This window comes from Canis lupus, chromosome 10 (assembly GCF_011100685.1).
Source record: "Canis lupus familiaris isolate Mischka breed German Shepherd chromosome 10, alternate assembly UU_Cfam_GSD_1.0, whole genome shotgun sequence".
Classification (NCBI taxonomy): domain Eukaryota; kingdom Metazoa; phylum Chordata; class Mammalia; order Carnivora; family Canidae; genus Canis; species Canis lupus.
The window spans coordinates 26,525,650-26,665,591 of NC_049231.1; the positions used below are offsets into that span (position 1 = coordinate 26,525,650).

The 139,942-nt window shown below is 54.0% G+C and overlaps 3 protein-coding genes, 2 long non-coding RNA genes and 2 pseudogenes across 23 annotated transcripts in view; 3 read left to right on the forward strand and 4 right to left on the reverse strand.

The window, feature by feature from the left end:
• Positions 1-722: 722 nt before the first annotated feature.
• On the reverse strand, positions 723-47,956 carry MGAT3 (beta-1,4-mannosyl-glycoprotein 4-beta-N-acetylglucosaminyltransferase). Of its 11 annotated transcripts, none has more exons than XM_038550511.1 (4): positions 47,670-47,956; positions 39,991-41,166; positions 33,670-33,849; positions 723-5,553 (listed from the first exon to the last, which is right to left on the reverse strand). In XM_038550511.1, exons 3-4 carry the CDS (start codon positions 33,744-33,746, stop codon positions 3,951-3,953), a joined length of 1,680 nt encoding a protein of 559 aa, XP_038406439.1. In that variant the 5' UTR covers positions 33,747-33,849; positions 39,991-41,166; positions 47,670-47,956; the 3' UTR covers positions 723-3,950. The 11 variants fall into 11 exon arrangements, with proteins under 11 accessions (XP_038406439.1, XP_038406437.1, XP_038406438.1 ...); XM_038550509.1 differs by lacking the exon at positions 47,670-47,956 and adding an exon at positions 41,489-41,626; XM_038550510.1 differs by lacking the exon at positions 47,670-47,956 and adding an exon at positions 41,526-41,608.
• LOC119873629 lies at positions 13,758-27,106 on the forward strand. Its single transcript, XR_005365574.1, has 3 exons — positions 13,758-13,886; positions 13,990-14,170; positions 26,609-27,106. It is a non-coding gene; the product is annotated as an uncharacterized LOC119873629 (long non-coding RNA).
• Positions 40,452-43,309, forward strand: LOC111097647. 3 transcript variants are annotated; one of them, XR_005365571.1, is made up of 4 exons: positions 40,452-41,754; positions 42,121-42,290; positions 42,372-42,644; positions 43,251-43,309. It is a non-coding gene; the product is annotated as an uncharacterized LOC111097647 (long non-coding RNA). The 3 variants fall into 3 exon arrangements; XR_005365572.1 differs by having other exon boundaries at positions 40,622-41,754; positions 42,121-42,197; XR_005365573.1 differs by lacking the exon at positions 42,121-42,290 and having other exon boundaries at positions 40,635-41,754.
• Positions 47,957-59,101: 11,145 nt separating the features above from the next.
• Positions 59,102-93,081, reverse strand: TAB1 (TGF-beta activated kinase 1 (MAP3K7) binding protein 1). Of its 3 annotated transcripts, XM_038550519.1 has the most exons (13): positions 92,962-93,035; positions 91,514-91,579; positions 79,561-79,729; positions 77,309-77,445; positions 76,835-76,988; positions 70,561-70,647; positions 70,036-70,174; positions 69,004-69,117; positions 68,321-68,432; positions 66,002-66,146; positions 64,013-64,235; positions 62,666-62,822; positions 59,102-60,868 (listed from the first exon to the last, which is right to left on the reverse strand). In XM_038550519.1, exons 3-13 carry the CDS (start codon positions 79,591-79,593, stop codon positions 60,661-60,663), a joined length of 1,509 nt encoding a protein of 502 aa, XP_038406447.1. In that variant the 5' UTR covers positions 79,594-79,729; positions 91,514-91,579; positions 92,962-93,035; the 3' UTR covers positions 59,102-60,660. The 3 variants fall into 3 exon arrangements, with proteins under 3 accessions (XP_038406447.1, XP_038406448.1, XP_038406446.1); XM_038550520.1 differs by lacking the exon at positions 91,514-91,579 and having other exon boundaries at positions 92,962-93,043; XM_038550518.1 differs by lacking the exons at positions 79,561-79,729; positions 91,514-91,579 and having other exon boundaries at positions 92,962-93,081.
• Positions 86,492-87,489, forward strand: LOC100684822 (annotated as a pseudogene).
• A 23,528-nt stretch (positions 93,082-116,609) lies between the features above and the next one.
• On the reverse strand, positions 116,610-116,781 carry LOC119873795 (annotated as a pseudogene).
• Positions 116,782-120,606: 3,825 nt separating this feature from the next.
• SYNGR1 (synaptogyrin 1) overlaps positions 120,607-139,942 on the reverse strand; it is a 27,659-nt gene continuing 8,323 nt past the window's right edge. For 2 of the 5 annotated variants that reach the window (XM_038550523.1, XM_038550521.1), the window contains exons 2-4: positions 130,117-130,354; positions 128,666-128,811; positions 120,607-124,374 (exon numbers count right to left, since the gene is read on the reverse strand). In XM_038550523.1, the coding sequence (XP_038406451.1) occupies positions 124,153-124,374; positions 128,666-128,811; positions 130,117-130,354 (606 nt within the window). In that variant the 3' untranslated portion in view covers positions 120,607-124,152. Of the gene's footprint in view, positions 124,375-126,656; positions 126,960-128,665; positions 128,812-130,116; positions 130,355-132,492; positions 132,676-139,942 lie in introns of those variants that run through there. The other 3 variants (XM_038550525.1, XM_038550524.1, XM_038550522.1) reach the window with 2 other exon arrangements.

Consider the following 139,942-nt stretch of genomic DNA (forward strand, 5'->3'; position numbering starts at 1 on the left):
CTCACCTTCCACAGCCCCAGGCACCATCAGAGCACAAGTCCACAGGAGAGACACTGCCATCCTCACCTGCCCCAAAGGGCTGGTGACAGAACCAGTGCTAGAGTTCCAGGTGTGGTCCCTCTTCTGCCAGCAAGTGGCTGTGTGACCTTAGGACCTGAATTGGGGGAACCTGGCTGGCTCAGGAGCGAGAGTGTGTGACTCCTGATCTTGGAGTTGTGTAAGTTCAAGCCCTGTGTTGGGTGTAGGGATTAATTAAAAAAATAAAATCTTAAAAAAAAAAAAAAAAAGGAACCTGTGACAGGCATAGAGGGGAAGAGCACTGGGGCAGGAATGTTTGTCTGCTTGCCCCAAGAGCAGGACAGGGAGTACAGGGTGTCCCTGCTCTGGGCAGACACCAGGGCCTTCACCTGCGGCTCCAAAGGGACACCAGCTGCCTGGGAGGGTGGGTGTCGCCAGTCCCAGGCCACTTCTTCTTTCTGCAGCCCTCCTTCCAGCACTTTCCGTTGTCTGGCATTTCTAGGTGTGGGTGGCGTGAGGGAGGATGCTCCCCTGGCCGTGTGTGTGAGAGACTGCACCCCTCAGTGAAGGGGCTCCGCATGTGTCCCCCCTTCCCCCAAGCAGCCATCCTGTCCAGGGGGAGGAGGTCTTTAGGAAGACCAGAGCCACCCCCTGGCACCCCACCCCGACCCAGAGCAACCCCAAACTGGCCCCACACATGCACCTTTCAGACTTTGTAGCTGTTTTTATTATTAATATTATCTTTTCCTTTAAGCATCCCTTTAAGGGTGAAATGAAATCCAACCATTTACAGAGAAAATGATTTCAGAATGTACATATTGATTTTCCCTTACAAAAAAAATAATACTATTATCATTGGCGTCCTTAAATTATACATTTCCCGGGGCCCTGCCTTCTGCTTGGGGAAGTCCCGTCTCCCCTCCCCGACTGTCACCTATGCCCTCAAAGCTCCCCCATGCCTGCTCCTGCGAACCAACACGACCCGTGGGTGGGCTGAGCCTCCTGAGTCTAGAGGTCATAGGGCCAGTGGTTCCCAGGGAAAGACACCTGGTGATGGTGACAGGGCCGGCAGTGTGCCGACACTCCCATTCACAGTTTGATTTCTTTTCATACTGGGGGAGTGGCTCCGGGCTCCCCTGCCCCCCCAAATTCCCAGTGTATGATGTAAGTATAAGTGAAACTCATCAACCCCACGCCGTGGCCCGCCACCCCTCTGATGACCGTCCTCTGCACCCAATGGCGCGGTCTCCCCTTGGCAGTGACCGTGAACAGTGTTCTGAGTCTGAGAGGGAAGGTGGGGCCTGGCAGGTCTGAGTTCCCCGCTTTTCCTTCCCCTGCCCTGGAGCTGGTAAACTGGAGGCCAGCCTGGGGAGGGGGCATCCCCACAGCAGCTGAGGGTGCCAGGGGCATGGGATGAGGAAGCCTGCCAGGAGGGAGGCCCTGGGCTGGGGCTCAGGTATGATTCAGGAGCCCCCAGAGATTGCCTGTCCAGGAGATGAGTGGAGATGGCTGGGAAGGCAGGCCCTGGCCTGGGTTGGGCTAGAGCCCCAGGGACATTCTGACCTCTTTTGCCAATTCTCAGCTTCAAGGCGGACTAGGAAGGGGGGTTGCTATAACTCCAAGGGAGGGGTTCCCTGGGGGCACGTCACAGACTCCCTTGGGGAGGGCGAGTGGAGGCCAGAGAGCCTCCTCCGCCTGCTTCATGCCTGCCCACGAGAGGCTGCTCTGCGGCCGGCTCCCCAGACCACGCCCACACCAGACATCTCCCTGGACAGAGGTGTGGCAAAGGAGATGCCCTTCTCTCCCCGCTCATCAGAAACCCCAATAAGACACCCAGAGAAAGTCCTGGCTGGAGGCTGGGTGGGACGGGGTGGAAGGATATGGTTGGGACCAAGACGGGCTGGGGAGGTAGTGAGCTCTCAGCTGTTCAGCCCTCAGGTCAGGAGGATTCTCATTCCTTGGACTGAAAGACAGACAGACAGACAGACCCCGCACTCCCTTTAGCCTTGCTTCCTAGGCTCCCCAAGGGCTTTCTGCCTCAGTCACGTTAGGGGAGCCGCAAGGAGGTGTGGCCACAGGCTCCAGGTCCTGGGGAAGGGGAGGCCTGGGCCCTGCCCCCGCATCCATACAGAAGCATATATTTACAGGGACACCCCAATACAGACACGTACAAGTACACACCAAGCATGCACACATGCCCATAAATACACACACACACGCACAAACATGTACCGTTCCACAGGCAGGCTCTGCATCCTGGCATCACTGGGTGAACATCTACGGGGGCCTCGGTTGGGGTGTCTCACCCCTCCTACAACTACAGGCTCTCACTGCCCCCCAGCCCTGGGCTGGCGGTGAGTGGGGGCAGGAGCAGGTGCTTCTAGGAACTCTGAACGGAAGAGCAGGATCCTAGGACTGCCTTAGCCACTCCTATGCCCTCTCCCCATCCCCCTCCCTCTGTGCCAAAGACGTTCCTTGTCTCCTGTCTCCCCTCTCTCCTCCTTCCTTTACTAACAGGACTCTCGGGCTGAGGCTGGGCATGTGGCCGAAGACTACCTGTCTCAGCTTCCCTTGCAGCTACCTGTGGCCATATGACTAAGGCTCGGCCAGTAAGATGGAATCAGAAGTGACCATGCCATTTCCAGCTCATGCCCTTGACAGGAAAGGGCATGTGCTTCTCCTGCCATTCTCTGCTCTTCCCGGGCTGGGATGCACATGTGATGGTGGGAGCTAAAGCAACCACTCTATCCAGAATTGGAAGGTGCACATGAAGGAGAGCACAGCTGCCTGACTGTATCTGGACCATCTCCCTCTAGACGGTTAAGCTAGAAACAAGCTTGTCTTGCTTAAAACCACTATATTTCAGGGTGTCTTAATTAGAGCAGCTGAGAATCTAACCAATACATCCCCTGCCCTCATGAGGCAAAGAGGAATGAGATGACACACGGCTGGCCTTAAAGTCCCTCCTGGGCCCAGGGCAGCCCCATGGGCCGTTCCTGGTTCTAGCCAGACCCAAGGAGGGGTGCAAGGGTGACTCTAGCAGAGACGGTGCGGAGCTGGGGCTGTGGGTTCCAGTAGGAAGGGGTGATGGGGAACCTCCTCCCCCCCACGCCCCCTCCCAGGCCCCACCTACTAGGCTGCCTGATGGTCCGGTCTCTGGCTCCCATCCCACCCTGAGAACTAGACTCTTGGCCTTGCAGGGACTGACTGGGTAGCCCGTAAGACAGAAATATAAAAAGAAAGAAGGACTGTCGAGGCCAGGTTTGGAACCAAAAGGAAGACTCCGCAGGCTTCCGCAGACCCCCTGCCTACCCCCCAGGTGCTATCTGGCGGCGCAGGGGTGGCCCATGGGGCAGAGTTCTCAGCTCCCTGCGGCTCAGCTCTTGAGGACATTGGGCTTCCTCCCAGCCTGCCACTGTTTCTCATCCCCTCCCACCTCGGTGTCCCCTCTCCCTCCTGGACCCAAATGTGTCTATTTACAGAGCCTCAGGACCTCCCGGCACGCCCACTTTTCCGCTGCAGGTCCAAAGCCCCAGGAGGTCACATGGTAGGTTTCTCCCTGGCAGGGGCTGCAGCTCGGGCTTGGCTGCCCTGGGGAGTTCCTGCAGGTTCCCTTCCCCACCCTGCCCGCCCTCCCTTGCCACCCGGTAGGTAACCATCATGCACTCTCCGCTGGCGCCTCCCAGCCACAGCACTCCTGGTGGACGGAGGGGCCCGACTCCCCTCTCCCGATGAGGAAGGAAGGATGTTTTGTGAGCTCACAGGCCTGACCCTTGCTTGATTCCCAAGGGCCTGAGCAGGGAAGACTCCTCCGCCCATCCACTCCCGGTCCTCTGAAGAACCAGCCAGACAGCAGAGGGAGGCAGGGAAGCATCAGGGGGGGCCGCCGCCACTCCCCCCACCTGCCACCGGCCCTCTAAGATCATGCAGCCTTAGCCTTCGACCACATCCAATTTGCCCCTGGCGGGTGGCCTTCCCTCGGGACCCCTGTTCCGCCGCCCACCTTCCGCGGTGCTCTTGGGCTCCTGGTAGGGGTTGTCCAGCAGGTAGCGGAACTGGGCGTAGTTGTTGAGCAGGTACTTCGGGGCGTACATGTGTTCGCTGGGGTCGGCCGGCGGGTACTCCTGCTGCGTGCCGTCGAACCAGCCCCCGGTGCGGATCAGGCTGCGGATGTAGTTGAGGTCCCGCTTGTCCTCGTAGTCGCCCCAGCGGGGGAAGTCGCCGTTCTGGGCGGACACGAGCTTGAAGTAGATGCCCTCGGGCGTGAAGCACCAGGAGCAGTGCCAGCCGGCGAAGTGCAGGGGGCTGCCGAGCGACCACTGCACCAGGATGTGGCCCGTGCGGTTCTCGTACTGCCGGAAGTTGGGCATGGTGTAGTACTGGCGGCGGCGCAGGCGGATGCCGTCCAGCCCGTACACCGTCTGCAGCATGTCCACCGTGCAGCCCGACACCACCTCCAGGGTGCCCGGCTGCTTCCAGAAGAAGCCGTACAGCGACTTGCGCATGTGGAAGGCGAAGGGCTCGGTCCAGCCGTCGTACAGCTTGAGGAAGAGCACGCCGTCGCGGGCCGGGATCTCGTCGGCGTCGTCGATGATGAAGACGTCGTCGGGCCGCAGGTTGCGCAGCCGCGACACGCCGTCCTGGGTCAGGAAGGTGCGCAGGTAGTCGTCGGCGATCCAGCCGTCCTGCCGCCCGCCCAGCGGGAAGTGGTCCAGGAAGACGTAGAGCACCTTGTGCCGGATGTACTCGAAGGTGCCGTTGGTCAGCATCTCGCGGAACTTGAGCGGCCGCGGCTCCCCGTAGGCCGTGAAGTTGGACTCGCACACCACGAAGGCGTCCACCACGTCGCCCAGCTCGTGGAAGCGCACGTCCAGCAGGTCGAACTCGTGGTTGATGTTGATGGCGTTGATGACGCGCCGCGGCACCTCGCGGGGCACCAGGCGCTCCTTGGTGGGCAGGTTGGAGTACTGCACCACGGTGGGCACGCCGCAGCTCGGCCCGTGCCAGCCCGGCAGGCACACGCACTCCACCCACTTGCGCCGCGCGCCTCGGGCCCCCGGGCGCTCGCGGGTGCTCAGCAGGTGCCGGGCCGGGCCGCGGGCCGGGGAGCCGTCGGCGCCCTCGGCCTTCTCCTCGGGCCGCCCCGAGAGGGGCCTCTCCAGCATCTTGGTGCCCGGTTTGAAGCAGACGCCCCCCGCCTTGGTGCGCACGAAGTACTCGGTGGTGTCCTCGGGCAGCACGAAGTCCACCCGGTGGAGCTCCTCGGTGGCCTTGCTCGGAGACAGCGGCTGCAGCAGGGGCGAGTGCGAATAGAGCGGCGTTCGCAGCAGGTCAGGGCTGCCCGGCTCCGGGCTGGCCTGGGGCGTGACGGGGGCATTGTTCCAGAAGAAGCTGGACACGAGGTTCGGGCTCAGGGAGGCCAGTTCCCGGGGGAAAGTGACATAGGACAGGGTCTTAAAGAAGTGCAGGAAGGAGATGAGGCACAGGCCGGCCATACAGAACATGAGAAAGAGCTTGTAGCGTCTCATCTTCATCCTGCAGTAAGGGGGGAGAGAGCAGACGGGTCAGGGGGCTGCAGACCTGGGTGAGGAGAGCCTGAGGCCTCTCTCCTAAGGAAGGGAACCCGAGGAGGCCTTTGCTGCCACCCAGTCTGTGCACCTCCCGGCCGGTGCCTGGCGCCCCTGCAGGAAGTCACCTCCTGTCTCCACCCCGTCCCCCCAGAGTTCAGCCTGAGAGTCCAACTCACTGTACCAAGTACCCCGGGAAGGCAAGGCATCGACAAAATTGCCTTCCTGGTCAGGACCTCCTCCCCGTTGCCACAGCCCTCCTTCCCCAGAGACTACCAGGTCATCACACTCACCCCCTCTGCAGCCTGATCCTCCACCTGGCCTGCCCACTCTGACCAGACCAGCTGCATCGCTAGACTTTGCTCCAGGAACAGTGCAGCCTGGGAAAAGCTCAGCTCTGCAGTGCAGAACCTGCCCCAAGGGAGGGGGAGAGTGGGCTGCAGGCTGCCAACATGGGTCCCCTCCCTGACCTGCCCACGGAGCTTTTCTTTTTTTTCTTCTTCTTCTTTTTTTTTTTTTTTTTTTTTGTGTGTGTGTGTGTGTCAGTATGTTGACAAATCTTTCTAATTCCTTTTCACTGAAAGAATTCACAGGTTTCAAGGAAACACATCTAATTCTAACACTTAAAAGAATAAGTAAAAGTTCCCCTCCGTTACCGATCTCCAGGCACAAGGTGTGTTGCTGGTTTGATATGCGAGATTTCTGTCCTCGATTTCCTATTTTTCATAAATATTACCTAATGGACACAAACTACAATCAAGTTGTTTTCCACAATCAATGATGAGAGATTTTCGTATCAGTAGTAATAGATCTACCATTTCGTTTTAAATCCCACACAATATTCCATGGTTGTTTTGAATGAATCACTCTCTATTCATGAGTGACTCATGAGTATAACCATTCTCTCTATTCACTTAAGCAGTTCGATTTATCAATTAGTTTGTGGCTGTGGAATGGAGAGCCTTGTATATTGCTTTTTACAATTGAAGTGAACTTTCTATTATAGAATATTCGTAGCATATCAGAAAAGTTGCAAAGAGAGTACAGAGGGTTCCTTACACTCCTCGCTCGGTCTCCCCCCAGAGCTAGTGTCTTACATCACCATGGTACGCTTGTCATACCTTGAAAATTGAAATGGCCACATTATGATTAACTAAAGTCTATACTTTATTCAGGTGTGCTACTTATTTCACAAATGAACCTGTGGAGCAAGAGAGAACTTCTGACTATAATCCTCCAGCTTGTTTTGTCTTAGAGCCCAGTGAGGTGGGCATGCAGGCTGGGAGGCTACCCCCATTGGGCCAAGTAGGACCTGGATGACCTACTGAGTTTCGGGAAGGGCTAGGATAGAAACTGGCCTTTGGCCGCTGGTGTATAATCATTTCCCCTTCCGTGGATCCCCCATGAGTAAGCACTGTCCTTCCATGTAGAACATTCTTTCCTTTCAGATGTTCCTTTCTTTGGCTTCTCCTTACTTCTCTGGGTCATTTGGGCGCCTTGCTGCCATACCCTCCCCTCCACTTCCTAACTCTGCATACAGCAGGGGAGAGTGGAAGGATGCACACCTGGCCTCAAACTTCTGTGACCTTAAAGAACAAAACAAAACAAAACAAAAAACTTCTGTGACCTTAAGCAAGGCTCCTTGCCATTCTAGACCTCAGTTTCTACACCTGTGAAATGGGTACAGCATTCCTGATGGGCAGCAGGTGCTTAATAAACTTCGGTCATTTCAAGGCTGGAAGATTCCAATGTAATTTTCTCTAAGCTATGTGGTTACAAGGCACAGATTCATGAAATGTTTGATCGAGAACAAATTTTAAGAGCCACCTCCTCTAATCTTTTAATTTTATAGAGGAGGAAACCAGGACCTAGAGGACTTCAGGGACCTGCTTGATGTTACAAAGCTGGGGCAGGAACCTGGGTGGCTTGACTCCTGGGCTACACCCTGTTCCCAGCCTCACCTTGGTGGGGAGTCCTGAGCCATGGAGTCGCCACCAATGGCGACTGGCCAGGGTACTTGGTGCTGTCATGTCCATCCAGTTTGAATACCTGGCTCTCCTGGAGTCTGCCCCAGGGCTGGCACAGCTGACTGGAGGCAGTCTGGCAGGACAATCGGGGGTGGGGACCTCTGCTAAATGTCAGCTGTCCCAGGGCAGGGGGTGGGGGACTGGTCTCCACTGGCTTTTGAGAAGGCGGGAGGGAGGGGCTACTCCTTGGCAACATTTTAAAGTAGGTCTTCTGGGCTCCTCTCTCTGTAATGGATTCCAGCCCTACCCTGGCCAAGTGAGACCAGGTAGAGGCCAGCAGGGTGAGTGGAGGGGCCAAGGGGTGAGGCCCAATAAAGGAGGGTCGAGGCATTCTTGCTGTGGCCGAGACCAGGCATAAGGCAAACCTGCAGACTGAGCTGGGCACAGCAGAAGCGTCCAGCATGACCCACCAGGGGCTCTGAGGACCCGGTAAGGCAGTCCTGATCCTTCTGGTTATTTTTTCCCACTTGGAACCTACCTCTGTGGAACACACACCGACCCTGGCCCTTGTCAGACTGGCCCATGAGCTGTGGAGGGCAGGGCCAGGCTGCCACTCAGATGAACTCCCCTGGCAGCAGTGGCCCTGCAGAGTGCCAAGGGCCGCCATGGCCCCACCTAGGTCACACTGACCCAGCTGCTCCTTGGCTCCCTGGGCAGGCTGGCTTTCAGGATCTGGTTACACCTGGCCAGATGTGCCCTTCGGAGGACAGACCCACCGGTACCTGGGATCTCCCTTTCACTGGAGCTTTCGGACTGAGGCCATGTAATAAGGCCCCAGCCTGGCCTGCTGCTGAGAATCAAGGAACTGTGTGTGGCTCCCTCATTGCTCGGGCTGCTTAGGAGACAGAAGCACCTGGTAGTCGGCCTGGAGCAAGCTAGGGCCTCACAGACCATATTTTCTGGGACACTTTCACTTTCAGCTTCACTCTTACTTTTCTGGGCCTGACCCTTTTTTAATCTTATCTTCATGTATTTTGATAAGTACTTGAAATACTCTTTTTTTTTTTTTTTTTTTACACTGTGTGGCATATAAATAGGAAACGGAATAAATAAAGCATTGACTCCTGAGGTCTCATGCAAGTCTCATCCACTTTGGAAGATTACTGTAACCACCCATTTTACAGATAGGGAAACTTTTCCCAAAGGCCATTAGGAAGGTGGCTGAGTCAGGACCTGGCACCCCTCCCTCCCTCCCTTCCTCCTTACAGCTGAGATGGATCCCTCCAGGCAGCCCAGCTGTGGGCTAAATCCACAGAACCTAATTAGGCCCCAGCTGGCAGCCTTTCTCCCTCCACTATAAAGCTTTGTTGAGGGCAGCCCGGGTGGCTCAGCGGTTTAGCACTGCCTTCAGCTTAGGGTGCAATCCTGGAGACTGGGGATCAAGTCCCATGTCAGGCTCCCTGCATGGAGCTTGCTTCTCCCTCTGCCCCTCTCTGTCTCTCATGAATAAATAAATTAAATCTTAAAAAAAAAAAAAGCTTTGTTGAGAATCCATCAGGTGCAACAACAAAGCTGATGGTCACTGATGCTTATAAGCCAGTGAATGGCCCGAGCACATTCTACGCTAGACATCATTGGATCCTCTCAGTGTGAAGCAGGTACCTTTATCATTCCCATTTTACAGGTGAGAACACTGGGGCCAGAAAGATGATATAACTTGCCCAGTGTCATACAATTAGTAAGGGGTAGACAGTGGGCTTTCACCCACTGGTAAACCTGTCCTGAGCCCCTTCCATCTGCCATGTGCAACCCAAGTAGAGTGACACCAAGAATCTACTGGTGACCAGTGAAAACAACCCAGTAGATGGAACAGCCACTACTACCTTTGACCCACACAACACCCCCACAGGGTGCTCACCTGATCCATATCATCCACTCACACACTAACTACTTATCAAGAGCCCACTGTGTGCCAGGCACTGTACTAAGCCCTGGGAGCCTGGGAGACGAGGCAGACGAGGACCCCCACCTCCGTGCAGTGTACACAGGGGTAAGCAGGGCAAGGAAATGCAATAAACTAGAAATAAATGAGTCAGGTAATACTGCACATTAGAAAGAGTTGTGCTGGGCAGCCCAGGTGGCTCAGTGGTTTAGCGCCTGGCTTTGGCCCAGGGGTGATCCTAGAGACCCAGGATTGAGTCCCACATCAGGCTCCCTGCATGGAGCCTGCTTCTCCCTCTGCCTGTGTCTCTGCCTTGCTCTCTCTCTGTCTCTCAGGAATAAATAAAATCTAAAAAAAAAAAAAAAAAAAAGAATTGTGCTCCAGAGAAAAATCTGGGTAAAGGATAGGAGGTGGAGTGGGTTCAGTGACAAGCAGGTGCTCAGTGCAAACCTCTCTGAGAAGAGGGAGACTTGAAGACGACAAGGGGGCAGGAGAAGAAGATTCTGGACAGAAGGAACAGCCAGTGCTCAGAAGGGAGATGCATGGGATGGGTCCAGATCACGCAGAGCCTGAAGCCTCAGCAGGAAATGTGGCTTTCACGGGAGGATTCTAGGCAGAGGAGGAACATGACCCGACCCTGGTCTGAACAGACTCACTCGAGCTGCTCTGTTGAGAGTACACTGTTGCTGCAGCGAGCGCGGCAAGGACACCCCGGCATAGTCCAGGTGTGACAGGGGGCGGCTTGAACCACAGTTGGGGGTGGGGTGCAGAAAGCGCTCAGATTCCGCTGGATTTGCTGAAGACTTGGATGTGAACTGTGAGCAAGGAGTCAGGACCTAGAAGGATGGAGTCTTTGACTGGGGTGGGGGATGCCCCTCAGCTGCAGAGCTGGCTTTGAGTCAGGCTGTCTCTGCAGGTCCTCACCCTCACCTGGCCTCCCCCCTAGCAGATGCCAACACAGAAGCTGATAAGGGGCGGGGCCAGCCACCTTGAGGGCTAATGGCAGAGCCTAGCTGTTGACCTTGGTCTCTGGATCCAAATCTCACATCCTTCCAGAAGTATGCTTGGTCTAGAAACCTCACAGGATGGAGGGGTGTGGTGAACAATGCTTTGGATCTGAGGACCCCTTGTGGGCTCTGGGAGGAGGAATTGGTTTGGGGGACATTGTTCAGTTCACCATTCTCCACCCCCTCCTCCTGCTTCCTGACATGCATTAGCTTGAGCCCCTCCAGGAACTCAGGACCCCAGGAGGGGTGAGGTGGTCAGGACCTGCCTGGAGAAGCAATTTTAGCTGAGGGGGGACTTGGGTCTCTAATGGGCTGGCCCATTGCCCTCCAAGGCCGACACAGGCAGCTTCCTGAGGGCAAAATCCCTGTCCAGTCATTCCTATTGCTGAGGATGATCTTAGGCTGCTCAGAGGCCATACCTATGCCCTTACTCATTTCAGTAAAATTCACCAAATATTTCTTCGGTGTTTGCTTTGTGTCAGGGCCAGCATCTCCTGAAACCAAGTGTCTTCTGCCCAGGTTAGAACTTGGAAGAACCATACTGAGCTCTCCCAACCCTCTTCCTGACAACCTGCATCAGTCTCTGGATTTATGTAGCCACTGTGAATCTGAGTCTCAAGATTGCTTGGCCTCTCTGAGCTTCAACTCCCCCATCTATAAAACGGATATAATCATTCCTGTCCTGCCCACTTCAAATGAGACACCAAATCAGGGAGATCAATCCACAGTCCTCTCCTGTTCCCAACACTCACCATGCTGAGCTCACCTTCCCTGACATCTGTCTCCTCAGCTGGACTACCAGCTCCCTGGGGCAGGGAGCTGTACACAGCAGGTGCTCAACAAAAGCACCCTGCATTGTCCTGGGCCTCCTCAATGTGCTCACCATCACTTCCATGCACACAGACTCTGGAACAAGACTCCAAATTCTGGCTCTGCCATCTTCTATCTGTGTAGGCTTGGGCAACTTCACAACTTTCATTTTTTTTCCATCTATGAAATGAGAGTTCAATAATCCATGCAAAGTGCCTGGCGCATAATGAGTATGAAATAAACCTTAAGTCTTCTTACTCCTATTGCTATATCCCAGCCTGGCAGAGAGAACTTTTGGGTGGGGATGTGGCACGAGCTCAAAGGCTTGGAGGTGAGCCCCTGGCAAAGCCTGGGCCCTGGTGGGCACTGTCCTATCTCAGAGGAGCAAGAGGCAGGGCAGGGGCTCAGCAACTGAAGCCTAGGAAGAACCTGGGCCTGATGGTGGAGGGGCTGAGAAACAGCACCCTGCTTCCTGGGGCACCGGGGAAATGAGGGAAGAAATTTCAGGCCCTCTAGGAGCCTCCCCGAGTTCCCCCCAACCCTCAACACACATATCACTCTGTGAGTGGTACCCAGCCCCAGGGGCCTATGTTTCCTGCATGAAAGTGGTGGGGTGGGCTGGGTGCTTCCTGGTAGCCAGATAATCAGGGACGGGGGAGACTAAGGCTGATCCTGACCCAGGATAGTGGCAGGATCAGCCCACTCCGGGCCTCCTCTTCTTGTGCTGACTTAGGTCTGTGGCCATGCCCCAGAAGGTGCCCCTGGGCAAGTTTTCTTCCTTCTCTCCCTGCTCCTACCTCTTCCTTCTCCTCCTTGTGCCTTTTCTTTGGGCTCTGCTTGGAAGGTTGATTGGGTAAGGCAGGGAAGCAGATGAGCCCAAACCCCACAATCCAGTCATGATCTCGGGGTCAGGGCTCAGGCTCAGTCCAGGGGGGCTCCTGGTCAGAGAGGACAGGTGTTCCCTGGAGACCACAGGCTAGGAGTGTGGGCCTGGCTGGGCTGGCAGTAGATGCAGACACACCCTGACAGCTGTCATCAGAGTGACGGGAAGCTCCCGTGGCGCTCTCCATGGTCCTGAGCTCGCCTGCGCTGACCAGGGTCCTAGCTCAGCCCTGGGAATGCCCTCCACCAGCCTCTCACCGGCCCCTGCCAACCTCCTCTGTGGTTCAGTGGCTCATGTCCTAATGGCCACTCCCCCTGCCCACCATCCTCTGGCCCCCTTCCCTGCCTGCCTCATGACACCTGATCCCTGGTGTCCTCAGTTCTGGAACAGCCACAGGGCCCTCAACTCCTACAACTGGGAAAAGGGACCAGTTGTGGTCTGCATCCAGCAGCAAAAGGGTCCGACACCTACTAGGTGCTCAGGACGCCCTGGAAATGTCTATGGGGGAATTCCTGGAGGTCGCACAGTCCACCTCGTCTCCACTCTTGGGCAGGAAATGGCCCCTCTACAACCCCAGCCTGGGAGCACCTTTGAATGCACCCTCACTTCTCCATCAATTAGTTCATCTGCTTGAAAGGACATCTTGATTTTGAGCTGAAGTGCCTGCCTCCATCCCATATGACCCCAAGGCTCTGCCCATCTCCATGAGGAAGCAGGAGATGTATCTTTGCAGCAAACTCTGCCTAAGACACAAGGTGGGCACAGTGGTTGCAATGTCAGATCTGAACATTGCCTCTGACCTACCTCTCATTATCCTACCTCTGCTGGCCTCAGTTTCCCTTCTCTATAAAATAGACATATAACAAATGAGTCAATCCATGCAAAAGAAGAGCAACTGTGCCTAAGCATACGGTGGGTGCTCAGTGAGCATCGGCTTTCATTGTTACTGGAAATCAGGAAGATCTGGTTTAAGCCCCCAGCGCTGTAATTTTACTGTGTGCCCTCGGGCAAGTTACTTAGCTTCTCTGGACCTCAGTCTCAGATAGAGAAGGAAGATATCCCCTCCCTTGCAGTCCTGTGGGAGATCTGGATGAGCCGTGGTGTCAAAACATCCTGCATGGAGCCCAGCACTTAGCAGATGCTCTAAAAATACCTGCTTCTTTCCTTCCATTTGGCTTTCCTGCCAGACAACCAAATGCAGATGACATGACTGAACATGCCAGGCCTTGCTCCTAGCCAACTTTGTTAAAGGACTGAGCCAATTGGAAGGCTGCTTACTACTGACTGGCACCCATCATCCTCCTGGGCATTCTCAGTGACTCATCTGGCTTTCAGAGCCCAGGGAATCTGGAGCCCCACAGAGGGTCCAGACTCCTCTCCCAGGGTCTCAAGGGCCCTGGAGTAAGAATATTGTCCAAACTCTCACCCCAGGCCAGCGCCCCCGCCAAGTAACCATCTGGTCTCTGCTGGTCCAATTCTTAGCACCACCCATTCCAAGCACGTCAGACTGGTAGAAATGCTTTCTGTTGACCTAAATCAGCCTCCTTGGAGCTTCCGCTACTGCTTCCGGGTCCTCCCTTGGGGGTTAAGCAGAGCAAGTCAGCACCTCAGGAATCAGAAGACTCTGTGGCCAAATAAAGGTCCTTCCAATGTGAGGTTCCACGATCCCCCATGGAGAGACAGGCAGAGGAGGTAGCTACAGAGTCTGACAAATTCCAGAGCTCTGGCAAGATGCAAGAAACAACTGACGCTGTGTTTATTTCTTCATCTCTCATCATTTTATTCATCCCTTTAGCTCCTGTCTATCAGACAGCGCTCCATGAGGGTCAAGCCTATACACAGGGATGTCACCCCACAGCCGACGCATCATCCAGGCTACTGGTGGACATTTACCAAGAACCTGCAGTGTGCCAGGTACTGCCCCTGCAACGGCTGGAGAAATTAGGGGCTCATTCCTGGGCCCCCCCTGGAGGAAGGTATGTTGAGTCTCCATTTTGTAAATGAGGAGATAGATTCCTCATAGCTTTGAGGTTAAGCTACTCGCTCAGCCACACAGTGCTTGTGGGAATGAAACAGATGAGATTCCCCAAGCATCCTGCACCTGCCAACAGGTGGGCCTGGGACACAGTGGGGCTGCAGATTTGGGGGTTCTACCCCAGGCGAAGCATGAGTGGCCTGGGTGAGGGAGGGTCTGGTGTACCCTAACCCCCCAGTCCCCAGGACTTCTACTCCCCAGCACTCCTCAGAGAGAAGTCGGCTTAAAGGGCCAGCCCTGGTCAAGGGCCCCAGCGGCCCAGTCACTGAAAAGTCCTGGCGGACTCTGTTCACCATGGTGCAGGTGGGGGAGCTGCTGCTGCTCCCATCCACAGATCAGGAAACCAAGGCACAAAGTGAGGCACAGCTACACTGGGAGCCAGTTCTTGGACCAGCCAGATGGGGCACCCCAGCCACCCCCTGGGCACAGGGATCTGGGGCCTCTACTCTTTCTGCTGGCTTAGCTCCGAAGCAGGAGCCTGGCTGAAGCCTCAGCCCAATGCCCATGCCTGGGAGCCCTTTCTGTGGTGAACCCTACCACTACCCCTGCTCCACAATCAGCCTATGTGCCCTGGCCCTCTCGCCTTCCTCCAAAGCCCTCCCCACTCAGCCTGCTCCCAGTCCCCTGCCAGCTGCCTAAGAACTTTCCCACAGAGTGGTAGCAGGTGCCTGAGAAAGTTGGTTCCCAAGGCTAGGACCTGCCCTCATCTCCTTGGAGCCTCCTTCTCTTTCCCCACTGGTCACTGGGCCACCGAGGACATCAGCGTTTGGTCCCCAGAGGCCCATGGGTAGTGAAGATATAGAGCACTTCCACCTGCCCAGAATGTTCTACTGGACAGCGCTGGAGGCTAAAGAGATTAGTCATCCTTAGACATCAGCCAATGGGGTGGCTGTGCTCAGAAGCCTGCTGTGGCTCCCACTGTCCAGCACTGAGGCTCATGGCTGCTGTGACTCCTGACCTTTTTTTTTTTTTTAAGATTTTATTTATTTATTCATGAGAGACACAGGGAGAGAGAGAGACAGAGACACAGGCAGAGGGAGAAGCAGGCTCCCAGCAGGGAGCCCAATGTGGGACTCTATCCCAGGTCTCCAGGATCACACCCTGGGCTGCAGGCGGCGCTAAACTGCTGAGCCACCCCCACCCGGGCTGCCCTGACTCCTGCCTCTTAAGATCCGCCCCTACCTTGCCTTATTCACGTTAACATGATGGTCACCACTTATCACACGCTGAGGTATCACCAGCTGTCGGCATAGGTTTTACATACACTGGCCCCTCCCGGCCGTCCTTAGAGGTAGGACTTATCATCCCCACTTTACAGGAGGAAATTGAGGAAATTGAAGCTCAGAGGGCAAAGCAACTTGCAGAGCATTCCTCTGCTCACCTGTGCACACCCACTGCTCTGCAGGGCCTGAGACCCACACGGCTGGCGGGGAGGGGAACGTGCCATTGGCCTGAGCCCCAGACACTGAAGGCTCTGAGTGATGGCCAGTATCAGCTTCCAGAGCTATCCAACAGCACGCTCTGTGATGGTGCAAACAGCTAGGCTGCGCTATCCTACACACCAGCCGCTAGCCCCGCATGGCTACTGAGCACTTGAAATTGACTGGGAGACTGAGGAACTAATTTATAATTTCACTTAATTTGAATTTTAGTTTAATAGCCACATGTGCTAGCAGCTACTGAATTGGAGCAGGCAGGTTCAGACAGGACTGGGGAGAATGGGGCAGGGGAAGGGGCAGGGGCAGGGAGCAGGGCTGATTGCACCAGCTCTGCAGGGATGGTGGGGCTGGAGGGGAGGATGCACATGGGAAGATGCTGTGTGGAGGTGAGGTGAGGCAGCCTGAGGTATCCAGCCTGGGACCCAGGGTAAGGGCGGGGAGTGGTGGTGAGCTGCTGTGGGGACACTCCTTAAACACTGGGTGACAGAGGGAGGGAGTGGGTCACAGCGTCAGGGGCAAGAGGTGGGCTGGGGGTGGGACCTGGGGAAAGTCTGTGGAGGACGGAGGAGGACGAAGGCAAGGAGCTGAGCCCAAGCCCTGGGGAGGGCACCTCTGGGTGGAGGATTGGGCCTCATTGTGCAGAGGCAGCTGGAGGCAGTAAGGTGGAGCTATGGTGTACAAGTCACAGGGCTGCCCTGAGGATTTCGTGTATGTAAAGTGTCTGGAACACTGCCTGGCTGAGCGACCACCAGGTGGGTAAGAAACAGCATCTGGTGAGGGGCAGGTGATGAGTGTTTGTCACAGGAGAGACTGAGGCATCTGAGGATGAAGCAAGGACTCCTGGTGGGTGGCTTTGGGGAGGGGAAGAGGGGGCTAGATGCAGACACAGACATCCCACGGAAAGGGTTCTGTGGGCACTGAGAACATGTGTCCCCAAACCAGGTTCTATGGAACCCCCAGGGCACTCCCGGGACCAGATGACAGAGAGAGATGGGGAGAGACAACAAAGCCTGGGACAACCCCTCCGCCCCCCTAAACACACACACATAATCAAAAAGATGCTCACTCAGCTTTTCAATTTCATACATTGTAGTTTCTCCTAGGATTTTGTTTGCAGAAAGTCTTCTACACTAAAAAGAGGTCTAAAAACCCCAGTGGGGCAGAGGCAGATGCGCATTTCAGAAGGGCCCCAGGAGCTCTGCTGGTCTCACACACACAGCTTGGAAAGCAGAGGCATAGACTGGGCCTGGGGGGCGGGGGGGTAACAGCCCTGCAGGGGGGCAGGGGGGCTCTTGCCTGAGTCCCCTTAGTGAGCAGGGAGGGAGTGTGGATGCATCCCAGCAGGGGTGCAGGGGCTGCTGGGGCAGAGGTGGGAGGAGCAGGGTGATGGCGTGACCGGCACAGCCACAGAGCTGGAGATCATGTCTCCTCCGGCCCGTTTCTGCCCGGTCACAGTAAACTCAGCAGTGATTGGCCTTGTCCCCTGCCCTGTTCATTCCATTCCCACACTGTGACTTCTCCAAGTCAGGCTGACCCTGTGTTCCCGGCGCCCAGCATGGGGCCCCGCCCAGACATTCAGCGAGTGTCTGGGGCAAGCCAAAGGGATGAGCACAAAGGTGGAACTGCAGGCACAGGGATCTGGCTGTGTCCCTGTCAACAGGGCCACATAGTCATGGACTTGCTGGGATGAAGAATCAAGAGGCTCAGCTGCCCCGCTGGGGGCTGGGGCCGGGCCCGGGTGGAGGGACGGCGCCCAGGGGTGGGGGTGGGATGTGAGGATGGCAGGTCTCTGGTGCTTCTGCCCTGCCTGAGGTGGGTCGAGAGAGCAGAGCAGTCCTGGTTTGGAGCTGGGGGTGCAGCCAGGAACAAGATGCACAGATGAGGTTCTCCCGGGTGGAGGGAAAGAGGACAGATGAGAAAACCAACAGAGGATGCCAGGTGTCAGCACAGGCCTCCCGGAGAGAGGACGTTTCAGCTGCGACCCGAGAAGGAGTCACCCCACAGAGTAGGAAACCCCCAGTGCGGTGACAGCAAAGTGGGAGGGTGTCAGGGGGGTGTCTGAGTCTGTGGTGGGCACATGGGGCCTAGTGGGGCTGGCGAGGACACCCCACACTCTGGGGGCTGTGTGGACAGAAGCCTAGGCAGCCCGTCTCAGTTGCTGCCTCTTGAGTCAATAATCCAGATGCAGCTAAACCCTCTACCTGGGCAGGGCTGGGCCAGTCTGCAGAGCAGCGGATCTGGAATATTCCTCCCAGAAGATGCCTCCTCCATCGTCGCCACCTTTGTGGTGGCTGGCACTTACTGAACGGCCCAGCTGCCAGACGCCGTGTGCTTTACTCCATTTATCCTCACAGCCACTGCATGGGGAGGACATGGGGGCCGGGGACTGAGGGACCTGCCTGAGACTCAGCAGGCGGTGGCAGGACACACCCACGCTCACCACCTCTAGGGGCCCTCATTCAGGCGGCAGGGCCTAGGCTGCCGCCTTCAGCCTCGTCCAGGGCAAGGGCCCTCCCACCTCCACCCTGGCCCCCAGCAGGAGCCCAAGGGCTTGCCACTTGTGGGTCACATGCACCTGCCTTGTTCCAGCAGGTGACTGGACCAGTCACGATAGCCCTGTGTCCACCTGCACAGCCCAAACCCCCTCTCGGAGGCTCCCTTCCACCTGTGATGGGGTGAGCCCCCTAGGGCAGCGCTCTGTGAGGCCAGCCTACAGCGAGGTAATACCACGTTTCACAAAGCCCAGAGTTTCCGGACAGGCCGCAGGAGCCCCAGAGTCCCTTCCCACCTGATGCCAGCAGGGACAGATCGCCCTGGACGGGGTCTGGTGTTGGGATCTCTGGTCCCCCGAAGAGGGCCTGGGGCTCTAAGAAGTCAGGGAACCTCCCTGGTGAGGCCCAGACTTCAGGAGGCTCCAGAGGGCCTGTAGTCTGTGGGGGGGCCTGGCTCAAGCCTGTACTGCACACCCCCGCCCTCCGCCGGCCCGATCTCTTCCCCAGCCCCGCGGGCCCAGAACTCCGAGATGGGCAAGGCAGGGTCCCACACCAACCGCGCTCACCGCCCTGAGGGGTTCTGTTTACTTGCTGTTACCCTGACCTGGCCTCCGGCCAGGGCCAGTCGGGCCCAGCTGTGTGGCCTGGGGACGCCCAATGCCCCCGCCTACTGCTGCCCTTCCTTGGCTTGTCACCAAATGGGGGAAAGAGGAGGGCGTGCCTGAGGCCTATCCCCCAGCTGCCCTCTGGCAGGGTGTGAACTGCCTCAGGTTCCTTCTACCTCCATCCCTTACAGATAAGGGAAGAGGTTCAAGGGGTCCAAGGGACCAGCCTGGCTCACCCTGAAAGTGACCCAGCCCTAGGGCCTCCTGCTCCCTACCAGTCCACTCTGCCTCAGTCTCCCCTTGACTCTCCATGCCTGGATCCCCGCAGGCCCACCTTCCCCTCACCTGACACAGTACCTGCCTCGGGTCCCTACGGTGGCACACCACAGGTGATGCAATATCCCGTCCCAGGTGCTGCAACCCTGTGTCCGGCCTTTATGGCTTGATGGCAATGGCTTCCTCCCCAGAGGCGGTCTCCTACCCCCCACTCCTGGGGCCAAGCACAGGTGGCAGTTAGGTGGCTACATGGACAGCCACCCTCAGCCTGGCGCCATCTCTGGCCTTTACCTTGGCACGTTTCCTGGCCCCACCTCTTCCTAGCCGGGTCACCTCACTTCCTGGGACTGCAACCTCCTCGTCTGCCCCAGGTAGAGACAGGTAGCCTAGTGGCAGTGAGGGCAGGTGCTGGGGACGCGGGCACAAGCGCACTTTCCAGGTGAGGGGCCTGTCAGTGCCTGGCACTTTGTAAACCACGTGCCCATCTCCTCTTGGAACCTCGCCTCCCCCCACCTCACTGGGTGGAAGGTCACCCTGAGCTGCTCCCAGACTCCCAAGGGACCGTGGGGCATTGTCAGAGGGTCACAGACGAGAAATGGAGAAGCGTGGTACGGGGGGGAAAAGCTCGGAAGTAGTCTCTCCTGGTGGGACCCTGGGTCTCCAAGAAAGCGGGGTGTTGGGGGGCTCCGCAAGAACAGCCTGAATCCTGACGGTCCCTCAGAGACCCCGCACTGTTCACCTGCAAGTGGGCTCAGTACTCAACAGCCCTGGTCCGCGGTGGGGACAGCTGGGGGCGCAGGGTTCTCTGGGAGTGGGAGCAGAGGCTGGACTCTGTGTGGCTGGCCACGGATGAGAAACTGGGGGCCCAGAGGAGACCCCCCAAACAGCTATTGTACTGCCTGGCTGCATGCCCAAGTCCACCATGAGCAAGCCATTCATCCCTTGTGGTGGGAATGACCCTCTCGGGCTCCTTCCTAAGAGGGTGAAGACATAAATCAGCCCCGGGCAGAGAAGAGCCGAGGGCAGACGGCAGAGCTTCCAGTGGGGGGGGTGCGTGTGGGGTCTCTGGGAGGCTCCTCCTCCCTCACACCCAGCTTAGCCCGTGCCTCCCCTGGGGCACTGCCCTCGACCCCTATCAGCCTGCAGAGAAAGCCCGTGGGCTGTGAGCGCCGAAGCCCTGCTCCTGGGGCTGCACAGGGACCATCAGTGCGGTGGCGGGGCAAACGGGGTGTCCTCTGTGCCCCCGTGCTGCACCTGTTGTCGGGGACACCCCACCCAGGAGGGTCGCTGAGGGCCTGGGTGAGCAGAGCTGAGGGGACTTCCCCGGGACACGGGGGCCCTGCCATTTCCGCAGAAGGAAGGAGGAGGAGGAGGGCAGGGTGCAGCCGGGGTGGCCCAAGGAAGCAGGCGGAGAGCGAGACGTGGGTGCCCACGAGCCGGGGCAGGATGCGGCTCTGCCTCAGGGGTCACATCCGTGGACTGGAGATCACCTTGAGACAAGAGAGGCCGGTGAGGCTGGGCTGAGCGCTCTCTGCCTGCTCTGGAGTTGGAGAAAGCCAACTCCCTTGTGAGCCAGGGAGGAGGGTGCTGTGCAATCAGCCCCCCCGGCCCCCCGCATGGGACACGGCGAGACGGCCAGGGGGCCGTGACAGGGGCAACTCCCTGGAATCTGGACTCAAAGAAAGCCAGATTCGAAGCCTGCCCCTGCCCTCTCCGCCCCCCGTGTGACCCTGGGCAGGCCTCTGAATACCCCTGGGCTGCAGAGTCATCGCACTGTGGGATCACTCCAGCCCTCAGCCCATGACGACTGAACACGGTCACATCCAAAAAGTCCCAACATAGACCAGTCCCTCTGAGCTCCTGACCAAGTCCAGCCCCTGGTGCTCCCCCAGGGCCTCACGGGTGTGCCCGGCGGCGGCACTGCAGGACCTGTGGGCACCTCCTTCCGAGATGCTCCCAGGCCCCAGCCCCACTCCTCCTCCTCCTCCACCTTCTCCTCACTGGCCTCTCTCCTTTTTTTTTTCTCCTTCCTGTCTTGAAACTCTTAATTTTTTGAACAAGAGGCGCTACATTCTCATCTGGCACCAGGCCCCGCAAATTCCGTCACTGCAAAGTCCCCATCAGGCCATGTGCGCCCCCCCCCCAGCTCAACCCCCTCCCAAGACCCCACGCCACCCAGTTGCCCCCCACAGTCTGGCTCAGAATGAAACCCAAACTCCTCTGGGCCCACAGGCCCTGCCAGTCTGGTCCCTGATACTCTGCTGTCCCCGCCTCCACGGGGCTCCTCTGGGCTGCAGTCCCCACCTTTCATCCTCAGGGTCCTCCCCCCGCTGTTCCTCCGTCTGGAATGTGGCTGCTGCTCAGAGGGGCCCTCCTACCCGGCCAGCTCCAGTCTGTCCGCTCCCCAGGTCATCGGCTCCCCCACAACCGCTGCGGAAGCTAGCTGTCTCCTTGTTTACGAGTTAGTGGTCTGTCTCCCCCACCCACACCCTGGGGCTCAGAATGTCAACAGCAGGAGAGCAGGGTCATCCTGAGTCTCGGTCACTGGTCACCGCTGCTCCCCACCCCCAGGACAAAGCCTGGCCCAGAGCAGGCACTCCAGAAACAGCTGTTGCGTGACCACCCAACTCTCAAGAGAAGTGATAGCAGAGTCTGAGTGACAAGTATCAGCTAGTTTGGTGGGCCTGGGGCGGCAGGCCTGGCCCGTGCAATCCATGCCTATCCGTGCCCTGCTCCCAGACCCAGAGAAAACACACCGCCCCCCGGCCCCACCTCGCTCCTCAGCCCTGCTGACATCAGCCCAGGGTGTCCAGCGGTGCCAGCCCCTCCCACCAGGCTCCCCCATCCTCCAGGGGGACAATGTACAAAGGGCCACTTCAGTGCAGAGCTTCAGCTCCATCTCCAGCCCGGAGGCCTGAGGGTGGGGGAAGGGAAGGGAGGAGACGGCCTACCTCTCATCCATCTTCATGGGGCATTCATGAACCTTCCCTAGCACAGGGCCAGGAGGACCATAGATTCAAGCCATGGCCTGGGGAGGCTTTGAGCTGCACTCTGGGAGGTGGGGGGGCAGGGGAATGCCCTTGCTGGGGAGGGGGGATATCTGTGCAGAGGTCAGTCCTGTGTACCTAGGCAGGAGGGCAGGAGTGGGGGGGGTGCTCCCATGGGCACCTCCCCGAGTGTACAGGGCCCAGGTGCGGGGTGCAACTAACCACTCAAGAGTGCTCCCTTATAAGGGAGAGAGAAGAGCACACAAGGGGCAGGGGATATGGATTTGGGCCCAGCAGAGGGGTTAGAGTCAGCTCCCATCCTGCCTGAGACTCCGCTGCAAAACCAGGCACAAAGAGCTCACACAGCTGTCCCAACAACCTGATAACCTGTGACCTGAGCCTGGCACCCAGGGATGCTCTGATGTCGGGCTTTCCCCATGTTCCTCCTCCTGGGCCTTGATGTCATGTGACCATCCCCCCCCCAGCTGCCCAGGCCAGGAGCCCAGGAGGCATCCTAAATCCTCCCTCCTGCTGACCTCACATGTCTATCACCAACCGCGTCCATTCCATACCCCGGTACTTATCCCGCTGGTACCTCTGCGCCACTGTCCCATGCCAGCTGCACCACCAACGCTCACCTGGACAAGAGCAGCGGCCTTGCCAGGGGGCTCCCACCCTGGTCACGATGAGCCAAGCCAAAGCCAGCCACATCCACAGCCTCCCAGCTTGGAACTCCTGTCCTCAGGATAAAGTCCAGATCCTGTAGAAGGCCCCAAGTTCCTGTATAATCTTTCACTCGGTGTCCCCAGGTAGGCTCAGCTGAACTGTCCTTCCCCCAGGGCTCCTCACTCCACACTGGGCTGGTGCTGCCCGACTGCCCTGGGACCCCAGCACCCCATCTGATACAAAGGAGGGGTTGACCTTGGCTTGTTTAATGAATAAATGACCCTCCCCCCCCCCCAAATCCATACCACCTGCACCTGCAATCAGTGCTGCTGGGCTCTGAGGCCTGAGCTGGAGCTTGGAAAAGTCTAGATCTGCCTGGGCAGAGCATACTTCAATGAAGTGGCTTATCTACACGAACTCTATCATAATGGGAGGGCAGTGGGGGTGAGGGGAGACAGGGGAAGGACTCTGGGCTTTAGAGCACCCTGAGCAACATAATGGCTGATGGTAGGGAGGAAGTGTAGAAAGGAAGGTAAAGAACCCCGGGGTGCTCGGTGCCCGGCCCCATGCCCGGCATGCAGGAGGTGCTCGGCGAGCTGCTGCTGAGTCAAAGAATGGGCTGGAACCCTGGCTGTGCCACCCACAGCTCTAGGCCCCTACTTTCTCAGAGGCATAAAAAAAGGGGAGGCTGGTAACACCCACCTGAAGGGGCCTCACAGGGATCTGGGGAGCTGCTGAGGCTGCTCCTGGCCCAGCGCCTGCAGCTCCAGAGCTCTGGGAACCTGAGCCAGCACAAGGTACCTCCTGCAGGAGTGGTCGGGAGTGGTGGTGCCCCAGCAGGTGCACAGCTGGTTGGCCCTGCCGCTCTGGGCACCTGGTGAGCCTCTGTGAAGCTGGAACAATGAGCCTTTTCTCTTTTTCCTCCCCAATTAATCTTGGCCCACCCCTGCCTGCGAGCAGCGACAGCCCCCGTGGGTCAGGCCCTGACCATCTCCACTGGGGACACTCAAGAAGCCCCCGTCAAATGGCAGGGGACACCACACAGGACTGCAGGCACTGGGCCCCTGCTCCTTAATACAGAGCCACCCATCTGTTCTTGCTCCTTTAATTACTCAGTCCTTCCCACTCGCTAGATCCAGAGAGCGTTCCAGAAAAGGCCCGCAAGTGCCCAGACGTCCCACTGAGTGTGGGGAAGAAGAGACAGCAGTGAGCAGACCGCCACCATAGGGTGACAGGGTCATTCCAGGAGTCAGGTAGCCGGGGTCCAGGCCTCAGCAATGCCACGAACCGCCCACCAAGGGCAGCGCCCCTTCCCGAGTGAAGCGCTGCATCTCATCTCACCACCACACAGCCATCTCACGAAACTGAGCTTTGGGGGGCCAGTCCTGTCTGAGGTCAGGCAGCAGCAAGCTGTGGGGAGGGCCCGGCTCAGCACAGACCACAAGCACGCCTACCAAGGCTCACCAATGCTCAAGACCTCCCCCACCCCGAAGCACCTCAGTTTCCCCACTGACCACGGGAGACCTGATTCTCCTGCTTCCTGCTCCATCTTCCTCCCATAAGTCCCGTGACTCGGCTTCTCTGGTCTGAATCGATGCTGTGTTCTGGTGTCTGGGTCCCCAGGTTCCCTTTCAGAAAGTTCTGCGGCCCAGGTCCTCCTGCCTGCCAGGGGGCTTCATATTGTGAGCTCCAGCCAACCCGCTTCCTTTTCAGCACCCTGTATTCCCTTCCAGCCCCCTAGCAGTAGGGCCCACAGCCCAAGAGCCCGTTCCAGCTCCATCGGCATCTGCTTGAGAGCCGCAGAACCAGCAAGGAGGGCCAGCACGAGGTTCCCAGGGCCGCAGGGGATGGGCGAGCACACCCACAGCTGGGCAGGAACGCCCTGGCCCAGGGCCCCCCCGACTCTCCAGGGCGATGCTTCTGACCGCCGTGGCCCTGCTGGCCTCTGCCCTCACCAGTCTGCACTGCGACAGCCCCCAGGACGGCACTTCCCGCGGTCAGAGACCTTGTATCATGTCTCTTTGGGGTCAGGGCCTGGTACCTCCTCGGTGGGTGTTTGCTGAATGAATTAGCCGGTGTGCTGGAGGTATGGGCAAGATTACATGCTGGCGCAGCGTGAAGGAAGGACAAGAGTCCACTTACGATGGAGCTGCTCATGCTGTGTGCAGGGGGAGGGGATGTGCACAACGACGCAGACATGAGCACACCCTGGAGTCGGCAGATCTGTGGCCCTGGCACCTGAGCTAGGATCAGGGCTCAGCTGGATTACAAATACCGTTTCCCTGACCGCATGGCAGGAGGACGCAGGAAAGGCGCTCCGGGCAGGAGTCAGTAAGGCAAGGAGCCAACAGTGATGCGTACCCACCGGGCACGGGGATGGAGGTGAAGCCCGCAGCTAACGGGGGTGGGAGGGGGCTTTCCAGGCGGAGGTGGAATGGCAAGGGTCCTGAGGCCTAACGGTGCCACAGGAAGGCGGGCAGAGGTTCGAATGGAATTCTCGGGGTGCCACATCCCCCAGCAGCCGCATGCTGGGACGCTCACTGACCCACTTTGCCAGGATGAGAGAAACACAAGCTGTCTGCCACCGGCGCACCTGTCCTGGCAGATGTGCCTGGGGCCAGGCAGCTCCCCTGGTCCCTCTGGAAGCCACCCGCAAGTGGTGACCCCAGAACCAAGCAAATGGGGGCGCCGCCTGTTCCCAGTGCGCCTTTTCTTAGACCTCTCTCCTTCCGATTACGAACTGCATTTTTCTGATCACAAAGGTTTCACATACATCCCAGAAAACTGGAAAATCACAGCAAAAGAAACAGGACAGCATCACCCACCATCCCCTGAGCTAACCTTTTAGTCAAAGTTCTTAGACTTCTTCCCCCCCGTGTACCTTTTTGCTGGAATAAACTCTCCACATGGATTTCCTGCCAGCTTTTGGACAGCAAGCGTTTTCTCTAAGGAGCTTGGTCTTCCACGCGCATGAGGACAAAGTGCTGACCTGAGCCCTGGGGACTTTGCTCCTGGGCTTCTTCCCATCCCCCACCCCTGGATCCTATGGAGACGCTCCAGCTTGGGGGACGGGTCAGCCCCAGAGGGCCTATCAGCCGCTCTCTGTCTAGGTCAACCCCAAGCACCTGGGGCCTCCAGCGTTCCCTCTGTGAAATGGGTGTGTGTGGCCGGCTACAAGGTCCCCTGTGTGAGCTGAGGTGACAGTCACCTGCCCCTTACAGTTGCTTCCCCTGTCCCCTCCACTGGCATCTCGAGGCCCCTCGGCAGACCTGCCCTGCCCTCAAGGTTCTCAGCATCCTGTAGAGCAGACAAATGGAAATTCTGGCAGAGAGGATCAGCCCAGCCGTTGGGGTGGGGATCAGGGCTTCCCGGGACAGGGAGGGGGTCTTAAAGGATGAGCAAGCACCTGCCAGGAGACAAGGGGAAGGCCATTCCAGACAGGGGGACAGCATCTGCAAAGGCCAGGAAAGCTGGCACCTGGGCTTCCAGTCTAGGTGGGGGTACCGGGCCTGGAGGCAGGGACCACGGAGCCCGTTACATCCCCCCACTGCCTGTACCCAGATGAGGCCTCAAACATCTCTGACAGCAGTGACATGCCAAGCCCCAGTGGCAGCCCTGGACACCCGAGAGGGGGTCTGCCTGGGGGCCCCACTCCCCAGACCTCCTCCCAGCCATGGTGGAACCTCAACATCCTTTGCTCTTTACCTTGGGGATGGCAGGGGTGACCTGGAACCAGTCACTCATCCTCTGTGGGCCTCGACCCAGAGCCTGTCCCAGAAGCCTGTCCTGGGTTGTTCCAAGGACCAGATGGGACCAAAGGCCTGGCTCTGCCTCCACTGACCAAAGGGGCTCCCAAACACCTACTGTGTGCCGGAGCCCCCAACACACGCCTCTTTGTTTCTCTCTCCCGCCAGCCTGGAGAGAGGCCTCTCTCCCCACCACTACCCTGGACAGATGCAGAAGACCCCTTGGGGGCAGGCTTTCTGACTCCAGGATATGGGCATCGCTGCAAACGTAGAGTCAATCCTCCCAGCCACTGCTAGAACCAAGTGAGATGATGAGATAATCAGTGCTTTGCACACTATGCAGGGCTGCACAGAATCCTTGGTTCTCTGGCCCAACGGGCAGGACTCTGGCCCGGAAATTGCACTCCTGGCTGTGGGCCTAGCAAGTCGTCTGCCGTCTAGGACTCAGTTTCCATAGATTGCATGAGGATTACTTAAGCACACTGCTCAGGGCTCCCGTGATACTGAAATGAAGTCATGCAAGAAAGCACCAGCATCTCAGGACACCTGCGTGGCTCAGCGGTTGAGCATCTGCCTTTGGCTCAGATCGTGATCCCGGGATCCTGGGATCGAGTCCCACGTCAGGCTCCCAGCACGGAGCCAGCTTCTCCCTCTGCCTGTGTCTCTGCCTTTCTCTGTGTCTCTCATGAATGAATAAAATCTTTAAAAAAGAAAGAACCAGCATCTCGCTCTCATTCGAGCCATCAACGAGTTCCAAGCATTAATCATCACAGTCCTAGGAGATGGTGAAGAAGGCGCCCCTTCAATCCTTCTCCTAAACCCGCCACTCTGCTCAGCTTCCAGAAGCGGCCTGCCACGCTCACGACCATTCAACAAATATTTAAGAAATATTTACCAAATGCCTTTTCCATGTCAGGCAAGGTGCCAGCCCCCAGAGAGTGCCTGTGTGCCCAGCCTGGAAGGCCAGCTCCTCCCCTGCCGTCACCAGGCCTCCCTGCTCCCCCTTCCTGGCCACCATCACTCATATGGGGTCCATGGCCAACTGGGACCTGTTTCCAGAAGGAAAGGGCAGAGCAGGTGTCTGGATAAAAGGGTGTGGGTGTCACTATGGTGTGTGCAGAGCTAGGTTAGGGTAGTAGGGAGCAGAGGCTGGGAACACAGGTGGGGATCTGGGTTGAGGGCAGGGCGTCTCTCATGGCAGCTTGGACTCCACGGGGCTGGGCAGTGCTTCTCGGAGTCCAAAGGCCTCTGTAGCTCCAGGTCAGCATTTTAAAAACTGGGTTTCCAACCCTCAGAATCCCATGGTGGGATTCTGACTCAGCAGGGTGGGGTGGGGCCTGGGAAATATGTATTTTTCCCAAGTGGCCCAGGTGAGGCTGATCAGGGTTTCCAGATAAAGAGCCCCGGGTCTCTGGGAAAGAAGGGAGTGGCTCCAGGGCTACAAGGAGGGTTTGGAGGCCAGGACACCAGTGAAGTGGCCATCTTGGGTGTCCAAGCTTCAGGGACCATTGTCCTCTGAGTGACAGAGGGGCCCAGACTAGGAGCTTCATCAGATTCTGGGGTCTCCAGGCTGGATGCCATCCCTGCCCCTTTCTGGCCCTGAGCCCCGGGCCCCAGGCACCCTCAAACTGCCAAATAGGAATAATAATAGCACCTACTTCGAGGGAAGTTAGGAGGCATCGCTGGGATAATGCAGACAAAGTGCTTGGCCCAGCGCCCAGCACATAGTAAGTGCTCGATAAATAGCAGCAAATGATTATGACTCAGAGGTCAAGGTGGGGTAGAAGAGTCTGGGAAGTCATCCATCACGGGCCTCTGTCAACCAGAATCCCGGAGACTGCCTCTGGCCGCCCTCCCCTGCTCAGACCCCCATGTGGGCTGCTCCTTCTGGGAAGTTCCCAGCCTGCCTGGAGAGGGCAGCTGGAGGCCAGAGCCGGGAGGAGGCCCCAGTGTGTCAGCAGGGCTCCGGCCTCCTATTCTGGCTCTCACCCTGCCCCTCCCAGGGGATTCCTACTTCAGTGGGAACCAAAGTCTTGAGCCAAATAGGCTCTAAATTCAGAAAACAACGGAGTAATTAGGTATGTGAATGTTTCCTATTGTTCCAATTTTATTCACATAGAAAAGATGAAACTAAGTGAACCCACAGGGGACTTTCTACTTGAGGCTGGTGCAAGAAAAAGTATTCTGGGACCCTCTTCACTTCCTGGATTCCCCACAGGAGCCTGGGCCCATGTGGCCTCATATTAGACCACAGGAGGGTGGTCCATCCCTTCCACTGTGCCTGGTTCCGCCTCACCCGAAGCCTCACTTCCCCTTCCAGGGGGTGAGGAGAAGCAGGGTCTCAGTGACCATCCCTCTGTGGTCCAGGGCCACCCTCCCGAGGGTTAGCCTCCGCCCATAGGGATAAAGAAGGGAGAAGAATGGGGAGAAGGACAGGGCCACTCCCTGGGGCTGATAATCACTCATTTATTCTTCCATTCATTCATTTGAGCTCCTATGGGACGGGGAACTCGCAGCCAAGCAGAACACGCGACAGCAAACATGTTCCAGAAACCCGTGTGGTCCTCCGCCGGCCCACAGCAAGGAGCTTCCCTGCACAACTGCTGCTCAGCCCAGATGGAAAGGATGGGTCACCAGTAACAAGACACTGTGCCTCAATTTCCCCATCTGCAAAGGGGATATCATGGTACCTCCGTTGTGGGTAGCTGTAGGGATACAATAAATGTTGGCTATTCATATTCTAATGGGCGGGCAGTGTGCAAGGGGGGTGGGGGGGCTGAAAGGCTAGGGGTGACAGAAGGGGAGATTTGGGGTGGAGGGCTGGCACCATGGAGGAGGCTTTGGGAAGGTGACAGGGTTTTAGGGACACAGGAAGAGGTGGGTGGAACATTTGGGGAGGGAACAGCATAAGCAAGGGAACAGAATTTGATGTCTGAGGCTGATCAGGACCCGATCTCAGAGCTCTGTGAGCCAGAAGCTTGGGCTCCAGCTGGGTCATTCTGTGTAGGCAGCCCAAACCAGGCCAAGGTCAAGGGGAGCTAGAGCAGGAGTGAGGCAGGGTCAGGGGTGTGGAGGTTCCCAGGAAGGCAGGACACCGCCCTCCTTCCCCCCTGCCCTGCATCTCACTGTGTGTACGTATTTGGAGTGATCGCTGGCCCTGCCCTCAACCTGTCCAACGCCCCCCCCCCCGCCCCCCGCCACTCGGCTACAGTATGGCCCCACAGCTCCCCAGGTCTACCCAACCAACAGTCTCTGGAGCCTTCTCTCCTTTTTCAACTGCCATTTATGATGCACCTACTGAATGCCTGGGGGCTGAAGTTGGCATGCGCCAGCTCCCGCTGTGAGATGGATAAGCTGTTGGTAGCGTGAAAGGGGCCTTGCTGGGAGGTTTACACCATAGAAGCCTTCTGACTGTTCATCAGGGACCTTTTTGCTCCCAGAGAGCCTACTGCCAGCATGCCCTTGCCCCATGCCCAAGCAATGGACACAGAAGTCAGGCCCCTGCCTACAGAGGCTCACAGAGAAGATGACGGCAGCAATGTAGACACCTCATGTGCTGGAGCAGGCTGTCTTCAGGGAGGCAGGGGTGAACCGGGAGACTCATCTGAAATGCCCACCAGAAACCACACCAAGCTGCCCCAATAGCCATAGTGCGCATCATTCCCACTTCAGAGGCAAGAAAACTGAGGCAGAGAGAGGAGAGTCAGTTGTCCACAGTCGCACAGCAAAAATGGACAGTCAAGATTCAAACCCGGGCCACTGGATCCGGAATCCTTGCTTTTAACTTCTGCACGTGACTGCCCCAATGTGCAATTATTGTCACTCCCCCCCTGCCCCTAAGCAGCCAGCACAGGGCTAGGCCAGACCATGGATGCCCAGTGGTATTTGCTGCCCAACTAGATTCTAGATTCCGTTCTCCTGGGGGTAAGGTCTGTGTCCTCTCCACCTGGCTGCTCACGACAGTGCCCCTCACAGGAGGATGTTGTGTTTGTTGGTCTCAATGTCTGAAGAACCTTCTGGAAGGGAGCCCTGGTCCCCATGATCAGGGCTAGAGCTAGCTAGCAGGAGGGGGTGCAGCGTGGAGAATAAAGGGGCTTCAGGGAACACAGCAGGGTCACTGATTGGTGTAGCTAAGGTGCCCGTGGGGGCAAGAATGCGCTGTGTGCAGACCACCCCCACCTCAGCCACTGGCCACTGCTTCTCTCTTCTCCCAGAATAACGTGAGGATGTGCACGCGCAATTCCCCCAACCCTTGGCTTCCCCCAGTTGGGTCCAGCCCTCACGTGATCCTCATCACCCCCCGGAGGGTGAGCCTGGCCCACCAGCTGAAATCAATGTCCTCATTTTCCAGGTCATCATACTGACGCAGCAGACAGGGATTTCCCGAGTCCTTCTCAGGTGCTGGGTGGGTACCCTAAACTCATCATCTCCCTCAGACCTCTCTACAACCCTGTGGGGGAGTCTCCCCATTAGACAGGCGTGGAAACTGAGCCTTCAGGAAGCTGACTTGCCTGCGGCGGTCCAGCCACCACAGGAAGAGGGATCCCAGATGTGGGTCAAGCAGCCCTGACCACAACAGGGGCACTGGGCAGACAAGGAGGGGGTGCCGAGCCAGATGGCAGCACTCCCAGCCCCATCAGCACCTCACTGTCCTCAGGAGCTGCTAGTGCCAGCTCCCTGGTAGGGCCTGTCACCTCACCTCCACCTGCCCGTCCTTCCTCAGCTCTGGCACTCGTGTCTTCCCCTCACTGTGCTTGACCAGCACCCCCTCCAGCTCTCCGCACACACCAGGCACCCCACACCCCCTGGGCCGGGAGCCTCTGGGCGTGCCATTCCCTCCACCTAGAGTGCCCTTCCTTCCTCTCCCCAGCGAGCCAACTCTTCCAGCAAGTTCTCTCTCCTCCTTGGGCTAGCAGCACCTCTTTCAAACTTTCAGAGGACCCTGGGCCCATCTCCTCAGCCCTTGGAGGCCCCCTGCCTGGATCTTTAGTAACTGCCCCAGGAGGTGACGCCCCAGTGCCCACAACTCCCCGTCGGCCAGATCTGGACTGCTGTCCCAGGAGCGGAAAGGGGAAAGGAGCGCCGTCGGGATGGGGCCAGTGCCGGTTCCGGGGGGCCACGGAGGGGTGTCTCTGGGGTAGGATTCCTGCGCGCAGCCCTTCTAGGGGGTCTTCCAGAGCTGGGAGAGTCACCTGACCTCAGGCCGCCAGGGCTGGCTGAGACCCCTCCTGCTGCTCGCGGCACCCCAGCTCAGGCACCACCGTTCCCACTTACACCCCAGCGCGCTCCCCTCCCCACCCCCGGTTCCAGAACTCACTATTTGCGGATATTTATAGCGCCCTCCCCCAGCCAGGTTCCCTCCCCCGCCCTGGGCAGTGCAGTGAAAAGAGCGGGAGCCCCCCCCCAAGAACTGGGGGTGCTCTCCCCACTTCCCTCTGCCTGGTCGCCGCGAGCAGCCACGGTCCCAGCCCCCGCACCCGCCCTGCTCCGGGACCGCGCCTGGGCCTCCGCCGCCGCAGCCCGGGGTCGGGGGGTGGGGAAGGCGGGCGCCGAGGCCTCCCGCCCCCAGCCCCGCGCCGCGCCGGAGGTTGGGGGGGTGGGGGGGGGGCGGCCCAGCGCACAAAGCGCCGCTCGAGCCCCGCGCTTCGGGGACGCCCCCCGCCCAGGCCGGGGGAGGGGAGCGGAGGGATGAGGCTTTGCCCTCCGGGGCCGGGAAAGCTCCGCGGAGCAGCCGGGTTGGGGGAGGGGGCGCCGGAGCCGAGGAGCCTCCCCGGCATCCCGCCCCCCCGCCGCGGCCCCGGCCCTCGGCCCTCGGCCCCGCGCGGCCGCCCCCGCCCCCGCCCCCGCCCCAGGGTCACGTTCGGGAGGGGGCCGTGGGAGCCGTGACGGGGGCGCCGCGAGCGCGGAGGCGGCGGCGCGGAGATGGAGGCGGCGGGCCGGGGTGCGGGGACGGCGGGGCTGCGGCGCGGGCCCCCGGGACGCCGGGGTCAACTCACCCATCGCCCGCTGGGTCTCAGCGGCGGCGGCAGCAGCGGCGGCGGCGGCTCCGCGGCCCCCGGGGCCCCCGGCGGGGAGATGCTGGCGTCCGCCGCAGCCTCTCGCCCCATCCCGGGCTCCGGCGGCGGCTGCGGCGGGCGCCCGGCATCGCGGGCGGCGCGGCCCCGGCCCGGCCCCGATCCCCGCCCCCCGCCCCCACCTCCACCCCGTCCCGCGGGCCCGGCGCGGCCGCCTGGCTGCACCCCGGGGCCGCGGCTGGGGGCCGGCGAGCGGACGGGCGCGGGGGAGGGCCCCCTGGAGGCGCGCGGCGGCGGGGGGTGCGGAGGCGAGGCCCCGGCGCGGCGCGCAGAGGTGCCGGCTCCCGCCCGACTCGCCGCTCCGGCCCCCGCCCCGCCCCCACCCCCGCCCCCGCCCCCACCGGAGCCCCCTCCCCTCCGCCGCCCGCCGCCCGCCGCGCTCCGCTCGCCGCGCGGGGCCGGGGGCGCCTCGGGCCGCAGTCTCGGGCCGCCGCCGCTCCGCGCCTCCCGCGTGTGCGATCAAATGTGTGTGTGTGCGCGCCCCTGCCTGTGACCGTGCGTGCGCCGGCCCACGGCCCGGTGCGTCCTGGGCGGTTGTGTGTGCGAGGGGAGGCGGGGCGGGTCAGAGAGTGTGTGTCTGTCTGGCGTGTGCACGGTCTGCGCGTCCGCTTCTGTACGTGCGTGGATGTGTGCGTCTGGGTTGTGCAGTGTGCACGGGACTGTGTGACCTCCAGTCCCGGGGAGTGCATGGGCGTGCACAGCTGCGCTATGGTGTGTGCGTGGAGCCGGCGGCTGTGCCTGCGTGTGCCTGGACCGTGCCAGTGTGCACAAATCTGTGACCGTGTGGAGGGACCTCTAGGGCTCGTGTGCGTGCGTGGCTCGCGCGGCTGTGCTTCTGTGTACACCCATCCAGGAGCGCGTGCAGAGGCCTGGTCTTCTATTGTGGCGCGTGCGGAGCGCTAGGCCTGGACGGAGTCTACGCAGCTGTGCGCGTGTGTGTGGGTGGCCAGTGTAGCCAGTGTATACCGGCCGGGGTCCACGGGCCTCCGCCTGCCTGCACCCTCCGGCGCCCTCCTGCCTGCGTCCGCATAGGCACGTGCCCGAGCCGCTGCGCCCCTCTTCCCAGCCGGGCCCAGTGACTCCTGGCTCCGCGTACACCTCCCCTCCTCGCGCCCGCAGCGGGCACCCAAGGCCCCGGGTCCGCGCCCCGCCTACCTCTTGAGCCTCCTCTCCTGCCATCCGGCCACGGGTGGTTCTCCAGGCACCCACCACTTCAGACCACGGCTCTTCATGACGTCGCTCGGGGCTTCGAGGCGGCCTCCGCGCTTCTGGCACCTTCTTCCGCTCAGGGATTCCCTGGAGAAGCGGCCACTTCTGCCCCGTGTGCCGGGCACCCTGGGTGTACAGGGAGCACGTCTCTGAGCGGAGGCCGGGGTGTGTGCGGGGGCAGGGAGACGCCCCCGGGCGCGCGAGGTGCCCCTGCCCTTGCTAGGCCCTTGCAGCAGCCTCTGCCTGGGCTTCCCGGTCCACGTGCCCCTGCCCACCCTCATCTACTTTTGCCAAGCAGTCGTGACCCTTCAACGTTCGTCTGAGCCGGTCGCTCTCCCCTGTGACTCCTCAGTGGCTCCCACTTGCCCTCAGCTTGAGCTGAGCGCCTGGGCAGGGCAGGAGGCCCTGATGACCTGGCTCCATCTCTTCTCTGGCCACACCCCCACCCCTCCTCTCCCTGGAGACTCCCTCTAAGCCAAGAGTAGGCAAACTATTTTGCGTAAGGGCCAGCTAGGCGATATTTTAGGCTTTGCTGCCCGTAGAGTTTCTGTCTCAACTACTCAGCTCCGCCACCGTAGTATAAAATCAACCTTAGACAATATGGGAAGGAATGAGCATGGCTGTGTTCCAATAAAACTTTATTTATGGACACTAAAGTGTGAATTTCATGTAATTTTCCTGTGTGTGAAACCTTATTCTTCTTTCTTTTTTTTTTTCCCTAATCATTTGAAAATGTAAAAGTCATTCCCAGTTCACACCACTCTGAGCACATCCCTGCACCTTCGTGTCATCCTTATGACTCACTTGCTTCAGGTATTCTGTTCCGTCACTCCCTGCAAATCCCATCTATTCTAACCCCAACATCCTCTTGCCCCCCCTGCTCCTCCAGCCGACTGTCTGCCCTTCTCTTTCCATCCCCAATGGAAGCCTCACTGCTGCTCACTCAGGCGTGCCTCTCCCTGTGCCTCTGCCTGGGGACTCTCAGAAACAGAGACTCTTTGCTTGCCCCTGACTTCCCCAGGAGAATCTGCTCTTCCTCCCCTGGTCTCCCACAGCCACTTGGGAGACCCATGAGAGAAGTACGGTTTCAGGTCTGGCTTGCTCTGGGCATCCAGGAAAGCTCACAGCTGGCCCATTAGCACCAGGCTGGGAACAAAATAGCGTATCCTTCACTTTTCACAGCTCCCATCGAGGGGTGCCTAAGGTAACAAGACCGGGAGGCCCTGGAGCCTGGACTCAAAACCAGATTTGTGGGACTCTCATTCATTCTCCCTGCCGTGGGCGGAGTGCTCGTAGTGAGCAACCAGTAGCATTCATCTCTCCTCTAGTGTGTACTCTTTCTCCCTGGGACAAGCTCTGGCTCCCAAGGCTATGAGCCAAGAAGGTCCGGATCAAGGCCTGAGCCACAAATATGTCTTCTTGTCCCTTGAAATTTTTTAATTGATTTGGGTGAGCAGATAATAGCTACACACAGCACAAATTTGAAAATTATTGAAAGATGTCCAGTGGAAAGTAAGCTTCCAGCCCCAGCCCCGGCCACCCGTTTTCCCTCATGATTTTTTTTTTTTTTTTTTTTTGGATGTGGTTCATTTGATGTGAAGCCATTTTGTTGTGACCTAAAAACCAATCCATTACATTTATAGCTTGTCTCCCTTTTGGTTTTTTAATATGAGGTGTGAAACAGATGTTTTCTCCTGTTCCTTGAGCCTCCAGGCTGAGCGGTAAGGATCTGCGGGGAGGGTCCCACTGTTCGGGGGTAACTGGATTCAGAAACCAGAGAGATCTGGCTTGGGTCTAGGTACTTGGGTCTTCATGTACGTGGCTTACCTCTGTTTCCTCATCTGTGAAATGGGGATAAGGAAGCCTCCCTCCTCAAGCTCCTCAGAGAGGGAAATGGGGCCCTGTGCATTAGGTAACCCCCTTAGGGCCTGCCAGCCAGGCTGTCTTAGCTGGTGCGGTGACTGCAGGGCCACTGTTTCCACAGCACCCTTAGCTGGGTCCATGGGAGACACTCAACAAATATTTGCCAGGAAAAGAAAATGATTAATACCACTGTGTACATACTACCCGTCATTTAAAAAAAACAAAAAACAAAAAAAAGTGGTTGCTCATTTTGACCTGTCTGAAAATGGCCACTTGAGGAAAGCCGTGCTCCCAAGGCCCTGCTTCAGTGGGCTATACCCTGAACCCCTCATGAGAGCACCCCCACCCCCACATGGGTGCTCTTAAGTCCGTGCAGGGGTAAGGCACCCTGCCAGGGCAGCTGTGTAGAGGAACAAGTGTGGGATTGCCCTGCCCGGAGCCGGCTTGGGTCAGGCTATGGGGTCTGCTCGCTGTGCTCCATCCTCCCCCCAACACTCGGGTCTTCGTTCTCCTGACCTTTCTAGATTCCAAGCTTCTCGTGAGGCCACAGGGAGTCAGCCTTGGTGGGGCCAGACTGAAGCCAGCCTCCGTCTGCCCGGTGCGCTCTGGCAGTCTCGGCGAGCGTTGGGGGCTGTGCATGGCCAACCTGCCCTCCCAGCCCGACAGACATGACTAGTGACCTGCTTGGTCACATACCACTGGCCGCAGGCAGAGCCAGCACCCCAGGCCCCACCTCCCTACCCTCCGAACACTGGGAGCCCACTTCTGAGACAGCTGGCCGGGAGGGGAGACAACCCTGTTTCTTTTCCAGCATTGAGAGAGGTCTGGCACACAGCAGGTGCTCAGCAGGCGGAGGGGCTGAGCACTGGCGGGATTAATCCAGCCCCGCTTTGTGTCCCAGTCATTTCAAGGTCCAAAGCCTCAGTTTCCTCTTCTGTAAAATGGGACTAATCACAGCCCAACATCACACTGATGTCACTGGAACCTGGATCTCTCCAACCTCTCCATCCTCACTCACTTCTTGTCCTATCTCTAAGCCACTATAGGGGATGTGCGGGAGGCGGGAGGGGCTGGGGAGGCTTGGTAGGTGGCCCTGCTTCACCACCCCCTCCTCCAGGGCCTGACAAGGAAGCTGTGGGAGCCTGGAGCTGAAAGAAGCCCAGATACAAGATTAGCCAGCCCAGGGGGTGTCACCTTACAGCTCTGCAGCCCTCTTTCACCTGGGGCTGATTTGGCTCTGTGAACAATCGCAGGGTCTGTTAGCCCTTCCTGCAGCTGCTGCCTGGCCCATGGGAGCCACATTCCTCCCTCCCCGGGGTCATCTCACTCTTGGCCCCGGTCCCCGAGGTGAGGGGTCCCTGACCCCTGCTGAGGGCCAAGCACCGGCCTTGCCAAGGCTCCTGGCACGCAGGGAGCGTGAGCTGGCTCCAAGCCTTTGGCGTCTTCATCTGCAGAATGGGCTCGAGCAGGGCTGCTTGACCCCTCACAGGCGCCAGCAGGGCTGTTCAATAATCGCTCGGTTCCCCTCCTTCTCTGTCACCTGCCGGCTGAAGTCGCTGGACCCCGCAGCCTGTCCTGCCCTCCCTCTGCTCATTGATAAATGAGCCCTTCCCAGAAGCACACCGCAGGCAGCCCTCTGAAATGCTTGCCGCTTCTCCAAACTTTCTCAGCCCTGCATTCGGCCCATCTCAGTCTTTCTGCCCAGAAAGCCTTTCTGGCAAATCTTCTACTCACCCTTCAAGACCCAACCCAGGTGTGCTCTCCCCCCAGAGCCGCACACCCTGTTTGGAGAGTTCTCACATCACCTCTGCTGCTCCTGGACTCTGCCTGCAGTGCCCTCCCCAGCCCATCAGCCCATCTCTAAGTACTCATTGCACCCATCCCAGCCTCTATGGCAAACCTCATCTCATCCGGTGCCAAAATGTTTCCAGAAAGGCCCTGCAGGGAGGCCAGGATACCAGACAGGAAGCGCTCGGGATCCCAGCCTCCAGCCCGGCCTCTCTGGCACAAGGATGAGATGGGGTTTGCCCTGGCGCCTGGCTCAGTGTGGAAGACGGAGGGCTTGGAGACTGGGGTCCCTGATGCTCCCGGTCCATGTGGGCCAGGTCCTGCAGGTCATCCTGCCTGGGTGACCTTGGACAAGGCTTCTCTTGTTCAAGCCTCAGTTTCCACACGTGTTAAGCAGAGGGGATGGACTCAATGGGAGGCCAGGACTCTCCTAAAATTCTCTGCAGCGTGGCATGTATGTGTGTGTGTGTGTGTGTGTGTGTGAGCATGTGGAATGTGCATGCGCATGCATAAACATGGGTGTTCATGTATGTTTGCGAGGATGCAATCATGTACTTGCTTGTGTGAACCTGTGTGTGCACATCACGCACATGCATGTTTTTCTGGGAGAAGGTCTATGGTTGTTACTGGATTCCCAAAGGGTTCAGGACCCAGGTGAGGAACTGCCGGGCTCTCCCCCACCATTCCTTGGGGTCCCTCCCACTGTGGGGACTCCTGTCACTCTTCCAAGGCTCCCACCTGTGTCCTTGCTGTACCTTCCCCACGCCTGTTCCTGCTTCTGCTCCCTTCCCACGGAGCAGTCAGTGTGGCTCTGGATGGCACAGGTCAGATCACCTCCCTCCTCTGCTCAAATCGTGCTGTGGCTCCCATCTCACCCAAAGTGAAGTCAGAGTGTGGGTGGGGGGGTTCACAAGTCCCTGCCTGGTCAAGACTGGTGCCTCCCTGGCCCCTCCCTCCAGTCTGTCCCCGTGCCCATCAACCTACTGTGTGCTGGCTGTTTCCTCCATCCAGACCTCTCTTCCCCCTCCAACCCAGGTACCCATGGGGTGCCCTCTTTTCTCCGGTCTCAGTGCAATGTGGGGCTACCTCAAATGGCCCTTAGGGTGCAGCTCCCTGACCCCTTTGTCTGCTCTCCTTTCTCCACAGCACTTTTGGCCATCTAACATACAAGGCAACTTCCTACGCCTCTTGTTCTTTTGCTTGTCTCACCTCCCAGAACATAATCCCTACTAGGGCTGCTGTCACCCCAGCACCGGGCACAGCCCAGCACATAGTAGGTGCTCAACAAATCCTGTCACATAAGCCTCAGACCACCTCCTTCCCTGGCCCTCATATGTAGTGTCCATTGTTGGGGGGGGGTGCGTGAGGGATGGTGGGAACCCAGACAGAGAAGCATCCACCTTCCAGGGGCTTCCAGTCCCCCTGTTAGGGCCAGGGCTGCTGCGTGATTGCACATGGACATAACCGAGGATTCCAGTGGCCGCTGGTACGAGGAGCTGCACACTTAGCTGAGTCCTGGCGACCACTCCTAGAAACGCCAAGCCCTCCTCCCTCCCCGGGAAGCCCCCTTAAGCCTCATGCTGCTGGATCTGCACGTGAGGAAACGGACAGAGCCTATTCGATGGCTGAGAGGCAGAGCCAGGACCTGGACCCCAGAGCCAGTGCTCCGGCCATCAGGCGCCAGATCCCCTCCTGGGCTTCTCCCTCGTGACAGCCAACCCCACAGAGAGAGAGGAAGATGAGCACATGGTGGGGCGGGGTTCTAGCCACTCATTGATTGAGAGCCTACGGTGTGCTAGGCTCTGGGTGCCAGGCTCTAGGCTCCAGGCTGCAGTGGAGGCAGAGAGAAACCAGACTCTCCTCTGTCCCAGGAGAACCCAGGCCAGCAGATGAGACAGAAAGACAGCAGGGAGGTGGCCAGACGGTCCACCTGGGTTGGGAGGGTGGAGGCGATGTCGGCTGGGCCTCAAAGGTTGGGGCAGATTTAGAAACACAGCAAAAAAGGGGAAAGGGTGTCCAGGCTGAGGATGGATGGGGAAGGGCCTAGTCATAGCTAAGAAGTGAGGGTGTGTGTGTGTGTGTGTGTGTGTGTGTGTAGGGAGCCTAACGACCCCCCACAAGCTCCAAGGACAGTGCAGGTGCTGAGGGAGGGATGGGGTCAGCAGGTGTCCCCCACTGCAGCCCCTGGCCAGCGCAGGAGGGTGGCCTGCTGGAGTGAGGCCTGGGGGCTGGATCTCCAAGGTGAACGGGCTGAGTCGCACCAGTGGTCACACCAGGGCAGAGATGCAGACACACCCACACCCAAATGTGTGTGCGCACACCCAGCACATGCACAGAGCAGGCCCCCATCTGCTGGCGGGAGCACTCCCTGGGAGACTCCCTGCCCTAGTGTCACACTCATACACATGCACACGGAGCCTTGTGTGCACAGACCCACAGACACACTCCAGGTGCATACACACAGAGAACACCCCCCTACGCCCACAAGCCCTGTCGGGCATTCCCCACAAACCCACAGGAAAGTCCCACAGGGCCACCGCGGGAGGGCAGGGCAGCGCACAGCCCACCCAGAGCCACCCTCCCGCCTCCCGGGCCCCCGCTTCACACAATCAGCACCTGCTTTGGCAAAGGGGCCTTGAAACGCCATAAGCAGACGTGAGACACGAGCGTGGCAGTGCTGAGTCACGGCCTGTCCGTCGCACGGCTCCTGGGCTCTGGGGCCCTCCAGTGAGGTGCCCTCCACACAGATGCCGAGCCAGCCCTTGGCCGCACCCGGGGTCTTGGAGGCGCCTTGGGTCGGCAGGTTCTCTTGTCCTTCTGGCCGCCAGAAATCTGAAGAACAGGGTGCTGCTGGAGTCCTGGCGGGGTCCGGGCTGCGCAGCTGGAGCCGAGGGGACCCGTGGAGCTGGAAGGACAGTGAAGCTCCCCGCCGGGGACACGGAGGTACTGTCGAGCCCGAGGCCGTCGCAACTGCCCAGATGTGGCCACTGAGCCTCACGCCCGACACCTGGCCAGGGTCTCCTCCGGCGCCCTCACGCCTCCTGCTGAGCGGGACTCACTCGACTCTGGCCCCAGGGCAGCTTTGGCTGGGGGAGATCCGGGGTCCCACCGCCCGGAACTGCTCAGCACCCGCCAGGTTCTTCATGGGCGTCGTGGGCCTTCAGAAATTTGGCAAGAGTTGCTCCACCACTTCTCCTCTCAGGTTCTTTAGAGACTCCTCCTGTGACAGATTCCAGATCCTTCTATGCCAGCTGCGCTCCCTTTGCCCCCACCGTCTGCCTCCAGACATGGCCTGAGTAGCACCGACACACAGAGGGCCTCTTGCGTCCCCTAACAGCCCGTCCCCCAGTTTACCCAACCGGCTCTTGTGGCGGGGTTTCTGGTCACTGTTGCATGCTTCCTGCGAGCTGCTACACTTGGTGCTTGGAAAGGCTCCAGCGCTCAAAAAACTCTGGTTTAAAGAAAGCTCAGCCACATTATGGTATAAGACTGTGGATTAGAACATGGGTGGAGAAGGCAGGGCTTGAGTTCCACTATCGTTGCAGCCATTTCAATCTCTCCATGCCTCAGTTTCTCCTTTTGTACCCTGGCAATGAGAACTGTATCTACTGCTTAGGATCATTGTCAGGAATGAGTAAGTTTAGACTGTTCAGCGCTTAGGACATAGTGAGTGCCATGACGACTCATGTGTGGTCAGTGCTCAGGAAATGACTGCTCAGAGTCCCCCCTCAGTGACTTCCTTCTGGAATCTTCCAGTTGGAAGGGGTCTTTGAAGGCCATGTAGTTCCAGTCCTAGGCCAAATGCACCAGTGAGAAAACAGGGATTAGAAAGAGGCTGGATCCTGCCCAGGGCCATAAGAATCTAGCTGCTAGCACCGCATCCCATGACCATGGCCTTCAACCCATGGCAGTGCACATGGCCCAAGACCCTGGGCCCAGACCATGTGCCTAGGCTCACACTGCCACTCTTCAGGATGTTTGATCCCTGCCTCCAGCCAGGACCAGGGCTGCAGAGGTTGGGGCCCTATGACCTGAAGAGGCCCTGCCTGGGCCAGGGCTTATGCAGAAGAGATACCCTGCTTCTGGTACCTTCTTGGGAGGCCAGAGCACCCACCCTCAGCTTAGGACCAGGATCTTCAACAAGTCCAGACCTTCTGAGGGGATGTCAGTGGCATGGGCAGGCTGTAGAGAAAGCTGGGGTGGGAGTCAGCAGCCAGGGTTCTAGAACAGTCCACACCCCTTGACTCACTAAGAGTCACTTGTACAATGAGGGGCTTGGCCTTGGGAATTCCTCAAAGGAGATTAGTACCTCTCCCAGGTCACAAAGCCAATTCTCAGGACTTGTCCCCACAAGGCATGCCACTCCTGGCAGGGGAGGAGGTAACCCAGGCCAGGGAAGAGGGATACTCAGGTGGAAGATGGATGTCAGGGTGGGGCCCAGCTGAGCAGGGAGCCTCCAGCCCAAGGGTCTGACTGTCCTGTGGCCTTAAGCCTGCTAGTGTAGACATGTGCCCCACACTGGCCCCTTTCAACCCTCCTGCCCCAGGATGGCCTGTCCCGGCAGAGTGGGGGTGGGGAAGGCCAGAGCCCGGGGCTCAGTGTCCATGGGAGGGGATGCCTTGGACCAGGCTGCCTCCCTCGGTGCCCACCAGGATTCCCAGCACCCCTGTCCCGCCTGCACGCCCCTAGGGAGCTGCTGGACCACCTCCACCAGCTCTTTACTGGGCCCTGCCTGGCACCCACCAGGGCTGCCAGCGTTTCCTGGGGCTTGGAGTTACACTGCAGTACAAGACGGAATCAGGATCCCCGTGCAGCAGAGGACGGTGAGACGGGACAGCTGCTGTGCAAAACAGCGTGGCAGGTCCTCAAACAATAAGATACAGAGTTATCGTGTGACTCAGCAATTCCACTTCTGGGTACATACACCCCAAAATTGAAAGCAGCGTCTTGAACAAATATCTATGCGCCCCTGTTCATAGCATCTTTATTCACAACAGCCAGATGGTGGAAGCGACCCAGGGTCCGCGGATGGACGAGTGGTCTGTACGTGCATCGGGATATTATTCAGCCTTCACGAGAAAGGAAATGCTGACGCGTGCTCTACCATTCGGGCAAACGTCGAAGACATCATACAAAGTGAAATAAGCCCGTCACAGAAGAACACAGGGGACAAGTTCTGACTCCACTCACACGAGGCACCTGGAGAAGTCAAGTTCATAGAGACGGGAAGAGCGGTGATCGCTGGGAAATGAGGAATTATTGTTTAAAGGGTATGGTTTCAGGGGCACCTGGGTGGCTCAGTCAGTTGAGTGTCTGACTCTTGATCTTGGCTCAGGCCAAGATCTTGGGGTCATGGGATGGAGCCCTTCGGGGAGTCGGCTTGTCTCTCCTTCTCCCTCTGCCCTCCCCCCTCGTGCTCCTCTCTCTTCTTTTCTCTCTCTCTAAAATGCATAAATAAAATCTTAAATAAAATAAAGGGTATAATTGCAGTTGGGGAAGAATTGCTTTGGAGAGGGGTGGTGGCAAAGGCCCAGAATGCCACAGCCCTGCACACGGTCAAGTTTATGTGATGTGGATTTTGCCATAGTGATTGACAAAAGGAATTAGGAGGTGGGGAGCCCACTGGGGATGGGTAGAGCATGGGCTCCGGACTGGTGACTAACTCTGCGACCCCAGGCAAGTCCCTGGGCCTCTCTATGTGCATTCATCTCCTTTGCTATAAAATGAAATAGGAGAAGCGTGCTCACCCTGGCCCCCGGGGTTGTCAGGAGGGTCGTAGGAGCTGCTGGACTTCAAGTGTGCAGAGCAGGGCCCAAGCAGAGTGGTCAGGCCTGCCTTTCTCTTTTCCCATTTCTTCTTTTTTTCTTTTTTTAAAGATTTTATTTTATTTATTCATGAGAGACACAGAGTGAAAGAGAGGCAGAGACACAGGCAGAGGGAGAATCAGGCTCCATGCAGGGAGCCCGACGTGGGACTCGATTCCGGGTCTCCAGGATCACACCCTGGGCTGAAGGCGGCACCAAACCAGTGGGCCACCCGGGCTGCCCTCTTTTCCCATTTCTCAGATGAGCAAACCGAGGTCCAGAGAGGTAAGAAGCTTTCCCAAGATCACACAGCCAATGACTGGCCAGGCAAGACTGGACCCCAGAGCCTGGGGCGGCCACTCTGCCGTTCCTGAGGACTTTAGGGGGTGGAGGTGTCAGGAGGATTTGCATGGCCTCCTCCCCACCAACCGATGAACATCTCTATCTGGAGCCAACATATTTTCAGAATGTGGGACATGGGGGGTGGGGCTAGGGTGGAGCTGCTGGGAGGAAGTTTCTTGCCATCAGGGAGGTCCCGGGGCAGGGCAGGGCAGGTGGAGGGCCCGGGCATCGCTCCCTGCCAGCGCGGCTCCTCAGCAAAGCCCAGGCAGGGCCTGTAGAGTGTTGTCACCAACAGGATGAGCAGGCCCGGCCTCATTCCCCGCTGGAGCTCAGCCATCTTACCCTCGGGGCTGGGGAGCAGGGCAGCTGGGGCCAGGGAGGGAAAGACCCAGAGGCCTGAAGAGAGAGGGCTCTGAGGCCTGCGGACCCCTGGGCCTGGCCAGGGCCAGCCTAGTCTTCTCGTCCCCCTGCAGCCAGGCCCTGGAGCTCCCTGGGCCCTCCCTCCCCTGCCCCGCCATGGGTCATCATCAGCTCTCCCACGCCTGCCGCACAGGAGTCTGACAGGAGGCAAGAACCCACTAAGGGCAGGATCCTTGCTGGAAGAACAGCTGCCAAAGTGGTTGCCGACAGTCGCTCCCGTCCCTGTAACTCTGCCACGCGGTCACGGTCTGCCTCCCCTGGGGTCTGGGCAGCCTGGGTGTGTGATGTGCTTTGACCAAAAGGATGACTTGGAAGCAACTGAGAGATTTCAGGCCTAGGCCTTAAAAGACTTTACAGCATCTGTTTCTTCCAGCTTCGAAGCCAGAGCCACATAAGGAAATAGGATGACCCCACTAGAGAGACGCCACATGGAAGGGCCCCTAGAAAGCAGGAAGACAGGAGAAAGGCCCAGCCTGCCCCTGGCTGCTGGGCCACTCCTGCTGCAGCCCCAGGCATGTGAGGGAGGCTGGTCAGGTGCCCCATAAGACAATGCACGCAGCAGAGAAGAGGGGGCCCTGCCCAGCTCTGCCCAAACTGCAGAATCGGGAGCAAATCCAGGCTGGTGGTTGCTGTGAGGCACTATGGTTGGGGGTTGTTTGTTACCCAGCAATAGTTAACTGATACACTTCACGTCAGGAGACCTTGCTTCCGAAATCTTTGAATCACGCAACATGAGCGTCATCATCTCATGGCAGACCAGGGTCAAGTCTGGCTTCCACTGGTGGTCTGGGCAAGTAACATCACCTCTCTGGGACTTGGTCTACCCCCACAGACAGGATACCGTTGTGCATGGAATGGGGTGAGGATGCAGAGGGCGTGAGTATGGCAAGCGGATCCTGGGCTGGTCCAGAGGTCATGCCTGAGGAACGTGAGCAAGGAATGGAGGCCAGGCCTCTCCGGCTCCTCGGAGGGCCCCTGGGCCAGCAGCCCTGTCCCGCAGAATGATGGCCTCTTCCTGACTGTACTATGGCCGGTCCTACTGCTTTCCAACCCCCTGCGGAGGTGGAGGGAGTGCAGCAGGCAAAGAGAGTCATTCTTCTCCCTCAGCTCAGGAAAGTCATCAGGCTCCTGGAGTTTGAGTCCGTTGAGTTGAAGAGTGCGGCTCCAGGGCTGAGTCAAGCTGACCCCTCCCCAGCTGGCCCAAAGTCTCCAGGGACTTGGAGACACCAGCGCGCTATCGGGGGCTATTGCTGCACCACGTCTACACATGACCGATATCATTTCTGAACCTCCAGCCATCCAGTGAGGCAGATGATGTAGCCACAAGTGACAGAAGAAAAGGTCAGGGCCAAGGGACAAAGCGACTTACCCCACAATCAGAGTTTGTGACTCATCTTGGACCTGGTGGCTTCATACCTGTCCTCCTTCCACCCCACTTTGGTCCCTTCCTGCTCTGGGACAGATGCAGACGAGTTGGTGGTGGCCACCAGCCAAGGCTAAGAGGCTCATTGGAGGGTAGCAGAAGCTCACCGGCTACCATACCTCTGCCAGTGCCACCAGACCCCTGCTGCCACCTGTCCCCCACTGGGGTCACCTTTGTGGGGCAAGGTGTGGACGGGCTCAGCAAGTCTGCAGAACCGAGGGTAGTGGGAGCCTACCAGCCCAGAGCAGAGTGCCACCCAACCCACAGCTCTCCGCCTCTCACTGGGATCCTCCTCCTCCTCCTCCCACCTTCTCCCACCAGCCTATTTCTAGATCTCCTGTTGGAGAAATTGCCAGAAAGTGGGGAATGCAGTCCACACCCAAGGGACTATGGGACTTACACAGGAATGGCTTGTGCAGGGTGGGGTATCTTAAGGATGGGATATGCACATATCGTTTAGTAAGATCTGTGCGCAACTCAGGACCCTGAGATCAAGAGTCCCATGCTCTACTGACCAAGCCGGCCAGGCGCCGCCAGGAAGGGATGTATCTTAAACGGCCCTCGATAGTGAGCAGGCCCACTTGGGGCTGAGGAGCCGGGGGGGTTGCCAAGTCTCCCCGAAGGCCACCCTGGAGCCGCCATGACCTGCCGTCACAGATGGTCTGTCCCCAGGGGGGGATCCTTATCAACATGCGTGCCCAGCTTTGCCCTCCCCTCCTCCCCCTCCTTCCTGTTGGCCTGGACACATGCACTGCTCGCTGCCTGCCTCTCCTGGGAGCCTCCTCCCTGCATAATGGCCCCAGTTTATCTCGTTGGTCATCTCTGCACAGGAAGGAGCCTGGACGGGTGCCAGGGCTGCCTGAGCAGATTATATCATTCACCCCAGGGTGGGTGGGTGGTTCAAAGCAACTGGGTCCTGGGGCTAGCCCCTAGAGGGCCCAGTTCCTGAGCTATCTTCGCAGCCAGACCCCAAAGAGGAAGCAGAGGCCCAGAGATGGGGAGTGACCTGCCCACGCCACACAGCAGGGAAGACATGGAGCGGAGCCTAGAATCCCATCCAGCTACTCCCCGCCCCAGAGCTGCTTCCTGATTGCATCTCAGCAGCTCACAGGAAACGGCTTCTCTGGAGCTTGAGGAGGACGTGACACGGCCCTGACTACCCACACCCATCCCCGGTGGCCCCTGCTCCTCTGCCACCAACATTATCACCAACTTAAAGAACACTCACGCCCAGTAGAGGACAGATTCCCCGCCACGATCTGCTCCTCCTGCCACCTTGGGAGGGACCATCTCTCCTCTTCCAGGGGTGTGGAAACTGAGGCATGGAGAGGTTTGGAAGACCTGGCACGTGGAGCCAGCCCTGACCTTCAGATCTCCTGCTTCCCTGCCCCATTTCCTGCAGCGTCCAGCTCTGAGCAGGGAGTTTCTGGGAGCCATGAAGCCAGGTTTGTCTGTCCCCTCCATCCCCTGTCCTACAGGCTCTCAGCCTCCAGGGCAGGAGGAGGCACAGATGGGCTCGTGGCAGATGCTGAGGCCGCGCAGGGGCACATGTTACCTGGACTCCTGGCCCACAGTGGGGTGCTCTGGGAGGTGCTCTGGGAGGCGGGCGCAGGCCAGGCCTCCTACCTTTTGTTTGCCAGCACCTGTGAGGTTTGGGTCTCCAGCCCTGGAGCTGGGATAAGAGCTGTTTCTTTCTTTCTTTTTTTTTTTTTTTTAAAGATTTTATTTATTTATTCATGAGAGACAGAGAGAGAAGAGAGAGAGAGAGAGAGAGGCAGAGACACAGGCAGAGGGAGAAGCAGGCTCCATGCAGGGAGCCCGACGGGAGACTCAATCCCGTGTCTCCAGGATCACACCCTGGGCCGACGGCAGACGCTGAACCGCTGAGCCACCCAGGGATCCCCATAAGAGCTGCTTCTATACTGGGCCAGGGCACCTGGGTGGCTCCGCGGTTGAATGTCTGCCTTTGGTTCAGGTTGTGATCCCAGGGTCCTGGGATCAAGTTCCACATTGGGCTCCCCGAAGGGAGCCTGCTTCTCACCCGGCTTGTGTCTCTGCCTCTCTCTGTGTCTCTCCTGAATAAATAAATAAAATCTTTTTTTAAAATTAAAAAAAAATAATAAACTGGGCTAGGGTGACAGTCACTCCTTCCTCCCCCCGTGGCCTGTTCCAGCCTCCCCAGGGGTGAATCTGGCCCCCCCGCTGATCCTTGCAGCATTCTCACCCACAACTTTGAGCCCATCCTGCAGGGGGAGAAGCCAAGGCTCAGAAGCCAGGCCACATGGGGACAGGGACCTGGAGCGCACCTCCAAGCCCGCAGCCTTGGGCCTGTTGCCTTCTCCGAGGCTCCTTCTCCCTCTGGTCTCTCGGAGCACAGCTTTCTTCTCACTGGAGCCTCCAGGTTGGGGGGCGAGGTGCGCAGCTCACAGCAGGCCTGACCAGGTCCCATGAAGCCGGGCCCCCAGGCCGCCAGCCCAGGGGTGGGGGGGCCTGGATCGTGGATTTATCCCAGAGAAGGTCGCATGAGGACCCTAGGTTTCTTTTTCATTCCTCCCTGCACTTGCTGCTGCTTGCTGTCATCCGATACCCTCACTATTTCCTTGTTGGCGCTCTGTCTCCCTGGGCAGGGCCATAGCTGTCCCTCACCTGTGCAGTCCTAATCAGGCCCCTGGTGCCTATTTTCTGAGTGAATGAGCAGTCGTGGCCCTGGGCCGCCGGAGGCCAGTCAGAGAGGTGCTGGTGGTAGCTGGGTCAGGTGTGGTGGGGCTGAAGGAGGAAGGGATCCCGTCCAGGTGGGGTGTTGGATGGGGAAGACAGGCCCCAGGCCCACCGCCCCTGACTGTTGGGCTCCGGCTGGGTCCTTGGTGGACACTGCTGCTGGGCGGGGCCGGGACCATGTCTCATCGCCCTCCACATCCGCTGGGCGAGGGCTGGAGCTTAGCCCTAGGGTCCGCTGCCCACCGCATCTTCCACTCCTCAAACTCTACCCCCCCGGCCAAGCCTCCCTTCATCATCCTGCTCCCCGCATCCTCCCTGCCCGCAGGTTCCTCCTTCCCCTATGCTTGCACACACTCATGGCTCCCTCACTCAGGAAACCCTTCTGAGACTGGCCCTGGTGCTGGCCCCATGGGGATGCAGAGATGACTGTGCCTCAGGGGACACAGAAGCCAGATCACAGCATTGCGTAAGACAGGGCAACGCATGACTGCTCTTTTAAAGAAAGTATTTCTCGTGGATCCTGGGGTTGTCTTCAATCACTTTTATTATAGTGTTTCTTCATTATGCACAGACACAGAGCCAGGTGTAAACCTCTCATGCTCATGTTTGCCTCCGACAATAAAACCAAAGGGAAGTTACAGAAACAAATATAAAGAACACAGTGGCAGAGGCAATACAAATTCAAATTGACAACAGGAAAGGGCCCTGCTGGCTCTGAGCACCAGTGGGGCTGGTTCCCAAGGCGGTGGGGGCCCTCACTCCTCCCCCAGCCTCCTGTGGTCACCTCCTGTCCACAACCCTACAGGGCCCTGGCTGGGGGCTGGGTCAGTGCCTGCGCAGCTCCTGCCCTGTCCCCTCCGTCCCCTCCGTCCCCTCCGCCGGGCATCGTCTCCCCCCTGCTCTCCCCCAGTGACTATAGTCTCAACCACCCTGGTCAACATGAACCCAAATACATCGGGCGCGTGGCAGGATGTATTTGTCTTGATTGTGGTAAAGTGGGCCTCCTGGGTGGCTCAATCGGTTAAGGATTTGCCTCTGACTCAGGTCATGACCCCGGGATCCTGGGTTCAAGGCCCACGTTGGCCTCCCTGCTCAACGGGGAGCCTGCTTCTCCCTCTCCCTCTACCTCCCTCTGGCTCGTGCCTTATCTCTCTTTCCTTCAATAGATAAATAAGATCTTTAAAAAAAAATAATTGTGGTGAAGTATACACAAGATAAAATTTGCCATTTAAAAAAAATTTTTACCATTTTAACCATTTCTGGAGCTAAATGTATACAGTCCAGTGGCATCAAGTACATTCACGTTGCTGTGCGCCCGGCACCACCACCACCGTCCCCAGGGGCCACTCCCACGCTCCTCCCCCATCCCGGGCAACCACCCTTCTACTTTCTGACTCTGTGAACTTGCCTCCTCCGGGTTCTACATATGAGTCAACCAGACAGCATTTATCCTTCCGTGGCAGGCTTATTTCGCTTACTGTAATATTCTCAAGCTTCACATGTTGTAGCAAGTGTCAGAGTTTCCTGGGTTTTGTTTTGTTTTGTTCTTAAGTAAACTCTACCCCTAATGTGGGGTTCCAATCCACACCTCCGAGAGCAAGACTTGCACGCTCCACCAACTGAACCAGCCAGGTGCCCCTGAATTTCCTTCTTTTTTAATGCTGAATAATATCTTAGGGGAGGAATACGCCACACTCTGCTTTTCCATTCATTCATTCCTCCATGGGCGTCAGCGAGTGGTTGCTTCCACTTTTTCTCAATTGTGAATACGGCTGCTGTGAACTTCAGCGTATGATTATCTGTTTCACTTCCTGTTCCCATTTCTTTTGGGTGGACACCCAGATAGGCAATCGCTGGGTCACACTATAATTGCATGTTTGATTTAGAGCTTCTTTCTTTTATTTTTTTAAAGACTTTATTTATGTATTTGACAGAAAGGGAGAGCGAGTGCAAGCAGGGGGAACAGTAGAAAGAGAGGGAGAAGTAGGCTAGCGGCTGAGCAGGGAGCCCAGGACCCCGGGATCATGACCTGAGCCAAAGGCCACCCAGGTGCCCCAATTTAGGACTAATTTCTAATGTGATGTTCAGATGACCCTATAGAAGATTGTAGCCAATTTATTTTTAATTCACAGTTCAACACCCACGAAATCTTAAACCCTCAACTCTGCAGCTTCTGTCCCAAGACTCCAGTGTGAGCCACCAGAACGGCACCAGGCAGTGGGTGCCTTGAACCTTGAGCGGCTATGGGGCTCCGGCCCCGGGCTGTCTGCATTCCCACGTCCTGGGGTGGGAATACACCTGTATTCTGAAGACCTAATACAAAAGAAACATCTAGTTAGCAGTATTTATGATGATTACATGTTGAAAGGATAACGTTTGGGCTACACCAGGCTCAAGACGCTATAGCATTAACATTAATTTCACCTGTTCCTTTTTCCTTTTTAAAATGTGACTGCAGGAGCATCTAACCTGGCATTCCTCGCTCCATCGTCCTTGCGCTGGATGCTTGACCCAGCATGTTAGTCCAGGTGCTTTCCAGCCTCAGGGAGCTGCCTAGAGCTCAGAAGACGGTTCTGGTTCTCTTATTTATTTATTTATTTATTTATTTATTTATTTATTTATTTATTTATTTATTTATTTATCTATCTATCTATTTATTTATTTATTTAAAAGATTTTACTTATTTATTCATAAGAGATACAGAGAGAGAGAGAAAAGCACAGACACAGGCAGAGGGAGAAGCAGGCTCCATGCAGGGAGCCCCACCTGGGAGTCCATCCCGGGTCTCCAGGATCATGGCCTGGGCTGCAGGCAGCCCTAAACCGCTGAGCCACCCAGGCTGCCCATCTTATTTATTTATTTATTTATTTTAATTTTTATTTTATTTTATTTTTTTCATCTTATTTATTTTTAATTCAGGTGAAGTTCACATAACATACAATCAACCATTTCCAAGGGTGCAGGCCCACCGTGAGCGCCCTCACGGGGCTGTGCGACCACCACCTCCGTCTAGATTCAGAGCCTCTCATCCCAGAGAAAATGCACCCATTAAGGAATCACTCCTCACCCCCGTCCCCGCCCCTGGCAACCACTAATCTGCTTCCCGTCTCTATGGATTTGCCTATTCCAGACGTTTCATTTAAAAGGAATAATACAATATGTGACTGTGACCTTTATGCCTGCCTTCTCTCACTGAGCACAACGTCCTCGAGGCTCATAGTGTAGCAGGTGCCAGCGCCTCCTCCTCTGTATGGCTGGAGACACCCGCCCTGGCTGACCCCCTCACCCACTGGTGGACGGCTGGGCTGTCCCCACCTTGGCTACCTGAGTGAGGTCACCACCATTTGTGTGTACTTTCTGTGTGGTTGCGTGTTTTCATTGAAATTGCTGAGTCACATGGCAATGGCTGGGTCTTTTTGTCTTTTTGATACTCTCCTTACTTATGTCTCTGAGTTCTGGACGCACCTTGTTAACTGAGTCACCTGCTTCCTCAGGGTGTGTTAGGGTAGACACCTGAGGGCCACTGAAGGTTGCTCGGGGGTGGGGGGCACTGTTGGGGAACTCTCCCGTGCCAGTACTTTTTAAAAGATGTTATTCATTTATTTATTTGGGGGGGACCAGGAGGAGCAGAGGGAGAGGCACAAGCAGGCTCCCCGCTGAGCGCAGAACCTGACGTGGGGCTTGATCCCAGGACTCTGAGCCGAAATCAAGAGCCTGATGCTCAATCCACTGAGCCACCTAGGTGCCCCAGCGCATGAGTATTTTTAGGACTTGATTCTGTTTTCTTTTTTAAAAAAGATTTTATTTATTAGAGAGAGAGAGATGGTGAACGAGTGAGAGAGAGAGAGAACACAAGCAGTGGGGAGGAGCAAAGGGAGAGGGGCAGGAAGCCAGATGCGGGGCTTGATCCCAGGACCCTGGGATCAGGACCTGAGCCGAAGGCAGCCTCTTAACCGAGTGAGCCCCCCAGGTGCCCCTTAGGATTTCATTCTCAAGAGGATCTAACTTTCCAGGGAGCATTCTCAGTTTCTGCCTGGATGGTCAAGGCTTGGCTGCTGCTGGGTGTAGGGCAGGGGACGAGGGACAGGGACCTCAGCACCCAGAAGTCCCTGGCATTTGGCTCCCTGTTTCCAGAACGATGCCCCATCCCCAGGCCAGGGACACCTGGTTTCCCATCGCCAGACATAAGTCCAGTTTTCTGCTGGGGTTGGGGGTAGGTGACCACCTGGCTGTCACCTTCTGGCAGGGGACCTGGGAGTCTAACTGCTCCTTATTTTGCCCCCACCCAGTATCCCCACCAGGGGCTGCCAGCTGGGGCTGAGCCCTTACTGACTGTGTGGGGTTCCTGGCGCTGTAGAGCTCCTGCCCCAGCTCTCTTGGGACATGACTCCTCTGGGCCCTAACTTGGCCACCTCTTCCCTAGATTTCCCAGCCTTAGCGCTGCATGGATGTGATCTCTGTCCTGCTTAGAACAGGAGAAGAACTCCTTAGAACAGGAGAAGAATACCCTCTCTGTAGTCTTCCCCGGGGTTTTAGGAAGGGGAGTATTTGGTGCATGTATGTAATTTGTCATATGAGCCAAGCTGTCAGGACAAGACTAGCCTGGCGTCCCCTGAAGCCTGTGTCCTTTAGAAATATGCCAGCACCCCACATCGGGGAAATTCCCTGGAACCCAGCTGCCAGGAGGGTGCCCCCTGCAGCCCGGGTCACAGGATTCCCTCTGGCCGAAGCTCAGGCCTGGTGGGTCTTCCCGGGAGCCTGGGAGCCCCTCCAGGGCAGGAGTGTCGCTGTGTCACCTCTGATGGCCTTCTCTCTCTCCCGCCTCCCCGCACCCAGCCGCTGCCCAGCACACCTCGGTGCCCTTCCTTCTCCGACCTCCTCCCGGGCCTGAGCCCTCGGGGTGCTCGAAAGCCCAGCAAGCCAGGAACTGGGACTCGGTGGCAGGCCACCCTTGCCACTGGGGGCACGTGGCTGAGCCCTGCCGGCCCCACGCGGCTGTACCGATTTCATCTCACGACACACAGCGCCCCGGGCCTATCACACTTTTAGGAGTTCGCGGAAATAGTTTGTGTCATTTCCAATCGGCAGAGAAAGATGAACTTTTGGTTCAAAGAAAATGTTTTACTTGATAATAATCCATGTGTCTGTATACCGATGCAGTCGTTGAGGTGCAACTTCTAGTACTTTTTTTTGTAGGAGAAGAGACTTCCACAAGTCGCAGCGCGTCTCTGCCGCTGCCCGGGGTCGCCCGCCGCCTGAGCTCGGGGCCCTCTCAGGGGGGTGCTGCTCCCTCCCGCAGGACAGCGGGGGCCCAGCTCCTTCGGCGCCACGTCAGCCCTGCGCAGGGCACTGGGGCCCCGAGACCAGGGCCCGCGGTCCCTCGGGACGGTGGCCGCAGGGCAGGGATGCCCGGGGAGGGTGGGCAGGACAGGCGGGTCTGGAGAGAGAGCTGGAGCCGGCCAGGTCCTGAAGAATGAACCGTCCTGGTCCTGTGAGAAGGAGACGCACGACGGGGCCTGGCCTGCTCGCGAGGGTGCGGAGGCCTGACCCGGCTCCAGGAGGGGGCAGGTCGGGGGCAGACGGGCCAGAGGGACCTGGTGGTGGGACCTGGTGGGGACCGCCGCACAGTCTGCAAACGCTTCTTTCTGACCCTGGAAATCCTGTCATCTTCATACACCTTCCCCAAAGTCATAGAAGCTTCTGGCATGCGCATCACTTCCCAGGTCCTGCTAGGGCTCAGCCCCAAGGGTAGGTCCTCTTGGGAATGACAGGCCACCAGCCTCCACCATCTCCCCTCCTCAGTCCCCTCCCCGGCCCCTCCCACCTGCCCCTGCAGCCCAGGCCGACACTCCCCGCTGAAGTCTGCACCCTCTCCACCCCCCACCCCCACCCTGGCTGCCTCTGCAGAAAGCACGCCTGAACCCCACGCCCGCCGGCCACCCACAGGCGCTCCGCACCAGCAGGCTGCGCTCCGCCTCTGGTGGTCGCGGGCTGCTTCTCCTCCGTCCTCACCCAGCCTGCTCCCCCAGGGTGCAGCCCACTTCCTCCAGGCAACCTTGCAGGAGCTCCGGTGGTCAGGGGTACCCCCAGGCTGCGAGCTCCTCAGGACCGGCCTGCGGAGGATTCTGTTCGGGTCTACAGTTCTTGGGACAGGCTTGGTACCTCCCCCGTCCCCAGTCCCAAGGGACGAGCCAGGCCAAGAACACTCCAGCACGATCTCAGCTCTCAGAGGGCCCGTGGTGTGAAAGCTTCCCTCCCACACTGGGAAGCATCGGGATGTTTCATCAGGTTAAAATGTCACGGAGACACCCCCGTCAAGTCCCTGGAAGGGCCTCTGAAAATCACGAGGAAGCATCGTGGTGCATAGAGAAGAGTCCTGAGTTCAAATCCCTGCTCCTGTGTGATCTCGGGCAGCCTGCTTGTCCCAAGACGGGGTTTCCTTCTTTTCCTGATGGGGCCTCTGGGGTCTACTCTTTGCTGAGTCCTTCCTTTTTTTTTTTTTTTTTTTTAAGATTTTATTTATTTATCCATGAGAGACACAGAGAGAAAGAGGCAGGGACACAGGCAGAGGGAGAAGCAGGCTCCCTGCAGGGACCCTGATGTGAGACTCGATCCCAGGACCCCGGGATCACGCCCTGAGCCAAAGGCAGCCGCTTAACTGCCAAGCCACCCAGATGTCCCATCCTTGCTGAGTCCTTAACGTGACACGAGACACGGCACGTCAGGCGCATGCCTGGCACGTAGTGAGAGCTCATTAAATGGTAGTTGTCGTGTTTTTGTTTTTACAAAAAGCTGAGCTGTAAGCCTCCGTTTGGAGAAGAGACGGGGATCAGGGAATTTATGGTCCTTAACCAAGGTCACCCAGGGGCACACAGAAGCACCAAATCATGGAGGGCCACATGGAGGAGGCAGGAAGGCAGAAGCCGCCCAGCCCGGCCTCCGGTCAGGAACCTCCTGTCTTGTCAGATCCCCAGCTCTCGGGCCTCCCTCGGAGGCTCTGATTCGGGAGGCAGGGGGGCCAGGGAATCTACTGGTTATTAGCTCAAGTACTTCGTTGCCCCGCAGCGCTGACCTGCAGCCAGGCTGGGGCCTGCGGCTCAATCCTCCCAGCCCCTCGGGCGCCCTTGGGGGCAGCCTCTGTCGCACACCTGTGATGACGGAGGCGCCTCACCTCCCACAGCGGCCAATGACACAACCTCCAACTCGGTCGCTGTTGGGAAGTTTTGGATTTTTTTTTTTTAAGATTTTATTTATTTATTAGAGAGAGAGAGAGAGAGAGAGAACAGCAGGAGGAGGGGCAGAAAGAGAAGCAGATTCCTGATAGAGCAGGGAGCCTGATGGGGGCTCGATCCCAGGACCCAGGGATCAAGAGCTGAGCCGAAGGCAGATGCTTCACCCACTGAGCCACGCAGGCGTCCGGAAAGTTCTTTCTGAGCCTGAGGAGACATCCATCTCCCGAAGATGGGATGCCCCTGGGGCGCCCGGGTGGCTCAGTGGCTGAGCATCTGCCTTTGGCTCAGCCCATGATCCTAGGGTCTGAGATCGAGTCCCACATCGGGGTCCCCGCAGGGAGCCTGCTTCTCCTGCCTGTGTCTCTGCCTCTCTGTGTGTATGTCTCTCATGAATAAATAAATAAAATCTTTTTAAAAAAATTAAAAATCAAAGATTCTTCCCAAACCCCCTAACCTGCCTGCATTTTATCTCCACATCTGTACAGTGGGGGCTAATGACAGGACCCAGGAAGCCTTCGGACACAAATCCTGCCTGGTGGCTCTGGGTGTGGGGGTGACAGCCCACGAGGGCCCCCTGGGGAATGAAGGCCTTGCAAGTTCCCACCTGGCACCTGGCAATCGGTGAATCTTGGGGGGCCACGTGAGCCCCTCAGCCGGGCTGCCGATGGGTTCCCTGGGGTGTGCCAAGCTCAACAAATCCGTCCGACTGACGACGTGGTGCACTTCCTAAAGCATCAATTGACTTGATAAGTAACTTTAAGTGCTATTTCTTGGGGGTAAAAACGTTGCTTTTGTACTAAAAAAACCTATTTGATATTATGAACTTGACTGCAGAATTTGCCTTGATATTCAAAATGCATTGAGACATCTAATTTCTTAGAAACCCCAGAACTCTAGGAGTGCCTAGGTAGGAGTAGTTTTCGAGAAGGTAAGATTTCCGGTTTCATCTATCCATCCTGTTCACCAGAAACTTCTTAGACACAACCCAGGGGCTAGCCGGGGGGCTACTGAGATGCCTGGAGCAGTCTAAGGTGGAGGAAGTTTGGGGGGCATATCTCGGGGCTGAGGGAGAGGAAGGAGCAAGCACACGAGTGACTCCAACATAGCAGGTGCTGGGAAGCAGGACTGGAGCTGTGGAAGGTTCTTGAGCTCAGCCGTCTGGACCACAGGATGGCTTTGCTGAGGTAACAACCATAGGAGCTTGATCATGGAAGGTGTGGAGACAGTCTGGGGCTCTGAGGCCCACCCTGTCTCTGCCCTGGCCCATTGGGTGACCTGAGAGGACAAAGGCAAGAAGTCACTGGACTAGACAATGACCCACATAGCCTGGGGTCCTCTGACCTCTCTGGGGGTCTCGAAGGCAGGAGCGGAGCCTGTGAACTGGTGTCCAGATTCCTCAACACCGGCTGCCAGACGCTGCGTCTGTCCTGGAGGAGGCCGCCCAGGCTCATGGAAATGTCAAGTGGCCGTCTTTGCTCTGGGCTGACATCACCTCTGCGTGGGAACAAAGCGTGTGCTCATGCCGAGCCTGTCTGGATTGGCAGCGATCTGTGTCCTTGTTTGGTTTCAAAATAGGGGGCCCAGAAGGAAAAATCATGAAAGATGCCCTTGTTGGAGGAAATGGTTAGGAGCCCAGCAGATAGCCTCCCTCTGGGCTTTGGGTGGGAGGAGGCGAGAGGCACACACCCACTCCCCTGGGTTCCTAGGGGACGCTGCCAGTACACCTGCTCCACGGGGGGCCCCGGGTGGAGCCTTCACTATACAGGACTTTATAGTGTGTGGGGGGTGGGGACCACAGAAGGAGGAGGAAAATCTGAGCTCATGCTCTTGTTCCTTTCCACGTCTGCAGGGCAGCCGGGTCTTACTCTGATAGCCATGGCGACTGTTGGGCAATCTTACTGAGAAGTTGGTTGTTTCCTCGTTTTATAGATGAAGAAATAAAGGCTCAGTGTGGTCAAGTAACTTGACCAAGGTCACGCAGCTCATCACTCATTCATTTTACCTGTACTGACCTTGGGGCCAGTACCCAGTGGAATAAGCAAAGTCCCCCTTCTTACCGAGGGGACATCTTAGCAGGTGAGAGGGACAACACAGATAGTTTTTGTGAAGCAGATTCAACAGGCAGATGCGGTGGATGTGGCTGGGACGGACCAGGGCAGGCCTTGCTCAGGAGCCAGCCGTGGAAAGAGCCCAATCAGGTGCCTTTCCCTGGGACGTTCTGGTGGCCTAAGTGGCCCCTGACAGGTCTCACTGTCAATGCCACCAGTGGTGGGGAGTGGGGACACCTCGCCAACAGGCGCATCATGCAGCTCAGCTGCAGAGCCAGTGTGTGAGAACTGGAGGACCCGACGAGCGCTGGGGACACAAGAGAACAAATCCTCGCGAAGGCGGCCCAAGAGCGTCCCTGGAGCTCCCCGCGTGGCCCGCCCCGCTGCCTTGGGCCCGGGGCTACCAGCAGCTCACGAAGGCCTGCCTATCCGGTTTGATCCAGGCCAGGTCCTCAATCCCGCATGTGACTGAATCCCATCCTGTGAGGGGACAGGAGATCTTCAAGGGACAAGAGATCCCAGGTGGCGGGGGGTGGGGGGACCTTCTCTGGTTCCACCGAATCCAGCCCCAGGGAAGCTGAGCACTCTCCCCAGTGAGGCGGTGGGGAGGTGGTCAAGGCCAGGGGGGCTCCTGCTGGCCTGGCCCAGTCCGTGCGGAAGGGCGGGCTTGCGGCTCCGCAGTCTTGCCCGGCCACCCGCTCTCCTCTTGTCCTGACTCTTGCCATTTCTGAGATCCTAAGACAGACTTGTCACCTAGTCCACCTGCTTCATAGCTGAATCCAGCAAAGGGAACCAGGAAGCTAACCCGGTGGCCCTCTCAGCCCCAGGAGGCAGGCCCCCAAGCGGATTGAGAGACACTGAGGACAGAACGCAGGGAACACACAGCCCGCTGGCCAAGGCCCTGCGCACCCCCGAACCTGGGGCAGAGCAGGTGCTGGGGGAGGCCTGGAGGAGCTAGGGGTTGGCCGGGGCTGTCTGTGACGGGGAGCATGCCCACTTGTCTGCGCCTGTCACCCACCTGACAAACGGCGCTCCCACCACCTCCCTCTCTGTGTACTGGGCTGACACTGGGACTCCAGAAGCTCTAGAGCCAACAGTGCTCCTCAGGGCTCCCGGGGGACAGTGGGGAAGTCGAGGAGGGGGGATGGATCCTGAAAGGCCGCTCTGCAGGCAGAGCCCTCGGCCTAGAGCCTCCTCCCAGCAGAGGGGCAGGGGTATCTGGGAGCCCCAGACGCCATCACCCAAACATCGAGCTTTGCTTTTGCTCCTAAGCCCATGCCCTTGTTAGAGGGGTTGTTAAGTTCTATGAGGCAGGAAGAGGCTAGTATTTGTGGACTGGTATTTATAGAAAGTCCTCCACCCAAACAAAACCAAAATAAAGCAAAGGAAGTTCCTGAACATCCACTAACTGGTGACAGGGGGAGGGCGCCGTCCTGGGGACCTGAAGCTCTGTCGGCCACACCACTCCTCACACACCAAGAACCGGGCTCCTTCCCTGTCAGGGAAACGGAGTGCTACACACAGCCCGCCACTGCCCTCAGGGCCTGGAGGGCCCGCCCTGCGGCAGGAGGGGACGGTCACCCCCTCTAGACGTGCAGGGACGGGGAGGGACGCCGGACAACCCAGCATCTTGGGGCTGGGGCCGCCCGCTGCTGAGAAGGAGGACAGGAGGAGGCAGCCGCCGCCCAGGCCGCTGCGAGGGACACGAGGCCGGAGTAACAGCACCCTTAACACACGATGTGTAAGACCACCTATTATGCTTTCTTTATTGTGGTAGAAAAGTGATTCTATTTCTAGAGACCAAACAGCATCACAGAGACATTCTTGGAAGAGAATTCTCTTTGTTCGCAAGTCCTTGTGACGGACTTGAAATCTGCTCACCTGCGGAACAGAGACGGCTTCGAGGTGGAGGGAGTCAGAGCCTCCCGCCCCCAAATGCACCACAGGGGCCCTGCTGGGCCGCGGTACTGGCTTCTCACCGTCCAGAGTTCAGGCTCCCTGGGGGCCGCATGTGCCTCCTGCTTGGCAGCTGTGTCTGGGGTGTCACCGCGCAGGAGCCTGCAGCTGGGGAGGGCAGGGAGCTCCAGGGCGGCCTCAGAGACTGACAGCAAGGCCTGACTTCTGCTCCCCCACACCCTGGGAGCCCCGCGAGCTGGGAGTCTCCTGGGCCTGCCTGCCTCCTGCCAGCAGGACCGGCACTCCCTGCCAGCAGCCCTGGTCACAGCCTCTGCTCACCAAAGGCAGAGAACGTGTGAAGTGGTCGCACAGCCTGGGCTGGTCTGATCCCGTCCCTAAGTGTCTGTGGAAGTGGGGTGGGTCTCTGAAGTCCTCGGTCGCCACCCAGTATCCAAGAACCTCTTTCCCACCGTTCTTTCAAATGAGCCCCCAGGCCCGACTATGACCGGTTTGTTCCTTAAAGCCGGTGGACTCCTTGGCGGTGGGTAAGGCGGCTCCCCAGCCTGTGGCCTTCCTCAGTGGCGGTTAAGGGAAAAGCAAAGCAGGACTGGCTCACCCTGACTCAGGGCCTCCTTGTTCCTGGAGGGGCCTGACAACAGCGGCCACTATCCCTGCTCCGTCTGGGCACATCCTCGCCTCTCCTGCACCCCCGTGTCTGGGGGAAGCTCAGCCACGCCCAGCCTATCCCCACCGCCACTCTGGTGGACTCCAAGATCAGTGCTCCTCTTGGACCAATCTCCTTTCGTTCCTTTTCACTTGACCTGTCCCTGTGTAGCCATCCCAGGCTCCCGACGCTTCTCTTGGTCTTCCTGAGCATTTAACACTGGAAATGAGCTGGGCAGGCCCAGGGATGGGATGCAGGCTGCAAACGTGCAAATGCCAAGCGGGGCTGCTAAAAAAAGAAGGGGGGACCCACTGCTCACGGGTGCAGGGGTATAAGCAGTGGCCGCAGACTGTTCCGGGGGAGGTGGTGGCCTTGAGGAAGCAGCAGCCCCTGGACCCCTGGCATGCAGAGCACGTAACTCCTGACACTCCGCCCCACTCGGCAGGCTTGCAGGCCAGCACAGCTTCTGCCCTATGCTGTTTGTTGAGAAACACCAACGATCCTGGCGGAGTCTGCCTGAGGGAGTGGCCTCTAGCTCCTGGGCAGGGACAAGGTCCAGTCTGCACTGGTGCTCTCTGACAGAATGTTCTCTGCAGCACTGAGTCTGGTGGGGCGAGTGTGTGGTGCAGGCTGAGGGCTGGGCCTCCCTGGTCCCTGCGGCACAGGCAAATGGCAGGAAAGGCCCACCGGGCCCCAGAGCCAGGCCCCCTTGTCCTCGGGCCACATCCCCCAGCCGGGGCTACGGGGCTGTCATCACACTCTGCTCGCCATGGTCCACACTCCAGAGGCGGTAAAATTCAGCAAAGTCCACGTAAGGCTCGACACGGCCATCCTCACCAGGCGGGAGCGAGTGCACAGGCCGGGAACGGAAGAGGCCCCCGTCCGAGCTGGAGCTGCTGCTCTGGGTGTGCGTGTTGGTGGACTGCAGGGTCAGGGTCGGGCTCTGGCTGTGGGGATGACAGAGGAGTCAGTCAGGCACCATGGCTTCTACCCTTGGGATAGAGAGCTTACCCCCTGCCTCAGCTGGCCCCTCAGGCCACGAGAGCCAGGTCAGATGTTCTTTTTTAATTTTAGGATTTTGTATATATATATTTGAGAGAGAGAAAAAAAGCACAAGCAGGGGGAGGGGCAGGGAGAGAAGCAGACTCCCTCTGAGCAGGGAGACCGGCTCAATCCCAGGACCCAGGACCCAGGACCCGGGGTCATGAGCTGAAGGCAGACGCTTAACCAACTGAGCCCCCCAGGCGCCCCTGGGTCAGATGGTCTTAAGGGCAGATGAAAAATCAAATGTATTTTCCAACTCTAGCTGTATGTGGCTCTTTAAGTTAACTAGAATTTAATGAAATGGATCACTCGGTTCAAGCGCTGGATAAGCACGCGTCCTAGTGGCCACTGTATCGGACACAGAACGTCTCCCTCAGAGCAGTGCTGAGGTAGAGGCAGTCCACGCCAGCTTCGCCAAATCCCACTGATCACTCGTAGGCAAGGGCTCTTCTCCCAAAAAACCTTCCTCACTCCTCGTTCCCCTCTCACTGCCTGGGTGGGGACGGGCCCCGTTGTCAGAGCTCCCTGGGCCCCGGCTCCGTCACCAAGCACAGAACAGCTGGGTGTGACCAGCAGACTCCTAGCGCTGCCGGGCACCCAGCACCAGCCCGCCCACCGTGGGGCCCAGCTAACACTCAGATGCAGGCCGAAGGGAAGGGACGGTTTAGGGGCCCAAGGAGCAGAGGTGAGGAAGGACGGCCGGTTCTCCTGCCCGGTCTGGGACCACAGCTATCACACTGTGCCTCCGTGGACACTGCTTGGTGGCTTCCTCTGGGCGACCCTGCAGGGAGGCCACCCCTGTGCAAATGGGGCACCCCAGCTGCCGGGCAGGCCCTTCTGCCCCATAGCAGTGGTGGCAGCAGCAGCCACAGCTATGATGGCTGTGATGGGACATGAGGGCAGGGAGAAGGGAAGGCCCCCGGGAGACAGAAGCTGCTGGCACCACTCCCTCCTGGATGGCCCTTCCGATTGGCTACATCCTCTGAGTGGGCCGGGTGTGGCATCCCTATTATTCTGTGCAGGGCTGGAATGTGGAAACCAGATCCCGTCCCCTGGGGTGGTGAGGGCGGGGACTGGGTGGACATTCCACAGAAGGGAAGAGGAGGAGGGACACGGGACCTGCAGGTCTGTGGTGAGGAAGGGGCCCCCCTGGGCTCCAGGCCTCCCGCTGCCTCCACCCCTCCCCCACCTTAAACCGGACGACTCACTTTAAAGCTAAAATGGGACATTTCAGTCAGAGCACTGGCTCTGACAAGCCAGCACAGGCCAAACAATGTCCCCCCAGCACAGCTGCCACCGGGGAGGCAAACCTGCATCACACGCTCTGAGATGGGGAGGAGGTGGGAAGAGAGAAAAGAACAGGAGAACCTTCCCACGAAATGAAAACTAGTATGTGGGACCCGCAGGAAAATACCCGCAGCAGGCTGTCCGCAACGGCCGCCTCGCCCACTCTGCCCTGAACCTCCATCCCTCCCAGCTCCAGGTTCTGTGAGCTGCTGGAAACTGCGGGGCGGCCTCCTCCTGCTTCCGTGTCTGGGGAGGACCCCCAGGGGATGGAGGTGGGGGTCTGGAGAGGTCCAAGACCCCAGGGCACTTCACCCAACGCCACTCGACCCCGGGACATGGCCTGTCCTGTCCAGGTACCGAGGGCTGTCCTGGGGGCAGGCCTGAGGGTGGCTGGGGCTGGGATGAGGGCTTACTTGGTGAGGGTGGGAGTGGCTTCGTCCAGGGTGGAAGCGCTGTGGGCCCCATTGACCAGCTGGCCCTGGGAGGGCATGACGAGGGAGAGGGTCACGCTGGTCTTGCTGGTGCTCTGGGCGCTGGAGTACGGCACGGATACGGGGTACACACGTCCTCCTGCAGTGTGGGGAGGAAGAGAGTATGGGCTGCAGGGAGTGGCTGAGGGGGGATCCCTGTGGTGCTGGGAACAGGGCTGCCACAGGGCCCGATGGGGACAGTGTCTGAGGGGCCGAGAAGGTAAGCGGCCAGGCCTGGCTCCCAGAGCTGCAGCTTGGCCCTCTGTCCCTTGGGACAGTGAAGGGGCATCGGTCTCACGGCAAACTCTTCCAGGCAGGCAGGGGGTTCCTCTTGGCAACAAAGCACTACTGGTGCTCAAAGCAGGAGAGGACGCGCTGAGCTGCCTCGAGGAAGGGGTTACTGCCTGGCTTCCCATGGCGCTTTCAGCCCAGGGGTAAGTTGAGGTTGGCCCAACAAAAATATGGTTGCAATAACAACAAGTTAGAGAAACTGCAGTAACCCTGGTGTCTGTGGGAGAACAAATCCTTCTGCGCTGCTTGAGCGCTGAGCCTTGCTTGGTTGAGAAAAGAAAAAGAAACGCAGCCCCTAGGAATTGATGGGCTTGACACTGAGCAGCCCAGGGAGAGAAACAGAAAAAGAACCAGCACCTCTCTTCCCAAGCAACCTGATTACAGAATTACAAAAGCAGAAAATATAGCGTCTCAGCCTCCCCCCGACACAGTCCGGGGACAGAGCCAGGCTTCGGGGGACCCTCTGTCCACATGCCTAACCTTGCCTCCCTCTCTTCCTTCTAAAGCGTCAGTTCCTCAGTAAAAGGGGGTGCCACCTGCCTCTAGGGTGTTAAGGCAGCCTGAAGGAACTCTTGGGTAAAGTACCAGGCGCACAGTAGGCACCCCGGCAGCGGCCGCCTTCATCCCTCTTATGTGGCCTTGTGGCTTGGCAAAGCGTTTGTTCATGCACTCAGGTTTTGTTTTTGTTTTTTTTTTAAGATTTTACTTATTCATGAGAGACACAGAGAAAGAGGCAAAGACGCAGGCAGAGGGAGTAACTCAGGTCTTTAGGAGGTAGGCCGGGAAGGTGTGATAATCCTCATCCCACAGGCAAAAGGAAAAAACAAAAAACAAAAAGAAAAAACAAACTCAGCTCAGAGAACTTTAAAGTCAGAGAGACCAGATTAGAACGGTTGCAAGCCAGACCTCTGGCTCCAGCTCTGCTCCAGGCAGCAGGCCCCCCAAGCCCAGCCCTGGCCAGCTGCCTTAGGTGGCCTCCCGTCCACATCACACACATACCTGGTGCTGGGGATGGTGTGGGCTGACTCATCTCTCCCAGAGGGTAGCCAAAGTTCCTCACCAGCAGGGTCATGTCCTCGTGCCTCGGGCAGAACTTGGCACGTTCGCCGCCACTGGCAAAGGTGTCACTGTGGATACGCTTTACCCGGTCCACCACGGCCTGGGCCACCGCATCCAGGGAAGTCTGCTTGGCGAACTCAGTGTCGATCATGGCAGCAATCTCCTGCAGGGATGGGGAGCAAAACCCGATGAAGGCCAGGGAGGAGGCACCCGGGGCTGCGGCCCATGACTCCAGAGCCTAAGTGGGATGTTCAAGGGGCACCTGCCAAGCAGGTGAAGGAAGTCTGCATCAGCCAAGCCTGAAATCCGAGCTTTTCAAGGTATTCAGGATAATTCTTCTGGAACTTTCTCAGTAGAAAAGGTGTGACCTTGTGATCTCTCCAATTGTTGGCTTGCATACCAGTAAAATGGAGGATAATACCCACCTCACTGGGTTATTAGGATTAAATTGCACAATGGATGGGGAGGGCACTCTAGAGACCATAAAAACACCCAGTATGAATTGTTTCCTGGAGCAAACTTTTTGTTAGAAATTGGGAAAACAGAATGAAGACAGGCCCTCAGAGAAGTCCACTATCTAGTTCATTCTAGGACCAAGGAAAAGCCACTGGATAATTCTATGGCAAAGAGAAAGAAAAGAAAGAAAAGACAAAAGAAAAGACAAAAAAAGAAAAGAAAAGAAAGAAAAGAAAAAAGAAAAAAGAAAAGAAAAGAAAGAAAAGAAAAGAAAGAAAAGAAAAGAAAAGAAAAGAAAAGAAAAGAAAAGAAAAGAAAAGAAAAAAGAAAAGAAAAGAAAAGAAATCACACCAAGAATAAGTTCACAAACAAACACAAACGTGATGGCTGGCCAGAGTCTCTTGGAGGTAGGAGGGCCGGGGCAGGTCACAGGAAATGACCCAAGCCCCACCTGGGGTGGGCTCAGCTCTGTTACTGACCAGATGTCACCTCAGGCGAGACCTCTCAACTCTGAGAGTGCCAAGTTCCCTCACTCATAGTGACAGTGAGCCCCCGCCACCTGTGTCACAAGGCTACTGACAGGAACGATAAGATAAAATATGTGAAAAATGCTGAGACACGGGTTATCAGGAGACAGGCACATGAGACACTTTCCTCATCATTTTTAATTAAAAAGAAGAAAGCAGAAAAGGTTGCTGTCCTATAGGAAGCATAAATGGAAGGAGAAACACAATGTGAATTTTTGGCACCTCCTTCTGCCCAGGGCGTGATCCTGGAGTCCCGGAATCAAGTCCCACATCGGGCTCCCTGCATGGAGCCTGCTTCTCCCTCTGCCTGTGTCTCTGCCTCTCTCTCTGTGTCTCTCATGAATAAATAAATGAAATCTTAAAAAAAAAATTCATCCTGGAGGTGACTGTCTCGAAGCCACACGTTAGTGACAATTAGTCTGACATGTGTGCTCCAAGAATAGGAAAAATAAGCGGCTCCCACTGGCTGGGGACCTAAGCTTATCACACCTAGCCCTCACCACAATCCCAAAAAGGTAGACGTTATCACCTGGCATCAGAGACAAGGAGCAAGCTGTTTAAGTGAGGGCAGCTAGGAGGGAAGGGGAGGGAGGGGAAGGTGGCGGAGGGAGCCTGAGGCTCAGGCTATAGGCTCTGGGTGTTCTTTCTCAGCCCAGGGCCCTTCTCGGATATTCCAGAACCATGTGCCCATGCAAATTCACTTCCTTCTCCCCCTCTTCCCCTCAGGCTTTGCTCAGGCCCCCAAGACTGACCCTGCTTCAAGCCCCGAACAAGCACAGCTTTGGGGGGGGATGGGTGTTCTTAGAGCACTGGGTTTTTTCTTCTCCCAGCTTTGAAGACTGAGAAGTTGTCTGGAGATGGCCTTTGAGAACCAGGGCTCTGGGTCCCTGAGGACCGTGGAGCCGAGGAGGGCTGGCTGGCTGTGCTGTGCCAGGGCCCAGCTCACCTGGTTGGCCTGGCCAGGCCCGTGGGCTGCCTCCAGAGCCTTGTAGAGCCCCTCCGACATCAGCACCAGGAAGCCAGTCACCCCGTCCAGGGGCTGTGCACCATGGATTTCGGGCTCTGCGATAATCGGCTTCGACTTGGCGGCGCTATAGGCAGAAAGTGAGGGAGAGCCATGGTTGGGAGGGCGCCAGGGGACATTTCTTCTGCTAAGGGCAAGAATCTGCCCAGGATGTAAAGTTAAATGCACATCTAATAAGAGGAAAAGAAATAGAGGAAAGAGAAAACAAGAAAAACAGAACTGTCTTCTGAGGGTGGGCCTAACGTAAAGCTGAGGCCCAGGAGAGCCAGGGGGCAGCTGGGGTCAGGGCAGTGGACATCGGGTGCCCCATCCTGGCCCCAGTCCTCAGCTCCTGTCCACAGAGCCTATGCGGTGACAGTCGGGACAGCAAGAGGGTGAGTAGGGATCACTTTTAAAAGCCCACTTCTCCCGCGCTCCTCCAAAACAAGTATCCACGCCAACTCAGACTCCACGCGCACCCCGGGTGCACAGGGACCCTTTACTGAGGCGCCAGCAGAGCGAGAAGATGTCACAGAGCTCCAGTACGTGTGCACACACACGGAGGCGAGTCTAAGATGTTCCTGGCAATGGCACATGGCAGAGCAAAGCTTGGAACATCCGGGCAGCCCATGAGTAGGGGGCTGGGGAGCGTGGCCACAGCCCAGCTCTGGGACCTGGGCAGCTGTTATGGAGAGTGCCGCTGCCAACCCACCCAGTGTTGCACAGCAGGGGAGGGCAGCACCCATCAGGAAACAAGGGAGGTGCTGGGAGACAGTACGCCAGCGCCTGCGGGTGTCTTAGAAACACACCCCCACATCCACGTGCACAGGGGCTCTGGGGCAGGACACAAGCGAGCAGGACCAGCAGCGTCTGGGAGGGAGTCCGGGCTCAGGTGGGAGGGAAACTTACTTTTCACCGTACATCCTTGGTGCTACTTGAATTGTTTTAAGCCACAAACGTACTTTCCAATTAAGCAAACAGAACCTCACAAATTAGAGACGAAAATTTCCAAACTCAATTGTTTAAATCTCGGGAGAACAAGTTGTAACTCATGCTTTCTAGGCTATGACGAGTCTGGCTCTGACGCTGGCGTCTTTGGTATGAGTCCCTCACGGCTCTGGTTGTGACATTAAATGCTGTGACAGGCCACACACACCTCCCCCAACACACACACACCCCAGAGACCCAAACCACAACCCCACACACCCTCCCTTCCTTCCCACGCCACAGCCCCTCAACCACACACCCTGACACCATACCCTCCCCCCCCACACCCCAGAAACCAAACCACAACCCCCAACTACACCCCCCACACACAACCCCACACATACCATACTCCCACACACATACCACACACACACATATACACACCACCTATACCCCCAAACCACACCCCTGCATACCACACACATACCACACACAAACACACCACACTCCCACACATACCACACTCCTACACACATACCCCCCGACACACATCTACATACTGCATACACCCCCAAACCACACCCCTGCATACCACACACAAACACACACCAACCCACACACATACATACACACACCACAGACACATGTCTATCTTCCCAGTCAATGTTGGGATGTTGCTCTGGATTCAGGATGAACCTGCATCCAGGTTCAAGTCCTGCCTCAGCCCCCGCTAGCCCTGTGACCAGGCAGGCTCCCTGATGTCGCCACATCTGTTTCTTCATGTGAACATACCTTCCGGGCAACAACAGGACCTCCCTCACGGGGTCTGAGTGAGGGTTGAGTAAGATGGTGTGTAAAGAGCTGGGCACTGGCTCGTTACAATGACGGCCCACGATCACCACCACTGCCCATCTGCTGCTGCCAGCGCTGGGTGGCAGCCAAAAGGGAAGGGTCCACGGAGGGCGGCATCTACTTCATCTTGGACCTCTGCCCTGAGCCGGGCATGCACAGCACTGACCAGGAGGCCTGTCGTCCGTCCCCATTCATACCAGGTGGCTCATGCCAACCCTGGACACTCCCATTGGGCCCCAGGCACTGGTTGCTGTCCCTGGCTCTGACTCAGATCCCCAACCTGACCCCTTGCCAGCCCAGCTCTATGGAACCCCACTTCCTGGCCTGTTGGATCTAGGACCACACACCAACCTCTCTAGGAGGAAGAAAAGTCTTCTTGGGCTCTCAACTACCTCAATTGCACCTTTTGTCCCGAGAGCCCCAAATCTGCTTCTGTCCAGGCCCTCTGGCCTTACGCACGCGGCAGCTGGGCTGGCCACCTACCTCAGTAGGTCGATGTCTGTGTAGCCATACTTGACCTTGTAATCCCCTATGCGCCTGGTGCTCTCCTGCCCACAGATGATTCCCACCTGCTTGATCTTTCCTGCATCCAAACCTGCCAGAGGGAGAACAACAGGACAATCCCAGGTCCTTTTCATCATGAAGAACAAAAGGAAGGGCATACAGACACAGTCCCCAAAGTAAGGCAATGAGGACCCAGGGAACAGAGGATGAAGTCACAGCAGGGTGCCCTCTGGAGTGGCTCACCCAAAGCTCCCCGGTGCCCTGTGGCCAGGCCCATCAGAACGCCCACCACACCCAGAGGCCCTGGGCAGGGAGGCTAGGCCGTGGTGGCTGCAACCGGGATCTTGCTGGCCTCCTAGTCTCCACCAATCACGGGACCTAGTGCATACTCGGTACTCTTGGAAACACTTTAGACACATGGACTCTTAATCCTCACAAGGTAAGCGCTGCTACAATCCTTGTTACACAGATGGGGAAACTGAGGCACAAAAACCTTCTGAAATTCTGAACATCACCTGCTAGTAAGGGGCAGAGCTGGGATCCAACCCCAGGAAGGCTGGTCCCAAGCCCAAGGTCACAGCCCGAGCACTTCATGCCTCTCCCTTCACGGCTACCAGAAGAGAACAGAGTGAGCTGTGGGGGTCGGCCCCACTCAGACGTACCCAGCTGAGAGAGGCGGAAGAGCTCGTCCTCATTCTCCGTGGTGTGGTCCACGTTCAGCTGTGTCACCTGCAGGCCGTCCACCGTGGATTTGCATAACAGGGCACGATTTGTACCTGCAGGAGAATTTGAGCAGCTGAGCAAGCTCTGGGTACAAGGAGGAACAGGGCATGTTGAGCAGAGAGAGAGAGAGAAGAGGCAGGCATCTCACGCGTGGAAATCCTTGAAAACGAGCAAAGATAATAGGCTTAGACCACTGGGGTGAGTCACCAGTCAGGGCGTGCTAATGATACTAAGGAATTAGGTTAAACTTTTCCAGTGTCATCCTAGGATAATTATGATTTTAGCAAGAGACCTCTTCTCCAGGGAGACATACTGAAATATTTACAAAATGATAAAAGGACATGATGTCTGGGGTTTGTGGGGACAGAGGGCCACAGAGGAAATGAGACTGGTCTCAAGGAGGTGATTGTTGGGGCTGGGGGCTGGGCACACAGGCAGTCACTCCCTGCTGTTCCCCTTATCTTTTTACATTTCTGAATTCTGTCCATAATGAAATCTTAAGGAGGACATTATCAGTGGGGTCTCTACACCACTCCTGCAGTAATCTGTACCCAGTGGGTACAGCCTTCTTGGGTTCCCAGACGGCCTCTTCTCTGCCCACAAATCCAAAGATCCCTATGGTCCCTCAGCCAGCCCATCTTGCCGCCCTTCGTGGGATGCTGAGTGGGTCTTCCACAGTTCAGAAACTACTTCCAGAAGAGGAAGCCATGGAGGTGACCTAGAGAGGGGATGCAAGTTGCTCATAGCCAGATGGGGCAGAGAGTGGGAAGTAAAGCCTGCCTCCTAGCTGGTACCTCCCAATTCCCCATGCCAGGAGCAGAGCATTCCTGTGCAGAAACAGGGAAACGTACCCTATGGCCTCAGAAGACAGGGGCTAGAGGGCTAACGCATTTGAGAAGCAGAATGCCCAAAGAACGCACAGACCTTCTCTCGCCCAGCACTCCCCGCACGGGGACAGGTAGCTGGCTCACCGACATTGGCGACGTAGAGCTTGTTGCTGAGAAGGACCGCCACGACAGCCATGGCTCCTCCCGAAATCTCCCTCTCCAGAGCCTTGAGTCTTTCGAGGATCTTCTGATACTGAGGAGGCAGCTGGTGCTGAGGGACACCCTACAGGCCATCATCAGGGGGTCAGAGTGGGCTGAGTCCTCGGAGACCATCTCCCGCTAGCTGTCCCCTCCCTTAAAGGGCAAGGATCCGAGGGCCTGGCCAGGATGGAGCCGCACTGCAGCTCCAGGGCAGGCCTCTTGCAGGAGAGACAGACATGACCTTACTTGTCCTGTCGGTTCTGGAATTGTTGGTGGCTGATGTGGGCGGGTGGGTGATGAGGCTATGGACAGGTCCAGGTGGAGGACTGATCTGCCCACCCAACACTGAGCCTGAGTGGAGCTGCCCACAGTGGGCAGGGAAGGTCCCCAGGAGAGGCCCCTGCAAACACACTGTCCCCCTAACTCCTGCTGCTCTGGCCCAGTCATGTCAATGGCTAGGGAGATTACCTCTGGCAGCTGAGACTGGAGGCTTGCCTTCTCGGCCAATGCGTCATCAATGGACTCCAGGAAGCTCCTCTCCACCACATCGAAGGCCTGGAGGCATACAGGACAGGGAAGGGTGTGTGTCAGGGGAAAGGCTGGTTCAAAATACCACTGTCACCGGATACTGAAATGTCTATTAATAGTGACAAATTCTGTAGGAATTGCAGGTCATCACATGACAGGCACTGCAAGGACTGTGGCTCCTATAGAGCAATGCTGGACTGAGACATCTGCCCCATGGGGCTGGAGCCTTCCAGGAAACACTGCAGACACCAGTGGGGCAGGAGCCCACAGAGAGGTTCCGAGCAAGGCTTGGAATCAGGCTGCCTGCGGTGAATCCCAGCTCCGCCACTTGCCTGCCCGGCAGTCTCCAACTTATCCATGAAGGAGATAAGCAATGCTCTGGGCGGAGGGCACTGAGATAATCTACCCTGCGTACCCAGCACCCAGCTCAGCATGAGCCTAGGGCAGTGACACCTTGTATTGTCACTACATCCTGCCAGTCCCCTGATGCCAGTCACCCTGCTGCCTTTTAGGGGCTGTGGGAGGGAGGGGGACCAGCCGAGCATCAATGGCGCAGGGCTCTGAGGCCACGGAGGCCTTCTGGCCCAGGTGCTGAGGCTGGAAAACAGCCAGGAACACTGTTTTTGAGGATTAGGACTCCATCCTTCTCATCTAAAACTAAGTGCCTCTGGACGTGCTTCCAAAAAGAGATGCCAGGAAAACCTCCAGGACAACAGCAAGCAGAAAGCAGAACTGGCCAGCGAGTACCAGCAAACCCTAAGTGAGGAGACAAGGGATCATCCGAAATTACCCTGCTTCTACCAGAGGTTGGCCCCCTCCCACCACACCCCTGTTGCCCTCTCCCCAGAAGGATCTCCTCCAGAGCCCACCATGCCAGTTGTGGGGAAGGACTGCAAGCCGGATGCCTGGGCCTGGAGTCTGGGGACGTGGGGAGTCCCTGTGTGATGAGAAAAACAACTTTGTCTTTGAGCTGCTGCCAAGATGACCGACAGTGGGACTACCCTGCTCATAACCAGAGTCTGGACACAGTTAAGGGCCTGAGCTCAGCAGACCCACTGCAAATTCTGGCTTCGCAGTTTGTGGGGCACCTTTTAAGATAACCACTTGGAGTTAAGGCTATGAAAAGTAGCGACCTCCACCCCAACCACCTTGTAAGTAATAGGTGCTTGCTACCCTGCTCTTTATCTCCTCCGATTGGCTCTTGACTTGGGGTGGAGATGTGTCCTTCCCCACCCCCCAGCTCCATGGCGTCCTCTTGCTTCTGGGATCTGGGAATAAAAAATCCGTGACACTGCTTCCTGTGGGGGTGTCCTGAGACTGTACCTTCAATCAGAACAGTCCTGTGGGTCTCACATCCCCGGGGCGGGGGGCGGGGGGTGAGGGGTGGGTGGAGGCTGGATGCTGAGGGAGCTTCCTGCCAACCCCATAATATCAGGTCGGCATATATGTACTCCTAATTCAATATACCTATATCAGCATAACTGGTGACAAGGATGGGATTGTGGGAGCAGTTTGTCCTCCTATATGGTGCCTTGTTGCTGTGAAGAGCTTGCTACCTTCCTCTCCCAGACTGATCAGGTTCTCCGGGAAGGAACGGCTGCTTGCTGCCAGTCTGTGGTGTTGCCTGGCACTGCTGCTGGGTGTTGCCACAAGTGCCCACCCTAAATTGTTAGTGCTGTAAAAGGTCACACTCCCCAGCAGAGACCAACCAGCAGGCCCCATTCTGAGGTGGATGTGTTTCCCATCAGTCTCCAAATGAGACCCCACTGGGTGTCCTGTCTAGAAGTGACTGGTTATCATCGTACGTGAAGGTTGAACCACAGGGCGCTAACAAGAACATAGGGCTCTACCTCTTTCCCACCAGGGGCACAGGCTGTAAGGCCCTGGGAGCCAAGGAGAGCTCCCCTAGTTTGGTGCCGGGAAGGGAAGCTGGCTGCTGGGGCTACTGTGCTGGTGGTCGGGGTGGGTGCTGAGCTCGGACAGAGGCAATGCCACCAGAGGTGTCAACGCAGCCTGGGCCGGCACCTCCTTTGCTGCTGCGCTCCCTACTCTTGCAAATTGTCTCCAACCCCATGGGATCCTGGGAGTCCCAGCCCTGGTGTGGTACAGCACTATGAATCCTCACTAAAAGCAGAGTCCTTGAGCACATGATACCAGCTCCTCCTGGGTGCCCAGAGGAGGGGACTCTTGTAAGAGCCCTACTGAAATGGCTCAGGCCTTAGGAGTGCAGTGGTGTAACATGCCAACCTGCTGCTGCCACCTTGTCAGGACTGGGGAGCTTTCCCAAATACACTGGTCAACGCTGCGCTGGTGGAGGTGGATCCGATTCCTCGGACATCCTAGGGCAGGAGGCAGCGGCATGAGTCAGGAAAGAGAAAACCTCCACTCCCTACTATCCATCGTACCAAAATGCCCGACGATGACCAGCGTGAACCAGAAATGGAAACAAGTGACTATACCATGCTGGCAATGCAAGGTTTTCTAGAAAAATTTGTCCAAAGTGGGGAGAAGGGTGCTGACTCTTACGGGACTTTGAACTGGTTCTGAACTGTTGTTCGCAGCGGCTGAGATGTGTTAGTTGGCTGGCCTGGCCAAAGACTCTAAAGTTAATTAATTTGTTAAAAAACAAAATGAAACATCCAAGGTGCTGAGGACCCATTTTATTAGAGACACCCTAGCGGATCCCCGGACTTGTCACCACAGCAAGGGGGCTCCCAAATGTGTCAAGCCATAAAGGCAGGAGTCAGACAAAATAAAAAAGGCGGTGGGTTCTGAAGAAGAGCTCCCCAAAAGCCTCCAGAGCCGGAGCTAAGGAGGAAGATGCTCTGCCTCGCCTGACTCAGATTTTTACGGCTAGGCGCTAGGCCCATCGCTTCATCAAAATTACAGTGCAGGCCCACTGAATAGGTGGATGACCCTAGATGAAGCACATCTTGTCTTAGGTAGAAACTGAGATGGTTCAGTGGGTAGGTCATTTTGCTCAGTGTTATTACACTTCTGCACTCCCTGACCACGTCCAAACCAGAGGAAGCTCCCTTGGGGCCAGAATCTTAGGAGTCCTTAGAGGCTGTGCCCCGCCACAATATAATGCCATGTCATTACAATTTACAGGTAAGTCGGATACAGTAAAACGGGCATTAGATGGTATCAATGCTGCAGCTAGACATGAAAAAGAGAATTCTTTTTTTTCCTAAAGTCCAAATCTCGCTTGCCACTAAAGGGGGCCTCACCACCCCCAACAGCCAGGAACCCAACTGAGGGGTGGCCTGCAACCTCCCTCCCTCTCTCTCTCTCTCTCTCTCTCGAGGTAACCCACAGGCCTTCTGTATGGGCAGCTCCAGAGATCAGGGACCCCTAATGACAGCCAGGACACAAGTTAGAGGCCTCTGCTCAGGTGCTGTGGATGTCATCACCTCCTGGCATGCCCCAGCCCTGGCAGCAGAATCTGGTTCCTGTACTCTGACCTCTGAGAGGAGCAGCTGCCCAGGCCCCTGCCCCGGCAGTCCCCTGGAGCCTGTTCCTCCTCCAAGGGACAATCACCCAAATACTCCTCTAATTACCCATTGGGACGCATAAAAGAGACATTTTATGGCTCTTGTTAACGCCTCCTGGGAACCCCTCCAAACATCAGCAAGCGGCACCTTTAAATTACAGGGTGTAACAGGCAGGATATAGAAGGCGCTCAACTTCCATTGGATGTGATCCACCTGCAACACAGAGGTTGGGCTATTGCCCTACATAAAATTCTAGGGCCTGCCACAAGTGTTTAATTTCTGAGCCTTAATTGATCCTCTAAAGGCCGGGAAATTCCGGTTGAGGTTAAACACCAACTGTGAACTACTGGGCCTCCCACCATGCTACAGCAATCCTGCCACTCCTTAGGTCCCTTCACACTTTTGAGGTAACACGTACCACACTTATCTACCATTCTCTGCAGTCACACGCAACGCCTCCACATTTTGTTGGGGAGAAGCTCAACAGTGAGCTTTACAGCTAGCTGGCACAAAAGTCAACTCATCAAGCCCTCTCCTTTGTTCCCCTTGGCTCCTTCTCCCAGGTAGAGGCACCAGCCACTGAGGGTCCTGGAGATCCTCCTGGCTGCCTGAGGGCTTTCAGGCCAGAGGGCTGCACTCCCCAGCCACCCACTTCAAAGCCCCTTAGAACATCATATTCTGGCTCCTTAATGGGCTCTGTGAGAAACAAAGGCCCTCACATAGTGGAGCTGCCATACTCACATTCCTAATCATATCATAGATAAGGGATGGCTCCCAATGGTGGCTCAACACAGCCACGAAGCCCAATTTGCTCTAGTGGACAGGGTACCTTCAAGAACAGCCAAGTCCACCAGAGCAGGTCTTTCTAAACTGCAGCAGGATATAGCTTTCCAAGCTCCTCAGCCCCCTGCGCACGAGCCCCAGAGATCTGGTGACAAAGCCCCACTGCCCGAGCCTCCAGCAAGCTGGGACAGCCGCTGATAGGAGCTGACAAGGAAAAGGGAGTCTGTACCCTTCATGGATGGCAGTGCCCCCACCAAACGTGGCAAGGTGGGGTCAGCTCAGCTTGTGAGCTTGCAGCAATACCAACGGCTGGGCAGTGCACTGCTGCCCAAGACAAGGCTCTTGTCCATATTTTTACTGACTCATGGGCAGTTGCTCACAGGCTAGCGGTGAGGTCAGGCCAATGGCAGTGGGAGGATTTTCACATTCAAGGCTGATCCATCTGGGGTGTTCCAATTTGATGGGCACCAAGGAGATGAGGGTTACCCGCATTTGAGCACACAGGAGCAGCAGTACCGCACCAGAGGCGGCTTTAACCTCAGGGTGGATTTCCTGGCCTGAATCCCAGTCACCACCCACTTGGGGCTCTCAACCACAGCCCTCTATTCCACCAGCTCCAACCAGCGCTGGCAATCAATCCTCAGCTCCACAGTTCCAGCCTTTCTTGGTCACCACTTCCATACTCCTTACTCCCTGGCCTAATGGTTCCCTAGAGTCCCCTATCCCTTCCAGTCTTGGGGGAGGTCTTGGGGAAGTTAGGGCCACAAGGGCCTGGGCATCCTGCGGGGGCATTCAGCTCCAGCAGCCCTTACAAAAGGCATTGTTTTGAATTGCAAATTATGCTCCCAAACCAAGGGCCATTCTTTGGTTCTGTGAGGGGACAAACCTCTTAGCTGCTGGCAGGCTGAACTCATAGGGCTGCTTCCTCCATCAATGGGCACCACCCACTTCACTATTACAAGTGTGGTACTTTTACTGGCTTACTGTCTGCTACACCCGCCTAGAACACCTCTGTGGGGGTGGCAGTCTTTCTAAGTACAATCCACCCCCAACAATGCCTCCTGACACCAATGACTCAGATCCTCAGATCCACAATCTCATTTCACTGCCCATATCACACAGCACTGGGCTCTCCAACACAGCATCAACAGAACTTTCACTTTGACCATAAGCCTCTAGCACTGTCGAATGCCACAACGGACTTTTAAAATCCTTGCTCCAAGGGCACTTGGCTGGCTCAGTGGTTGAGTGCCTGCCTTTGGCTCAGGTTGTGATCCTGGGGTCCTGGGATTGAGTCCCCCATTGGGCTCCCCACAGGGAGCCTGCTTCTCCCGCTGCCTGTGTCTCTGCCTCTCTCTCTGTGACTCCCATGAATAAATAAATAAAATCTTAAAAAAAAAAACAACCCTTGTGCCTTGGAGCGGCTGACTGGTTCAGTCAGAAGGGCATGTGGCTCCTGATCTAGGGGTTCTAAGTTTGAGCCCCATGCCCCATACTGGATTTGGAGATTACTTTAAGAAAATAAAATAAAATCTTTACATTAAAATAAAATAAAATAAAATAAAATAAAATAAAATAAAATAAAATAAAATAAAATAAAATAATAAATTAAAAAAATAAATTAAAAAAATAAATAAAATAAAATAAAATAAAATAAAATAAAAATCCTTGCTCCTTAAGTTACAGGGCAGCAAATGGCTCCTAACCTGCCTCACAGGCAGGGGCACTTGCCCCTTTAAACTCCAGGCCCCATGGCCAAGACTGTCTTTACACCCTGCCACTGGGAGAGGCTCCCAGGGCGGGTTCCTCTGCAGAAGAAGGAGCCCGCAGCATTTTCAAACCAACCCTGGCTAACCGTGCACTTTACAGTCATAGGGCTGAGCTCCTGGGGCACCCGACTCACGGGGGTCCCGGTCAACCAGCCCGAGCCCTGCTACCTGCAGCAGCACACGCCGCACATCTGCCTCAGCATGCTCGGCACTGAGCTGGCCCAGCAGGAGCTCCGCAGACAGCCGCTGGGCCACGAAGCTGGTCACTCGGTTGCCATCATAGCCATTAAAGACTCCATACAGGAAGCAGTTGTTCTCACTCCTGACAGAGAGAGACGGAGGGGGAGAAGGAGGGTGGCTTGAGACCAGGGGCTCACAGAAGAGTGACACCAATTGGGGGAGACCAGATACAGCAGCGGTGGCTTCAGGTGTCCACCTGGATCCTCCCACTTTGACCATCATTCCACTTGGATGTGGCCTTCTGGGACATTCCCCGCCCCCACTGTAGCAGGCCCTCAGTTAGACTGAGGTCCAGGTATGCAAAGGACAGCAGGGGATGCCACCTCCCTCGGACGAGCCCCATTAGAGACAAGTGCAAAACCATTACTTGGTCTTGCCCACAAACTGCGCCAGCATGCTCACCTGAACTTGAGCCAGCTGTCCTCTGGGGGGTGGCTCTCAGTGCCCTTGCCGTCAGCAGAGTAGCAGCGGTTGGAAGCTGACCCAACCCCAGAGAGGTGGCAGAGAGGGAGGTCATCTGTCCAGCTCGGCTGCTGCTCCTGAGGAGGACACCAGGAAACCAAGAAGTTCACCATCTTCCCCAGGACAGACCCCACCTCAACTCCTCCTTCCCCAACAAAATGTAGCAGCCCCAGAGCCCGTGCAGCGGGTTCCACCTCCTTCTGGAAAACTATGCTTGTATGAATGAGCACCTACAGAAGGGTCTGCGTATTTTTTATGGGTAGTTCACAATGTTTTCCTCCAGGAAATCTAGAGAAGCGCAGAGCTCCCAAATTCAAGGCTCAGCAGTGGTTTCCAAGCGTGAGCTATGTTACAAAACAGGAGTGAGACACACAGATGAGGCAAACTCTTGGTAGAAAGCTCTTTGGGGGCTCCCCACCTCTTCCTGCTGTGGCTCTGACTCCAATCCCTCAGGTACTAGTTATAACTGGCGATCTCCAGGCCCAGGCCCCAGAACCACTGATCCTGGTGGGGCCCAGGTTAGCAGCAATGCAGGCAGCTCCTCCCAGGTGACTGATCCAATGGCCCAATGGCACCTGGAGAAACTGCCTTTGCAAGCTAGCCTCATTCATGCTCCATGCCTCTGGGGCCTCTGCTCTGCTCTGGTGTCCTCTCCTACCTGCTTCTCCACCAAGACCACAGCACCCCACTCTCTCCCTCCGCATAAAAAAAAACTCCTTATCCTGTCTGGCAATTCTCCATGCCCTTTGGGACTCTGGCTCACAGTCACCACCTCCAGGAAGTCTTTCTTTAGGAAGACCATGCCACCCCAACCGGGGCTTGGCTGACAGCCTTCTCATGCACTCCCACTATAGCTGGCTCCCTCATTCCTGCCTGCCTGATTCTGACTGCCATTCTACCTCATGGATCTCAAACCAGACTGTTCAGTATCATCACCATGGAGCTTAGAACCTTACACATGCGCACACATGGCTGTCCAGGCCCAGCCCAAACACAGATTCAGAACTGCCTATATCTCCTTGGAGTACACTCTGAGCATGTGCATTTTTTGAGGCCCAGACACAAGGCCCAGGTACAATCTATAGCTTCTCACTGAAAGCCTCCCCACACCCAGCCCCTACCTGAGCACCATGCCCAGTTCACAGGAGCATTTCCAGGATCACCAGATTGAACTACAGCAAACCGAAACAACTGGGAGACTCAAAGGTCAACTGCAAGAAGGCTAGTTTGGATGGGACGCTGTACTGACATATTAACAGGCATGGATACTGTGTGCCATTGCTTGCAAGGTAGCAGTAACCGTCTTCAAAAAAGCCTGTGAAAACCACGTTAGCAGGCTTTTGCAATCAGATAGCTTTTGTGGCAAAGCTTCTTTCATGTTCTGTTTATTTACATACTGACAGTGACTGACTTTATGACTTTTTTTTTAATTGCTTTCATGCTGCATTTATTCTAGCACGTTAGTTCTGTGCTTTGCACCCTGCAGCAACTTCTGCAGGGTGTGGGAGTTTATTTTTATTTTTAAATTAACATATAGTAAAATGGACTTTTTTTGGCATGCCAGTCTATGAATTTTAAGAGGCATTTTGTGTGATTGCCGCCCCAAAATCTGGAACAGCCCCATCATCTCAAAACAGACCCTTGTGTCACCCTTTTGTAGCCACACCCTCCCCTAATCTCTGGCAAGCCAACTTGTACTCAAATCATCATGTTGTCTTTTCAAGAATGTCTTAAATAGGGGCATCTGGGTGGCTCAGTTGGTTAAGTGTCTGCCTTCGGCTCAGGTCATGATCCCAAACTCCTGGGATTGAGCCCCAAGTCTGGCTTCCTACTCAATGGGGAGTCTGCTTCTCCCTCTCCCACTCCACTTGCTCATGTTCTCTCTCTCTCAAATAAATAATTAAATTTATTTTTAAAAAACAATATCTTAAGTGAAATTAGGCAGTACACCACTTTTTTCTTTTTATTGTGATGAAACACACATAACACAATTCACCATCTTAACTGTTTTAAGCATACAGTTCAGTGGTATTAAATATTCAGTGTTGTGTAGCCAGCACCACTATCCTCCCCATAGCTCTTTCCCCATCTTGTAAAACAGAAACTCTGTCCCATTGAGCATTGACCCCCGTTCCCTTCCCCAGCCCTTGGCACCCATCACTACGTATGCTCCAGGTCTTCAAGGGCACAACCTTTTGGGAAGGGCTCCTCTCACTCAGCACCATGCCTCAGAGATAATACCACCCCCCTGCCAAGGTGCCACGGGCAGCAAATCTGTCCCTTCACGCAGAGTTTTCCATGGGATGGATGCAGAGGCCCATCCTCTCATCCACTGAAGGGCATCTGGGCTGTTTCCAGTTTCTGGAAATAAAAGAGAGCCAGTATAAAGTCATGGGCAGGTTTTTGTGTGAACATAACTTTTCACATCTCTAGAGTAGGGATGAGATTGTTATTTAGTTTTCTAAGACACTGCCAAACTTTCCCAAAGTGCTGCACTATTTCCATTCCCAACAATAATGCACAAGAGTTCCAGAGGCTCTACATCCTCACCACCTCATGGTCTTCTTTTTTAAATGGAGACACTTCAAGAAGTGTGTAGAGCTGTCTTGTTGTGGCTTTGATCAGCATTTCTCTCATGGCTAATAACGGTGTCAAGCATCTTTTCTTGTGCTTATTTGCTATCCCCACATCTTTGGTTAAGTGTGTTTTAAGTCTTATACCTACTTTTTTTTTTTCCTATGTCCATTTCTCAGTTGGGTTGTTTGTTTTCTCACTTGTTGAGTTCTGAGAGTTCTTTATGTTTTTTGGATAAAGTCCTTTGTTGGACATGTGATTTGCAAATATTTTGCCCAGTCTGTACCTTGTAATTTCTTTTTTTTTTTTTTAAGATTTATTTATTTACTTAGAGAGAACGAGTGACGGGAGGTGCAGAGGGAGAGAATCTTTCAAGCAGACTCCCTATTGAGTGGGGAGCCCAATGTGGCTGGATCCCACAACCCATGAGATCGTGACCTAAGCTGAAACCAAGAGTCAGACGCTTAACTGACTAAGCCACTCAGGTGTCCTTGTAGCTTGTCATTTCGTTTGCTTATTAGTATCTTTTGCAGGGCAAGAGTTTCTAATCTTGCTGAAATCCATTTTATCAGCTTTTTCTCTCACGGTATATGCTTTCAGTGTTCTGTCTATTAATTGTCTGCCTGGCACCAGCCACAGAGACCTTCTAGGTTTTTCTTCTCAGAGTTTCACAGTTTTACATTTAGACCTGTGATCCATTTGGGGTTAATCTCTGTTATAAGGCAGAAGTTTAGGTCTAACTTTTTGAGTTTTGTTTCACAAAGGGATATCAAATTGTTCCAACACCATTTGTTGAAAAGACTGTCTTTTCTCCATTAAATTATCTCTTCACCTCTTTAAAAAAATTAAGTAGCTGGATTTATGTGAGTCTATCTCTGGACTCTACTCTGTTCCATAGATCCATGTGTCTATCCTTCTGCCAAGTCCATGCTCTTGATTACCACAGCTTTATAAATCTGTTTTTAAACTCTATTATCAAATCTATATTTTACTTATAATCTATATTTTACAATCGTGTAGTGGGTTGCCTCTAGCTGCATTCTTTCTGAAAATTATTTCAGCGATCCTAGATCCTTTGCCTTCTATATAAATTTCAAAATCAGCTTGTCTATATCTACAAGAAAATCTTGCAAAAAAAAAAATCTTGCTGGGATTTTGACTGGAATTGTTTACAGATCAATGAGATGTGACATCTTCACCATTCCAAAACTTGCAATCCATCAACATGGCATATCTTTAAATTTACTTATGTCTTTAAAGGATTTATTCACATTATGTCACCACAATCGCTGAAAAACCACTCATGTCTGGGGATCCCTGGGTGGCTTAGCGGTTTAGCACCTGCCTTTGGCCCAGGGCATGATCCTGGAGACCCGGGATCAAGTTCCACATCAGGCTCCCATGATCGAGTACCACATCATGCCTGCTTCTCCCTATGCCTGTATCTCCGCCTCTCTTTCTCCTGTCTCTCATGAATAAATAACTAAAATCTTAAAAAACAACAACAAAAAAACACTCATGTCTACTAGTAGCCTTTGAAGAAGATGTCACCGAAATCTAGCCGTAGAAAAGAAACAGCAACAAGAGCTGAAATTCTGCTCAGCTTCTGAGGACACCAGGCATTTAGGTCAAGCTACATACAACAAAAGAAACACTGCTCCACAGTGACACAAATTGTTTCTAGCTGTAATCTTGACCTGTCTCATTTGAAAGCAATATAAATATCTCTCTTAATATAAATGTGAATATAATTAAGTCTTTTGAACCCACATGACATTATGCAATTACAGTATGTTCAATTAATACAAACATGTATTCAATAAGAATTACTGGGCATTTACAAAAGGCTGGCATTATTCTAGGTGCTGGAGCCACCGTGCAGAAAAGAACTGAGGATCCTTGTTTGAAGTCTCCTTTCTAGTGAAAAAGAAACTTCAAACATGCAATACAATAAATAAAGCTATTTGAGACATGGAGAAAATAATTAGAGTAAGGAGACAGCCAGGGATGGTGGGGTGTCTTTCAGATGAAATGATCAGAAGAGGCGACCCCTAAGCCATACATACCTAAATGATTACAGAGCAGTGGCCATTACAGAAAATGGCAAAGGAACCTTCTAGGCAGAGGAAACAGCATGTGGAAAGACCCTGAGATAGAATAGTAAGTGTGTGAGGTTTAAGGAAGTTCAAAAAGGCCAGTGTGGCCTCTGCAGTGGACCAGAGGGGTCCATGTACTCTGTTCATGTATATACATGCACATGTGTGCCTGGGTGGGAACAAGGTTAAGCCCTTCCACACCACTGGAAAGAGTCCACTGTCAAAGAAATAATTATTTTTTCAATGAACTGCTTTGTTGCCAATCATCCCTTAGATCTTAGATCTGATTACTATACCACCATTGTCAGGGACCTCACAAAGGTCTCAGGCAACCTAGTAAATCAATCTCCAAAAGCAGCTAAGGTCTATCCCTTGCCTCCAATCCAAATGAAATTAAGCATGAGATTAAGCAAAAAAGCATCTCCCCAATTAGGCATGTCCCATGTCCTCCTCCTGAAAAGATGGGTCAAGAGACCAATATTCAGCACTCTGAAGCGCCACAGCTATTTTAAAGCACCGTAGAAGATATTTATACTTTCTAGAATCCTGTCTGTGATTAAAGATGAAATTAAGATGCACTGAGGGCACCTGGATGGCTCAGCTGGCTGAGTATCTGCCTTCAGCTCAGGTTATGATCCCAGGGTCCTGGGATCCAGTCCCACTTTGGGCTCCCTGCTCAGTGGGGAGTCTGCTTCTCCTTCTCCCTCTACCCCTCTCCCTCTGCTTGGTGCTGTCACTCACACTTTCAAATAAATAAGATTAAGATGCACTGAATGTGTCCTTGAATAGGAGATGGACAATACAAATTATCTCCCACGATGTAAACCTGTCACTGGTACTGCAACTGTGGTGCTTCCTCTGCTATTCCCTACCTCCCACAAGGGACCAAGACAGGCTTCCATGGGCTTGAATCTTTCCAACAAACTAATACTTTCCAGCAAAAAATAAATATTACCCAAGCAACTTATAGGCTCACTTTACATTGTGAGATATGCTATGAAAAACACTAATGAAAGAGTCTTTTACAAGGAAGGTAGGAAACAAACTGGAATAGATGAGCAAGCAACTGCCCATGCCAGTGTTTCAGGGCACAGGGATCACTCTTCTGAAGCACTTCCCGATGGACACTCATGACACTGCTATGGGGAGCAGGCTGATGCTGCCCCAGACTGCTGAGGCCACACCTGCTTCTGGGGGAAAAACAAGCTCTCCCAAACCTAAAAAACTGTATGATGGTGGTCAATCTACTTACAAGCACTTTCTTCTTCAGACAGTATTTATGACTAGTACCTGGACACCTCTATGATGTTATGTGCTCTTTTGGAAATCTGATTTTCATAAGGTTGAGCTGGCAATATTTTGGAAATATAGTTGACTATTGAACAATGCAGGTGTTAAGGACACCAACCTCCTGCACAGTCGGAAGTCCACGTGTGACTTCTGACTCCCCAAAACCTTAACTACTAACATAGGCTACAGGGGACTGGAAGCCTTACCAATAACATAAACAATTAACATGTTTTGTAGGTCATATGTTTTATATAAAGTAAGCTAGAGGGATCCCTGGGTGGCGCAGCAGTTTGGCGCCTGCCTTTGGCCCGGGGCGCGATCCTGGAGACCCGGGATCGAATCCCACGTCGGGCTCCCAGTGCATGGAGCCTGCTTCTCTCTCTGCTGTGTCTCTGCCTCTCTGTCTCTCTCTGTGTGACTATCATGAATAAATAAATAAAATCTTTAAAAAAAAAAAAAAGAAATGAAATCTTTAAAAAAAAAATAAAGTAAGCTAGAAAAAAGAAACTATTAAGAAAATCAGGAGTGCCTAGGTGGCTCAGTCAGTTAAGGGTCTGCCTTCGGCACTGGTCATGATTCCAGGGTCCCGGGTTCAAGCCCCGCGTCGGGCTTCCTGCTCAGCAGGGAGTTGGCTTCTCCCTCTCCTGCTCCCCTCCACCTCATTCTCTCTCATACTCTGTCTCAAATAATAAAATCTTTCCCCAAAAAAAATTCTTATAAAAAGAAAATCTAAGGAATGGGACCCCTGGGTGATGCAGTTGGTTAAGCATACAACTCTTGGTTTCAGCTCAGGTCTGATCTCAAGGTCCTGGGATCAAGCTCTGTATTAGGCTCCAAGCTCAGTGTGAAGTCTGCTTAAAATTCTCTCTTCCCTCTCCCTCTGCCCTCCCCCCATGCGTGTGCACATGCACACATTCTCTAATAATTTAAAAAAAAAAAAGAAAAAAAAAGAAAATCCTAAGGAAAAGAACATACACTTATACTTACTGTATTTATGGAATAAATCTGCACAGTTCAAACCCATGTTAAGGGTCAACTATATATTATTTCATTAACTAGCAATTGGTTTTCAGGTGAATGGGTATGGACTCCAGTGCTATTATTTATTTTAGGACTGTCTGTGCATTCCCAATAATAACACTCAAGAAAACAGTAATCAACAGATTCTTTCTTTCTTTCTTTTTAAGATTTTATTTATTTATTTGACAGAGAGAGAGCACATGCACAAGCAGGGGGAATGGCAGGGAGAGGGAGAGGGAGAAGCAGTGTGGGGCTTGATCTCAGGACTCTGGGATCATAACCTGAGCCAAAGACAGACGCTTAACCTACTAAGCCACCTAGACGCCCCAATGGATACTTCCGTTATTAACATGTCATTACGTGTATACTTCAGTCGGTAACAATGCCAGAATTCTACTTTATGGGGAAACACAAGAGGTATTCTTATTAAGATCAGAAACAGGGGATCCCTGGGTGGCGCAGCGGTTTAGCGCCTGCCTTTGGCTCAGGGCGCGATCCTGGAGACCCGGGATCGAATCCCACGTCGGGCTCCTGGTGCATGGAGCCTGCTTCTCCCTCTGCCTATGTCTCTGCCTCTCTCTCTCTCTCTCTCTCTCTCTCTCTCTGTGTGTGTGACTATCATAAATAAATAAAAATAAAAAAATAAAAAAATAAAAAAAAAGATCAGAAACACAGCAAAGATGCCCACCTTCTCCATACCTAACATTGAACTAGAGGTGTCAGCCCATACAATTAGATAAGAGAAAAAAAGCAGAGCTTCAGAACTGGAGAGGTACAATTATCTCCATCTGCAGTTGATAGGATAGTACTTGGAAAATCTAAAGAATTAATATTAAAATTAACTCAAATAAAAGAAATCAATAGAGTGGTAGGATAGAAAAATCAAGACACAAAAACCAAAAGCCTATATACACTTAAAGAAAAGATGGACATCTAGCCTCCATGTGAAAATGCCTACTTGCTGTCAACTAAAACAACAAAGTCTTTTTCCTCTGAGGTCCTCTCCAGTCGGTCTCCCCCAACCACACTCCTATAGAGGATTTTTTAAACCTAAATTTACATTAGTTGGATTCTATCTTAATGCTTTCATCTCAGCTTTCCAGTCTGTTGACATAATTTTGAATCTTACCTTTGAAGATTAACAATCTCACCCAGCTGTCTATCTTGTACAGATAAGGCCTACGCAGGGTTCCAAAAGATTTCTGAAAAGCTGTGAGCAGAACAAAAAACATGCGAAGCTAACCTACTTCTAGCAGGAGGTGTCGGCACCAACTCAGGAGGGAAGTAACACCGTCACCAAAGGTTTGCTCTACTTGAAAGGACGAATGTATTTTGGGGATCTCAAACCAAGAGGCCACTGACCCTACAGGTACAGCCACAGAAGCAGGCATACACTTAAAATCAAATCAACTGTTTATACATATGAAAGTGACTGAGCACAGTCCTAGTTATTTCACACTGACAGTCTTTAAACATAAAGTTCCTAGCCAATTGGGACTTGGGTTGCTACTAAAATAAAGGAGAAGTAAGAAAAAAATTACCCAAAAGAATATTAAAAAGTATCCATGGTGTGAGGCAAGACCTCCCCTTTTCTTTTCTTTTCTTTTTTTTTAAAGATTTTATATATTTATTCATGAGAGACAGAGAGAGAGAGAGGCAGAGACATAGGTAGAGGGAAAAGCAGGCTCCCCACAGGAAGCCTGATGAGAGACTCGATCCCAGGACCCCAGGATCAAGACCTGAGCAAAAGGCAGATGCTCAACCACTGAACCACCCAGGCATTCCAAGGCCTCCCCTTTTCTCTTTCTGAGCCCCATCCACCTCCAAAGGCCCTGCTCAAATCCAACCAGCACCAGAGGCCCATGTTTCCCACACCTCAACCATCCATTTACTATCTTCAAGAAATTAACCCACCTATTTTTTCTTTATGCTGCCACATTTTCTTTTACTCAAATGATTTCATTTTGAACATAAACCTTTTCAGTATGATAAAGAGAAAACCTGTAATACTATATCTTGAAGATAATAAAAAAATGAAAACAAAACAAGATTATTAAATTCTAGCTGAGCCTGCTGCCTGCTATAGATTTTGAGCTAGAGCCCTGTTCCGTTAAAATTTTTTAAAAATGGGTGGAGTTAGCTCATGGACCTGGGAGACCTGAAGGTTGAGAGAAGGTTGAGAGCCTCTTTGAGTCCAGCAGCTGCCTCTGGCAGCTCATCACAATGCTACAAAATATATATTGAGTTACACGGGAAGCGCTATGGCTATCATTTGGATTACCAGGAGAAAAAGAGAAAGAAAGAAGGTTGAGATGCTCATGAACGTTCAAAGAAAGTGAAAAAGATGACTGGTATGAAAGCTAAGCTCTATTATAAACAGCACCATGCTGAAAAAATACAAATGAAAAAGACTATCAAGATGCATGAAAAGAGAAACACCAAACAAAAGAATGATGAAAAGATTCCACAAGGAGCAGTACCTGTATATCTACTGGACAGGGAGGGGCAGTCCCAAGCTAAAGTACTTTCCAATATGATTAAACAAAAATGAAAAGAGAAAGCAGGAAAGTGGGAAGTTCCTTTACCCAAAGTTCGTGCTCAGGAAGAAACAGAAGTACTAAAAGTAATTCAAACAGGAAAGAGAAAAAAGAAAGCGTGGAAGAGGATGGTCACTAAAGTCTGCTTTGCTGGAGACGGGTTTACTAGAAAACCACCTAAATATGAAAGATTCATTAGGCCAATGGGCTTACGTTTCAAAAAGGCCCATGTAACACATCCTGAATTGAAAGCCACCTTTTGCCTGCCAATATTCGGTGTAAAAAAGAATCCCTCATCCCCACTATATACAACTTTGGGTGTTATTACCACAAAGGTACTGTCACTGATCACCTCACATGAGTGAGCTGGGCCTTGTGACACAAAGAGGCAAAGTTATTTGGGGAAAATATGCCCAGGTTACCAACAATCCTGAAGATGATGGATGCATAAATGCAGTCCTGCTGGTTTAACAGCAGTTTCAGACAAGTAATCCCTTATAATTACCGTAGACCACACACCAGTCAGGAAGACCACCATTGTTGTGGTGGTTCTGAATGCTACCAAACAGCCTTACGTATCTACAATCATCAAGACAAGTATTTATTCTACTGTAAAAAAAAATTTGAAATAGACATTGATTAAAATAAGTGGTCTTTAAAAATATATATATTTTTTAAATGTGGGAGTAGGACACCTAGCCGGCTCAGTCAGTGGAGCATGTGACTCTTCATCTCCAGGCTGTGAGTTCAAGCCCCATCCTGGGTGTACATATTACTTAAAAATAAAATTTGGGGACACCTAGGTGTCTCAGTGGTTGAGCATCTGCCTTCGGCTCAGGTTGTGATCCTGGTGTCCTGCGATTGAGTCCCACATCCAGCTCACTGCAGGGAGCCTGCTTCTCCTATGTCTCTGCCTCTCTGTGTCTCTTATAAATAAATAAATCTTTTTAGGAGATCCCTGGGTGGCTCAGTGGTTTAGTGCCTACCTTCAGCCCAGGGCGTGATCCTGGAGTCCCAGGATCGAGTCCTGCGTCGGGCTCCCGGCCATGGAGCCTGCTTCTCCCTCTGCCTGTGTCTCTGCCTCTCTCTCTCTGTGTGTGTGTGTGTCTATCATAAATAATTTTTTTTTAATCTTAAAAATAAATAAATAAATAAATCTTTAAAAAAAAAAAAAAGCGTGGGCGAGGACTAGCAAGAATCAGAAAGGTGTTAAGGACACACTAGGACCAAATCAAGTCTTTACCTCTTGATCTCATCAGTCTGAAAGAGAACTGAAAAACAAATAACCTGTGCAATATGTAACAATAAGTTTTATGTCAGCACACACCAAACCCCCCTCACTGTACCTGTCCCACACTCCAGGAAAATAACTGCCCAAGGCTACAGGACCTCTTCCCTGAGAAATCCATCCTAGTGGCTTACTAGGCATACTGGTCACTCACTGTCTAGTGTTTTGGCAACTCATGCTACAGCGTGGTACTGTTTATTTATTTATTTATTTATTTATTTTTTATTTAAATAATCTCTACACCCAAAGTGGGGCTTGAACTCGACCCTGAGATCAAGAATCACATATGCTCTTCTGAGGAGCCAGCCAGATGCCTCTGTTTTGTTGTTGTTTTATAGCCTAGTATCTTTTTTTTTTAAGATTTTATTTATTTATTCATGATAGACATAGAGAGAGAGGCAGAGACATAGGCAGAGGGAGAAGCAGGCTCCATGCAGGGAGCCCGACATGGGACTTGATCCTAGGTCTCTAGGATCGGGCCCTGGGCCAAAGGCAAGCGCTAAACCACTGAGCCACCCAGGGATCCCTAGCCTAGTAACTTTAATCAGCTACTTATTTCACTGATTCCAAGACATATATTTTCAATCTTTTAATACCTGAAATTGGTGTGTTACAAGTTAATTAGCAGTGTGTTTTCTTTCTTAGTAGTATATAAAATAATGACAGGTCCTTATAATTAAAGGTGTCTTGGATCCAATGATATATGGACAGTTTCTCATCTACTTATGAGAGCTCCTTCCGTGGAAGGCCCCACAGTACCTCAGACGTTCAATGACAAGTGGCCAGAGAATTCCAGGAGGTTCTGCCCATGCGGGAGTGGGAGAGTACTCGGTCCTCCCTGATTTGAGCAGTGGCCCAGAAAGGGCTCTGATGCTGCTGTGGCCGGGCGAGTTGCCACCTTGCTGTCCTGGCTCTCTCCCCTCCATCGGGGATTAGCCAGTCCCACCTTCCGCTGCCGATCGCACCCCACTGCCAAGTCTCTTGCTTCCTTCCTCCACAGTTCTGAACAATTTTCAGAAAGGTCGTGTATTTCCTAGTCACAAAACCACCCCCTACCCCACCCCGGCACACTCTGACGCATACTTTCTCCCACGCCCACAAATGCCAGGCCTGCCAGCACCAGCGGGCGAGGAACCGAGCTGAGAAGGGGGCGCCTGGCGCTCACATAGCCTTGTCACTGAGCTGCGTAAATACAGACCACCATGAGCTTGCGACACTTTAACTCTTTGATGGGTTGCAAATTGGTGTCTCCCGAAGAAGCTGAACACAAAATATGGTGAGGAAGGAGGCTGCTTCCAAAAGCCTGATTTTGACCTGTGTGAGGGAGTTCCCAAAATTCCTATTTTGGTATGAGAAGTATCTCTGGTGATCCAACTGCCCATAACTGGTTAAAAGGGTTACAAACTCCATGTGCACATTCACTTCAAGCAACCTCACACACCTACGCAACCGTGTCACAGAATAATAGTCCATGAAAGCCCCCGCAGAGACTCATCTCAAACTCCTGGGCAGCAGAAGCGGACAAAGACTGGTTCCAAGTCTAGGCTACAGCTTGAATATCAAATTATAGTATGAAAAGGCTGAGTGTTTTTGTGCTGAAAGCACCCGAATTCCTCGGAGGCAAAAAGGAAGCTCAGAATGAGAGAATAATGCCCCCAGGAAGATGGCTCAGGGGAGGGGAGGGAGGCAGCTGTTCTTTCTCTCCAAATAGCTTAAAATGCCCTGTGCCTCCTGCCATCTCTGTCTTTCTGAATGACGCCCTTTGCCTTCCACTCCTCCGGGACCAGCTCAGCTCCTGGCCCCCACCTCTCCCAGTAGGGTTTGCATCAAAGGCTCTCTATGTTTTCATCACAAATATAGTCCTAGCACATTCTTAAAGGGACTCCTAAATAGTTGTGGAGCACTCACTGTGTGCTGGAGCAGCTGGGCCACGTTCTGACCACGGATGTGATGGCTGTAGGTGATGACCTAATGGACATTTAAAATGGGGGCATATTTCTTATGTGTATTAGAAAAAATAGAGAGCTAGCGCCTGTGGTCTTGTAGATGTAGCTGCTCAAACTAAGATTTCTAAGGTAAAAACATTAAATTCAAGTTGATTTTTCTTTTTATAATTAAGTACAGAGTAGCACAGGCAAAACCAAACTCTTGATTCTCCCAGCCTCAAATGTGCTCCTCTTCCAGGGTTCCCTATCCCAGTAAAGAGCACTGAAGCCCTGCAGTGCTTCTAGAATCTTCTTCCCCTGTCAGGCCCCCCCACATCTGATCCACCAGCAAATCCTAACAGCTCTTCCTCCAAAATACAGCCCTCCTAAAAAGCACCCAGTTTCACAACACACTTAGAATAGAATCCAAAGTCCACAGTGTCTGTAAGGTCCCTGGGACCTTGGCTACCACCGCACCCCACCACGTACTCCAGCCACGCTGGCCTCCTTGGCACTCCCCAAACACATACGCCTTTGCAGCCCTATTCCTTCAAGCAGGAATACCCCCTCCCAAATCCCCTACTTCATCCCATCAAATGTTGAAGGGTCTTCCCCTATCACTCTAAAAGGCTCCCCCCACCATTCTCTGAATCCAGACTATTCTCACAACACCTGATGCTACAGATATTGTGTTGTTTAGAATCTGTATTTACTCATCGTTACTGTCTCCCTCATTAGAACAGAGGCTTCATGAGGAAAAGTGTCCCCTGTACCTACACTGTGCCTGCCACATGGTAAGTGCTCAGAACCAAAGGTGAAACTTCATGCTGGTCTGTGACCATGTGAGGCCAGGACTGTAATGTGTTAGTTCAGTGAATCCTAATAATGCTCCTGGGAGTCCTTTCTCTTGGGAACCAAAGTTCAGGGATGTTAAGTGGCTTGCCCCAGTCCATATGAGACTTGTACTTTTGTTAGGTTGTGAAGGGCCCAAGTTCCTTTGGACACATCAAGCTATCTTCAAAAGCTCTTCTTTTCTTCAAGACTTTTAAGGTACCAAAAAAAAAAAAAAAAAAGACTTTTAAGGTACCATGCTGGCTGGGGACCAAAGGTGAAACTCCTCAATGCTCTGCCATCTGGCCCCAGCACACCCTCCCAGCACCATGTTGGCAGCAAATCCCCAGGCCTCCCTGCAAGCCTCCACTGACCCAGTCAAATCAGGCCACCCACAGCCCCTCAACACTGACAACCCAGTGCCTTCCTCCTTATGTTAGTGGTAGGTGGCTCCTCCTCCTATGCTGCAAACGCACTGAGGGTGCGCACACACTTTACCTATCTTTGTGTCCCCAGGCCCTGCAACCACAGCCTAGTAGCCCTTACAGCCCTCTGTTCAATGATGTTATCTGAGCTGCCCTTACCAGACTCAGGCCAGTGGAGAGGTCAGCGAGCCTGGACAATCACACACTGCTGGACACTCAGACACCCTGTGAGCAGAGATAGCTTGATCATCATTAGGGTGAGAGGGGCCTCATGTGGACACTGCTACCATCCTCTTACCCTTCAGCACGATACTATGCGCTTAAAGCTAATTATCCTGTCTTTAAAAGTTTCCACTTCTACCCAGGAACACGAGCTGGCACTAGCAAAGCTTCTGTCTAACCTGAGTCTTCTGGGCCCCATCACACCCAGAAGAGAAGGAGCTGGAAGTCACTCTCCTCACCAAGCCAAGCCGCCCCACAGTAGTTCCCACTTCCAGCATTCACTACAGTCCTGCTTGTATTCCTGGGATTTTCACAATGGGAAATTGGCAGAGGCTCTGCCCTCTGGAAGCTTACAAAGCAGAGGACCAGGACTATCTAACTCCATGACGAGGTGACAGGCAGAGCACCAGCCCAATAAAGGGGCGGCTAACAGAGGAGGGGAGCAATCCTCACCGGGAGACCAATTTCAAAGACAGCCTACACGAAGCCTGTCACTAGTGTGCAGAACTGCAGGTCACCCCTCCCTCCGACTCTGATGCCTTAATTAAGACCCTCAAGGGCAGGAGGGCCAATGTCTGCTGCACCTCTGTGAGGCCACGGCCAGGCACTGGACATGGCTGCGAAGGCTTTTCTACAATTATTTACTGAGTGCCTGGCACCCTGTGATAAGTGCTGCTGGAACTCCTCGTAGGCACCGGTCCACAGGCAGGCGCAACAGCCGGCCCCCACCTGGGGAGGGTCCAGGGAAGCTGCACCCCCGCGCGCAGGGCAGTGCAGGCGCCGGGCGCCCAGGTGTGTGTGCATCCCTGGGCACCTGAGGAGGACGCAGCGGCTGCAGACCCGCGAGGGTCCGGACGGGGGGGGGGGAGGAGTCTCAGTGACAGGGAAGGAAACTGAGGCATAGTGCGTCCAAGCCGGGACCAGAACCCGCTGCCACTCGGGTCACTGCCACTTACTGGCTGCGCGGCCTTGGGCAAGGGACTGCGCCTCTGTGCCTCAGTTTCCTCACCCGTCAAACGGGAACCTCCCGGGGCTGTTACATAAATTAAGCTTACAACGTAAAGCAACTGGCAGGAAACCCGGGAGGTTAGCCTCCCCGCCCGGCACCCCGCCGCCGCGCGCACGGCGCTCCCCGCCCTCCACGCGCCCTCGACGCTCGGGGTCGCAGCACCGCGAGTCCCAGCCCCCGACGGCCGGCGGCAGCGCGCACGCGCGGGCCTCGCGCGGCTGCACGCGCTCCCCGGCCTCGGAGGTGAGGGGGGGCCGGCCCGGGAGAGGGGAGGGCGGCGGCCACCCCTCGCCAGGCCGAAGGGAGCGGCGCCTGCACCCGACAGGGCCCCCTCGGGCTCCCAACCCCCAGCCCGGGGAGCCGCTCGGTTCCTCACACTCTGCAGCAGGCTCCTCCTCTGCGCCGCCATCTTGGAGGGACCCCCCGCGGCTGCGCCCGCCTCCCAGCAGAGCAGGCGAGAAGGGCGGCTAGAGCGGCCTGAAGCCGGCCGGGAGGATCGCGCCGCCGGGAGCGCGCGCGCAGCGCCACCGCGCGGCCGAAGGGGGATGGGGCGGTCGGGGAGTGTGCGCAGGCGCCGTCTTCTGCCCTTTCTCTCCCGGAGGAAGAGGGAAGAGGGAGGGCTTGCCTAAGTGGTTGCCTCTCGCCCATTTTATTTGCGCATTTTCTCCAGGATGCTTTTCAGACACCGGATTTGTTTTTTGTTTTTTTTTTTTAAGATTTTATTTATTTATTCATGAGAGACACAGAGAGAAAGAGAGGCAGAGACTGTGTGTGGCAGAGGGAGAAGCAGGCTCCATGCAGGGAACCCGGTGTGGGACTCGATCCCGGGTCTCCAGGATCACGCCTGGCCTGAAGGCAGGCATTAAACCTCTGATCCACCCGGGATTCCTAGGATTTGGGTTCTTTATGGACACTTAGGGTTTGGGGCCCGGTGAATTATTCATTTACTCCATCAATATTCATTAGGTGGCCATGCCTGGCCCTATAGGGATGAAGCTGCAGGAAAGACACTCTCCGAAAGCTACTGTTTTCATTGGGGAGGACACCGTTTACGTACATAAATCATTTTCGAGGTGGGCTAAATGCTAGGAAGAAAAGTTTATGGATGTGGCATGGGATGGAGGGCAGACAGCTAGTGCACGAGGCACGAGAAAAGGGAGCGTGTGAGTGTGCGTTCAAGACGCATGCATGTCACAGAAGGTCTCTGTGGCTGGAACACAGATGAAAGGTTGAATGAGACGAAGGCTGACCTTGCCTGCCCAAGACTGGGAGTTGAGCTATTCATGCGGAGGACAAAGGAAACTTGTTGACTTCTGAGCAAGCCAGGGACATGATCCCATTGGTAGAAAGATCCCTTTGACTACTTTGGACAAAACAGATGTTTAGGAGTATTGAAGTGAAGACCAATTAAGGGACCGTTGTGTCTGCTCAAGGCAAGAGATAAGAGATGATAGTGGTTTGAGTCAGCTGCCACTGCCAAGTGGATGGATTTTATGTAGAAGATGAAATTGTTAGGGCTTGATTCATGGATTGGTTGGGGTTGATGATGGGAAGAGGTTTGTCAGAGATTCCCCCCAGATTTCTGGAAAGAACAGCTAGAAAATCCTGGGGAGTGGGAGAAGGGAATGAATGGCCTTGAGTTCGGTTTGGACGTGTTGAGTTTAGGTGCTTTTAAGACATGTAGGAAAAGAAGTCAATCCTGAAATGGAGAGGACTAGAGAAGACAACAGTGAAGGAGCAGGAGCAAGGCCTGGAGAGGCAGGGGAAGCAGAGGCTACATAGAACCCAGGGGGAGGAGGGCGTGGGCAAAATGTAACATACTTTTGAGAGCTCTAGTTAGATTACTGAAGAAACTCCATTAGGTTTAGCCATCCAGAGGCCCTTGGCCCAGGCATTCAGGTAGGAAGGTAGCCCAGAAAACCAGATGCAGGGGTGCCTGGGTGGCTCAGTGGCCTAAACGTGTCTATAGCTCAGGTCATGATATCAGGGTCTTAGGATCCACATCAGGCTTCCTGCTCAGCGGGGAGTCAGCTTCTCCCTCTCTCTCTGCCTCTCCCCCTGCCTGTGCTCTCTCATGCTCTCCTTGTCAAATAAAATCTAAAAAAAGAAAAGAAAGAAAAGAAAAGAAAAGAAAAGAAAAAAGAAAGAAAAGAAAAGAAAAGAAAAGAAAAAAAGAAAAGAAACCCAGATGCAATGAATTGAGGAATGGTTAGGATATGGGGGACGTGGAGACCTTGAGAGTCGGCTGTTATTCCCAGCTGGTAGGCTGTGAAGAGGAAGAGAGAGAAGGCAACATGAGATTGGGTATGTTTTCTCTTAGGAGAAACTTGAGCCTGTTTAAATGCTGAATAAAAGGCTTGCCAGAGAAGAGCTGACGATTTGGAAGAGGAAAGGGAGGCACCTGGGTGGTTCAGTGGTTGAGCTGAAGGGCATGATCCTGGGGTCCTGGGATCAAGTCCTGCATCGGGCTCCCTGCAGGGAGGCTGCTTCTCCCTCTGCCTATGTCTCTGTCTGTCTCTCGTGAATAAATAAATAAAATTAAAAAAAAAAAAAAAAGGAGGAGGGAAGGGGAGGCCATTTAGGTCTGGGATGGTGACTCACCATCTCGTCCTACCAGCTTAGCTCCATGTGGCCCAAGATGACGGCTTGAACTCCACCTATTTTGTCTGAGTTCAGCCAGCAGGAAGGAAAGAGGAAGGGAGGAAGTTGGCACTTCCTCTTCCTACTTATTTTTTTAATTAAACATTTACTTGCAAGCAACCTTCCCTTTTAAGGAGACTTCCAGAAGTTCCACCTAATGTTTCTCCTTACATTTCATTGGATATAAACTAGCCCCATGGCTGCAGCCAGTGGAAGGGAGTAAGGAAATGCAGGCTTTGGACTGAGCTACAGTGTACCCAACTACAGTTTCTGTCACTGCAGAAGAATTGAGGTATGATATTAGGACACTGTGGACGGTCCCTGCCACAAAGGGGAGTGGGAGGGACCAGGCCGTCTGTTGAAGAGTCTGGAAGGATTCAGGATTTGGAGCCCAGCCTACTCCATTCTAGTCCCTACCTGTCATCTGTGTGACCATAAACTATCACCTGTATGACCTTGAACAAGCCACCTGAGCCTCAGTGTCCTCTGTAAAATGGGAGTGACAATCTATCTGACAGAATGACTGCAAGGATTAAAGGAGATGCCCTGAAAGACCTGACCTGTGGTGACCTGACCTGTGAGCACTGATGTTTGTTACATTCAAATTTACAGTTTCTTCTTTTTTTTTAAGATAATAATCACACCCTGAGCACCTACTGTATGCCAGACACTTGTCAGGTGCTTTTTCATTGTATTTATTTCCCACTGCAACCTGGTATTTACAATCATTCTTACTTTAAAAAGCAGGAAACTCCAGTTCAGTGAGTCACTACTACAACAGGTAGTTGTTGGGATTCGAATCCAGATCCCTTGAATCTGTTGTGATATGATGAGAAATATACATTTGGTCTTCATCTCTGGTTCTTGGCTTCCAGATCCTTGAGTGATAGGGGTTCCAACCAGCATCTTTTGTTATACTATCTGGTCTTCTTCCTAGCTCCTAAAAGGGTTTTGGAACTTTCTGAGTTACAGAAGCTATAGGAACATCTTTTGCTTTTTACAAAATCCCCTTCAGCCATCCTGGAGTTCATAGGTGAGTGGTGGCTGGAAGGCCCTGGGTAACTTCAGGTGGGGGCTGCTTGCCGGAGGATCCAATCATGGGATTAGAGGGTTGGAACTTTCAGCCACCCCCTCTAATTGATTAAATCAATCACTGTGATTTAATGGCCAACGATTTAACCTATTGTGCCTGTGTAATGGAACCTCTGCAAAACCCTAAACAAGGGGATTTGGAGAGCTGGGTTGGCCAATACATCTACGTGCTGGGTGGTGGCACACCCCAAACTCCTTGAGCCCAGAAGCTCCTGTACTCTTTGGACCCTTCCAGATCTCCCCCTATGGACCTATTCATCTGGCAGTTCATTTGCATCTTTTATAATATCCTTTTTAATAAATCAGCAAAGTAACTATTTCCCTGGGATCTGTGAGCTCTTATAGCAACAAATCATGGAACCTGAGGAGAGGGTAATGAGGACCCCCACTTTGTAGTCAAACCGGACAGAAGTACGGGTGGCCTGGGGACCCACCACTTTGCAACAGGCTTCTGAAGTAGGGAGCAGTCTCATGGGACTCAACCCTGACCCTGTGGGGTCTGGTGCTACCTCTGGGTGCATATTGTTAGAATGGAGTGAATTACAGGGCATCCGGTTGGTATCCATGAAGAATGGAAGAGTTGCTTGCCACGCACACACATTTGTTGTCAGATAAAAATACCCCAGTGGTAGACTCCAAGGCCTTTGCTGGCAGCCTTGTGAGGTCAATAGACCCTCCGACACCCTTCACAGCCCAGCTGGAGTAACTGCTCCAAGACCCCCAGAAAACCCCATGGTTCCCTGCCTCCATCTTTGCAGCTGCTATTCCCACTTGACTAGTGAACTACTCCTGTTTAAGGCTCCTATAAAATGATAGTCCTTTCCAGAAACTGTGTGTGTGTGTGTGTGTGTGTGTGTTTATTCACGCCCCAAGAGTTACTCCCTCAGTCAGGTGTTGATCATTTAAAATCATAGTTACTGTTTGCAGAGACCTTCCTAAAGGCAGGAACTGTGGCGGTGCAGCTCCAGGTCTCCTCACAGGCTCCAGAGAAACTGCTCAGCAAGTGTGTGTGGCACCCAATTGGTTGAAGAGTCAGAGCTGAACAGATAGGTTGGTAGATGAGTCAACTGGAGGATAGTTGACTTGCCATCTGTCCCAAGGTTCCTAAGTGACCTGGAAGCTGGGACCATGACTTGAGGCTCCTGCTCTCCACTCCAACTCCTCCTTCCACACCTGACCACGTAAATAATGCACTATGGTGGGTCCTCCTTCCAAAATTCCTCTGGTCTGGTTTTCCAGGTGATGTAGTTTTGGAATGTTGGTGTATTGGTGGGATCCAGAGCTGACGGCCAAGAGAGAATTCTTGAGATTTCTTTGGTGCAAAAAAAGATGTTTTTTTTTTATTAAAGCATGGGGACAGGACCTGTGGGCAGGAAGAGCTGCACTGGGGTCATGAGGAATGGCCCATTATGTACTCTCAGGTTAGGAGGGGGTTGGGGAGACTGTGAGTCTCTAAGGAATTTGGAAGCAAGGTTTCCAGGACCTGGAGGGAGCTAGCTATAGTTAGGAAAGAGTCATTTACTACTGTCTAGTAAACCCTTAGTCATGAGACTTTTCAGGCTTATATCAGGAGGCCACATGCTTGGGGGATGATTGTGAATGTGTGTCTTAGGGGGTAGAGAGAAAGGAAGCTTCCAAAGGAATTTTTTTTAAAGATTTTATTTATTTATTCATAAATAAATAGAATCTTTTATTAGATTTTATTTTTTTAATTATTAATATTTATTTTATTAGATAGAGACACAGAGAGAAAGGCAGAGACATAGGCAGGGGGAGAAGCAGGCTTCCTGCGGGGACCCTGATGTGAGACTCGATCCTGAGATTCTGGGATCAGGCCCTGAGCCGAAGGCAGACACTCAACCACTGAGCCCCCCAGACATCCCTCCAAAGGGATTTTTACAGGACCCTGAAGGTTGGACTCATGTCAAGCTAAGATGGCCTTTTGCCTGTAGCAAAGAGTTAATACCAAGGCAGCCAAGCCCCTGGAGGAAGGTCACCCTGCGTGTCCCAAGTACTTGTCAGTGGACTGCAAGGGAAATTTAGTTTTTTTTTCTTTTTCTTTTTCTTTTTTTTTTTTTTAGGTTTTTTTTCTATATTCCTTTTGCCTTCGTTCTCTCCATCAGTGAGGCAAGGAAATCTGCTATGGACAGAACTCCTCCTCAAAAGACAGCATGCCGGGAAACCAGGTTGTGATGTGGATCCTGTTTTCCCCAGGACAGCGCTATGGTTCACATTGGGGTTTGCAGTCAATCCCAGACAAGTCAGAGGAGCAGAGATACCACCACTACTGACCTTGATCACCAGTAAAACAGCCAGAGAGAGCTCCAGGCCCTACCACCAGAGCCCAGGATAAGAAGAGCTGTCTGGCAGGGACCCAAGGCACTGGGTGTGTTGAAGTGCACACATGGCCCAGAATATCAGATCACACTGTGCCACTGCACCATGACCTTTCCAAACCCAGACCCCAGGCAGTGGAAGAAAACACAGCCATGCGGTGCAGTGGCCCCCATTCTGGGAGCCAGGAGGGCCAGTCACAGAAGGTCAGAGAGACCCCTCATCATAAAGTCTGCAGTGAGGCTTTCTGTCAGGCGGATGGCTTCCATTGGTCTCTCAGGTGGCTTCACAGTGGCTGCCCGGCCACTGCTTTGCAGATCGCAGCTCGGGAAGATGGCATTAAGGATGTTGAAAAATGTTTTGAAGGGTATCCCACCATCTGCACGCCCACCTTCCTTTTCACCTTCTCCCTTCTGGCTGGGAACTCAGGCAGGTGCACCTTGGCTGCCAAAGGAGAGCACAGAGACCACCTGGCACTGGGCTCTTTGCCTTTCTGGATTTTTCCTGGCGCAAGCATTGTGCCATGTGGCTGTGCCGTCTTCATATTGATCATCTTAATGGATGCGTCACAGTCCTTTGAATACACTCTTGTTCCCAAATGTTCGCCAGGAAGCTTGTGTCCAATGGAGGGCTGTTACACGAAGCTCTGCAACAAACCGTCATTTATGGGGTTAAAAACCATTTATTGAATTTCTTCAAGAGGCACAATGAAGTCTATAAGGGGGAGGGGAATGAATTGCTTTATTATAGCCAAGAGAGGAAAGAAAACGGGAGAGCTGGAGCCAGGGGAACAGAATCTATGTAACCTGGGCTGATGGGCACACAGGTTTCACTGGGCTCTTCTCTCCCTTTTCTGTGTATGTTTGAGATCTTTCATAATATAAAATTAAAAATGCAAACATGAGGGGTGCCTGAGTGGCTCAGTCAGTTGAGCCTCTGCCTTCCGCTCAGGTCATGATCTTGGGGTCCTGGAATCGAGCCCCATGTCGGAGTCCCCAGCAGGGAGTCTGGTTCTCCCTCTGTCTCTCCTGCTTGTGCACACATGTGCATGTTCTCTCGCTCACTCAAATAAATGAAATCTTAAAAATAAATAAATACGGACGCCTGGGTGGCTTAGCCGTTGGCATCTGCCTTTGGCTCAGGGTGTGATCCTGGAGTCCAGGGATCGAGTCCCACATCAGGCTCCCCACAGGGAGCCTGCTTCTCCCTCTGCCTGTGTTTCTGCCTCTGTGTGTGTGTGTCTCTCATGAATAAATGCATTAAATATTTTTTTAAAATGCGGACATGGTCTCTGTCCTCAGCTCACAGTCCTGTGGGGAAATAGATGAGGGCTGGGCTCTAGCAGAACAGTGCGACAAGTGCCAGGATGGGGCTAGGGGACCCAGAAGAGGGCTGCTTACCTCTGACTTAGGAAATCAGGGAGGACTTCCAGGAAGAAGTGACCACCAATGCCTGATAGATGTGAAGGACGTGGTTACATGACACCAAAGGGAAGGGTATTCCAGGTAGAAGTCCTTTTGGGAGCAAAGAGGCAGTAGAGATAGGAAGTGCGCCAGAAAAAGCCTGGCGTGACGGTCTACCTGGCCTGAGTGTAGGTGAGGTTGAGCCGAAGCTGGAGCAGGGAGCGGGGTCCAGCCCAGCGGCAGTGTGTGAACCTCAGTAGGAGTCTGGGTGCCCCCCCAGGGTGCCAGGCAGCTGGAGGAGGGTGCAGTCAGGTCTGGATTTGAGGACCATGGCTCCTCCGACTCCAGGATGCAGGACGGATTGTGAATGATGGAGACTGGAGCACCCTCAGTTTGCAGCGTTTTGCTTCTCCTGAATTACCTCTCTGAGATCGTTTCCAGAATGCTCACCCCCCAAAATTGTGCCCTCGATTTTTGGGCTACTTTTGGTTTATCTCTTCCAAGAGGCTGTGACCTCTTTGAAAGCAGAGGCAGGTCTTACTCATCTCTGCAGCCCCAGCGTTTAGCGCACAGCAGGCACTGACTAAATGCTTGTGAACGAGTGAACTTCCATTGAGCATTTACCAAATGCCAGGCAGTACTTTCCAGACTTTACACAGATTGCTTTGTATGTAGGGTCTTCGTGACCACCCCTCATGGGATGTGTTAGTCTTACCCCCGGGGTTCATTGGGGTCTTCGAAGAAGCAGACAGCATGAGGGGACTAGAGAAGGAAGGGGGAGCCAGGTAGGCAGGTCTGACCCCCAGGGGAGGGTTGGATAAGAAGATTCTCAGACAGCAGGGAATGTGCTCCTAGGAAAGTGTTTGGGCAGCTGGAAAGTGGTCCAGCTAAAGCCACTGGTTAAGGGAGTCCTGCTCCCCATGGGAAGTGGGCTGCCCAGCTCCCCTCCACTCAGACCCTGGCTGGGGGCAGCCTGTTCTACAACCTTGCCAGAAACACCAGAGCAGATCCAGAAGGGCAGCAGCTGGAGCCTGTGTCAAGGGCGAGCACAGTTCCCATTTTACAGGCCTGAAAACCGAGGCCTGAGTGGAAAGGCCATTTGCCCACGGTAGCACAGATAGGAAGCAGTTGGGCTCCCTCACTACAGGGGCCGTTTTTGAGACCCCCCACTCTGTAACAGGGTTGTTACGTGTTGGACTGTGTCCCCAAATTCACATTTGGGGGTCCTCACCCCCAGGGCCTCAGAACATGACCTTATTGGGAAATAGGGTCACTGCAGGTGTGATTAGGAATGCCAAAGATGGCCAGCAGCCTGCCAGAGCGGGGAGACGGCCTGGGGCAGGTCCTCCCTCACACCCTCAGGAGGAACCGACCCTGCTCACACCTTAATCTTGGGCCTGTGGCCTCCCGGATGGGAGACGACACGTTTCTGCTGTTTCAGCCCCGGCTTGTGGTACTTTGTTCAGCAGTGCTACCACCCAGATGACCTCACACAGTGTGAACATCCTTAGTGGCAGCTAGCCATGCAGAGACGTGTGAGATGGATTCCTGGGATGTCCTCACCTCCACCCCAGCAGCACGAACAAGGATGGGATCCTTCCCAGACTTGCTTCCCGCTCCCAGCCTTGGTGCTGTGCTCCCGGCTGATTCTCTGTCTTACGAAAATCCATTCTAGCTGACCTCCCGTGCCTCAGGCCCCTGGTGGTTTTCGGTGCAGGGCACTGCTCTGGCCAGCCATCCCCGGGCCCAGGTGTGGCCACCCCCTCCCGTACCTGCCCCTCAGTTCTGCTGGTGAGGGTCCCTGGCTTCCAAGCCATCCAAGGGAAGCAGGTTCTTTGGAGGCCAGCCGGATGCCATCTGCCAGGCAGGCTGTTTCCCCCACTCGGCAGCTCCTCGAGGATCTTTCCTTCCAGGCACTCCAGACCTCACCCTCGGTTCCTCTGGGACCCTCTGCCCACCCTAGGCTTCAGGAGTCCAAGGAAAGGGGAGTTTGCCGGAAGATGGTCAAGAGCTGACAAAGAAGGCCAAAGATGTCTTTCCTGCTAGCTGTATGCCACTCCATCCATGCATTCTGCGGATGCTTCTTACCTACTACCTACTATGGTCTGACCATTACAGAGGGTGGTATATGCAAGGTGATTGAGCACACCATCTCTGGACACAGAGGGACCCAGTTCAAGTTCCAGCTCAGCCACTTACTGTGTGGCCTTAGATGAGTTGCTTAACCTCTCTGAGCTTCCTTTGCCTCATTGGTTAATTGGAAGTAATTTTACCAGCACCTTTGCAGGATTTCTTTTTCTTTTCTTTTCTTTTCTTTTTTTTTTTTAATCTTTAAGATTCTATTTATTGGGCATCCTGGGTGGCTCAGCAGTTTAGTGCTGCCTTCAGTCCAGGGTGCAATCCTGGAGACCCGGGATCAAGTCCCACGTCAGGCTCCCTGCATGGAGCCTGCTCCTCCCTCTGCCTGTGTCTCTGCCTCTCTCTCTCTCTCTCTCTCTCTCTCTCATGAATAAATAAATAAAAATCTTTATTAAAAAATTCTATTTATTGATTTGAGAGAGAGAACACACAAGTGATGGAGAGAGGCAGAAGAAGAGGGAGAAGCAGACTCCTGCTGAGCAAGGAGCCTGACTTGGGGCTCCATCCCAGGGCCCCCAAGAACATGACCTGAGCCAATAGCAGACACTTAACTTGCCTTTGCAGGATTGTGAGGAAGACAGAATTGCTGTAAGTAAAAGGTTTAGCATGCATGGCCTTATTGCTGCTATAGGAGTTTGAAAGGTGAACAAGGTGGAGTCCTTGCCCTTAAGCATTTGCACACTTGAGAAAGATAAGTGTGAATCAATCCTGAACATCATAGGTTCAGCACAGAAGGACTGACACACTGGATGAGGTGGGGAGGATGGGGAAGAAAGAGAATAGAGAGGCAGAAATCCACAGAAGGCTTCTTGGAGGAGGTAACAACCTCGGGCAATTTATCTAACTTCTCTAAGCATCTGATCAATTGTTTATTTTAATAAGTAACTCTAAGGCAAAACTAGAGTAACCAAAAGCAGGTCAGTGGTTCCCAGAGGTGGGGAGAGGAGGCAAAAGGGCCCAGCGGAATTTTTTTTTTAATTTAAAATTTTTTTGGTGTTGGGAATGTTCTATGACTTGATGATGGTGGTGGTTACACAACTGTATATTTTTGTCAAAACTCATGAAATTGTACACTTAAAAGCGGTGAGTTTTACTGTGTGTAAATTATACTTCAAGAAAACTGATTAAGAAAATAAAAAACAATTTTAATGTGGTTTTATATCTTATAAAAAGAATACATATTTAATGCAGGAAATAAAAAAACAAGAGCAGAGAAAAAGTATTAAATCACCCAAATCCCAAGACCACTCAGATATAACTACTATTAACAATTTCATAAATATCCGCTGAGACTTTTGTATATATATTAATGCCTGTATATTTCATGCTTTTTTAAATAAAAATTAGATAACACCATACATTTTATATCCTGCTTTTTCCACTGAATATTATAATTTGAATGTTTTATTTCATTTTTCTTCTACAATAAAGTTTTATTTCCCTTGTGGTATCCTGTTGTCAAGATACAGACAAGTTTAATTAACCAGTTCCCCTTGTGTGATAACTGTCTGTTCTTTCCCGTTTCTCAGGATTATACTCAAGATTGCATCATGTGTTGCCGTAGACCAGAATTTCTTTTTTTTTTTTATACATAGAGATTAAACAGCACACTTTTTTTTTTTTTTTTTTTTTTTTTTTTTTTTATGATAGTCACAGAGAGAGAGAGAGGCAGAGACACAGGCAGAGGGAGAAGCAGGCTCCATGCAGGGAGCCCGATGTGGGACTCGATCATGGGTCTCCAGGATCACACCCCAGGCCGCAGGCGGCGCCAAACCGCTGCGCCACCAGGGCTGCCCTAGACCAGAATTTCTTAACCTTCTCTGTGTAAGCATGCCTCTGGCTGCCTGGAGAAGCCCCCTCTTAAAATACTATTTAAAAATGCATAGAAGGGTGCCTGGGTGGCTCAGCTGGTTAAGCCTCTCTGCCTTCAGCTCAGGTCATGATCTTGGGGTCCTGGAATTGAGCCCCACCTCGGGCTCCCAGTTCAGGGAGGAGCCTGCTTCTCCCTCTCCCTCTGCCCCTACTTCCCCACTCATGCTCTCTCTCTCTTAAATAAATAAGAAAAATCTTATTTATTTTCATTAATTATTTTTAATTAATGAAATGAAATAAAATTTATTAATATTTTATTGATTATTATTAATTTATTTTTTATTATTTATTTTTTAAAAGATTTCATTTATTTATTCATGAGTGACACAGAGAGAAGCAGAGACACAGGCAGAGGGAGAAGCAGGCTCCTTGCAAGGAGCCCAGTGTGGGACCCGATCCCAGACCCCAGGATCATGCCTTGAGCCAAAGACAGATGCTGAACCTCTGAGCCACCCACACATCCCAGAAAATCTTTTTTAAAAATGCAAAGAATAACCTACCATGTTTACAAAGGAAACCAATGATATCAAAACATATTTATCAACATATATTTTTTAATTGTGCTACAGTGACCCAAAGATGTGAGACATGTGGCACAGAGCTACCCAAGCAGAGCTGGAAGCCCACAGCGGGAAGCAAAGCAGCCCTGGTCCTACCAAGCTGCAATCAGCTGCAGCCCACAATACTGACGGATGTGTGATCATTGCTTTAACCTACTGAGTTTGGGAATCATACCTTGCACACCTAGGTTACCTGATATAATGAGGGAAAGTAGCCTTCCTATAGAAAGCATCACCTAAGCTTATAGTGAAACCTGGAGCAGAAATGGGAAATAAGCATATGAAAAGATGCTCCATATCCTGTGTCATTAGAGAATTGCAAATTGAACAACGATGAGATACCACTACATGCTTATTAGAAGAGCTAAAATCCCGGGGAAGCTGGATGGCTCAGTCAGTTGAGCGTCTGCCTTCAGCTCAGGTCAGGATCCCGGGGTCCTGGAATAGGGCTCCCTTCAGAGCTTCTCCCTCTCTGGCTCCCCCTGCTTGTGTTCTCTCTCTGTCAAATAAACAAAATCTTTAAAAAAAGGAAAAAGAAGACCTAAAATCCAAAACACTGACAACACCAAATACCGATGAGGATGTTGGGCATCAAGAATTTTCCTTCATTGCTGCTGGAGATACAAGATGGCACAGACACTTTGCAAGTTTGGTGGCTTACAAAGCTAAACATAGTCTTACCGTATGGTCCAGCAGTTGTTCCCTCCTTAGTATTTATCCAAACGAGTTGAAAATGACATCCACACAAAAACCTGCACACAGATATTTATGGAAGCTTTATTTATAATTGCCCAAACTTAAGCAACTGAGATGTGCTCCGACAGGTAAGTGGATAGACAACTGTGGTACGTGCAGACAACGGACTATTATCACAGGTAAAAAGAAATGAGCTATCAAGCCATTTACGTAGGAAACATAAATGCATTACTGCTAAGTAATCAGTCGAAAAGGCTACACACTGTGATTCCAACTATACGACACTCTGGAAAAGGCAAAACTAGAGACAGTAAAACAAATCAGTGGTTCCAGGGGTTCAGGAAGGCAAAGGGAGGGATGAATAGGTGAAGCCCAGGGACTGTGTAGCACAGAATACATTCTCTGTATGATACACTAATGATGGGTGCACGACACTGTCAAAACCCATACAATGCACAACATAAAGCATGCACCCTCATGTTAATTGATGTGGGAAACAAAGGCAAAAGAAAACTTAAGTTTCCTTACTCCCTACATCCCACTGACAAGACCTTGAAACAGGCAGAGTGACCTTCCTCTAAGAACTCAGCTGCCTTGATGTTAATACTTAGCTAAGGGCAAAAGGCAATTCTAGCCTGACCCCCAGGATCCTGTGAGTCTACCTTTAATATAAAAATTCCTGGGCAGCCCTGGTGGCCCAGTGGTTTAGTGCCACCTTCAGCCCAGGGTGTGATCCTGGGGGCCCAGTATCGAGTCCCTCGTTGGGCTCCCTGTGTGGAGTCTGCTTCCCCCTCTGCCTGTGTCTCTGCCTCTCTCTCTCTCTCTCTCTCTCTTTCTCTCTGTGTCTCTCATGAATAAATAAATAAAATCTTAAAAAAAAATTCCTTTGAAACTTCCTTTATCTCTAAACCCCCCCAAGATATGTGTTGGCAATCATCCTGTAAGCATATGACCCACCGACAGACATCTGAAGGGTCTCATGACTAAGGGTTTATCAGACAGTGAAATGACCTTATCCCAACAATAGCTAGCTCCCTCAAGGTCCTGGAAACCTTGCTTCCAAAATTCCTTAGAGACTTACACTCTCCCTAACCCCGGTCCAACTTGAAAGTATATAATGGGCCACTTCTCATTACCCAGTGTAACTCTTTCTGCCCATGGGTCCTGTCCCTGTGCTTTAATAAAACCACCTTTAGGGGTCCCTGGGTGGCTCAGTTGAGCATCTGACTTCAGCTCAGGTCATGATGTCAGGGTCCTGGGGTGGAGCCCCATGTCTGGCTCCCTGCTCAGCAGGGAGCCTGCTTTTCCCTCTCCCTCTGCCACTCCCCCTGCTTGTTCTCTCTCTCTCAAATAAATAAATAACATCTTAAAAAAAAAAACACACACACATTTTTGCACCAAAGATGTCTCAGGTATTCTTACTGGTCTGTGGGCTCTGAACCCCAACATCTTCCTTACATCATTAACTATGGTTTTAAGTCAACAATAACGTGTTGCTTCATCAACGGTAAGCAATTAACGCAGGATGTTAATAGTAGAGTCCACTCTGGACTCATATACAGGAAGTATATGGGAACTCTAGTTCCTGCTCCATTTTTATGTAAACCTAAAACTGCTCTAGAAAATAAAGTCCATTATGAAGTACCCAAAAAAATGAGCTATAGAGGTATACTTCTTATTATTAAAGACTTCATACCTTTGAACGCAATTCTGCTGGCAGCAAAGCCACAGGTACTGCTGGTTCTACCATGGGCTGCTGCCTGCATGTGTAAGTGAAGGAAGGGCTCCATCTCACCTAGAGGTCTCTGAAAATAAAGGTGCGATGGTATTGTTCCCCATCCATCTTCACAGATTCCTGTGTACAGTAAGCTTCCTTTGACCTGAGGGTAAAGTCCTAGAAGCGGTTTCGTTGGGTCAAAGTATGTTCACATGTAAGCTTTGGCTGACAGTTGGAGATGCAATTTCCAGTCACCCAGCATTTAAAGGGCCTGTTCTCCTGCCTCCTCCCAGGGGTCCTCAAATTCTTTATCTCCAGAGCCACTCTGCTTGCTTGCTTGCTTGCTTTCTTTCTTTCTTTCTTTCTTTCTTTCTTTCTTTTTTTCTTTCTTTCTTTCTCTATTTATTTAAAGATTTTATTTATTTACTCATGAGAGACACAGAGAGAGGCAGAGACACAGGCAGAGGGAGAAGCAAGCTCCATGCAGGGAGCCCGACGTGGGATCACAGCCTGGGCTGAAGGCAGCGCTAAATTCCTGAGCCACCTGGGCTGCCCATTTATTTATTTTTTTAAGATTTTATTTATTTATTTGAGAGAGAGACAAAGCCCAAGCAGGGGGAGGGGCAGAGGGAGAAGCAGGCCCTCTGCTGAGCAGGGAGCTCCATGCAGGACTCAATCCCAGGACTCCAGGATCATGACTTGAGCTGAAGGCAGACACTTTACCGACCTAGCCACCCCGGTGTCCCTACTCTGCTCTTTAACACTCAAATGGAAACAACCTGAGGGGCTGTTCAAGAAACCAAGCTTTCACAGGTTTGACTCCCCAGCAACTTCCAAGTGATGCTCTGACCTGGCTGTTGCTTGTCACCTCCACCACCTCCCTTACTCTGGATCACTGCCCTGCTCCCCAGAAATGGGTTGCCTCCTGCCATCTGGTGACATCTGCAGTCTTCGGCTCCCAGGGTGGCTACCCTGGGCTCAGCACCCTCCCAGAACTCCCGAAAACACAGCTACCACCAGCCTGATGACCCTTACTGCAGGTTTGGGGACAGAAGGCTGATTTAAACTAGAGGTTGCTGCTGCCAAAGTCTGCTTTCTCGGATTCTCCACTGGGGCCACCCTGGCTCTTTTCTTCACTCTCCTCCATCTCGGTACAGGAACTGGTTGACCTCAAGCGTGGAAGCCCTTGGCTGAGTCCCTGTGGCCCGGAGCATAGACCTCCACAGCGCCCCCTTCCACTCTAGGGGGAGGAGAAACCCAGCTTCAGCTTCTGCTCCTGCAACTCTGATACTGGGAATATTCATTCTCTTTGGGGTCAACCCCTACCCTCATCACGTGGCCTGGTGGGGCCAGACCAGCACAACATATGGCTGCATACCCTGAGGTTAGGCTGGTCATATACCACCTGCAGTTGGACAGCCCAGACCAGTGATTCAGGAAAGGTCTGACCTGCTTGCTCAGCCATCCTCCTGTTTGCAGATGGTCAGCGAGCATGTGCGTTCACACACACACACACACACACACACACAATTTCCCTCCCTTGCACAGAGTGGAAAATCCAGTTTTAAAAAAAATTCTTTAACTGACAGACCCAGTTTATATAACCAAACAGAATGTTCAACGTCTTCCTCTGAAGCAGCTGGCTCAGAGCTTCCCAAAGAGCAGCAGCAGGTCTTACTTCACAGCTACCTGACCAAGAGAGTCCATAGAGGTGATCTTTCCAGAACAATCTAGGACAAAGGGGAGGTGTTCTCTGTAAACAAAGGTGTTCTCTCCTGCCTTAGAATGTAAAATCTGTTCATATCCTTTTTGAAAAGTTTAATCTCTACACCCAACAGGGGGCTCGAACTCACGACCGCAAGATCAAAAGTCGCATGCTCCACCAACTGAGCCAGCAGGGCACCCCTGTTTATAACATTTATTGATTTTTAAAGATTGATTGATTGATTGATTGATTGATTGATTTTAGTGGAGCAGGGGCAGAGGGAAAGAATCTCAAGCTGACTCCCTGCCTTAGGCTTGATCCTATGACCCTGAGCTCACGACCTGAGCGAAATCAAATGTAAGACGTTTAACCAACTGAGCCACGCAGGCACCCCATAACCTTTAAAATGGCAAGTTCTGGTGGTGTAGTTTTTTGAATGTTGTGTTGATGAGGTTGGCAGGGTCCGGAGCAGATGGCCAAGAAAGAACTCTTCAGATGTCTTGGGTGTAAAATGATGGTTTTATTAAAGCATGTGGACAGGACCCGTGGGCAGGAAGAGCGACTGTGGCTGCTGCCTGCTGCTCCCTGCTGCCCCGGGATTGTGAGGAGCAGGTGATTATCCACCTTGGGGCTGAGAGAAGTAAAGATAAGGGACGTTCCTAGAGGATTTACATATGCTAAAGAAGATTCAGGATCCTGGAGGAACGTTACAATCTGCCTATCTCAAGTATTTGCCAATGGGCTGCAGGTTATGAGGACATTTAATTTTAACTACATTTCTTTTTTTTTTTTTTTAAGATTTTATTTATTCATGAGAGACACACAGAGAGAGGCAGAGACACAGGCAGAGGGAGAAGTAGGCTCCCTGCGGGGAGCCCCATATGGGACTCCATCCCAGGACCCCAGCATCACGCCCTGTGCTGAAGGCAGATGCTCAACCACTAAGCCACCCAGATGCCCCTCTACATTTCCTCTTTGTTTCTCACGTCACTAGCATCAGCAGTTTTAAGATGCATTGCATTCTCCCATGGCATCCCGTGATAGAATAATCTTATTAAAGTGAATATTTGATAATTTGGTAAATTAAACATGGCACCTCAATTCAATTTAAATTGTGTTTCTATGATTACTCAGAAAATTGAACTTTTTTGGATACATATATTTATTTCTTTTTTCCCCCCAAGATTTTATTTATTTATTTCAGAGAGAGAGAGAGAGAGAGAGAGATAGCACACAAGCAGGGGGAGCAGCAGACAGAGGGAGAGGGAGAAGCAGGCTCCCCAAGGAGCAGGGAGCCTGATGTGGGGCTCTATCTCAGGACTCTGGGATCATGACCTGAGCTGAAGGCAGACACTTAACCCACTGAGCCACCCAGGTGCCCCCATATATTTCTTAATATGTGAATTGTCTGTTTAGATATATCTGTCTATATTAACATGTTGGAAATACTTTCCCCAGTTTTCCATTTTCATTTTAACTTTATTCTTTGACGTACTAAACATTTACATTTTGACTATCCAGCTCCCTCAATATATTCCTTTATGGTCTCTGTCTTCTGTGTTATGCTGAGAAAGATCTACCTGACCCCAAACTGAAGTAAATATTCACTTAACTACTGGTCATATTCATTCCATTTGGAGTTTCATGCCATACACATCGCCAATTTCCTATGAAAGCCTTTCATTGATTAATCTCTTCTTTCCCCCCACTGCTTTGAAATGATGCCTTTGTTAAGTTTTGAAAACCTTATGCACCAGTTTCTTTGTTTTGGAAATCCCTACCTTCCAGGAATGTTGCAATGATGAAATGAAGTAAGCTTTTCGAAGTCTTTAGCATGGGAACACAGAATCCAGTACAAACATGTTGGTTCTCTTCCCTCCTCCAGACCATTACTCCCTCCTCCTGCCATATGCTTCTACTGTTTGACCTTGGGATTCTGGGAACAGTTCCAGCCACACAGAAGGTGCTTACTCAGGCCTTACTGTTTGGCCCCCAAATATCTTTTTGGCCTCTTATCACCTGAGCTGAGGTGACCTTGCTCAGGAGGGCTGGATGGGTGAGCTGCCAGGGGAAGATGGTAGGTGGCTGAGGATGTTGGGGGGTGGGGAGGAGGGGCAGTCAGGGGAGACTTCACAGGAAAAGGTGACCTTGGAGCTGGATCTAGGAGGGGAGAAGAATTGGGTAGGCAGAGAAGAGAGGAGAGGCATCCTAGGCCAAGGGAACAGCATGATCAAAGTGGGGGAGTGGGAGGGAGTGATGGTGGAAGTCAAGAGTGGCAGGAGGCTGAGGGACAAGTCAGGGAGTGGTATCCGTGCCCGGCAAAGGGTAGAGATTAATTTAAGTGGAAGAGTCCTGTGATCACATTTGTGTTTTAGGAAGATTAGCCCAGACCAGATGGCAGGCAGGGAGACCAGCTCTAGGGGGCTGTTGAAATAACCCAGATGTTGGGATGGTGGCCACGGGGATGAAAGGAAGTGGGCAGTTTTCAAAAACATCCAATTGGATAAAAAGAGAAGGCCTGGCAGTGGTTTGGAAGTGGAAGAGAGGGGTGTTAAGGAGGACCCTCAGGTTCCTGTCTCGGGCAGCTGTGTTGATGGTGGAGGATTTATTGAGACAGGAGCGCTCGAGGGAGAGCATATTTGGGCCCGGGTTGGGTAGGACCAGAGGATCAATGGGAAGGAGACACAGAAAAATTCAAACTGTGCAAAACTCAGTGTAATCTTTTTTTAAAAACAAAACAAAACAAAACAAAACTCAGTGTAATCTTGTAGGCATTCCAGGCACCTGTCATAGAAGGGCAGAACCAAGGAGATGGCAAAGGAGATGGTGGGAAGTGGATGGTCTGAAAAATATTTAGGAAGTCGGGTCAACAGGATCTGACAGATGCACTGACTTTTTTAGAGAGGGACAGACCCTGGATATTACCTCCAGGGAGGGGACCCAGGGTCTGAAAGTGCCTGTCCCTGAGATGGGGATCATGGGGAAAGGAGGAGGTTTGGTGGGAAGATGAGTTCATTAACTCAACAATTCTCAATTAAGCATATACTCTATGCCAGGCATTTGGTATCTAGGATAAAGTGATGGCAAAATCTCTACTCTAGTGAGATGTAAATTCAGTGAAGAGAGTGAGGCAAGAAAGAAACAAGTAAACATATATCAAGTGGTAAAAAGTGTTATGGAGGAAAGTAAAACAGAGATGGGGTCTGCAATTTTTAAAAAATATTTTAATTTTATTTTTAAGTAAGCTCCACACCCAACATGGGGCTGGAATTCATGACCCCAAAAGCAAGTCACACGCTCTACCGATGGAGCCAGCCAGAAGCTCCTGGTCCACAATTTTTTAAAGACATGACCAGGAATGGTCTGACTGACAAAATGACATGTGGGCAGAGACTTGGAGGGGGAAGAGCATTCCAGGCAGAGGAAACCGCATATGCAAAGGCCCTGAGGCAGGAACATGCTAGATATGTTCTAGGGACAGTGATGAGGACAGTGTGCTGGAGCAAGGAGGAAGAGTGTGGTAGAGCAAGGGGGGAGTAGTAGAAGATGGGATAGGAGGGGTAGCAGAGGCAGTTCCTGTGGGGCCTTGTAGGCCACTGTAAAGACTGGTTTTTATGCTAAGAAAACAAGGAAGGCTTTCTGGAGAGTTTTGAGTAGACGAGGACCCTGAATGGCTTGTATTTTAAAGGCTTAGTGAATAAGAATTCCTTCTTGGAATTGGAATTGGGTCTTTAGATCCCAATTCCACCACTTTCTACCTGGGTGATCTTGGACGAGTTAATTTCTCTGTGCCTCAGTTTCATAATCTATAAAATGGGGATAACAACCAATCACTTTGTGTGGTTATTGTGAGGATTAAATAAAGTTAGTATCAAGAAAGCACTCAGAACGGTGTCTGGCCCATTCTAAGCACCGTAGACTGGGAGCAGTAATTATGATAATTATCATCAAGGCTGCTGTGTTGAGAACAGACTGGAGGGGGCCAGGGTGCAAGCAGGGACACCATCTGGGCAGCTCCTGCAGTGGTCCAGTGGCCCAGGAGAATGGTGAGGTCCCAGTGGAAGTGGAGAGAAGTGGTCAGAATGAGGAAGAGTTATTAGTAGCATCGGCCAGTGGGTCAGACGTGAGATATGAGCGAGAGGGGAACCACAGTGTTCCAAGAATTTTTGCCCTGAGCACATGGAATCTGAAGTTGCCATTTACTGAGCTGGGGAGAAACATCAGGAGTCTGGCTTTCCACATGATAAGCAGGAGGATATCTCAGTGTATAGGCAGGCAGTTGGACATACAGGTGGCCCACGCTGGGGGTGTACGCTTGGGAATGATCAGCATTCAGTGGATATTTCAAGCCATGGGACCAGATGGGCTTAGCAAGGAAGTGAGTGTGGATGGAGAAGAAGGCCAAGGGTGAGCCTGGGAGTCTGCCACATTGACAGCAAGGGCTCGACCGATGCCACCACCCAGCTGATGTCATTTTTGAAAAGCCTTCAGAGTTTTGAAAAAGCCAGAGGAAAAGGTTTTTGGTGTTTTTGGAGGGCTTGCAAATGTTTGAAGTAGCATTTCTAGGACACATAATCGGGACAAGCGTGGGAAGACACCAGAGATGGGTCAGCACAGAGGAGGATGGAAGGGTGACCAGAGTCGAAGCCTTTGCAGATCCAACAACATTCTGAGCTGGGGCGGTTTTTTCATAAAACTGACTTTAGGCTTATGTGAATTACCAATACAACCATATACTGGTATAAAAATAATTCAACAAAAGGCAATGGCTTAGAACATGGGTTCTTTTTATTTATTTATTTATTTATGATAGTCACAGAGAGAGAGCGAAAGGCAGAGACATAGACAGAGGGAGAAGCAGGCTCCATGCACCGGGAGCCCGACATGGGACTCGATCCCAGGTCTCCAGGATCCCGCCCTGGGCCAAAGGCAGGCGCCAAACCGCTGCGCCACCCAGGGATCCCAGAACATGGGTTCTTAAAAAAGATTTACTTATTGATTTTAGAGAGTGCAAGTGGGGAGGGGTAGGAAGGAGGCAGAAGGAAAGAGAGAGAGAGAGAGAGAGAATCTCAAGCAGACTCACTGCTAAGCGTGGAGCCTAATACGGGCCTCAATCCCATGACCCTGGGCTCCATCCCACAACTCTGAGATCATGACCGGAGCCAAAATCAGGAGTCAGATGCTTAACTGACTGAGCCACCCAGGCATCCCAAGAACATGGATTTTAAAGGTGAGTACACTATATTTCTTTAGGCTCTGCCCAGTGTAACCCTGGCCGTGCCCCTTCTCTGGCGCAGCTCATCTGTACAAAGGACTCAGCTTCATGTCTCTATCACAGGTGTTGAAAGAAGTAAAATAAAAGTGCTAACAACGTGCTTAGCATAGCTCTGACCCTACAAAGACACACCCACCCACATGCTATTCTTTCTCCACTACCACTGGCACCAACACTTCTGACACCACACGTGGGTTTCTTCTCACATTGACCCATTCTCTGACACCAGCTGGTGTCCTGCAGTTCAGTTCAGTTCTTTTTTTCTTTTTTAAGATTTTGTTCATTCAGGAGAGACACACAGAGAGAGGCAGAGACACAGGCAGAGAGAGAAAAGCAGGCTCCAGGCAGGGAGCCCGACATGGGACTCGATCTGGGGTCTCCTGGATCATGCCATCATGCCCTGGGCCGAAGGCAGGCACCAAACTGCTGAGCCACCCAGGTGTCCCCAGTTCAGTCCTGACATTATCTACCTAGAGTTAGTGTCAGATCCCATAAGTTAAGGGCTCAGTCTCAAGACTGCCCTCACTTCAGATGTTAATGGAAAGTCCCAGCCTCTCCTACTTCTGATCTGCTGACTATATAAATCAGGGTTCCCATGACTCCCTCCTGAGTAAGTCAATAATTTGCTAGAATGGCTCACATGACTCAGGAAAATGCTTTGTTTTCTATTACCTATTTATTCAGGAACAGCCAGATGAAAAAGATGAATCCAGCAAGGTTTGGGGAGGGGGTAGGGAGGTAGGGAGCAGAGCAGAGCTTCCATGTTCTCTCTGGCTGCATCACCTTCCCAGCACCTTGAAAGGATCGCCAATCTAGAAGCTCTCTGAATCCCTTTGGTCAGGATTTTTATGGAGGCTCCATTATGGAGGCATGCTTGATTAAATCAATTGGCCCCTGGTGATTGAATTTAATCTCCACCCTCTCTCCTCTACCTAAAGGTCAGGGGGTGGGGCTGAAACTTCCAACCTTCCAATCACTTGGCTGCTCCCCCAACCCACCCCACCCCATCCTTAGGGGTTTTCCAAAAGTTACCTCATTAATATACAACCAGGTCTGACTGAAAGGGACTTATGAACAATAGAAGGTGTACTTCTTAACCCTATCATTCAGAAATTTCAAGGATTTTAACAGCTGTAGGTCAGGAACTAGAACTGGATGAAGATCAGATTTATTATAATTATAGCCAATATGACAGGCCCACAGTTAAGTTCACTTTCTCATTGACAAGGAGACTAAAATAACAAACAATTCAGAATAGAATGAAGGGGCACTGGAGCGGGGACAGGGCTGAACTCCTAGGCGGGTGACCTGTGCATTTCTAGAGGCCTCCCAGCTCAGAATGGACCGAGTTCTTGGTTTAACGCTCTGCTCCCACCATCTTGAAATTCATAATAATTTTCTCCTTGAACCTGTGCTTTGTAAAGGAAGTCCAATGGGACAGTGAAGCATGTGTGTGAACAGAGAAGATACACCAGGTGGCAGGGAGCAGGCCCTGGCCAGAAAGTATGGCGATGGTGGGTAGCATGGGGCCGAGCAGTTGGCCTGGCCACCCAGTGTGCACCCACATGGCTGGCCAGTCTGGGATCTGTGCCCAGATTGGCAGCCGCAGAATATGGCTGCAGTCCACCAAAGCCATGGTCAGAGAAGGGACCCCCCCCACCCCCCCATGGAAGAGCTCATCCAGTAGATCTACACAAATGTAAGCTCTGCAGCCTAAGTCTGGGACAGGAACTGCCAGCGCTCGGGCAGGACACTGTCAGTAAATAACTACAAAACCAAAGCCTACACATGGACATTGCAATAAAGCATATCAAGGAGTTGTCAGTTCTTCAGAGTTTAGAATCCCTGTTTTTTTTTTTTTTTTAAGATTTTATTTGTTTATTCATGATAGACCTAGAGAGACAGAGAGAGGCAGAGACACAGGCAGAGGGAAAAGCAGGCTCTATACCGGGAGCCTGATGTGGGACTCGATCCCGGGACTCCAGGATGGTGCCCTGGGCCAAAGGCAGGCGCTAAACCACTGAGCCACCCAGGGATCCCCAGAATCCCTGATTTTGAAAACCTCTGCAACTTTGCAAAGCAAGTATTCAGAGGCTTAGGACTAGAACTCAAAGTTAAAGGTCACATTTTATAGAAAATAATTCTATTTTCTTGCTTTTTAAACAAAATTTATTTATTTATTTGAGAGAGAGTGAGAGAAAGATCAGGAGCAGAAGGGAAGGGGGCTGAGGGAGAAGCATACTCCCTGCTGAGCAGGGAGCCAGTTGTAGGACTCATCCTAGTACACTGGGATCATGACCTGAGCCGAAGGCAGATGTTTAACTGAATGAGCCACCTAGGTGCCTGAAAATAATTCTATTTTTATTTTATTTTATTTTATTTTATTTTATTTTATTTTATTTTTATTTATTTTTTATTTTTTTGTTTTTTGTTTTGAATAATAATTCTATTTTCATGTGAAGTTTGATTATTAATTGAGAAAGGCAATTTTAAAAGTAATTTTTCTTGTCATCAAAGATAGGGCAATAGGTGCTTAAACAGATTATTAAAATTATACACAAATTATGAAGTCGCTTTCAGTGCCCCCTGCCCAGAGGAGACCATGAATGCAGGCCTCCATTATTAGAAATTGTACATTTGAGTTTCCCACATTTCCTTTTTTTTTTTTTTTTTTTTTCCACATTTCCTAAGTGCAATGTGTGAGCCTCATCCTGCAAGAACCACCTTGGTGATCATTTAGTATCTCCTCTGCTAGGTAAGTATCACTTTCAGTTTCTTTCTTTCTTTTTAAGATTTTATTTATTTATTTGAGAGAAAGAGAGAGAGGGAGAAGCGTGCTCCTTGCTGAGCAGGGAACCCGACGACATGGGACTCGATCCCAGGAACCTGGAATCATGCATGACCTGAGTCGAAGGCAGATGCTTAACTCGCTGAGCCCCCCAGACACCCCTCACTTTCAGTTTCTTGTACAACTTCATAAGATACAAGGGTGCCTCGTGGCTCAGGTCATGATCCCAGCATCCTGGGATGGAGTCCCACATAGGGTCCCTGCTCAGCTGGGAGTCTGCTTCTCCTTTGGTCCCTCACCCTGCTGTGCCCTCTCTCTTGTTCTCAAATAAATAAATAAAATCTTTTTTCTTTTTAAGATTTTATTTGTTTATTCATAAGAGAAAGAGAGAGAGAGGCAGAGACACAGGCAGAGGGAGAAGCAGGCTCCATGCAGGGAGCCCGACGTGGGACTCGATCCCGAATCGCCAGGATCAGGCCCTGGGCGGAAGGCGGCGCTAAACCGCTGAGCCACCCCGGCTGCCCCAATAAATAAAATCTTAAAAGACAAAAACAACCTCACAAGATACAGAAAATGTGAGAGGAAATATTAAAATGTCACTGTATAAACTTACTATAAAATTAATTCAGGCATATGTGAAATTGATTTTTCAAAGACTTAAATCTTTTGACAAATTGTTACATAAGAATCATCAGCTAGGGGGATCCCTGGGTGGCGCAGCGGTTTGGCGCCTGCCTTTGGCCCAGGGCACGATCCTGGAGACCCGGGATCGAATCCCACGTCAGGGTCCTGGTGCATGGAGCCTGCTTCTCCGTCTGCCTATGTCTCTGCCTCTCTCTCTCTCTGTGTGTGTGACTATCATAAAAAAAAAAATAAATAAATAAAATAAAAAATCATCAGCTCTAAATGTACTAATTATAACAAAATATATTTCTTTGCAACTTTAAGTTTATGATGTTACTCCTGTAACCCCTATTTCATTTGAAAAGGAATCAAATATTTTGAAAGGAAAAAAATTATTTTAGTACTCTGACAGAACTTTTTCTTTTTTCTTTATTGCTGTCTGTGAGTAGGCTTCACATCCAGTGTGGAGTTTAACTCAGGGGTTGAACTGAGGATCCTGAGATTAAGACCTGAGCTGAGATAAAGAGTTGGATGTTTCGCTGACTGAGCCACTCAGGGGCCCCTTTTTTCTGCTTTTTGAATAAGAGGACCCAAAAATTATGTAGGGGCTCTGATTCTGAAACTAGTATTTCTTTGAGAGGATTTTCATATTTCCCCAAATTATTCTGACTCTGTTAAAACACTTTCAGGCTGATTTCTGTCAAGTCCAAGAAATGGTCCTCGTATCATCATGTTTTAAAAACCCACATCGGGATCCCTGGGTGGCGCAGCGGTTTAGCGCCTGCCTTTGGCCCAGGGCACGATCCTGGAGACCCGGAATCGAATCCCACGTCGGGCTCCCGGTGCACGGAGCCTGCTTCTCCCTCTGCCTATGTCTCTGCCTCTCTCTCTCTCTCTCTCTGTGTGTGACTATCATAAAAAACAAACAAACAAACAAACAAAAAACACATCACAGGGTGCCTGGGTGGCTCGGTGATTGAGCGTATGCCTTCGGCTCAGGGCATGATCCTGGGGTCCTGGAATTGAGTCCTGCATCAGGCTCCTTGCAGGGAGCCTACTTCTCCCTCTGCCTATGTCTCTGTCTCTCATGAATAAATTTTTTAAAATCTTAAAAATAAATCAATCAAACCCACATCACAGCATGGAGGGCTGGTCATCTTTGAGGGCGCACACCTTCCACTGTGATGTCCTCATCCCACTCTGGGAGTCATCTTCTCCAGCTCAGGCTCATTCTACTGAGTAGTCCCCACTTCCTAACCACCACTCCCCACGGCAGATCCGAGTCCTTTGGATTCAGATTTTAGTTTTTTAAGTCCTTTGGCAGGTAAGGTATGTGACAAGTACTTTGGTAACTTCAAAATGGAGGAAATAGGTGAATGATGACACAAACAGAAAATGCAAATGCAGGGCGGTGTGACTGTTAAGTAATAATAGTGATGAGGCGATAAGTCTTGTTAACAGTGATTGCACATGCGCTCAGCTGTCTGGTCGGCTCGCAATTGCACTGGTCTTCTTGGAGACTGGCGGGGAAGGGGAACGTCGGGGAAGGGCTGTTACGGGTGAGGCAGCCTCCCAGCGGCAGCCGAGCTCCTCGCTGCAAGCAGTTGCAGCCCCCGGGCCTCCTTAAAGCAAGAGGAGGGAGGCGGAAGCCAGGAGGACTGCAACTCCAGCTCTGCACTTTCTCCCGGAATCTCGGCTCTTCCGGGGTCTCCTCCAGGCTCCTCCCACTTCCGATGGACCAATCCTTTCGCTCCATCGTGGAGGGAAGCAATCTGATTGGCTTAGTCACGGAGGTGGGTGGGGCCTTTAAGCGCCGCCTCGGCACCCGGGGCCTGTGCCGCATGCCAATGAAGGGGCGTCCCGTAGATCGGATGCTCACCCCTGTCCAGTCGGAGGCCCCGCGGCGGGGACTAAGGCGGGACTTGCCGCTGGCCAGGGCGAGGGGGCGTGGCCTCGCCGTGACTGACAGGCCGATACGGAGGCCGGGGCTCCTGGGCTCCTCCGCAACCCACGCCACGCAGGCTCCCGCGCTTCTGCTGGGGAGTGGACCTCACACCCCGCTGCGCCCTCCTTACTCAAGCCGTCGCTTACCCATCTGCTCTTGCCTTAAACACATCTAGATTCCCTCCGTTCTCCCTGTGCCCATGGGACCTTCTTGTCTGAACAACGGGCAGCAGCTTCTTGGTTGCCATCTGACCCCAGGAGTGGGTCTTTTTCAAACACACACCAGGAGGTCATGTGCCCTCCAGTGGGTTCCACATCGCTGGGTCGGAACCACACCTCCTACGGCAGCCTCGAGGCCCTGCGTGGCAGAGCCCTGAGTCCCCGTGGCCTGTCCCCCCTCCTCTCCTGCCTCCCGCCTTCCACAAGGTCTTCCCGGGCCAGACACCCCCGCATTTCAGCTCCTCTCTTCGGATGGCTCCACAGCCCAGCCCCGTGCCACTGAACACCTGCTCATTGGAGAGAGCTCAGGTGAAGGGCCACCTGCTCAGAGGGTCTGTATCTGAGCCCAGGTCAAAACAGCACCTTCTGACGTTCTCAGCACTTTTCGCAACTGATGTTTTTGTTTGCATGTTGGTTTAACGTCCACGCGGCTGCTGGAAAATCATGTCTGTGAGGACAAGGGCTGTCTACCTTACTCAGTGCTGACTCCTAGGGCTCAGTGCAGTGTCTGGATAAACATTGTGCCAGTTTAGGGCCACTACCTGTAAATAGTGTCCTGCAGGGACGCCTGGGTGGCTCGCTGTTGAGCATCTGCCTTCCGCTCGGCATGATCCCCGTCCTGGGATGAAGGCCCGCTTTGGGCTCCTTGCGAGGGATCTGTGTCTCTCTCTGCCTGTGTCTCTGTCTCTCATGAATAAAAAAAAAAAATCTTAAAAAAAAAAAAGTGTCCTGCAAACATATGCATACGTCTGGATGGTGGCTTGGGTGCCTCTGGGGATTGAGAGAAGGACTGGGATAGTGAATGGTGACAGGGTATGTGTGTACATCTGTATGCCTGTGTGCACACACTTAAAGGTGGGGGGGGGATCCCAGTGGCTTCAACTGTAGTGATTTTACTTGTATTGAACAATAATGAACAAATAAAGCATGTGACAGATCAGGGGAGAGAGGGAATGGGCCACCCCAAGCCACACGCATGAACAAAAACATTGCAACACGCCGCAATCACCTGGTGGGTTTGTCTTCACTTTATTACTATGTCACCAGAAGTCACCACCTTCACTTGGTTCACCACAAATGGACAGATGTCATAAAGGAGGGTGCCGCGGGGCCACTGGATTCACTCTTGAGACTTAACCAGGTGGTGAGGGAGTCCAGAGTAGGGGCCCAGGATGGGGACCGCCATTCACTGCACGCACGCACACACACATAGATAGAATTATGGAGCCTTATATTATACATCTTATATATAGAAAATATATATATTTATACTATACACAGGCAGTTACGCTGCGGGAGGGCGGGGACACCCAGACAAGGGCTGTGGGCACCAGGGGATGGGGAGAGTCACACCAAGGGTTCAGCTCTGGGAGATGGCCGGATCAGCCCCTCCTCCCACAAACTCTTGGGAGGGGTGCTTCCCCTTCCTGCTCCTTAGAGAATCAAAGGGGTGTTGGGCCAAGGTTGGGGGGCCCTCCAGGGCTAACAAGTGGGGGCTCTTGGTTACATGGGGAAGCCTGGGACCCCCAAGTCTTTGAAGATCAAAAACCACCAGGGAAGGTTGGAGTAGGGGAGCGGATGCCAGTCCCTGGGGAATTAGTCATCGATTGTCACACCGCCAGGTACCAGAGGTCACATCCAGGCAGACAGCCTGTGACTGTGTAGGATGAGTGTTAACTCAGAGGCAGGAGACCTAGATCCCCAACCTCTAACTTGGTGCACGACTGTGGACAAGCGACTGTCTTCCCGGCCGACTCTACCATCTCTAAGGGTCCTTGCCGTCTGAACTTGTGTGGAACCCAGTTTTCCTGGGCCCTCGCTTGTGCTTGGTGGAAGGAGGGAGCCCAAACTCGGCAAGGTCAGGCCATGGGGGAGGGGGGGATTCTCCAAAAAAAGCCTTGGAAGCATGGGAGAGGCAGAGGGAGGCAGCAGGTAGAGAAAAGAGGACACCACTGGCCCGTGAGCACAGGCTCTAAGTCTGGGGCCCCTGGGGGGCTGTCCTCAGCCAGTGGAAGCAGGACATCCCTACTGGCCTCCCGGAAGGGGCGTCAGGAGCCCTGGGTCTCAGCCGAATCCCGCCCTCCCACATCTCACACTCTCCATTTCTCACTCCATCACTGGCTGGCCCCTGCCAACACCCTGCCTGATGGTGGGATCATGTCTGGGCTGTACCCCAGGTCGAGTGAGTAACGCAAAGTGAGAAGATTCTGTGCCCCTCACTCCTGGCAGGGGTCCTATAAAGTCTCCGGGTCTCGGGTGGCAGGGAGAGTCTATAAGAAACACCCAGGGGTTGGGGGAAGCGTAAGTGGTACCCTGCCCCCCAGCTCAGTTTCACGAGCAGCTGGTCCATTCCCAGGGAGAACCGATGGGCAGCACCCTGGGGTCTCCTGGTGATCATCAGCAGGGGAGGTGTCTGGTGGGGAGTGGGTGAGGGGAAGGACTGCTCTCAGCGTCCTGTGTGGGCACAGAACTCATTTTGCCAGCAGCACACCCACAACTGCCCACACTCTTCCCTGCTTCCAAAACCTGGTCTGGTACAGGTTCCATCCCATCTCCACCTGGGCCACCGGGGGGGGGGGGGTGCGGGGGGCACCAGACACCACAGAGCCCCTTCCCCAGATGTGGAAAACTGAAGTCAACAACAACCAGCTGTTGCTCAGCTGTCTGGGGTTCTCTCCTGCTGCGGCTGCCCCTCGGGAGGCCTGGAACAGGCATAAATTCAGATCCATGCTCCACTGCTAGCTCCTTAACACTCACTTCCTGAGCCTCAGTTTCCCCTTCTGTTAAGGGGAGGGATGCTACTTCTCTACCTAGGAAATTCTTTCTCCTTCCCTCACTGCTGTGCTGACTGCTACCCATCCTCCTGGCCTCTCCCAGGGGCGCCTCATCCTCTGCCCTCTGGTGGACCCTGGGTACAGTGGCTGGCATGGGGCTCATCTCCGGATGGCCAGCGAGCATGTCTCCAGAGTCCCTGGCACAGGATAGCTGCTGAGTCAACAGGCAAGTGAGTATCCCTTGCCTCGGAGGGTTCTCAGGGGCAGGGCACGGGGCGCTGGTGGTGGGAACATCCAGCACGGTGCCAAGCCGCGACCCCCTGGGGCTGGACAGTGGACGCGGGGCCCCGTGTCTCCCCACACCTCTCTCTCTAAGGTCTCCCCATCCCTTGAGGCTCAGGAAAGAGCCCACCTGAGCAAGAGTCCCTCCCTGCCCCCAACCGTCCTTGTGCCTTTGGAGACACCTGCTATTGTCTCCACTGCAGCCTACCACGAGCCAGGGGCTCTCAGCGTTCATCCTGGGAGCAGTCTGTCTCATGGCAGCGGGTTAAAGGCTGGCCTTGCTGGCTCCAGAGCCCCTGCCCTCTCTGCTCATCAGGCCTCTTGGAAGGCCGGTGGAAGGCCCCTCTGCGTCCTTGGCTGTTCCAGCCCCTGAGCCCCCTGGCTACCCCTGACTGGGGGGAAGATGACACAGTGTCCCGGATCAGTTCTGTTTCCTGGGAGGTCACAAGAACAGGGCAGGGAATTGGGCCACCTGCTGGGTGGCTGGAGCCAAGAAACCCAGGCAGTGAGCCCAGCTCTGCCACTTTGTCGCTCTCTGTTCTGGGCCTCCCCGTCCACCCAGCCCTGGGCAAGGACGATGGTCAGTCCTTTGGGAGGCCAGAAAGAGGGTGCTGAGCTCCCGGTGGGGCACGCACAGCCCGGAGCAAGACATGGGGAGACGAGCGAGTGAGGCAAGCCCCTTTGGCCTCCCACCCTGGAGGGGTTGAGGGAGAGGCTGAGGGGATGTGGGGAGGGGGCCTGGAGGCAGGGCTGTCCCACCATGGGGAGCAGCAGAGCAGAACAGGCCCCTGGCTTGCAGCAGAATCAGGGTATCTCATGGGCTGAGGTCCCCAAGCCCTCCCAGAGTGACAGAAGCACTGACAGTGGAGCCCTGGGCTCGGGATGGGGAGGGCAGGGAGGACAGGGGCCAGCAGGTGCTCTGCAGTCAGTCTTGGCCCCAACTCTATTACTGGCTGCCTGAGTGACCCTGGGCAAGGGGCCTTGACCTCTCTGGGCCTTGGTGTCCTCAACCATAAAATGGAGACAACCCCAGCACTCATGTGTACCTGTACCTGTTCACACCTACCCTGGAGCCAAACCTTCCCAGCATCGTCCCGGTCTATCTTTCACACCAGTTCCCACCTCTGGTACCAGTGGGGCTCCTCTGTACCTCGCCTTCCCCATCCTGGGACCATCTGTCTCTCACCACTGGTGTCAAGCACATACCTGACACACAGTAGGCACTCGATGAATGCTCCATGACACAATCGATGAATACAAACACCCCCAGCCCCTGCTGGACAGACTTGCACACACATGTAGATGCACCCCCAACACCTTACTGCCCCACCCCGTACTGAGCTGCCCTTGACCCCAGTGGAACAACCCAGAGGCTGCTGAAGAACTGGGCAGGGCAGCCTGGGAGGGAGCAGGGTCTGGGTGTGGGCAGGGGGAAAGGGGGGGCTGGCGGGGGGTGGCTGGGACTGGGACAGGGACAGGCGAGGGGTAAGTGGTCACTGCAGCTCAGTAGCCCTGCGACTGGTAGCCCTGGGGCTCGGTGTCAAAGGCGTTGGCCGGCTGCTGGTAGGTACCGCCCATGCCAGCAGGGTCTGGCCCGGCGCTGGGCTCCACGTAGGGGGCGTAAGGCATGCTGGAGTCCTGGCTGGGGTCCATGTAGTCCTGGGAGAAGAGGGCCGAGTCGGCGCCAATCTGGTACCGCTGGAAAGCCAGCACAGCCTGGCCCGCCTGGGGATGGGGGCCGGCGGAGACAAGGACAGACGGGAGGGGATGGTTAGAGGAGAGACAAGAAGAGCGGGTTAGTGGCAGTTAGTTCACAGGACACAGGCAATAGCGGTTAAATATCCTCGAAGCACCGAAGATGAAACCCAGCGGGACCCAGGGCCAGTCTGTCCTGCAGCCAGCCCTCCACACACCTGGAGCCACCCTGTCCATCCAGCCAGAAGGACCTTCAGAAGTCACCTGCCCCGTGTCCCCCATCCCCAGCGGTCACTATGCATCACCAAAAGTTCTTCGCTGTGGAGTGTAGCCCAAAGGCCACCACATCCTCCTCAAACTGTGTTCTCAGGGCTGTTATGCGGCACGGGGAAAAAAAATTTTTGGTGGGACAGAGAACAGTTGGTATCTCCTCAAAGCCGGCCTCTCTCGCAGCTGGGTGTAACCACGTAACTAAGTTCTGGCCAACAAATCGCCCCCAGTCCTTCGTCCTACCCTTTGGCCTGACGCCTGGAACGCAGATGTGGCAGCTAGAGCTCTAGCTGCCACCAGGGACCACGAAGTCCATGAGCCGAACTGTAGGGACAGAAGAGGCCCGGGTCACTGTAAAGACTTCTGGAGCCACTCGGCCAGTCCTGGGCTGTCTTCTCACACCTGGGCTTCATTTACACCACTGCTACTTACAATTTCATTCGCTGCTGAACTTAATTCTAACTGAAACACTTGGTCAAACAAGTTTGGGAGTAAAATAAGTTTTAAGACCATAGGACTTGTCAGAGCCTTGATTCATGTATGCTGGGATCCCCAAGGGAAAACTATGGCAAGCAGCATTTGCCAACCTTATCTGACCTGTAGGGGAAAGACTGGTCTACAGCGTATGTACGTAGGTGAGAAATTCTTTTTGAGGAACAGCTACTACATTGTTATTATGGATGATGATGACCACACCAAGCTAGGGAATAGATTTTAAAGCATAGTTTTTAGGTTTACATTGAAAGCCTTCTCCAAAGATCTTTTCAGCGGGTAATCCGAGATGGAAAGATGCTAATGCTCCACATACCCACTCTTGGGACGGGAGGACTGAGGCTCAGTTAAGGGAGGCCTCACGGCAGACTTAGTGCCAGAACCCAGACCTGAACACAGAGGTCCTGCCTCTTTCCAGGCCACAGCCCTCCTCATCTCCTTCCCTTTCATCAGACCCCTGAGAAGGCAATAAACCAACGAGGAACCCAAAAAGGCCATCTGGTGAGAGGCAGGAGAAGTGGGCTTGGCATTTTAATTCTAGAAAGTTCCAGAAGCCCAGTGACTAGGCACTGGCTTTTGATTTGTGTCGTTGGTAAAAGCTCTAAGCTCAGGCAGCCCTTCCTGAATGGCGGCCGTGTAAAGCAGTGCAGGAGCCCGAGAAAGGCAGACCAGGCGTAAAGGGATCCAGCTGAGGAAATCAGGCTTCCCTTGGCTAGTCAGTGCAAGAGGCCACAAGAGCCTGGTAGGGGCTGGGGGGCAGGGGACCCTGCTGGACAGGGGTGCAAAGGGGAGGCTGGGAGTTCTGCTCAGAGCCCAGGGACCTGGTGGTGCGCCTGGCGTCGCTTCTTCAGAGCAGGACATACTCCCCCATGCAGCAAGCCGTCTGCACTGGTATGCCTCTAGTGTTAGGAAGCTCACTCTCTTTGTAGGTCACCCTGGGGGCCTGTTGCTCTCATACCGCCTCAACTCCTGCAGAGAGTGGAGGGATAGGAGCTTCCTGCCCAGGCAGCTGGAGGCTGTGTAGAGTTGGGAGGCCAGAGTCTTTTGGAAGAACAAAGACTCACCGTATGAGAATTGCCCCCCGAGTAGGGATTATGGGAGTGTGTCTGACTCCTGGGAATAAATGAATGCATGAAAGAACTACATTTATTGAGCATCTCTGTGCCAAGCCCTGTGCCAGCCTTTGTTTCATCCACGCAATAGCCCTGAGAGGTTGGTCCATCAGGTAGTGGACTGTGCTCAGGGATGTGGGGTTTGCCTAGGGTCACACAGCATATGAGAGCAGAGCCAGGTGAGGAAGCCTCTGACGTCCTCGGCCAGGCCTCCCTTAGCAGCCAGCCTCCATGGGGACCGTAAGGTCAACCTTCACGCTGCAGCAAGGGACTCACACTGTGTCTGCAGTCAGCACCCTGGCAGCCCAGAGATGAGCCACCTCCAACCCTCCAATAGCCCCCGGCAGTCTGTTTGGGGGGAAATTTTGTTGGTCTTCCCCTCTCTGGCCTGTGGGCTCCTAGGGCCAAGGACCCCGTCTGATTCATCACTAGGCACAAAACAGCTCAATAAATGTTTACTGAATGAATGGACAGGTGAAACATAAAGGAGGCAAGAGATGAGTAAGTGGCGACTCAGAACTGGCTTCGCAGGCCAGCCTTCCCCTGCGCTGCACGCCCTGATCCTGGCTGCTCCAGGCAGCAGGCCGCCCCCACACTCTGCCACTGGGCATGATACAGGGCGGCCCTGCCTGTGGAAGCCGGGCAGGCCTATGGCTGTGCCGAGGCGGGAAACAGTGTGCTGTACTCCTCCTGGAAGGTAAGGTCCTTGAATCTCCGTACGGCCAGGGCTGCGGTCAGGCTCTGCCAGGAGAGAGCAGGGGTGAGGCCAGTGGGGAAGGGCTGGGGAGAGGCAGATGTGCCAGAGGGGAGGCTGGCTTCAGTGGCCAGTGGGCTCCTGTCAGGCGGGCTTTGGGACCTGCCCCTGGAAGTCCTGATGTCCAATCACCCACTCTTCCTGTGTGAACCCACCCCCACCTCAGGGCTCACACCTCCAAACCTGTCCCTGCAGGGCTGGGTGGGCTGGGTGGTCCCCACACAAGGGGACCATCTCACCTGGTCTGAGATGCCCTGGGGTCACTGGATTCCCCCAGCCCAGCCTTGAGGACACGGGGGGGTGGGGGGGGTGGGGGAGGGTGGGGGGGTGCTGATGTGACCACAGCTGGTGAGCTGGGGCCTGAACCACAGGTGCTTTCCAGATTCTAGCTCCTAATATTGCATGGGGTAGGGGGGCCCAAGAGAAAATGGATTTTCAGGGGCCCTCACAAAAAGCAGGAAGTTGGGCAGCCCGGGTGGTTCAGTGGTTTAGCACCATCTTCAGCCCGGGGCGTGATCCTGGAGACCTGGGATAGAGTCCCACATGGAGCTCCCTGCAAGGAGCCTGCTTCTCCCTCTGCCTGTGTCTCTGCCTCTCTCTGTCTCTCTCTCATGAATAAATAAATAAAATCTTTAACAAACAAACAAAAAAGAGCATGAAGTCACTGCAGGGCAAGCCCTGGAGGGCAGGGGGACAGGGAGGGCTGGCTGTAGCTCGCTTTGCAGGATGGGCCCCAGGGGCTCCTCGCTACAGGTGGTACCCAGGACTGCCGGAAGGCCAGCAAGGAAGGGGCTGCGCAGTGGGGGGAGAAGCCTTGGGATGGGAGCCTGGAGCCAAGGTGACCCCAGATATCTGCAGGAGGGAGATGATAAGAGAATACATCAAGGCGGCCTGGAACCAGTGGGGAAGGGGCCCAGCCTGGTCCGGAGCCTGCAGAGGGGAAGAGGTGCCATCTGGCCAGTTGGGCCCAGAGACATTCTTTGACCCACACAGTATTTTTTTTTTTTTTAACTTGAATAAATTACTGATACATAAAGATCAGATTTCACACAGAAATTCAGACTTCTGGCTTCTCTGGAAAACAGGAGACCTGGCCTGTGTGGATCCCCATTTCTGCTTTGGAACAGGGGTCGAGGGTGCCCTTTGTTGGGGTAGGTACCTGCCACCTGGTCCACTCATCATTCCTCATATGCTGCCCACCTGCCCCGTGGGCATCTGGGTTTGTGACACCCTCCCTCCCCAAATTCAATCTCCTGATTTTACAGATGGGAAGATGGAGGCCACCCCACGATGTGGCCCAGGTTTCCTGACGCCTAGGCCTGGGCTCCTTCCCAGCCTCGGAACTGCAAAGCCATATCTTCCCGTCTGGGTCCCTGCTTGTGTCTGTAACAGGTTATAGTAAACGCCCACGATCCAACTGCCAGAGTGGTTGGGAGGGACGTTTGTGATCACTGGAGGGGTGCTCTGTGCCAAAGTGCGGGTCTACTGGCCCTAGGTGACTGTCCTTGCTGGCACTGGCAAGAGCCTCCTTCCTCAGGAAGCAGCTCATGTGAGTGTCGAGGAGAGAAACAGGGGGCCGTATGGGCCCCAGGAAGCAGAATGGAGTCCCCAGCTCAGCTACCAGGCCACCAGCTCGGGACCCTGGCTGGGGTGGGCGAGTGCGGGTGTATGGTGGGGTGGGCCGTGTACTCACCCATGTGAAGATGGAGAAGAAGGAGAAGGTGATGGCGGCTCGGGCCGCATCTGTCCCTTCATTCATCGGGTTGTCCTTGGGCTTGGACACCTGCCACTGGTTGGTCAGGAAGCAGAAGCCCACAAACCAGAGGAAGGCCCAGAAGGCTGGGGTGTCCACCGGGGCCAGGCAGAAGGGGCCAGGTGTGAGAGAGGGTGAGTGGGGAGGAACAGGGAGAGGTTCGGGAGCACGTCTCCCATGCTCCCCAAACCCCAAAGGGAGAGGCAAGGGCAGGGATGTGGCAGAGAGGGGAGCAGAGGGAAGGTGGGTCAGACGCAGAGTGGGAGAGACGGCACAGAAAGGGGTCGGCCGTGCAGACAGCAAGGCCAGGAGCAGCCCCGGGGAGAGCCAGAGGCGGTAAGGGGAGGGAAGGCAGGAGAAACAGAGAAAAAAAGTCAGTCAGCTTGGGCGGGCATTTCTGTCATCTCAGCCAAACACAGATTTCCCAGCTGAATCCCTGCCTGGGGACCGCAGACCACCCTGCAGCATTCTGGGAGGAGCACAGATCTGAGGCCCCAGCCCACCCACCCACTGCAGCCTCCCAGAGAAGTGGGTAGAAGGAGGCTGCGGGGGCGGGGGGGGGTGGTCTGAGCACTGCCTTTTGTGCCTGCAGCCTCCCAAAGCCCAAAGCCCGAGGTTACGGAGGGACCTCTAGAGCCGAGGCCTGGGGAGTTTAGCAGGGGGAGGTTCGTGGCAATGAGATCTTCTGTGGGCACCCAGAGTCTCCCCAGAGCTGCTCAGATAACGTGTGTGCCAAAGGGCTGGGGTGTCTAGGGCCCAACATCTCCCACATGGGCACTGCTGGGGAACCCAGCGGCTCCGTGGAATACACTTTGAGAACCATTCGTGTCATTCTAGCTTTCCAGTCTCAGGGACTGGCCTCACTGCTTACAGTCAGCCAGGCTCATCCTGAGAGTCTCAGGCCCGGTACTGGGGGTGTGTGTGGGGTCTCAGCCAGAGACGTGAGACCCGAGACCTCCCTGCCCCTCAACCAAAGCACCCAGTGATCAGACTCTCAGAACTCGCAGGGAAAGAGGTCGGGTCATCTCTGCCAAAGGCTGTTTCCGGAGGACAGGGGCAGCAGGTCATGTCAGGTCCCCACCCTCCCTGGGCCTGGACAGCGCAAGGCCAGCAGCCCTGCGTCACTTGTCGCATGGTTCCCCCGAGGTGGCCCAGAGAGACCTCTGAAGGGCAGGAAGCCTTGTCCACTCCCTGCTGGGGAGCCGAGGGCTGTTCCAGGGACTCGGGCCCACCCCCGCTCCCCCCACTCCCTGCTGCCAGCCACGTGACCCCTGCTGGTCCCCTCACCCACCTGCGCCTCCTCATCTGGAAAGCAGGAGAAGGCAGGTGGGAGGACGGCCCGCGGCAGGCTCTGCGGAGCCAGGGGGCGCCCACTGGGGCGGGGGACTCACCTGAGACCCCAATGTCAGACAGGACGGCCTTCTTGCGGTCCTTGACACTGCTGATCTGCGGGAAGTACACGTCCAGGGCCAGGTAGAGCAGGCAGGTGAGGAAGGCGAGCACACCCACGGTCACACCGTAGCTGCAGGCGCTGGGGTTGCGGTTGTAGATGCAGAACGTCTCGCCTCCCGAGTTGCTGTTGAGGTAGCCCTCGTTCACAATGGAGCCGAACACCACGATGGAGAACACCTGTCAGGGTGGGGACAGGCCAGGCCGGGCGTGAGGTCCAGGCGGGCCTCGAGCCAGCGCTGGGCTTGGAGAAGGGTATACGGTTGGGCAGCCTGCTGCCTGCCCCGACCCTTGCCCCAGTGAGCCCTCTTCACCCCACATGGCCACAGGGCTGCAGTTAAGCATGCGTTTCAGCGGGAAGGCTCAGAGAAGGCAGGCGACTCGCTTAGGGTGGCACAGCACAGGAGGGGACGATCACCTCCTTCCTCAGCCTTGGGCACTAAGGACCCTCTGACCACAGGTCCGGCCCTACTGCTCCCCCACCCAGGTCCTGAGAGGTCTTCCTGCACCCTGACACCAAAATTCCTCCGGGACTGGACCTGGCCTCCTGAGTGGTGTCATGCCCTTCTGGGAGATGGACCTGCCCAGCCCCAGCTTGTGCTCCCCACCCCTCTGTGGAGCCCCAGATCCTGTCCCTGGGTCCAACTCTTCCCTGTTGCCCAGGCCCTGCAAATGGAAGGTGTAATAAATGAACAAGTATCACTAGGGATGCCTGGGTTGGTTGGGCATCTGACTCTTGATTTCAGTTCTGGTCATGAGCTCAGGGTTGGGAGACTGAGCCTCACACTGGGCTCCCGGGGGCTCAGCCGAGAGTCTGCTTCAGATTTTCTTCCTCTGCCCCTTCCCTTGCTCATGTAATCTCACGTGCACGCACGCACACTCTCATGCATGTGCATTCTCTAAATAAATAAATAAATAAATAAATAAATAAATCTTAAAAAAAAAAAAAAAGTAAGGGCGCCTGGGTGTCTCAGTTGGTTAAGCCTCGGACTCTTGATTTTGGCTTGGGTCATGATCTCTGGGTCCTGGGATTAAGCCCTGTGGCCAGCTCTGTGCTCAGCAGAGAGTATGCATGGAGTTTTCTCCCTCTGCCCCTCCCACCACTCATTCTCGTTCTATCTCAAATAAATACACTAATTTTTTAAAAAAGTAACACCAGTCACAATCCTGCCAATTACAAAGCGACGTGCACTATCCCACTGCGGTGCAGGTGGGACCTCAGTTAACTCAACAACCCTCTGTGACAGGTCTATTGCAGCTGGGTAGGCAGCCAGCCAAGATGGCTCCGGCTCCCAGACTTCATCACCCGGTACTCACACCCTTGTGCAACCTCCTTCCCCTTGAGTGTGAGCTGGGCCTTGTGATTCACTCCTAACCAACAGAATATTGCAAACAAGTGATGGATAACATCTCTGTGAGGAGATTACAAATACTTTGGCTTCCACCTTGCTTACCCTATCTTGCCACTCCCTGGTTGCTCACTCTAATGGAGGAAGTGGCCATGTTTTGAGCCGCCCTATGGAGAGGCATGGAACATGGCATGGAACTGAGGGAGGCCTCCAGCCAATAGTCAGCAGGGAATGGAGCCCCTCAGCCCATAAGGGATTGAGTCCTGCCAGCACCACATAAGTGAAGTTGAAAACGGATCCATGCTCAGCCTTCAGATAAGACCACAGCTCTGGCTGACAGCACCCTGTAACTCATGAGGGACCCTGTGGCAGTGACTGAGCAGGTGCTGACATCAGAAACTAGGAAATGGCAAGTGTCTGTTGTTTTAAGCCACTTCATTTTGGGATGTTTCAATATACAGCAACAGTTAACTAATCCATCAGTATCATCGACATTTGGCAGATAAGACAGTTAAGGTGCAAGTATTGATTAATGTTACTAGAGTCATAAAAACTGGTAAGTTTTTGGAGTCCAGGGCACAGATCCTAAATTTCAGGTTTTGGGTGCCTAGGTAGCTCAGTCGGTTAAGCCTCTGACTTTGGCTCAGTTCATGATCTCAAGGTCCTGGGATCGAGCTCCATGTTGGGCTCCCTTCTCAGTGGGGAGTCTACTTGTCTCTTTCCCTCTACACCTCCCCCTGCTGTGTGTGCTGATCATAAGAGAGAGAGAGAGAGAGTGCACAAGCAGGGTGGAGGGGCAGAGGGAGAAACAGACTCCCTACTGAACGGGGAGCCTGACATGGGGCCAAATCCCAGGACCCCAGGATCATGACCTGACCCAAAGGCAAATGTCTAACCAGATGCGCCACCCAGGTGCCCCTAAACAAATAAAATCTTAAAAAAAAAAAAGTTCATGCTTTCTCCTCCTACCTTTTGCCTCCCCTGAAACTGAGGGTGACGAGGCCCAGACTCAACAAGTGGAGCCTCGGGTGTGTCCTGGGGATTTTTATGGTCTGTTTTCACTTCTTTGTATTTTCCAATTTTGCTAAAGTAAGAAACTACCATTTCAGGCCCATTTTCATCCTCAGCTAATGTTCACGATAGGCAGTAACTCTGTGGCAGGTGTGGGAAAAAAATATGAGAAGCATTATTATTTTTTGAATCTCATCCTCCCAAGATGTCTTTATTTCTTTTTTCTTTTCAGATGTCTATATTTCATGTGGGTTTTGTAACATACTGGAGCTGCTGGTATAGTAGTGACGTATATAAAACAAAAACGTCTACATTTAACACAAGGGTTGATTCAAATGTTTTTTCCTAAAGTAGAGCATGACCAAAAGTTTGGAGACCACTGGTTCACGACACTGTATGTTAAGAAGAAGTCTAACAAAAATTCAGCACCCACGCTGTCTCACGGCCACCACTGCCCGCGCCAACCCAGCCCCTCCTCGTTCCCCTGGGTGCCGCTTAGCCCCCCGTGGGTCTCTCGGCTTTCAATGTAACCCTCCAAAGAAGAATTCTAACCCAAATGTCCATTGATAGATGAATGGAGAAACAAGTTGTGGTATATCCACATAATAGAATAGTTTTCAGTCATTAAAAAACAAACAAACAACAAAACACATGCATGCTACAACTGGATGAACCTTAAAACAGGTGAAAAAAAAGAGGCGAAAGGAGTCAAACACACAAGGTGGATGTGACATGACTTCTTTTAAGTACTGTGACCTTAATCGGCAAAACAGAGACAAAAAGCAGACCAGAGGTTTCCAGGGCTGCAGGAGGGGAGAATGGGGAGTGATTACTTAATGAGCATGGGGTGTCTTTTATTGGGTGATGAAAAGTTCTGAAACTAGACAGGGGATAGTTGCACAACACAAATGCCACTGAGCTGTGCACTCTCAAATGCGTGAATTTTTCTGCGATTAAAAAAAAAAGGTTAAGATTGTGGGGCTGTGTCCTAGTTCAATCACGAGCATGCAGGTGGGCCACGGTGGCCCGAGCCACACTTCTGCCAATCCAGACCTGAGTGTGTACGCACAGCCACAGTCCAGCCCCATGCAGGCATGCTCGCTCTCAGCGTGGCTCCGTCACAGGCTCTGTGTCCTCACAGTCACCCCAGCAAGTGCGGAGGGCAAGTCGTGCAGCTGGGAGTTGCTGGCTGTAGGAAAACCGATTCTCGGAAACAGTAGGTGGCACTGTTGTCAGCTGTACAGGCTGAACTTGAACCCCAGCTGCCTGCTCTTGGGCCTGTGCTCTTTCCCACCTGACCTGCTGACGCTCAGCCTTAGAACATGGGCCCTGAAGGGAGGGTAGTCTTTCCAGCCACCTGAGGGACCCTGACTTCACAGCTATTGTCTACGGGATTCCTGGGCTCCTGACAATCTGGACGAGCAAGGCAGATGCTGGACACCAGGAGAGGAAGGCAGGCTCTGATGCCCAGTTGCCCGACCTGTGCACAGCACAACTCCCAGACTGCCACTCACGCAGCCCCTTGGACCTGTGCACCAACAGAAGTCCAAGGTTCCTACCAGGAACCTGCTAGGTCAGAAATCTGAGAACCAGCTCCAGGTGTCACCGGACATCCCCAATCCAGCAGAATGGAAAAGCCTCTTGATCAGAGGGCATTCCAGACACTGGAGGAGTCACACAGGGTTGCTGGAGTCAAATCCTAGGCCTGCTGCTTATGCTGTGAGGCCTCATGCAAGTGACAACCTCTCTGAGCCTCAGATTGGTCCTCTGCAAAAATTAACCTTCCCTGCAGGGCCACTGGAAGAACCACAAGCAAGTACCCTGAGCAGCGCAAGGGTTAACTCCTTTCTCAGGAGGCCTCAGGAAAGAAGGAAGAGCACCAGGGAGACCCTCTGAGCAGCACTTTCTGACAGATTTGCTCCATCAGGGTGGGAACAAGCATGGACCCCTCTGCAGTCCAGAGGAGGTGGGAGGGGAGGAAGCAGGCGGGCGGAAGTCAGGGCTTTGGGGACAGCAGAGGAGGAACCATTAAGACATGGCCCTCTTGGGAGAGAGAGAGAAGCAGGGAGTCCCTGGAGAGGCCAGGAGGCTCGTGCTGGAGACAGTGTGTCCCCAGGAGGGTGAGGAACAAGATCGCAACATCCTCCAAGGAATCGGGAGGGGCAGGTGTGTGCCAAGGTCAGCACAGAGAGAGGATGCTCCGTGCCAGCTCTGGTTCTCCTCCCCATCCCATGGTTCGGGCACACAGGGCACTCTGTGGTCAGGCACTCCTCGCGGGTCAGTCACCTTGGGCAAGTGACTCGCCTTCTCAGTCCCCTCATCCATAAGGCACGGCAACCAGAGCACCTAAACCACTGGCGTGCTGTGAGGAATGGATGAGGTCACACGTGTGTGGGCCTGCATGCATCAGGGAGTCAGCGTCCCCAAACGCCAGCCTGACACTGAACAAGCAGAACAGATAATGAAGCACCAGCAGTGGTGATGCAGGGAGGGAGGAGGCAGTGGTCAGGGAAGGGAGGCGAAGCAGCAGTTTTTGAGCACAGATGAGAAGCAGCCAGCCTTGCCAAGATGAGGGGAAGCGTGTTTTGGGCAGAACAGAAAAGGCCAAGGCTGAAGGTGGGAGGAAGAGCCCGGCTGGAGCTGGTGACCAAGGAGTGGGGTTGGAGAGGTGCATGACCGGGAAGGGAGGGAGAGTATGTGGGGGGGTGGCGGGGTGGGCAAGGCCAGGTAGACCACAGTGGGCCACAGACACAGTCCGAGCTTCCAGGGCTGGACGTCAAGGCCCTGGGTGTACGGCCCCCCTGCCTCTCCTGGCCTCACCTCCCTCCAACTGCCCACCAGTCAGTGCTCCCCCACCCCACGCCCAGGCCTCCCTTGCACCCCCCCACCCCTGGCACCATTCCCTCTCTGAACCTGGTTTCTACCTGCAGAGGTTATGTTCTGTGGAGGTGGAGGCAGCTGTCACCCAGGTCCGCAGGGCCTGACCCCCAAGGCCTCCAGGGGCAGGGTGAGTTCAGGAGCCACTTTGGGCCTAAGAGCAGGTGGGTGACTTGATAGGACTTAGGTTTGGGTACGATGGAGAAAAGTGTGTAGGGCCAGGGTGAAAGCCGGGAGACCCCCTGGGGGCTAAGCGGCGCCCAAGGGAGTGAGGAGGGGATGAGCTGGCATGGGCAGTGGTGGCCGTGGCCGTGGGACAGGGTGGATACTGAATTTGTGTGGAAGGTAAAGCCACCAGCATCTACTGACGGGTCTGCCGTGGAAGATGAGGAAGGGCAAAGTGGGGCCGGGGGCCGGGACAGAGGAGCACCTGCCACATTCCCTGCAGGCTGCAGGGCTGGGCCAGGGCAGGGGAGCCTCAGCTGGCCCGGGCCTGAGAGTCTACACAAGGAGAAGCGTTGCCAAGGACACACAACTGGTCCCTGTGGTCCCCTGACTCCCTCCAGGCTCCTGAAGGCCCAGCTTAACTTGGCCATTTAGCTGCTGTCCCTCCACCCATGTGGGAAGGAGCGCCCCGAGCAGGGATGGGCCTCCAGTTTCTGTTCCCTGGAGCCCTATCCACAGTGGGAGGGCGGGGGGCTCTCTCAGGATCTGTGGGGTGACCAAAATGCAAACCCCTAACTCCATGAGGCTCAATGTCTGGGGGCCTGCCCAGGGCCGCAGGTGGTCAGGGTGGCTGCAGACTCAGACCCAAGTCTCTCTGGGCCCCGAGCCAGTGCTTCCAGGGCTCCCAGTGCTCCCAGTCAGGCAGCCTCCAGGGGGACTCGCTAAGGCTGCATCTGCAGCAGGGAGCACTTGGAGCCTCCGCAGAAGGAGATTATGCGGCTGTGGCCCAACTCCTTGGGCCTAGGGGATCTGCCAGAGGGATGGGACACAGGTCAGTGGCGGCAGAACCAGCGCCCTAGACACAGGACAGGGTAGCCTAAGGGCGGGGGGCGGGGTCCCGGAGAGGCCCCTGGTCTTGGGAAGGCCCAGGAAAAACAACCTCTTTTCTTGGAACTAAAGAAAATGCTAGAAAAAAAGAATTTTTTTAAGGCACAAATGTAAACGGGCCAAGGCTGTTTTTTTGCTGCCTTTATAATCCAATCCTGGGTCTTTTTAAAAACGGATTCCAGATGGCCGTTGGAACAGAGCTATGTCAAACTCAAAAAAACAAATCAGGGGTGCCTCAGGATCTCAGGATCTTGGGGGTACTGGATTCAGACAGACAGAAACAGAGACCCCAGAAGTGCCAGACCCCACCCTGGCCTCACCTCTCCCCCTCCCCGACCTGGCTTGGCCATCCCAGGTGGCCAGGACTTGCACAGCCGCAGGCCGTTTGATAATTCTGCACCTGCTGTTCCCACCTCACAGGACACCCTTCCCTACATTTTTCATCTTTCAAATAGGATGGAACTCCTTCTCACCCTTCAAAACTCTCCTCCACCCCGATCCTGCACACACTCCTGCTTGGGACTCACTTCTGGGTCTGTCTCCTCCAGGGGACCCTGAGCTAACCCACAGCCTCTGCAGGGGATCTGCATCGACTGGGAGTGCCTGACAAAAATCATGTCACCTAATCCTCACCAAAACCTCTAAGGAAGGGCGCCTGGGCGGCTCAGTCGGTTAAGTGGCTGACTCTTGACTTCAGCTCAGGTCATGATCTCACAGTCTTGGGATCGAGCCCTGTGTCAGGCTCCATGCTGGGAGTGGAGGCTATTTAAGATTCTCTCTTGTTCTCCCTCTGCCCCTTTCCCCCTCCAATAAAAATAAAGTATCTTTAAAACCTTTAAGGAGGGGCACCTGGGTGGTTCAGTGGTTGAGCATCTGCCTGTGGCTCAGGGTGTGATCTCGGGGTCCTGGGATCAAGTCCCGCATCGGGCTCCCAGTGGGGAGCCTGCTTCTCCTTCTGCCTATGTCTCTGCCTCTCTCTGTGTCTCTCAAGAATAAAAAAAAAAAAATTAAAAAAAAAAAAACCTCTAAGGAAAAAATAAATCTAAGAGCATCCCCACAAGTCAGGCTCACTTAGCCCATTTCACAGAGAAGGAAGCTGAGGCTCAGACAGCCCTGGACTCCAGCCGGCCCATACAGGCTGGCACATAGCAGGTAAGCAGGGTGCCAGGCTCTAGCCCAGGCCTACCCCCCCTCCAGACCTATTCCAGAATCCCTACCTTCAGCTGCCTCCCCAGGAGTGAATTCCACATCCCAAACTCCAGGACAAGCTAAGTCCCAGGACAGACACCTGCCATGCCACTGCCCCACCACTCAGGAGAGGCTGGGCCCACCGGACTCCACATGCGCTCCCAGAGCTGGCAGGCTGTGTCTGCGCCCCTGCTGGGCATCAGGCTGACCCGGCTCCATGGGGAGCTGTGCCAGCCGGCATGAGGGCCAGAGCTCACTGCTGTTTGCTGGGTGCTCCCCAGAGGCTGGCTCTAAACATCATTAGGCACATGCTGGGTTCCCCCCAGCTAAACTGTAGAGAGGGGAGCCCTTGGTCTTGCCAGTTCCTTGCACTGTCCATCTCACCCCTACCGGGACATGTTCCCACTGGGCAGCTGGAGGAGCCCCCAGGCCCTGCCGCACCCTGCAGGCAGCCAGCTGACCTGCTCAGTAGCCCTGTACTCCATGGTCTCGGCTGCTGCCCACCTCCAGGCTGCGACACTGCCTGACCCAGGACAGCCTCCTCTTGGGCCTCCTTGCCTCCTCCCGTGGCAGCCAGCGGGTGCTCAGCCATCCCAACTCCTACCAGTCCCTCCCAAGGCTGAGGTAAAGTCCAGCCCCCTGGAGGGCTCTGAGGTCCCCCTATGTGGGCTGCTGGTCTCACATCAGACCTCTCCAGCCCCAGTGACCTCCAGCGCCCCTCATCCATCCACACACTGGCTCCCACTCAGGAGCTCGAAGTCCAAACTGGGCTCATCCTCTAAATGCCATCCAATATGGCGCTGGGCCTCTGGCTTCATCCTGCCCCCAAATAACTCAAATTACCCCATGTTCCCCACACTGGCTCAGGCCACTACTGCCTCTTGTGATGACAACAGCTACCCAGTCTCTTTATGTCCACTGCCACCCCCGCACCATCCCCTTTACAGCAGCTGGAGAGATCCCTTTAAACATGTCACTCCCCTGGTCTGTCCCCCCTCCACCCCCCACGGTGAATCCCCCACCTCACTGCAACCCCAGGGCTCCTGCCTTCCTCAAACTCCTTTTATTTATTTATTTATTTATTTATTTATTTATTTATTTATGATAGTCACACACACAGAGAGAGAGAGAGAGAGAGAGAGAGAGAGGCAGAGACACAGGCAGAGGGAGAAGCAGGCTCCATGCACCGGGAGCCCGACGTGGGATTCGATCCAGGGTCTCCCGGATCGCACCCTGGGCCAAAGGCAGGCGCCAAACCACTGCGCCACCCAGGGATCCCCCTCAGACTCCTTTTTCACCACTCTCCTTTAGCTCTCTCCCAAGCTCATTCCTGCCTCAGGGCCTTTGCACTTGGCTGTTCCCCCTGCCTGGAATACCCAGAGGTCCCCAGATCTCCCAGGTTGGCTCCTGCTGGTTCCTTCTCAACATCCAAATCTCAGGGCAAGACAACTACTCAGAGAAGCCCCCCGGACCTGACTTCCAGACCCACAATATTCTCCAATACTCCGCCTTGTTTTCTTGAGAACACCATTACACGCAGGTGTCCCTACTTTACTGGTTCATTTTTGGGTGAACATCTCCATCCTTGGACCTAGAGGGAGGGTCAGGAAAGGCTCAAGGGGAGCAAACAGCAAACCTGAGGTGGGCAGAGGCACAGACAGCATGGGAATCAGGAGAAAGGAGTATTCCCTCCTCAACATCCGCAGGTTGGGCCTCGGCTTGCACACCTCTGACCATGCGGAGCTCACTCTCTAAGAAGGGGGCGCTGCTGGGTCCTCTCCCTCACCTGGAGCTGAACCTGCCTCCCCGCTAGTGTCCCTACCAAAGTCCTCGATCCTGCCTCCTGGGCCCCAGGGAAAGGCTGCGAGGAAAGAAGTAGCTGTGCTTTTGAGGGATGAGTCAGGCTGCCAAGGCCCCCCCCTTCAGGGGACTGGGGCCCTGCGTTACGTAGGGTCATGTGAGGAAAATGGCTGGAGCCAATGCAGGGGCACATGACAGGCACCGGGCAGCCACTCTGTTTCCTGAAGAGCCTCCTGTGGAGCCGCAGGGCTGAGGTGGGGTCAGGCGGGGGCACTCCCGGGGTCCCTCCTCTCCTCCCCTCCCGGGCACCCTGTTCTGAAGCCTCGGATGTGACCTGCAGGGGATTAGGCCGTAATCTCCCTGCAAGCCATCCTTCAGGGCTCGGCCGTGGGGGTGGGGAGGGGGCTCTGCTGGGCAGGGGCCTGAGCAAGCGGACCGTTGGCCCCGAGGTACTGACTCGCTGCTGATCCGAGGGCTCCCCTCTGTCCCC

What these genes read in the sequence shown, in the direction of transcription:
- MGAT3 (XM_038550511.1), bottom strand. Translation starts at nt 33,746, where the DNA reads ATGAAGAGCCGTGGTCTGAAGTGGTGGGTGCCTGGAGAACCACCCGTG. An exon ending in CAGGAGAGGAGGCTCAAGAG is followed by an intron (nt 5,554 to 33,669) that starts GTAGGCGGGGCG and finishes CCCTTACTGCAG; the next exon opens with GATGAAGATGAGACGCTACA.
- TAB1 (XM_038550518.1), bottom strand. Translation starts at nt 92,994, where the DNA reads ATGGCGGCGCAGAGGAGGAGCCTGCTGCAGAGT. An exon ending in TGCGGCGTGTGCTGCTGCAG is followed by an intron (nt 70,648 to 76,834) that starts GTAGCAGGGCTC and finishes GTATGCCTCCAG; the next exon opens with GCCTTCGATGTGGTGGAGAG. An exon ending in CACACCATCCCCAGCACCAG is followed by an intron (nt 62,823 to 64,012) that starts GTATGTGTGTGA and finishes CCCACACTGCAG; the next exon opens with GAGGACGTGTGTACCCCGTA.